Consider the following 136231-nt stretch of genomic DNA (forward strand, 5'->3'; position numbering starts at 1 on the left):
TGAACGTTTCTTGAATGGATGCTGGTATTACCTCCCTTGGCACTCTGCCTTCTTCCCTCAGCCTGGAAACACACACATGGGCATGCGAGCCCACACGAAGTTGAATCCAAGCCTGTTCACTGCAACTCCAACTGTAACCCTGCAAAATTAATAAACATAACAATTACTACTATAATATAGATTTCTGAAGAGCAAGGATTTTTGTTAAAGAATTTTGTTGTGACTAATATACCGTAAGTGCCTCAAACAATGCAATAGTAGCTTCTAAATGAATATTTGTTTAATGACGAAAGAATTGAGGGCCTACTATGTGCTAGGCAGGCCTACTGAGGAGGTCCCCTTCCCAATTACTTCTAGCCAGGCAGCAGAGGCTGTCTTGAGTCCTCCTACCGCCAGGGGCCGTTGTACAAAGAACGTGGCTTCCTTTCCACGTCACCTTCTATCCCCGCAGGACCCCTTGACCCCGTGAAGTTGCTGCCCCGAGTTAAGATGGCGGTGTCGATGGCAGCTGCAGCCCGGCGACTGCGGCGGGCCGTTCGAAGGTCGCCCCTGTTGAGGTGCCTCGGCCGTCGACCGTTCTCATCCGAGCCCCCTCCAGCCTCGGCCACGGCCGTGCGGGACGCCTTCCTGAACTTCTTTCGGGACCGCCATGGCCACCGACTGGTGCCGTCCGCTTCGGTGCGGCCCCGCGGCGACCCCAGTTTGCTTTTCGTCAATGCTGGCATGAACCAGGTGGGGGCAGAGCCACCCTGACCGGGGGCGGAGTTTGTGATTTTTTTTCCGGGGAGAAAGGCGCTGCGGGATTGGGCGAAAGGAGCGGGGGGCGGAGCTCTTGGCTTCGGGGCTTGGGGAGGACTGGACTTGGGAAGTTCAGGGTGAGGATTTAGTTTTAGGTCTAAGAATGGAGAACGTGGCGTTCTCTGGGGGTAGACTGGCTGGGGGAAGTCTGGCTTCATTTATTCATGCTGTAAATAAAGGTAACTCATGCATTAAACGTTTGTTGAGCACATACTATGTGCTAGACTGTTCTCTAAAGCTTTTGACTTTGAGCACCACTTGCCCTCTACAGATTTGTCTTCACCTGTAAAATGAGCAAGGAGGGGGAGGATCGGTTAACCTTAGAGGCTTTTTTAAAAGTTTATTTTTATTTATTTTGAGAGAGATAGAGAGCAAGTGGGGAGGGGCAGAGAGAGAGGGAGACAGAATAGCAAGCAGGCTCCATGATGTCAACGCAGAGGCTGATGCAGGACTTGAACTCAGAAACCGTGAGATCATGCCTGAGTTAAAATCAAGAGTCAGGGGCCCCTGGGTGGCTCAGTCGGTTAAGCGTCCGACTTCGGCTCAGGTTATAATCTCATATTTAGTGGGTTCGAGCCCCGTGTCCAGCTCTGTGCTGACAGCTCAGAGCCTGGAACCTACTTCAGATTCTGTGTCTCCCTCTCTCTCTGACCCTCCCCTGCTTACACTGTCTCTCTCTCTCTCTCTCTCTCTCTTCCCCTCAGGAAATAAGTAAAACATTAAAAAAAATTTTTTTTAATCAAGAGTCAGACGTTAAACCAGCTGAGCCACCCAAGCACCCCAACTGTAGAGGCTATTAAATGCTGAGTTTGTGAGGTGTGCCCAGTACCCTGTGGTCTTGGTTTAATACTGAAGTTATTGGGTGTGGTTTAAAGAAGCCGACGTGGAGGATAAAGCCGTTCGGTGCCCTGTTTCCCGCCACCGATATAGTCCTCCTTTGACCTTGCCTAATTTACTAGCAGAGAATCTGTTTCATGATTTATTTATCTCCTATCTGCTCTGCACACATCAGAGATGGGTGCCTCCGGGTGTCCAGATTGCCCCCTTAACCAAGACCACACTGCGCTCTCAGGGGCACAGTCAGCCTTCGCTCTGAACACCCCACTCCCCACTTCTCCCGTCTCCTGAGGTAGTGAGAATCGGGACCTTCCTGTGTTTGCAGTTCAAGCCGATCTTCCTGGGCACTGTGGATCCACGAAGCGAGATGGCAGGCTTCCGACGTGTGGCCAACAGCCAGAAATGTGTGAGGGCTGGAGGGCGCCACAGCGACCTGGAGGATGTGGGCCGAGACCTTTCCCATCATACCTTCTTTGAGATGCTCGGCAATTGGGCTTTCGGGGGCGAATATTTTAAGGTGAGTCTCCAGGAAGGCCTAGAGTTAGGAAAGGGTCAGTGGTCCACCAAGAAGGTGCTCAAGATGAGTCCTGTCTCCAGGCCTAGTGTCTGCTTAGACAGGGCTCATACTAGCCAGGAAGGCAAAGTGCTTGAAGAACACGGATGATAAGAATGTGTCTCACTTCCCTAATTGGATTGTAAGCTCGAGGGCCAGGACTGTGCCTCCTGCCTAACGGCGAGTCAGTAATCGTTGTATGACTAAAGGGTCAGACAGAAGTACTAAAATGTAGGAGTTAGCAGCCGTCCCAGGTTAGGGTGGAGAGACGACTTCACGGAGAGAGTGGGACTGGAAAGAAAGGATCTAGAAGAGGGGCGAAGCTTTCTGGGCAGGAAAGAAACTCCAGCAGAAATGGTCCTGGTTTGTTCCGGAAGCAAGGCGGGCAGTGGACTTTTCTGTTAAGCTGAGGCCTGAACTCACGTGCATGACTGGTGCCTCTGCAGAGCCTCCTTCTCATGCGTGTTCCTCCGCCCTCCCCGTGTGCAGGAGGAGGCTTGCAGCATGGCCTGGGAGCTGCTGACTCGGGTCTACGGGATCCCTGCGGACAGGCTCTGGGTCTCCTACTTTGGTGGTGACGCCAAGGCTGGGCTGGACCCAGACCTGGAGAGCAGGGACATCTGGCTCAGCTTAGGGTAAGTCTGCCTCCGCCCCTTATGTCCACTTCCGAAGGGCAAGCGGACTGGCAGATAGAACGCGCCCACATTGGTCGTCAGAGTCTCTGCCTATCCTGGGAGATTGCGGTCAGCCCTGTTTCTCCTCTGGCTGAGGCTCTCATGGCAGAGTTGCGGCTTCCAGGTTTGTCTGTCTCCCTACACCCCCCCGCATGGCTTTCTTGGCAGGGTGTCTGCCAGCCATGTGCTTTCCTTTGGACCACAAGAGAACTTCTGGGAGATGGGGGACACTGGGCCTTGTGGGCCCTGCACGGAGATCCACTATGATCTGGCTGGTAGGGTGGGAGCCCCTCAGCTGGTGGAGCTGTGGAATCTGGTCTTCATTCAACATAACAGGTAACGGGGCGCGGAAGCAGCGGGAAAATCCCTGGCCGGAAGTGGCCAAGGTTGCATTCAAAAGACTTTGATCCAGTTCTTATTAAAAAAAAACAAACACGTACATGGAGTTTACTGTCTGTCAGCTACATTTCTAAGCACTTTTCGGGGAATAACGGGTTTAACCCTAGCCTTTGCTCATAACACTTGAAACTAGTCGCTGCCACTCTCAGGCTTCTGTTCTCTTATCACACGGTGACACGGAGCCTGGCAGTCTCTAAGGTTTTCTCCCAGCCTGGACCTGTCTCTTTCTCAGGGCAAAGAATTCTGTCCCAGAAAGGGGATGCGTGGGTCCAGGCAAGGGCCCAAGCAGGGGTGAGGGTAGAGATCACCCTTTATGAGAAAGTACAGGACCCAAGGCCATCACTGTCTGCCTTTGGGGGGGAGGGGTGGACACTGCCTTCTGGTTCATTTTCAGAATGAACCAGCCCCTCCTCATTCCTCCACTGCACTTGGGCATCTGCTTCACCCCTGTAATCTGGTGTAGGGCCTAACCTTGCACTTCTTCCCTGGCCAGAGAGGCAGATGGAAGCCTGCAGCCCCTGCCCCAGCGGCACGTGGACACGGGAATGGGGCTGGAAAGGCTGCTGGCTGTGCTGCAAGGCACACGCTCCACTTACGACACTGATCTCTTCTCCCCGCTGCTCAACGCCATTCACCAGGTGAGCCGGCCTCTTCCCTTCCCAAAGCTGGTGTTTTCCATCTTTATTGAGAACTCTGAGTATTCCCGCACGTGGGAACCGTGACCAGCCAAGGGTACCAGGGTCAGCCGTGAGGCTGGGATTTGTATCCATTACCTGCTATTGCTTCTAACTCCTCCCTTCCTTCATTTCTTCAAAAAATATGTGTTTAGTGCCTGCTTTGTGTGTAGTCCTCTGTGCTTAGTAGGCAGAACAGCAGTAAACAGAAAAGAGATCATGGAAATTACATTGTAGCCTAAGAGATAAATAAGTAAGTGTATGAAAGAACAAGATGGCAGATGTGAACAAGACTGCAGATTGCGACCAGGTAGTAACATGGATAATAATAACTGGGGGGGTGTGCAGAGGAATCTTAGATGAAGTAATTTGGGGAAGGCTCATTCAAGGAGATGATCTCTGAGCTGGAACCTGAAAAAGTAGGAACCAGCCAACGGAAGGAAGCTCATTCCTGGCATAGGGATGGCAGGTACCAAGGCCCTGGGGCAGGAAAGGAACACAAAGGTGGCTAGAGCTAGCTAAAGTAGAATCACCTGGGATGTAGCTGGAGAATGCTCACTGAGATTGTGCTGTATTACAAAACACCTAACAATTTGTAATTTAAAGTAACAACCATTTATTTAGTATATGAGTCTGTGAGCTAGCAATGGTGGCCGAGCTCTGTTGGGCCAACCTTTTGGCCTTCTGTGAGTTCATCCCTGTACCTGTAGACTGCTGCTAGGCAGCTGTAGTTCGAGGACTGGCTGGCTGGCTACTGGGGGCTGTGGGAGTGACCGGGCTGTGTGTCTGTCACGCTGCAGGCTAGCTTAAGCTTGTTCCCATCACGAGGCAGCAGTTTCCAAGAAGGAGAAGTACACGAGGTCTCTTGCAGCCTAGGCTCAGGACAGTGTCCTTCCACGTCATTCTGTTGGCCAAAGCAAGTCACAGGCTAGCCTAGATTCAAGGGATAGAGAAATAGATTCTATCCGTGCATGGGAAGCAGCTGTGGTCTCCTTGTAAAGCGGCCTGCCCGTTGGAGAGGGAAGGATTGTGGCCATTTTTGCAAATAATCTACCATAGAAAGGAAGGCAGAAGTCAAACCTTCTGGGGCCTTGAAGTCCAAAGTGGGGCTTTTATTATGCCAAGTGCGGTGAAAAGGGCTCAGCGTAGGGGAGGGGCATGATCTGGTTGACACTTTTAAAGGCCACTCTTGCTGTGCGGAGGATGGGCTGGAGGGAGACCTAGAAGAAGCTAAGGAACCAGTTGGGAGGCTATTTCATAGTAAAGGGAAGAGACGGGAGTGCATGGCTTGGGCTGGTAGCCGTGGAGGTGGAGAAAAGTAACTGATCTGAAAGATCTCACAAAGACAGAACAGGAGCAAAAAGCCCCAGTGACAGATTGGATGGGGAGGGGAAATAAAAGCCAAGGCCTAACGTCTAGTTTTTGACTTGAGCAGCGTGGTGAACGGCAGGACTCTTAATGAGAGGAGGAAGCTCAGGGAAGAGATGGGTTTGGAGCTGGATGCTTTGGAGCACCTACACTTAGGCGCAGCTCACACCTCCCTCCCTGCCCCCTAGAGGCTGGAGAAGTGGGTGTGGGCCGTGGAGTCAGGCCAACTCCCCATGCGCTGTGTGGCCTCTTGGCACGTAGCTCCTCAGAGCCTCAGTTTCCTCTTTAAAGCGAGACGAGAAATAAACCTCCCAGAGCAGGATGTTTGGGATATTAGACGATGCTTCATTCAAGCACCAACCCCATTCAGACAGTAGAAATTCAGTGAACGATCACAGCTGTGATCGTTGTTAGTGCTGATTTTGGCCTGGGGAGGGCAGGAACTGGCTCCCTTCTCCATCCAGACCATTCCAGATGTCATCAGCTTTAGGAGTGAGGGCGGATGCTGTAGGCGTGATGAAGGACACCCCACCTGCGCCACATCAGGCAGGACCAGCAGCTGTGTCTCTTTCTCTCCCGCTTTCCAGGGTTGCGGGGCACCCCCTTACTCGGGCCGGGTGGGAGCAGCAGACGAGGGGCGCACAGACATGGCGTACCGCGTGGTCGCCGATCACATCCGCACGCTCAGCGTCTGCATCGCCGACGGTGTCTGCCCAGGAATGTCGGGTGCCCCGTGAGTCTGGCTGGGCAAGGAGAGAGGCAGGGGCTGTGGCTGCGGGGGCAGGGAAAGGATGGAGACGGATGGCAGGAGGAGTGGGGGAAGGGAGAGGGCTCTGTGATGAGAGCACGCACTCCGGCCCTCGTCCCCCCCACTCTCCATACTGCTGACCAGGGGTTGTGGGGGGTTCTTCTCTGGCCTCTGAACCCCTTAGGTTGGTTCTTCGTCAGATCCTCCGTCGAGCTGTGCGCTTCTCTACGGAGGTGCTGCGGGCGCCACCTGGCTTCCTAGGCAGCCTGGTGCCTGTGGTGGTGGAGACACTGGTGAGGACAGAACGCATTCTTCTGGGCCTCCACGGGTGCCCAGGAAGCTTGCCACTCAGCCCAGACAGGGCCCTCAGCCGAGGCTACCCGCCCGAAATGGCCAGCCCCAGGTCTCATCAGGCTGAGAAAGCTAAGATTGAGTCCAAAAATCAGGAGGCCCACAGGAGGCCTCCTTGCCCTGGCTGCTGAGCCTTTGAGTGTGGGCCCCCTTCTGCCCGTATTCCCTATTTGAGTCCATACCCCCATCCATCGGCCAGGGCTCACCTTCCAAGGCGGGTGTCCTCAGGGAGGCCCAGGGTGGGGAGGCTGCCCTTCACACCTGCTCAGCCCTCTACCTCCCCCAGGGAGACGCTTATCCAGAACTGCAGAAGCACTCGGCCCAGGTACTGGCTCTGGATGGAGAGGGAGGGCCCGACGGGGGGGGGGGCGGGGGGTGGAGAGCGGCTCTCCCTTCCAGGAGGCCCAGCTCCAGGCCCACCTTGCCCCCTGTTCAGATAGCCAACCTGGTGTCTGAGGACGAGGCAGCCTTCCTGGCCTCCCTGCAGCGGGGTCGGCACATCATCGATCGGACCCTGAGGCGCCTGGGGCCTTCTGATTTGTTCCCAGGTGAGTGAGGGGCCTGGCCCAGGCAGAGGGCCTCACTCAGGCGAACCAGGGGCAGGCAGAGGAGGGAGCTCTGAGGCAGGCCTGTGCCTAGCCTCCACACACACCCCCATGTCCCTCTCCCTGCACTGCCTACAGCACCCACACATCTCTGTGTGGGACGCCACCCTGCCTCCCTCCACTTCCCCTCTGCCCAGCTGGCCCTGCCTCCAGTCTCTGCTTTCCAAGGCTGGCTTCATGCCGAGAATGAGCTTCCCTTCTCTGAAATGTCAGATGACAAGGGAGTCCCCCAGCCTGCCCCCGGCTCTGGCCTTGGAGCCTAAAGCCTGACCCCTCTCCTGGACCTACCTGGTGTACGGAGGGGACACTTGTGCTTGGTACCTGCTGGCTTCCATGTGGCTAGAAAAGCCCTGGTGCTTGCTCCTTCCTCACTCCTTCCTCTTCAGTCTGTCCTGCCCTCCCCTCTGAACACCTTTTGTCTTCCTTCTTCAAAGCTGAAGTGGCCTGGTCCTTATCGCTGTCTGGGAGCCTGGGGCTCCCCCTGGACCTGGTAGAGCTGATGCTGGAGGAGAAGGGGGTGCAGCTGGATTCTGCTGGGCTGGCGCGGCTGGCCCAGGAGGAGGCCCAGGTACAGGCTGGGGCACCCCCACCCACGGTTCTGTTGGGACAGTCCCTTCCCCAGCTCCGAGTTCCTGGGGGAGGAGCTGCAGCTATTGAGGGAAACAGGAGGCTGGGACAGGGTCTGTTCCCTCCCCTCAGGCCCACCCACGGCCTGTAGAGAAGAACACTAGGGCCCTGGGCCGGACACCGCAGGAGAGGCCCACACGCCATCCTAGACAGGGGAGCTGGGGGGTGAAGGAGGAGGCCTCGTCCTGAGACCCTGCATGATGGGGGTTCACCAGCCAGCCCAGAGTCTCTGGCAGCCAACCAAGCCCCAAAGGCTTCTTCCAGAGGGGCTACAGGGTCCACACAGCCGTGTGGCAGGGACAGGGCCCTGTGGAGGCTCAGCCCCCGCCCCCTGCACTGTCCGTGCACCCCCTCACAGGCATGCATCCCTCCTGCAGCACCGCTCACGGCAGGCCAAGCCAGCTGAGGAGCAGGGACTGCAGCTGAGTGTCCACGCGCTGGGGGAGCTGCAGCGCCGAGGGGTGCCCCCAACTAACGACAGTCCCAAGTACAGTTACTCCCTGCGGCCCAGCGGGGGTTATGGTGAGAGGCTGGATGGAGGCAGGTGGCGGCACGTGTACCTGGCGGTTGTTGGGAGGGACAGAGGGCCATCTGTGAGGATTACTACCAACCCTGTACATTTCCCCAGGTGGTGGGCAGTGGCCACCAGGGGTCACTGTGGCCCCTGAAAGTGCCCCTCCCCCCTCAGCCACATGCCCATTGGCTTCAATAAGGGCCAGACCAACGGCCCATGGCCCACACTGCTGCCCAGCACTGATAACCATTCTTCTCCCTGGCAGAGTTTGGTGCCTGCGAGGCCCAGGTGCTCCAGCTATATACAGAGGATGGGACAGCTGTGGCTTCTGTGGGGAAAGGCCAGCGCTGTGGCCTCCTCTTGGACAAAACCAACTTCTATGCTGAACAGGGTGGTCAGGCTTCAGACCGAGGCTACCTGGTGCGGGTGGGGCAGGAGGTGAGTCCCCATGTACACGCACACGCACACACACGTGCACACACACACACACACACACAAGTTAATTTCTGCACAAGGCAGACCCACCCTGGGAACAGAGCCAAGGGGAGGGAAGAGCTACAAGCAGTTGCTACAGTGTCTTGGCCCCTGCCCTTCCCCAGGATGTACTGTTCCCAGTGGCCCGGGCCCAGGTCTGTGGAGGCTTCATCCTGCACGAGGCTGTGGCCCCTGAGAGCCTGAAGGTTGGGGACCAGGTGCAGCTACACATAGATGAGGTAAGGACCCGAGCCCGGATACTCGGGATCTCCTGCAGCCTCTTGACTCTCCCTACCGCCCACGATCCTGGGTGACGAACGTGTTTCAGGCCTGGCGTCTAGGCTGCATGGAGAAGCACACGGCCACCCACCTGTTAAACTGGGCACTGCGGCGGGCCCTGGGCCCCGGCACGGAGCAGCGAGGTTCCCATCTCAACCCCGAGCGGCTACGCTTCGACGTGGCCATCCAGGTGAGCAAGACAGACAGACAGGCTTCGAGTGAGGAAGCAATCTTAAAAGGGGGTAGTTTGGTGGCTTGGTGGTGAGGGGAGTTTGGCCAGTCCGAGGACCTGGGCTCCCTGTCGCTCAGTCACTGTGAGGCCGTGGGAGACGTCTTCCCTTTGTCATCCTGCACCAGTGAGGGCTCAGGTCAGACAGTGTCCGGGGCCTCCGGCCGCCCAACTTCCCTGTCCCTGCTGTCACCCAAGACCTTCTTGCTCAAACAGAGCTGCCCTCCCTTCCCTGTCACCCTGTCTCCCTTCCTTCCTCGCACATCTGGCTCTGTCCTTTCTCCTGCATCTCCCCTGTCCTGTTTCTCTTCCATCGGGCTGGCCCTCATCGTGAGCCTCAGTACAGAACAGCATTTCCTGTCCCATCAACTTGTAGTGCCTAATGAAAGGGCCGCAGTTCCCAGTAGCTTTCTAAGGAAGAGAACTCTGCTCTGCCAAGGTTGACAGAGTGCCTGCTATCCGCTAGCCACCGCTTTACAACCTGAGGGGAGTCCATGAACTCGAACTGCTGCTCACTGCACTAGTCACGGGCACGGAGCTGACCACCTGTTGGTCTGTCCATCCCCCCTACCCCACCAGGCTCCACTGACCCCAGAGCAGCTCCGGGCCGTGGAGGGCACCGTGCAGGAGGCCGTGGGCCAGGACGAGGCAGTGTACGTGGAGGAGGTGGCCCTGGCACGCACCACCCGTGTCCCTGGCCTGCGCTCTCTGGACGAGGTGAGCTGAGGAAGCCCCTTGGTGTGACTGCCTGCCCCTCACAACTAGTGAACTGACTGTTCCCCTCCCCCCCGCAGGTGTACCCGGACCCTGTGCGGGTGGTGTCAGTGGGAGTGCCGGTGGCCGATGCGCTGGACCCCGCCTCCCAGGCTGCACTGCAGACCTCTGTGGAGCTGTGCTGCGGGACGTGAGTCACTCCTTCCCGCCTGCCCTGGCCTGGGGCCCCGGATCCTCATCCTTGCTTGGCCTTTAGGGCCACCAGCCCCCAGTTTGGCGCTGAGGCCGCTCCTTTCCATCCCAGTATGCCATCACTGATGTCCTCTCTCCCTCTGGCTACAGGCACCTGCTGCGCACAGGGGCCGTGGGGGACCTGGTCATCACTGGGGAGCGCCAGCTCTCCAGGGGAACCACCCGCCTGCTGGCTGTCACCGGGGAGCAGGCCCAGCAGGTTGGCATGCCAGCAGGGCCCAGGAGGCCGCTGGATGTGGCCGGGGCCGGGTGGGGGGGCACACAGCCGACACTCTCAGGCTGCGGGGTGCCCGGCAGCAGAACCAGCATTCGTACGTGTGCGCTGCCAACAGCCGGCATCTGTTGTGATGATTTGGTGCCCTGATTGGGCCTGATGGGTGCCTGTAATTTGGCCCTGACTGGCAGTGGGTTGAGAAGCCCGTCCTGGGGAGGTGAAAGTGAGCCGAGCCGCCCTGACTGTCCTCTTCCCTCCCGGCAGGCCCGAGAGGTGGGCCACGCTCTGGCCCAGGAGGTCGAAGCTGCAACAGAGCGGCTGAGTCGGGGCAGCCAGGATGCACTGGAGGCTCAGCGACTCTCCAAGGACATGGGACGACTCACTGATGTGAGGGTCACCGCCACTGTGGAACTGTCCCCCACCCTCTCCTGGCCGTCTTCCCTTCCCCATGCCTCCCCAGACCCTTCCAGGCTCTCCCCCACTTCCTGGCGGACTCCTGCTGGCCTAGATGGTTGTTGTCTGCAGGGTGGGATGTGGTGGGTGTGATCTCTTCCCTTGCTCTGCTGGCTCCTGGCTCCAAGACTGGCGGGGGTGCGGCTGATGTACTGTGTGTGGCCTTAGGCCGTGGACACTGCTCTGATGCCCCAGTGGCAGCGGCGGGAGCTGCAGGCCTCACTGAAGGTGCTGCAGCGGCGTGCCAACACTGCTATCCGCAAGCTGGAAACGGGGCAGGTGAGAGGAGGTACCCGGCGCGCTCGGCGAGGGGCAGAGGCGCTCCGGCTCCCACACGGAGAAGCCTCGAGGCCTTGGCTTGGGGCCCGATGTGGGGGGCAGGGTGCAGCTCCTCTCTCTCCTGCCAGCTGGGCCCCGTCACCAGGCCAGTCCCCCAACTTCTTTCTCTGCCAAACTGTGTCTCTCCTTCAACTCTCAAGTCTGGCTCAGACTTTCCCTCTAGGAAGCCGGCTGACTTGATTACACTTCAGCCCTCAGTGCTTCTGGACCGTGGATCCACCTTCCTCCCGCCCCCTGTCTTCCATCTGTGCTCCAGCCTTAGTCCTTCACCTTCAGTGGCCTATTTGTAGGGTCCTGGAGCTATGGTGAAAGGGACAAGGTGACAGAAGAGAGGAAGGACACAGGCCATTCGAGGCAGAGCCTCTGGCCCCTCTGCTCCAAGCCAAAGACTTTTGCTGGCAGATGGGGGCTCGGTTCAAAAGTGGGTCCCGGCTGCCGTCCTCCCTGATCCCCGTGCCGTCCTTCCTGCCCCACAGGCTGCGCAGAAAACCCAGGAGCTGCTGCAGCGGCATTCAGAGGGGCCCCTGATTGTGGACACGGTCTCCACCGAGTCCCTCTCAGTGAGTGTTGGCGCTGGGTGGCCCCAGGGTCTGGGGAGGGCAGAGTCCTGACTGGGAGGTAGCTGGGAGTCCAGGGGGCCGTGGGGTCACCGTCTGCCCTTCCTTGCCCAGGTGCTGGTGAAGGTGGTACGGCAGCTATGTGAGCGGGCGCCTCGCACGTCTGTGCTACTGCTCAGCCCCCAGCCGCTGGGGCACGTGCTGTGTGCCTGTCAGGTGGCCCAGGTGAGGAAAGTTGGAGAGCAGCCCCACTCGCCCTTGCTGATCCAGCTGTCCAGTTCCACGCCCTTGATTCCTCCAAGGCTAGAGAGAGGTGATCTAGGAGGACACCCCAGGACGGGGATGGGGCCGTCTCATCCCTAACCACAGCACCCCCAACCAGAGACGGCACCATGGGGTTCTCTAACTCGAACCACTCCCTCCAGGCCACACATCCCTTGCAGACAAGTAGCAGGCATGCATTAACCTCCACACACATTCCCAGCCCCATGCTCTCCTGTCTCCTGACTTGATTTCCCTACCATGTTCCCAGCTGGGGAGGGGGCACGAATCACCATGATGCCACTCTCGAGAGTAGACTGGGTGAACAGGGGTGGGGAGGGCTGCTCTGCATCGTTGCCCCTTGTCTCTCGGTCCCCAGGGCACCACACCGGCCTTCACAGCAGAGGCCTGGGCACTGGCGGTTTGCAGCCACATGGGGGGCAAGGCCTGGGGCTCTCAAGTGGTGGCTCAGGGCACCGGAACCACGGCTGACCTGGAAGGTGCCCTCAGTACAGCCCGAACCTACGCCCTCAACCAGCTCTGAGCCGGGCTCGCCAGGGACTCACACAGACTGAACACACCGCAGACGGGCCATCGCCGGGAACACTGCAGGTGCCAGCAGAGCCTCCCCGGAGGCTGAAGCAAAGAACTGAAAGCTGGAAGCCAGGCAGCTGAGCCCTAGGGGTCTGCCTTGGGCCCGGCCCCGTGTGGACAAGGAGATGGGGCTGTGGAAGGCCGAAGCGGGCCCAGAGACACACCCCAACTGGGTGAATGTGAAGCCATGGCCTGCCTTGGCGTGATTGCTCGTCAAAAAGTATTTTAGTGCAGCCAAGAAGTGCCGGAAGTTCTTTTGCTTAAAAAAGAACAGCTTTCCCCTCCCAGCAACCTGGTATGGGTGCCCCATCACCCGGCTGACCCCTCCCGCTGGATGGAATGGTCACCCGTCATCCAAAGCAGAACCATCCTCATGGCCACAGGTGCTCAGGCTTTCCCTGCCAGCCCGGGCACCCACAAAGGCCTCGCTGGCCGCCAAGATCCACAACTGTCTTACGAAAGTCATTACACTAAGGCAGATCCACTTTGGTGTCACTCATCTCATTCACAGCGACTTCACGTTTTAGCGAAGGCCCTGGTGATTCGTTGATCAAATGCGCAGCAGGGACAGGTCAGTTGCTGAGAGTGTGTTAAGAGCCAAAGGGAGAAAACTTCCTGCACTAGGGTTTGTGTCTAGTGGCAGAATACGCAACAAAAAGAAGGTAGAGGATGTAAGGCAGTGATGAGGTGCGCAGAGAAAGCGGAGCAGGGATAAGGAGGGTGGGGGTGACTGCTGTTTCACCTGGGAGGTGGCATGTGAGGGGAGGGTGTGAGCCAAGAGGGTCTCTGAGGGAAGAGTGCTCCAGGCTGAGGACATACCCAGTGCAGGGGTCCTGAGGGGGGAGCTGGGAAGTGGCCGGTGATGGGGTCTGAAGAGAGCAGGGCCAGGGCACCTGCCCCAGGCCTGAGCTGAAGCTGAGGACCAGCAGCTCAGAGCAGGAGGGAGCCAAGAGATGAAGGGCAGCACTCCTTCCCTAGCAGAATGAGTCCAGTCAGCACCAAGCCAGACTCAAGTTCCACCTCTGTTCCCAAATCTCTGCTGCTGGATGAAGGAAAGGACCTCAGGGGGCCCCGTCTTCGAGCAAAGACTCCCTGGTGACTGAGTTCTAGGGCCATTTAGTTAAAATTATTAGCGCAGAGCCCGGCTTCCTGCATGGTTTCTCATCCTAATTATGGCACTGGTGAGAGGGCGTGCAAAGGACCAGTGTCCAGCCGGATTCCGCTGAACCCCAGCTGCTTGCCTGGCCCTGTGAAGTTGCACAGCTTTACTTCCGCATCCTGTGGCCACCTTTCGCCGGTTCCCGCTGAAGGATTAACTGAGCTTCTAAGATGTTAACTTACCCATGGTAACCACTAGGAATCGGGACACCTGAAGGTCAAAGCTAAGCCACCTCCGTGTGAAACTTCCCACCATCCTGGTTGTTACTCCCTTCCTGAAGGACAATTTGCCTTACTAGCCAGTCCCCTGAAGTTAGTCAGAGGGGGCCGGGTGGGGATGTAAAGTTGAGGGCAGTGTGAAGGAGCGCTGTGGAGACCTGGAACCTTACTGTCTGGTGCCTTCCAGTAACCCCTGCTGGTGCCCTTCCACCTCTACACCTTCCAGAAGAGACTGGTTTCCACTCGCCACCCCGCCCCCCCCCCCCCCCCCCCCCCCCCCCCCCCCGATTTCCACACAAAAGCTACCAACAAGGACCAGCACTATAGTCCAGGAGTTCTGCCCCGGCCCCCATGCCTCATCTTCCCTCCAAGAAAAAGCCCACCAATTCCTAAACATTTCCCCAGATCCACAGAGCAGGCCCCACGGCCAGAGTTCCCAGTACCCACACATCGCGCACAGCCGAGACTCGGGTGCACACGCGGGTGTACTCGCGCACATGCGCAACAGCCCTCGGACCCGCCCCCTGGCGACGCGGGGCGTCCCTAACGACCGGCGCAGGCCGCGCGGGGGCCTGCAGGGAGGCGAGCGCCGGGCACCGAGAGTGGGTGAGGTGAGCCCCGGAAGAGAGAACACTCAACCCTGGGTCTCCCTTATGGGGCTGAACTCTCAAGCCAACCCTCACCCCCACCCAGCTCAGGTTAACTTGGCTCCGGGCGGGTCTGTACCCGCCGGAAGCCTCTCACCCCCACCCGTTTGAAGCTGGACCCTTGCCTCCTCCACTACAGTCACCATCTGCAGGCTTGGGGTCTGCGAGTAAGGGGGTCCGGGGGGGCACCGTGAGAAGGAGGAAGGGGAACGTGGGGCGTCGTGCAGGCGGTGGAGGAGAGCAGTTGTGAGCTCCGGGCCGCAGGCATCTCAGAAAGGCTGACCCCCCATCCCAGCTCCTGCTGGTTGCAGTCCCTCTTGCAGGTCGAGTAACTTCGGCACCTCCCTTCCTCCCTCCCACAGCAAGGCTGGTTTCCCTTGGTTACCAAGGAGCTGCCTGGGCCTCCGCACCCCAGGCAGGGTGGGGGAGGGACTCGCTGGCCTTTGGAGCTGAACTTCCCTGCTGGGGTATCTGAGCCCCAGGCGGGAGTGAGGGGTGGGGAGCAAACACTCTGGAATCCTTTTTAAGACAACCGACCAAGTGGCCATGAGTTGGGAGGAGGGCCGGGCCCAGGGCTGTGAATAGTGTGCTGTCTCACTTGTCAGCGAAACTTTGCTGTCCCTCTTTCATGGTTTCACAGACTGGGAATTCCCTAGTGGGAATCTGGGAATGATCTGACAGGGGCACAGAAGACATCAGGGGAAGTAAGACAAAAGGGCCCATTCAGGGCCCTGAGAACAGGTGCCAGGGGAGGGTTCTTGGGGAATCTAAGGTGAAGAAGGAGGAGCTAGCTGAGAAGGTAGAAGCACGGCGGGAGAGGCGGGTGGAGGGGGGCGGGGTGTAGCCCTCAGGCCAGGCCAGCCCAGAGGTTATGTCTCCGGGGAACAGAGGTGCTTCGGCTCCTCAGTTAAGAAAGAGGAAGGTAGGTGAGAACAAGGGCCCAGAATAGGATGATCAGGAAGGGGTGAGGGCTCTCCTCCTCCCTCTTCAACTCTCCCACTTGGGCAATCGGGCGAAGCCTCTGCCCACGGTGATTATATTTAACTGGGGACTTGATAAGAACGGCGAAGGTCTAAGACCCCTGAGGAGGGAAGAAGCCAGAGGCGGAGGCACTGAATCCTAGGTCTCTACAACAGGCCGGCGGGAGCCATGGGGCGGGAGAGCAGAGCTCCGCGGGATGTTCTGGAGTCCCCAGAAGGCCTCGTGCTGAAGGACGCAGGCGATGGCCCGGGTCTGGAAGGGCCCCATGCCTGGCAGTGGTTTAGGAGGTGAGGGAGCCTGGGCTGTGTAGGCCAGCATCAGAAGGGTTACCCCCGGCTTCACTTTGGTGACATGACAAGAGATCATGAGCTGGAGAAAGTGGGAGGCCCGCTGGAAAAGTGCTGTGAACAACCGAGTCTGGGCAACTTAGGAAGGAACCCCAACATCTCAGTGTTTGTCTCTGCTTTGGTGCCTGGAAGTAACCGACAGCTTTGGGTGGAAAGCAGCTCAAACCATAGCGTCTCCACTTACTAGCTATGTGATGCTTAGCAAGTTACTTACGCTAAGCCTGTGTCCTCATTTGTGCGATGGAGATAATAGTGTCATAATAGCAGTAATAATTCCCAATAATAAATATGAAGATTTTTTTATTTTGTTAATGTTTTATTTATTTCTGAGAGAGAGAGAGAGACAGCGTGAGCAGGGGAGGGTCAGAGAGAGAGGGAGTCACAGACTGAAACAGGCTCCAGGCTCTGAGCCGGCAGTCAGCACAGAGCCCGACACGGGGCTCGAACCCACGAACCGCGAGATCAAGACCTAAGAGAAAGTCGGACGCTTAACCGACTAAGCCACCCAGGCGCCCCTGAAGATTTGTTTTTTAAGTTTATTTATTTCAAGAGAGAGAGAGGGCGTGAGCAGGGGAGGAACAGAGAGAAAGGGAGAGAGAGAATCTGGGCTGCACTGTCAGCCCAGAGCCCAACGTGGGGCTCCATCTCACGAACTGTGAGATCGTAACCTGAGCCTAAACCCAAAGTGGGGCATTTAACCAACTGAGCCACCCAGGTACCCCTAAATGTAAAGACTTAATAAACATATGTAGGTAAGTCACGTAACATCACAATATCAAACACATATTATGAGTGCTGGCTCTGGGCCCAGCACTACATGAAACGTCTCACACACATCAGCTCCTTTAATCTTCTGGATAATCTCAGGAAGTAGATCCCATTAACTACCATCCCATTTTACAGATAAAGAAGTGGAGGCTTAGTGGGGTGAAATGACTTAACCCAAGGTCTCACAGATGCTAGGGGGCAGAGGGGAGACTGGCCCTAAGGCATTGTAATTCTTGAGCCCTGAGCCAGCCGCTTCCTGCTGTGAGAGCTTTGAGAGCCCAAAACTCAATCAATCATAGCTGTGGATGGTCAAGGAAATGGCTTCCAGAACACTTGTCCACCGGACACAAGCCATCCAAAATGAGGATAACAGACTGGCCAAAATGGAGCATGTTGTCCCTTTCTATTACCTGTGCTTGGGCACATAGAAAGTGGACCTTAACACCTAATCCTCTGAGTTATGGCCTGAATGTGACTTCAGGACCCCGGACCCCGGTCCCAAGGACACAGGGTGGGAACCCGGTTGGAGGAGGACTGGCCTTTCTGCGGGGACTGTGGTCCCGTGGGGGTTACGTTGATGCTGGTGAAACAGCCCAGCAGGCCTGTAAGACAGGTGCCAGGAGATGACAGGTCACTGGGCATGTCCCCACTTTCCCCACCCGAGGGTAAGGTGTGCTTTAGATAGGGACACCAGGTGGTGGCACAAGAGGTGATCACGCCCCTGGCCCCAACCTTCTCTCTGGAGCAACAGAGAAGACTCCTGCCCCGGGGCAGGATCAGAGTCTTAAACATGCGTCCAGTCTGCAAACTCTGGGATTCTCTGTCTGCCCCATAGGTTCCCTAGGGGGACAGCACTCCAGAAAGTGCTCCAGAAAGGAAAGTGACGGCCACTTCTGAGGCTGTCCTTCTTGGGCCCTTGGAAGCTGTCAGGGTGCCCCTGCACCCCCTGGCTAAAGGGTGTCTATCCATCCCCCAGGGAAGATACCCACAGCTGCAGACTGGTACTGCCTAGGCCAGACTAAGGCCACCGGGTGAGGTAGGTGGACTTACCTCAGGTCCCCTGACTTATTCTCCTGTGGCCCCTCCCAACCTTCTCCCCACTCAGTGGTGTGTTCTTGCCCCCTTCCTAACTTGGCATTTTGGATCTGAAACTCATTCACACTAAAGTGTGGATGGTTGATAAGAGAGGAGATATATATGTAATATATGTAAACATATATATATTTATATGTATATATTAGGGGACTGAAATGTCCATAGTGGGGCTCCAGGGTCTGGATCTGGCTGTTCTCTCAGCCTGGGGAGGCCTTCCCTGACAGGTTCTCTTTGTGTCTGAGGACCCCTGCTTCCTAGGAAGCCTTCTTCTTTCTGAGGGAAGGGTGGAAAGGTGTGGGGAGAAGACACAGCAAGTGACTGTGGAAGAGCAGTGCACTGTGGTGAGAGGAAGCCGAGGACTGCCTTCAGGCCCCGGGCCCAGCCCTCCTAGAGGTCCTCAGACCAGTCATTTCTCCATCCATAGAATGGAGATGGGGATGATAGAATGGGGATAAGAAGCCTGCCCCGCCCCCATTGCAGAGCGGCTGCAAGACCTAAATGACAGCAGAGCTCCGAAAGGAGCTTGTGACTGCCAAGTGGGAGGAGGTCAAGTTGCTGATGGCTGGAGAGATGAGAGGTGAGGCTGGAGGCCCAGGGTGGTCAGGATAGGAAGAAGCCCCAGGAGTTAGGTTTCAAGCCCTGTGTATAATAAGCCTGGGGCCTCTGGCCCTTCTCGGACACCCCGCTGAACTATTTCAACTCTTGATTTGGGATTCTTTTCATAATTTCATTCACCAAACTGTGAGCCGACCCCAATGGTCGGGACCCTTTGGCCACAAAGGGGCAGAATCCGAACTCAGCTTTAGCAAAAGGGACCTGTTAGAAAGGCTGCCAAGTGGGTTTCAGAACCAGAGGGACCAGGCAGCTCTGGGGGCCTCGGAGCCTCAGCCTGGGGACGGAAGGTACCGGGTGCTCTGTGTCCACCTCTCATGTCGGCTGGTCTCTCCCGGGCTTCATTCCCTCCTGCCGCAGACAGTTTCCAAGCGAAGGCAAACAGCCTCCAGCAGCCCGGGATCAGTAGCCTTCAAGGACATCCGTCCTTGGTCTACGTCCCCGCTGCTCCGGCAAATCCCAAGAAGGACCCTGATTGGCTTGCATCAGGTGGCCGCCCCTAAGCCAATCACCCTGACCAATATGTGACGCTCCTATTGGCCAGGATCTGTTCTCAGAAGGGGGTGGGGCAGCTCAGAACTCCAGCTCCCTCCTGCAAAGCAGACCTGACGTGGGCCAGGGATTAGGGAGAAAAAGGAGTCTAGAACAGCTCCGGCACCTCAAGGAGCTCACGGTCTAGCGTGGGTGTGGGGAGAGGGTAATCAATCAGGTTATTGAAGTGACACCAGTACAAGGGTCTCATAAAGGGAGAGGGTTTTGGGGGGGAGGGGGTGAGGACAAGAAAGGCTGGAAGGCTTCAGAAAGGAAGCGGTACCGAAATTCAAGACTTGAAAGATCAAGGACAAGGACAGTCCCTTTCCCAGGCTGAGACGGTGGGAAAGGCGTTCCAGACAGAGAGAACCGCTTGGGCAAAGGCTGGCCAGCGTGAACTAGCCCGCAGAGCTCCAGATGCAAAGCGAGCTTACTTCCAACAAAATGTCGGGTCACAGAGGGCCTTCTCTTCTGAGCTGAGGAAGCCAGGCTGTGGCCGGTGGCCAGCGAGTGGCCGTGGCAGCTGCGGGAAGGCTAGTTGTGAGGACCGTGCTGGCTGCCAGCCCCAAGTGCTGGGCAACTACAGCTGGGATCCAGGCCAGCAGGGAGGCCCCGAGCTAAGGCAACAGCAAGGGGGGGGCGGGGGGGGGCGTGGACAGGAGGTAGAACTGGAAGGATCCAACAGTAACCAGACACGGAGGCCGGGTGTCCCTGGCCAGGCAGGGAGCCAGGAGGAGGAGCAGCTTGGGGGAGGCTCTGGGTTCTTGGGGTGCAGACTCAATTGGAGGAGAGTGAGAGGCAGCTGGGAGGCCTGAGTCGAGCTCAGAGGAAAGGTGAGAGCTGCAAGCATCCATAGGAGCCAGGCAGGGTCGCAGGGAGGCCGCAGCACCTGATGGGGCAGGCAGAGTGCGGAGGGCCTGCAACGGAGACTTCCAGAATGGTCAGAGAGGTGGGAGGAGAGCGGAAAGAATGGCGGCCCCACAGCAGGCGAGAAGGGCAGGGGTCAGGTGTACCCCCTGCCGGGGAGAGACCCTGCTTTATATCATATCGTCTTTTCTTTTAAGTTTGTATCTAATTTCCAGTTGGTTAATATATGATGGTTACCAGAGGGGAGGCGGATGGGTTACATGGACCAGGGGAGTAAGGCGTGCACTTGCTGGGATGGGCGTGGCTCTGCGGATGGAAGTGTCCAGTCGCCATATTGTACACCTGAAGCTAATATTACCCTGTATGTTAACTAATTGGAATTGAAATGAAAAAACTTCTTTGAAAATAGGAAAAGGGGCGCCTGGGTGGCTCAGTGTGTTGAGCATCTGACTCTTAATTTTGGCTTAGGTCATGATCCCAGGGTCGTAGGATTGAGCCCCACGCAGAGCATGGAGCTCAAGATTCTCTCTCTCTCTCCCTCTGCCCCTCTCCCCCACACATGCACTCCCTCTCTTTAAAAAAGAAGAAGAAGAAGAGAGAATCCTCTGTGTCTAGTAATAATTTGCTTACCAAATATATTTTTGTAATATCTCCTTTTTCAAAAATCGAGAAGCAACTAAGTGAATATGATCAAGTCCTACCTTATTAGGAGGAAAATGGGTTCAACATTTGCCTTACAAATGACGTCAGACCTGGTGGTTTGGTGGTTTCTGTTAAGTATCGCGGGGCAATAGGGGCTTTTTTTTAAAAAAATATACCAGTCATGGACCTTGGGCACATGGAGGGCTGCGTGGCTTCTTTCCTCTGAGGAGGTGGCTCGGGACACCGGGACCCACCCTGGGGCGGGTCCTACGGCGTCACGCCCAGAGGTGGCTACAGGCTCCAAACAGCAGCAGGAAAGATGAGGACCAGATCCCAGGACGAGGTGCCAGGTCCTGAGACAATGAAGCATCAGGCAGTGACACCAGATGGCGGCCCGCCGGGCCCCAGGTGGGGTTTCCCAACATGTGTCCTCCCAGGAGGAAGGAGAGGGAACAGCCGACCTGGATGGTGAGGCCCAGCAGTGTCGTGAGAAACCCCTGGAGAGTCGGCTCCGGGCAACACCGTCCGGAAACCCGGGGCTCCCCCTGCCGAGTTGGATCCTGCTTTCTTGGGATTGCGTCTGGGACCAAAGGGACTACGCGAAGGTTTTAGGCCAGAACTCCGGAGGGAACTTCTAGAAGGAGCCCCAGGGGTTCAGACATGGAGTGGGCAGGGGCAGGGCTCCCCTGTCGTCTCTTTCCTCCTGTGCCCAGACTGCCAGGGCCCTCCATCCTATCCAGCCCCGAACACCGCCACTGCCACCTTGTCCTCCGCCTCTCCCCTGGAGGTAGGGAGGGACCTTACCCAAGATTACCATCTCAGGTCAGCCCTCAAGAGGCAGGGCTCCCCTGTCTCCCCTGCCTAAGACCCCCGTCCATAGTGCCTTTACCCTTCACACCCTCCCCCCACCCCAAGTCCTCTTTGCAAATATTATCTCAGGAATCTCTACACCAGCCTGCATAAGGAAGATACCATTATCCTGTTTTACAGATAAGGAAACTGAAACTCAGGTTAAGTAAATTGGCCAAGGTCACACAGCAAGTCACTGGCAAAGCCAGAAATGCAAAGTCATCGGGCACCTCTAAGCACCAGCCCCTCCCAGCCACACCCTCTGAGGGGCTATTAGTCAAATACACCAGCTGGTTAGTCCACAGATCTGGACACAGTGTGTTTGTGAATTTGCATTTGATTTGCATAAGGATTTCACAAATACATGGATACCTTTCCTATGCTGCCCCTTGCCCCCTTCTCTGTCTCTGTCTCTGTCTCTGTCTCTCTCTGTCTCTCTGTCTCTCTCTCTCTCTCTCTCACACACACACACACACACACACACACACACACACACACACACACAGCCAAGCTCTTCCTCCTTGAGATGCCTGGTGGACTGGGGAGTACCATCTGGTCCCCTCCATCTGCCAAGGACACCTTTGCTGGTTCAGAGTGTTCCTTGCCACCGGCCACTATATGGTGCACCCGAGTCTGGGAGCAAATCTGAAGGGAAATGGCCTGGAGGAGGAGCTGGTGCTGAGCGGCCCCATTTCCGCCTGCAATCTCAGGGCAAGGGCACCTGCAGCTAGGAGGCAGGAACGGACAAACGCGGAGGAGGGTCCCCAGCCCCAGATACATCCTCTGTCTTCTGTCTTCAGCCCCAGATTTAGCTGCCTTTTCGCCTCCCACGCCTTCCCTGCTGCTGTCTGGAATGCCAGGAGGCTGGGAGAACTAGGAAGACTGGATCGGGAGGTTGACTGGGGGGGTGGGGGGGTGGGGGGAGGGTGCGGAGCCAGAGCCCTGAGGGGGAGGGGAGGTACTGGCACCCTGGACAGAGCCTGGGTCTGGTTCCCCCCCTCCTTTCTCTCAGCCTACACTATCCAAGGCAGTAGCCACTAGCCACGTGTGGCTCTTGAGCCATTAGATTTTGAAGGCTTAGTATGAAAAAACGTACATAAAATATCTCATTTTAATTTTCATATTGGTTACATATTCAGTGGTAATATTTTGGACATACTGGGTTAAGCATATAATTAAATTTCACCCATTTCTCTTTACTCAAACTCATGACCGTGAGATCGTGACCTGCGCCGAAATCAAGAGTCGGATGCTTAACCCACTGAGCCACCCAGGTGCTGCTCTTTACTTTTTTAATGAGGATGCTAGAAAATGTTAAATAGTATACATGACTTCACTTTTGACCTGCGTTGTATTTCTATTTGCCAGTGTTGTTCTCAACCCCACCCCCCTGGTAAGGCGGTTGCTTTTCTGTAAAAACAAAAAGAAACCACAGGAGCTGTTTTGAACTAAATGGTTTTTTATTACACCTTGGTCTTTTGGCAATACACACCCCCGCCCCTCACCCTCAGAGGGGCAGTACAATGTAGGGTGAAGAGTATGAACTTGAAGGGCACCTGGCTGGCTCAGTTGGTACAGCATGCACCTCTTGATCTCGGAGTTATGTATTTGAGCCCCACATTGGGTGTAGAGGTTACTTAAATAAAATCTTAAGGAAAAAAAAAAAGAGAATATGGGATCACCTGAGTGGCTCAGCCAGTTGAGCATCTGACTTTGGCTCAGGTCATGAACTCATGGTTTGTAAGTTCAAGCCCCACATCAGGCTCGCTGCTATCGGTGCAGAGCCCACTCCAGATCCTCTGTCCCCCTCTCTCTGCCCCTCCCCTGCTTGCACTCCCTCAAAAATAAATTTAAAAAAAAATTTAAGTATGAACTTGATAGACTGAATATAAATCCATCCTTGGTATTTATAAGCTGTGTGACATGGGGCAAGTCAATTAACCCCTCTTTGTTTCAGGCTCACATCGGAAAAAATGGGAAAAATATGAGTGCCTATCGCAAAAAGGCTTTTGTGAGGAGTAAATGAGTTAATGTGGATAAAGAACTGTTTTTTAAAAAGTGTCCAACATATATCAATTGCTTATAATTGCTGTGTAGGTATTATTATCCATGTGCCACAGTATACCATGCCTCTTTGGATGCATTTTTTTAAAAATTAAAAAAATGTTTTTTATTTAGTTTTGAGAGAGAGAGAAAGAGAGAGACAGAGCATAGTGGGGGAAGGGCGGGGCGGGGGGGGGGAGCGGGGACACAGAATCTGAAGCAGGCTCCAGGCTCTGAGCTGTCAGCACAGAGCCCGATGTGGGGCTCGAACTCACGACTGGTGAGATCATAACCTGAGCCGAAGTCGGGCGCTTAACTGACTGAGCACCCAGGCGCCCCTGGATGCATTATTTTATTCACTTCTCCCACTCCTTATTGGTAACTGTTACCCTCCCTTCACAGAGGAGGCACATGAAACTATAAGAGATTCAGTAACTTGCCCAGAGCCACACAGCGAGTCAGCGGGATTTGTACCTGCTTCTGCTCTACCCCAGAGATGGACCCTTAAGAACCACTCTGTGCTGCCCCTCTTGCGAAACGCAAACTGAGACCCTCCAAGAGTTAACATCTCTGCTCCTTCCCTCCCTCCAGGTTCCCATGGGCATCAAGGACCTGCCAGTCTGAGAGACTCCCCATCATAAGGCCGTCACCGAGGGGCCATCTGCCCCCACGCTGCCAGTGCCCAGCATGCAGGAACCTGTAGACACACCGACCTTGTCGGCCCTCAGCCAATCCTCCATCTCCACCCAGGACAAGTCCTCTAGTGTAGCTCAAACCTCGAGCGTAGTCCCCCAGCCCTTAAGGCCCTCGATCGTCCCACCCCCTAGCAAGCCCAAGGGCTGGAATTCTGGAGCCAGTGCCAATCGCATGCGCAGGATCATCGCTGAGGATCCTGAGTGGTCGCTGGCCATCGTGCCCCTCCTCACTGAGCTCTGCATTCAGCAAATTGTCCAGAACTTCCAGAGTGAGTCTGGCCCAGCCTTGGGTGGGAGGGAAGGGCCATGAGTGGGGCAGCGTGGGTGCAGACTTCCCGGAGGCGAGGCCCCAGCAGCTGAGTCCTAGGGCTGTCCCTGCCCTCCCACACCATGTCCTCAGCCCCACTCAACACTGCCCTTCCTCCTTGAGGCCAAATGGCTTCTCCCATGGTCTCCACTTTCAGGCCTCACCAGATTCCCCCTACACTGTGCCCTGCATGTCCAGTTCCTCACCATTCCCACATTTCCCATTCTCCTTACCTTTCCCACTCTCTCCAGCAAAATCCAGCCCAAACCACATTTACTGAACTCCTCCTCCAGAAAGTCCTCCGGGGTTGACTATCCTTCACTCTCTCAGAGCCTTCCACAGCGTGTACACGTTCTTAGTTTGTTCTGTACTAAACGTTCATCCTTTTCAAAGATGAATCACCAGCCTCTCCTACTGGATGCTGAGCCCTCTCAGGATAGGACCACCTGTCGCCACCTGACCTACAATATATTCGCTTTACTTATTTATTGTCTGCCTCCTCTCCACTAGGAGGGAGTGGCTTCCTCTGTTTTGTTCACTCTTGTAGCCTCAGCACTTAGAACAGTGTCTGGTGGGGGCGCCTGGGTGGCTTAGTCGGCTAAGCGTCCGACTTTCGCTCAGGTCATGATCTCGCGGTTCGTGGGTTCGAGCCCCGCGTCGGGCTCTGTGCTGACAGCCAGCTCGGAGCCTGGAGCCTGTTTCAGAGTCTGTGTCTCCCTCTCTCTCTGACCCTCCCCTGCTCACGCTGTCTCTCTCTCTCTCTCTCTCTCTCTCTCCCCTAGAAATAAATAAAAATTAAAAAAAAAAAAAGAACAGTGTCTGGTGCACAGCACATGCTCAAAAATTTTTTGCTCTGAAATGAATGACCCAAATCACTTGGGAGTCTCTGAACTCAGGATTATCTCTTCCATCAGACTAAGTGATAATTGAGGGCCAGCCCCGAGATGCTTGCTCAGGCTAGGGGCTCCCTGAAACCAGATACTAAGACGTCCAGCTTCAGGGAACACCCCAAAGTCAAGGGCTGTGTCTCCTCCCTCAGACTGAGCATCCCTAAGAGTACAGGCTGTCTCCCTTCTCAGACTGGGGCTCCCCGAGGGCCGGGGAGGGTCTTCCATTTCTTCAGCGTCCCCAGGCAGGCCCGGCCCAGGGCACCGTGCTGTTGTGTCCCCAACACTGTGACTTCTGCTTTCCTTCCTGTTCCCAAAGACAACCCTATCCTGAAGCAGCTGCTTCCAGAGCACAAGCAGAAGGTCCTCGACCTTTTGTCCCCCAACCTGCCGCTGGCCGTGACCGCCAACCTGATCCACGACGAGAGCTACTGGCGCCGCTGCTGCACGCAGCGCTGGCCCGTGTGCCACGTGGCCAACCATGGCGGCAGCTGGAAGCGCATGTTCTTCGAGCGGCACCTGGAGAACCTGCTAAAGCACTTCATCCCAAACACCACGGACCCCGCGGTGGTCCTGGACCTCCTGCCGCTCTGCAGGGACTACGTGCGCAGGCTTCGCGTGCATCAGTTCCTTCCGCCTGTGAAGCTCCCGACGCCGCCCCGGGGCGGGGATCCGTCCGACTCCGGCAGCGAGACAGAGATGGAGGAGCCGGCCACTGACCACTACCAGCTGGGAGAGCTGGTGGCTGGCCTGAGCCATCTGGAGGAGCTGGACCTGGTGTACGGGGTCAAGGACTGCGGCATGAACTTCGAGTGGAACCTCTTCCTCTTCACCTATGGCGACTGCCACTCCCTGGCGGCCACCATCAAGGCTTGCCACACGCTCAAGGTACCTCTTCGCCTTTCCCCACCTCCCATCCATTCACTGCGCCTCTTGGATTCCCTCTCCCTTCCCCCTCTTCCTCCTCCTCCTCTGTCTCCATCTTCCCCCTCCCATTTCCTTCTCATTCGCTGACCAAGTGTCCTTTTTTGCACCCTGCACCAAGCTGGGTTCTGCGGATGCGGAGATGAACGTGGCACGGTCCTCCCAGCTCACTAGCCATTTATTCATCCAAGGAACATCTGCTCCCCAGGCCCTGTCCTAGGTGCTGAAGATTCAACAATGAGCAAAATCATGCATTTGTGCCCTCTGGAGCTGAGAGTCTGGTGGGATAAAAGGCTCTAATCAGCAATCATCTAAATGTAAAATTACAACTAGGATAGGATCGCTAGATTTAGCAAATAAAAATACAGGACACCCAGTTAAATCTGAAATTCAAATACACAACGAAAAATTTTTTCGTAGAGTATGCCCCAAATATTCTGGTCTGCCAAAAAGTCAGAGAAAGAGGGAAAGGGGGACATGGCCTTGAGTCACAGAGCCAAGGGAGGGGTGTGTGTCAAGAAGAGGGGCAGGCAGCAATGGGGGTGGGGGGACAGGGATGACGCTGAGGACCGGATTTAGCAAACTCGGAGGTCATAGAGCTGGAACTGTCAGGAACAGGGGCCAGATCAGAGTGGTTTACGGAGAGAGTGGGAAGTGAGGAAACCGGATGGCTGTGATCAGCTTTTTCAAGAACTTGGCTGTGAAGGGAGGCAAAGGGGAAATAGGTAATAGATGAAAGGTTTGAGTTTTCTTAAAAAGAAACTTGCTTGTATTTAAAGCCAATGTAGGAGCACCTGGGTGGTTCAGTGGGTTAAGTGTCCGACTCTTGGTTTCAGCTAAGGTCATGATCTCACTGTTTGTGAGATCGAGCCCACATCGGGCTCCTCACTGAGCATAGAGCCTACTGGAGATATTCTCTCTCTCTCTCTCTCTCCACACACATGCACTCGTTCTCTTAAAAGAATTAATTAATTAATTAAATCCAATGTAAAGCTTCATCCAATAGCAAGAAAGCAGCTGAGAAAGCCACACGTTCATTGACCAAGGAAGGTTCCTGAGAAGGCAAGATGAGTGGAATTGAAGACTGAGTGGGACAGTTGGCTCTGAGCAGAGGAGAGAGTGGAGGTGGTGGGTAGCAGGGGGTTTGTGTTTGGTATTAGGAAAACAATGGGTTCCCTTTCAATGGCTGGGGAGGTAGGAGGAGACGTACCTGCTGAAAGGAGGCTGCAGAGTGGCCCCCTGAAGTGTGAGAAGGCTGGAGAAGGTTGACGTCATTATTATAGAGTATGAGAGAGTACGTTGTCCCGAGAAACAGGGCTGAATTGGCACACAGCATTGAGGGGCTACTGATGGCTCCAGTGATATGGGTCCTGTCATGTGACATTTCCCGTCATGTCAGTTGCTTGGGCACAGGTACACAGACACTAGAGAGTGGGGTTGATCCATGGTTGGTTGGAGCTTTGCCAGATAGGTACAATGAAGTGACATGAGGGACAAGAGGCTCTCTAAGCTGGCTAAGAGGGATGTAGAGAAAGCAGAGGACTGAAGGCTGGGGAGACCATGGAGAGGCCTCAAGGAAGAGGGAGGCATGGAAGGGCAGGTGAGAAGGGAAAGGTTAGGGCCCCCACGTCCAATATTCCCTGTGCTAGTCCGACCCCTTTCTTTCATCTTGTCTTTCCGTTCTTCCATTTCCTGTCTCTTATCCTCCTTCCAAGAATTCCCCTTCTTGCCATGGTGGATGTTAGCCAGCTGAAGAGGGCACAGTGAGGGGCTGGGGCATCGAACAAACCTGGATTCAAACCTGCCTCTGGGGCTAGATCACTGTGTGGTTCTGAGCAAATAATGCATCCACTCTAAGCTTTCCTTTTCTATCCGTAAAGTGGAAAGAACTCACGCTACCTGACTGGGATGCTGAGGGTTAGAAGTAATGGTTATGATACGCTCTACCAGCAGGCCCAGCACATAGTAAGTTTCCGATAAATGGTAGGCTTTCCTTCTACTGCCTGCCACCAGTTTGGCATTGCTCTAACACGTGGGGGAGGCCTGCCTTGCCCAAGGGCCAGACAGTTGGCCTACACCAGATGGGCAGAAAGTCAGGCCTCCCTGTGGCCCCTTCCTCTACCTGCAGAAGGTAGGTAGGCAGGCAGACAAATTATCCCTAACTGCCGGCTACTGCATGCCCTCTACCTGCCCACAGGTCTTCAGGCTGACCCGAAGCAAGGTGGATGACGACAAATCACGGATCCTAATTCACAGCCTCCTGGATCACCCAGCCCTTGAGGAGCTGGACCTGTCACACAACCTCATTGGGGACCGGGGCGTGCGTGCCGCGGCCAAGCTGCTGAGCCACAGCCGTTTGCGAGTGCTCAACCTGGCCAACAACCAGGTGCGCGCGCCTGGTGCCCAGTCACTGGCTCACGCCCTAGCACACAACACCAACCTCATTTCCCTCAACCTGCGCCTCAACTGCATTGAGGATGAGGGCGGCCAGGCACTTGCACATGCCTTGCACACCAATAGGTGCCTCACAACACTGCACCTCGGTGGCAATGAGCTGTCTGAGCCCACCGCCACACTCCTCTCCCAGGTGCTCGCCATTAACACCACGCTCACCAGCATCAACCTGTCCTGCAATCACATCGGGCTGGTAAGCTGCACCTTCCTGGGCAGGCAGGGCCAAGGAGGGGCCCTGGGGCCTTGGGGGCTGGGTGTGGCATCCAACTGCCTTGGGATGCTTACAGGATAACTGCTAAGACCACAGACTTCCCTTGGTTCTAATCCCAGCTCTGCCATTCGTTTTGGTTTCATTCCTCAACCTTTTTGAGCCTCCATGTCCTCATCTGTGAAACTGGGATACAAATTGCATCTATTAAGTGTTGCTGCTGGGAAGATTAAATGAGTTAACCTTGTAATGCAGTTAACATTGCAAGCACTGGCTAGGACATCAGAATCGCTAGCTGTTACTATTACTCAGGGGTATAGCCTATGCTAGGCATTGCTATCCTTCAGGTTCCTCTTTTTTTTTTTTTTAATATTTTTATTTATTTTTAGGAGAGAGAGAGAGAGACAGCGTGAGCAGGGGAGGGCCAGAGAGGGAGGGAGATACAGACTCTGAAATAGGCTCCAGGCTCTGAGCTGGCAGTCAGCACAGAGCCCGACGCGGGGCTCGAACCCACGAACCGCAAGATCATGACCTAAGCGAAAGTCAGACGCTTAACCGACTAAGCCACCCTGGCGCCCCAGGGTTCCTCTTTTTAAATTTTTAACGTTTATTTATTTTTGAGAGACAGAGCACGAGTGGGGGAGGGGCAGAGAGAGAGGGAGAGACAGAATCCGAAGTGGGCTCCAGGCTCTGAGCTGTCAGCACAGAGCCCGACACGGGGCTCGAACCCACCAACTGTTGAGATCATGACCTGAGCCAAAGTCGGACGCTTAACCTACTGAGCCACCAGGCGCCCCTAAAGATTTTATTTTTAAGTAATCTCTACGCCCAACATGGGGCTCAAACTCACAACCCTGAGATCAAGAGTAGCATGCTATACTCACTGAGCCAGTCAGGCTCTCCTAGTAGAAAGTGTATTGTTTGTTCGTTTGTTTGTTTAATATGTATTTATTTTTGGGAGAGCACAAGTGGGGAGGGGCAGAGAGAGGGGGACAGAGGATTCAAATCGGGCTCTGTGCTGACAGGCTTGACAGCAGCGAGCCAGATGTGGGGTGGAACTCACCAACCGTAAGATCACGACCCAAGCCGAAGTCAGCCGTTCCATCACTGAGCCACCCGGGAGTCCATAGAATGTTTATTCTCAACCCCACTTTACAATGGAAAATTGAGCCTCAGGAGGGTTAGTGAGTTGCCCAAGAGCACCCAGTCATTGGAAAGTGGCAGCGCTGTGATTCCAACCCAGAATTAATTGAAAACCTGAGTCCTTCATCATAGATGACGTCTCCCATTTTCTTGACCAAGTTTCAGAATAAGGGATGCAATTTACATGAATACATGGTGAACACATACGTCAACCTGTTTTCATTTAAATGTGCTTTTACTGCTTGTGATACATGTTGATATTTTCCTTTATATTCTATTCTACTTCATTTTCTTTTTTTCTTTGTTTAATCTTTATGTTTGAGCGAGAGAGAGAGAGAGAGAGCGAGTTGAGGAGAACAGAGAGAGAGGGAGACACAGAATCCAAAGCAGGCTCCAGGCTCCCAGCTGTCAGCACAGAACCTGACAGGGGGCTCGAACTCACAAACCGTGAGATCATGCCCTGAGCTGAAGTCGGACACTTAACCTACCAAGCCCCTATTCTACTTCAGTTTCTAAAAACACATCTGTAACCCATTAAATTGACTTTGCAACACACTATTATGTGTTGTGCTCTTCACAATCAGAAGAGCAGCAATTCTGCTTCCCACATAAAAGTGTCTCACACCAGGCCTGGCCTGTGAGGACCAGTGAGAAGGACCCTCCATGTACTCCAGAGAGGACCCTGCACCCTCTACCAAACCTCCCCAGAAAACAGTCTTGTTCACACACACACACTGTCTTCAGATGGGGTGCTTTTGGCTACAAGTAACAGAAAGTTGAACCAGGAAATGGCTTTAACAAGAGGAACAGTGGGGGCGCCTGGGTGGCTTAGTTAGTTAAGTGTCCAGCTCTTGGTTTCGGCTCAGGACATGATCTCATGGTTTGTGAGTTCGAGCCCCGCATCAGACTCTGCACCGACAGCATGGAGCCTACTTGGGATTCTCTCTCTCCCTCTCTCTGCAACTCCTCTGCTTGCTCGCTCGCTCTCTCTCAAATAAGAGGAATGTTGATTATGTCCCATAGTCGGAAGCCCCCGGGTAGCGGCTTCTGGAGTCCCTGGCTCAGTGCCATTGTCTGCTCTGCCCATCCAGCCACATAGCCACGTCCTGTCAGGTCACGCTTCTGTCACGGTCCCAAGATGGCTGCTGCACCTCACAAAGGGTCATGCTCAGAGGCAAAAAAAAAGGGAGAGCACCTCTCTCTCTTGTTCTTTTTTCAGAGTGAGAGGAACCTTCCAGAAGGCACTCCCTCCAAACCTCCTCCTCAGATGTCATCAGCCAGATCTATCTCACATATACCCATGGCTGAACCAGAGGAACGGAAGTACCATCATTGCCACAGGGCCATGTTTTTCAAGCCATTAAGCTTGAGAAACCAATTTCCTAAGTCTTGGGCACCATTTTTTCTTATGGAAGAGAATGGAACAGGGTAGGATAACCTAGAACAGAATATATTAGCACGGTGCACAAATAGGTTAACCATTGTTTTGTGAAACTCTTACCCCAGTCACAGCTTTATATAGTGTGTGTATGTGTGTATACACACATGTGCGTGTGCGATCCTGGGTAGCGATATAAAATGACCCTTTCCCTTGTACTCCTCTCTCAGGATGGCGGGAAGCAGCTCCTGGAAGGCATGTCAGACAACAGTACCCTCCTGGAGTTTGACTTGCGCCTGTCAGATGTGGCCCAGGAGAGCGAGTACCTCATTGGCCAGGCTCTCTGTGCCAACCGGGAAGCAGCCCGCCAGCGGACCTTGAATCCCAGCCACCTCATGTCACCAGTCTCTGCCAAGGATTCTGAGAACCCTGCAGGATAAGATGGGGGCCGGGGCCAGGGCGGTGACTGGACCTGGGTCACTGCCTCAGCCCCATCCCTCATTTCATGCCTCTGTCATGCCTGCTGTAGAGAGAGTGTCACACTGGTCTAGAGGGAGGAGAAAGGTGGAGACCACAGCTATCCTTAGGGTGAGTGAGCCAGGGTCGTTTGGATAAAGATGTGAGGAAGGGGAGGGGTCTGGGATAGGGGGAGAGAAGGGGTATGAAGTGGGACCCATCCCCTGTATCCAGGAAGAGGATATTACCAGATGCTCTGAAATGACCAACTTCTTCCAGGATTAGGAAAGGCAGAGAGGACTCTGAAGGCCAGCCCAGATTCTCCCCAGAAGCCACCCATCTCCCTGACCCCTCTCCCGACCGTTTTCCTGAACAGATCTTTGACTTCTTGACCTTCAGACACATGCAAGTGTGCACACGCACGGACACACACACACACAGTCTCTCTCCTCTGGCTACCACAGTAGAGCTTTGCCTGGCTCTTCCACCCTCACCCCTGCAGATGCTACCTCCCAATTACCTGACCCTGTGAAAGCGATCCCATTCTACAGGCCACGCCATCCCCTAACACTACCCCACACACACCCAGGAAGGGGGAAACAGAGGTGACAGGAGGGGCTCAGACTCACTGCCTCCCCCAGCTAGCTTCTGTTAGGACGGGGAGAGGGCGGGGGAGGTGCCACACTGGGGAAGGAAGTCAGTGAGTCATCCGCAACTTTATTATCCACCAGTTTGATTTGTACAATCTTTGCGCTTGGAAATCCACGACAGAAAGGCCACAGTGTGATGCACCCGGTTGACAGAGACCTGTCTTCTCCCCAGCCAGGCCCAGCCTACCCCACCCCGCAAGCCCTTGTCCCCCGCACGTATGGAGCCTTCCAGGTGCCCTCCACGAGTCCCCAGCACTCCCGGGCTGCCCACAGGAGTCACGTCAACCCACAGGGCCACAAGAGGGCCTGAGAGAGTCAGGCTGAGCCCCCATCTCCCATCTTCCTCCCGCTGAGGGGCCCAGAGCCTCCAGACCCGTGATCTTTCCAAAGGCTGAGCCACGGGCCGCAGCCACAGCCCAGGGGTGCCTGCCTTCCAGGGACGCCTTCCAACAAGCAGGCGCCAAGCAGAGCACCATAGGGGGCTGGGGAGTGACTCCACTTGTGTGCCTGTCTGGGCAACCTAGAGTCTGTCTGTGCCTGACACCCTCTGACAGTTCTGGAGTGCAAACGTGTAGATGTGAGGGTGTGTGTGAGTGTGAGTGTGAGTGTGTGTGTACATAGCCACAGCTGCTAGCAGAGGTTCTAATTAGAGAAACAAGAACATTCAGTGTAAAGTTTAATTTTAGAGATTAATTAATTTTCTGGTTTTCGTTTTTCCTGGCAATCAATAAAGCTACCAAGAAAATAGACCAAAGAATTGGTTTCTCTCTAAGTCTGTGCGTGTGTGGAAGGTGAGGCTGTCTGCGTAAGAAAGACCTCGGCAGAAATGGTCAATACAGGCAAAATTAATAATAGCGGCCCCCCCTTCCCTCCCTCCTAGCTCGGGCTCTGTCTCAGGAACAGGCCTGAGGGGGAAGGTGATGAGTTCCTTCCTCCTTGGAGCCGAGAAGTGGCCAGGCTGCCCAAGGGTATGACATCCAGGTGCCAAGAACTGGGGCCCGTGGCCACAGCTCACACCACCTGTACCTCATAGATGTTTGTTCAGAGGAAAGAGGGGTGCCCCAACCTCCAGGCCCCCAAGGAGCACAGACTCAGGGTCCAGGTAGGTTCGATGCTGGCAGGCAGGGGTCACTGCTGCCCAGGGAAACCTAGTGGGCAACTGTCCCCTCATGCCCGAGCCTCCCCTTCTCCTGCCTCCTCTGCCTTCCCACTCAGCCATCTCTACAGGATAGGAAAGCCCAACCCCAGTGGGCGGCGGGCCGTGGTGTCCCCCACAATCTGTACCTCCCAAGTCCCCCAAGGGAAGGGGGAAGGGGGAGCCAGAGGAGATGTTGCATAGGTGGAGGCCATGTCCTTGGCAGGTGTAGGCCTGGCGAGGCTGGAAGAAGATGGGAGAGGCTGAAGGAGGGGGCAGAGGGGCTCTAATGGCTCAGGCAAAGTGAGGAGCATCAGGGGTGAACGATGGTGGCAGCCCAAAGGTTATCCTCTCCAGCCTGAAATGTGACCTCAATCCCTGGGCACTACGTCTGCTGGGAAAACTTTAGCCAGGAGAGTCGGGAGGGCAGGGGGCTGTACACAGACATGCACACTGAAGCACATCAGGGCAGGAGTGGTGGCGGAAAGAAGGCGGTGTCGGAGCTTTAGGGGACCAAGACGTGGGACCAGCGCCCTTGGGTGGTGGTAAGATGCCCCTCTGGGCCCCACTGCAGGGCTTCAGCTCATGGGATGGGAGAGGACAGAGGGGTTGGGTGAGATTTAGAGAAATCCTGCCTCTGACCCTGCCACTGGATTTGAGTTCATTTCTCCAGCCGAGGCCTGTGAGGACATCCTCAGCCCTGCAGGGGTAATGTGTGGGGGTGACCACCCTTCGCCCCCCCCAAGTCTGGGGAAGGCAAGGGTTGCCCCAGATACCCCTGTCGTCTCCCTCCACTGCTCTCTCCTCTTTGAACCCCACCTGCTCCGAGAGTTCCCCTTTGTCACCCAAGTCTGTCTCCCACTTGTCCCACTCACTGACGTTGGCCAGCTTTAATGACCGCGCCTGGGGGTATCCCCCGCCCCCCACACCGAAGGGAGAGCCCTCTCAGAACCCAGGTGAGGAGGCTGCTTCCAGGAGGCTGCAGAATTTAGAGAAAGGACTGAGGTACTTGCCCTCCACGTTATGCCTCCCTCCTCTCTGGGCAACTGCTCTTCAGGGCTAGAGAGCGGGGGGGGGGGGGGGGGGGGGGGGCGGGGGTGGCGCGGGGGGGACGGAAGGGAGGGGAGTGACGCGCGTGGTGTGAGCACAGTCCCTCCAGGACCCACACTCCAGGGGCCCAGCGAGATAAACAGCAGCGAAGGGAGGGGCAGAAAGGAAACCCCAGTGGTTGGGGCCAGCGCCAGAAAAGGACAGCATCATTTGCACGGTTTGGGGATGACGCATCGGGGCTGACATCTGGCCCCGGCCTCAGACCCACTGAATTCATTAGCTGGTCGGAAGCCAGCCCGGCTTGCTGTGCACCAAACCACCGCGCCCGCAGTGGAGAGAGGCCCTGGTGCGGCCAGGCGGCGATGGAAGGAAAGCCCCAAGTTGCCTTCCCCACGCCTCTGGACCTCCCCAGGGGGACAGCGAGGGCCTCGCCCTTGAGACGCGCCCCACGCGGCGCCACAGAACAGTCTCCGCTTAACAGTCGGAAGATCCGTTGAAAGGCTGGACGGGAAACCTCGAGTGTGCGTGTAGGGCAGACAGGCGTCTCTCGAGGACAGGGGCGGGCTTCTCCGGAGCCCCCCTGATCCCCTCCCCACCCATCGGTCTCTTTATGTACAGGGAAGGCAGGGGTCCCGACCCCATGGGGTCTGTCCCGCGCACCGTCGGCCCCTGCTCCCCGCGCCGTGCCCCGCAAAGCCTCAGTCACCATCATGACCCACCCCTGCCCCCCCCCCCCCCCCCCCCCCCCCCCCCCCCCCCCCGCGGCACGCAGGCAGCTCAGTCGTGCGCTAGGCGGGAGGGAGGGCGGCGGGCTGCCAGGGGCCGGGGGTCACAGTGAGGTCTCCACGCAGGAGCCGTGGCGGTGCAGCGGCCGGTGGCTGTGGCCCACACACCCCTCCTGCCGGTGCACGATGAGAACCGGGAAGTAGAGGGCGTCGTGGTAGGGCGGCGGCGGCCCGGCCTCCTCCTCGTCGTCGCCCTCGTCGTCCCCCATGCTGGCCTGGCTCGACAGCCGCGTCTGCTCGGTGGGGCAGCTCGCCTCGTTGACGCTCCCGCTCCGGCTGCGCCACAGGCAGCTGCGCCGGGAGCCGTAGAGGCGGCCGAGCGAGAAGCGGCTGCCCCCGCAGCCCGCGCCGCCTCCGGGCCCCGGGCCGGCCCGCGGGCTGGCGCAGATGCTGAGCGCGCTGCGCGAGAAGATGGACGAGCTGCTGACGGCGCGCTGGCAGTGCTCGCAGCTGCGCCGGTACGGGGCCACGCCCGCCGCGCCCGGGCCGCCCACCCCGCCGTAGCGGCACGCGGGCGCGTAGCCGCCGCCCGCCGCCCCCGCGCAGCGCGCCCCCAGCCCCGCCAGGTCCATGAGCACGGCCTCCGAGTAGCTGGGCACCAGCTGCTGGTTGGAGCGGATGTGCCACTCGAGCTCCGTGCTGTCCACCGTGTTGACCCGCGGCAGGCGGTGCGTGAGCGGGGGCAGCAGCTCGTCGCTGGGGCTCAGGCCGCCGCCCGCGCTGCTCGCCGAGCCGGGACCCTCCAGGCCGAAGAGCTTCTCCACGTGGTAGTGCGCGTAGGCCGTGCGGTACTCGGCCAGCACGCGCAGCGGCCACGACAGCGTGAGCAGCGCCGCGGCCCAGAAGGCGGACGAGCAGGCGTACCACGGCGGCCGGGCCGGGTCCGGGAAGGCCACCATGAACTCGCGGAAGTCCACGTTCTTGAGGTGCATGCCCTCGCGCGCCTCCATGTAGTCGTCCAGGCCCTCGTTCTCGGCGAAGAAGCGCGCGCGCTGGCACAGGTACGCGTTCTCGGCCTCCACGCTGGCGAAGCTGAAGCACTTGGTGAAGCGCAGGCGCGTGGCCGGCGCGCCCTCCAGCCCCACCAGCGCCTTGGACACGTCGCGGACGCCGCAGCGCGCGTAGTCGAACTCGGCCTCCGCCACGTGCGTGTTGACGCGCTCATGGTAGACCTGCGGCGCCGGGGAGGGCGGCGGGAGTCGCCTCTGTCGGCTCCCCCTCGTCCGCCCCATCGCCGCTCTTGCTGCCTGCCCGGACCCTAAGCCTGCCCTGCTTTAGAGCCCGCTTGGAGCCGGGTTAGGATCTTAACATCTGCTTTCTAGAGCAACGCAGGCCCTCAGCGTAATCGACTAGAGAGGAGGACGGGGCCAGAACTCAGACCTGCGGGTGTATTCTAATTTGAATTAAGCTCTGCTTCGTCAGGGGGTCAGGCGCTGGCCTCGAACTGGCCCTCGGGCTTGCCTGATCTTTTTGCCGTCCCCCGTGTCCCACGCTGCCCCCTCGTGGCCACAGATAACCTGCCCTTCCTTTTTACAGGTGTGCTCCCTCATGGGCAGGGAAGCGCCCTGTCCGAGGGCTTTGTCTCTGGTCTCCCTGTCCCCACCTTAGCTATCACCCAGCCCCCTTCCCGAGTCTCACAGGATCCAGGCTTCTGTTTACCCATCCCAAAACTGAGACGGGGGTCACCCTCATCTGAGAAGGTCTCTTTCTCCAGGTCTGGAGTAATGCCTAACCCGGAAAGGTCCAGTAAGTGCTAACTGGCCCCCACTCCACCTCTCCATGAGGCCTCCCAGCCCTGCCTCCACCATTTTGCCAGCAGACTCCCACCTCTGGGAGCCTTGGGCTTGGCAAAGGGCCCTTGGTTTGAATCTAGCACTACCAGTAAGGAGCTGCACATCTTGGGCAAGTCCTTGAGCTTAGGATTCCTTACCTGTGAAAAGGGCCCTGGTAGCAGCCCCCTCACTAAGCAGGTGAGAGGATGCCGTGGGATAGTGCATGTGAAGCCATCTCCAACCATTAAGCACTAACCAGTATAGACCCTGGAGCCAGCCTGCCTGGGTTCAAATCGCAGCTCCTACTGTTTGACTTTGGCAAGGTCCTAACCTCTCCAAGCCTCACTTCACTCATCTGTGAAACGCGGATAGTAATTACCTACCTCATAGGGTTGTTATGAAGCTTAAATAAATCATCTGGTGTTTGTAATGCAGGTAGGCCAGAGCCTTGCTGCTAGTGTTTGCTGTTACTATTACGGTGGTTCTTGCCCTCCGGGTGCAGTGTCCAGGAGAGCTCACTGCGGCCTGTGCTCCTCCCCCTGGGGACAGTCAGGGTCCCAGCACCCCCCTCCCATCGGGACTGGCCTGTGCTCCCCTCCAGCCCCTCACCTGGGTGGTGGTGTAGGCGTCTCCATTGCGGTATCGGGTGACCTGGCGGGTGCGGCGGACATAGTGGTAACTGATGGCCTTCCACCAGATACAGGGCGTGGCCTGCTGCATGCGGCCCACGCGCTCCCGCACGCTGCTCACATCAACACGGTGCTGCAGCTCATGGCGGGCTTGGCAATGCCAGCACTCCACCAGGTAGACGGCGTACAGCATGAGCAGGAAGGCCAGGGGGATGTAGACATAGCCGTTGGAGCAGGGGCTGTCGTGGTACATGAGGCTGTTGCCCTGGTAGGCGCTGCTGAAGGTGAGGCGGGTCACCGTGGTTACGTGGCACCAGGCCACGGCCCCCAGACAGCCGTACATGAGCAGCGAGAGCAGCAGGCACTTCCAGTGGGACTCACGGCAGAGGGACTTGGTGAAAGAGGGCTGGATGGGACGCTGCTGCTCAGATGGACAGGGGAAGGTCCAAGATGAACAGGCAGTGAGACAGTGGCAGGACCCAGCGCAGAGACGGATGGCAAGGTGGAAGCCAGCGTCAGGGATGACAGGCAGGCAGGGACGTGGCGGGAAGAGGTGAGACCGGGATGGGAGCCGAGGACCAAAGACAGAAGCAGAAACGACCCAGAATGAGCCACGGGGACAGGAAACGAGAATGGAATGCCAGTACAGGGAAGTGCAGAGAAAGGGAGAGACACCCCAAAAGGCAGAGAGGGATCAGAGCCAGACACGGAGGGAGGAGGCCCAGGTGGCAGCGAAGACACAGATGGGTAGGATGGCACCCAGAGAAACACAGTCCAAAGACAGACACAAAGATGGCAATGAAACAGGAGAAGGCGTGGATGGGGAAGACAAGGGAGGACAGATAGGCATCAGGAAAGGCAGGTCCCCAGCCAGGACTCCTTGCAGGTGCTCCAGGGAAGTGGGGAGGGACCCACTGACATCACTTTCCCACCTAACAGGTGAGGCCCTCACTTCTTCCAGATTCTTTGAGTCCTAGGTTCTGACGGAGCCAGTCCTCTTTGACCCATCCACCTTCCCGTTCCCCACAATCAGTCTCCTCCCTCCTCGGGGAGGGGGCAGGAACCCCTAAGTTCTGACTCTTGCCCCACGCTCTCTTCCCTGGGCCCCCTGTGCATCTCCTTCCCGGACCCTGACATGCTTTTCCGGTTCTAAGATGGGAGGGAGAGGACTGGCATCTCTGAGTAGAAGGCAGTCCAGGAGGAGACGTCCAGAAGGGCAGAGGCAAGTGGCTGGGGAAAGGGGGTGTGGGAGTGGGTGGGAGCGGGTCAGGGAGGAAGACGTTTGCAGCCCAGCCATGTGTCAAAAGGAAATGTTTCTTGGAGCTTGCTCTGCCCCATGGTTGCCCTGCTGACTTGTTTACATGTCTACACTGGGTGCTCCTCAGGGCAGGGTCTCAGTCTCTGCACCCTGGGTGCCTACCTGGGTGCGAGCACGCAGCAGCCACTTAAGAGATGAGAATGGAGTTAGGTTTCTGGTAGTGGGCTGTGCCTTCCAACTCCTCCTCCCTGCTGTCTAGCTTTAGGAACCCCCCCCCCAAAAAAAAAAAAAACCTCACACACACCCTCCTACTAGATCCTGATTTCCTCCAATTCCCCAGGCCTAACCTGGAGGCTAGCCATGGGGAGGGAGGAGAGGGTGGAAAGGAAGGGCACAGTAACAGGCAGCAGGCCCTGGGCCTGGTGTGAAATGAGAGGAAAGATCTGGAAGTGCAGATAGGTAGGTGGGCTAGGAAATAGCACACAGCATATACAAACAAGATTAGGGTACATGTACCTTTCTGGGAGCCTCGTCCTTGGGGGCGTGTGCCTATGTGCACCTTTGTGTGCGCCCCTGAGTGTGCACTTGTCCCTCTGAGAGCACATCTGAAAGGGTCTCTACCTGCAAGTCCGCCCCTGCCCAGGTGCTTCTGCCCAAGTGCAGTGTGTATATGTGTGTGCACGAGTGTGCATGGCAGGTGGGGGGGAGGGGACCAGTGCTACCGGTACCTTCCTCAGTCTCTTTGTCTCCGGGTTCAGAGGACTGAAGAGTAGGGCTCCAACTAGGGATACGCTTATTTCCACCACTCGGAAGGATTCCTGGACTCAGGGCCGCCCCCCACCCAGGAGTGAGGGAACTGCCTGGACACTGGGAGAGAGGTGCCCTCACACACTCCCAGTGACCCCGGGGGGAGTCGCCTCTGTACACATTTGACCTTCTTAGGACCACAGCTCATGTACCACCACCGTTTCCCCATGGTACTCTTCTGCCTCTGTAGCCGCTGCAAGTCGCCCTTCCTGGCGTTCCAGATTGCATCCCCTTGCGGAACAGGACCCACCCCATTCCGCCCGGGGTCCGCGAGGCTCCGCCCCTAGGCCCCTCCCCCTGCCCGGGACCCCCGAGCCCCGCCCCCGGCGCAGCCCCTTCCCCGCCACCGCGGACAGCTCCGGCCGCCGGCGGGGGCACCGGCGCGGGACTGCGGCTGCGGCGGCCGGCTCGGGGTGCGGGGCGCCGGCCGCGCTGCGGCGGAACCGGCGGGGGCCGCGCGCGGCGGGGGATGGGGGACCAGGCTACGGCCGCGCCCGGGGAAGGGGCGCCGCCTGTTCTCACCTCCTCTCGGGCGGGGCCCTCGTCCGCCGCCGCCGCCGCCGCCGCCTCTGTGGGCTCCTCCGGGACCCCGGGGCCGCCGCCGCCGCCGCCGCCGCCGGCGCTCTCTCCCGCGGCCGAGCCAGGGGGGGACATGGCGTAGAGGGGGTGCGTCGAGCTCAGGGCTTCCCGGGGGGCTGTGGGGGGCCGAGGGCATCCTGCGCGGGCCTTGGGGAGGGGGCGGGAGGGGGCGGGGCCCTCGCTGCTCCCCACCCCCCGCCGGGGGGAGGGGGCCTGGAAAGGGCACCGGGGGGTAGGGGGCTAGGGGCTGGGGATGGGGAGGCGGGCTGGGGGGCCGGGCCGGGGGGGCCGGGGCCGGGGGCGGGTGTCACCTTGAGGCCCTCGCGGCGCCGCTCCGCCTCCCGCCCGCTCCCGCCGCCGCCTTTTGTCTGAGCCGAGCTGGAGCCAGCGCGCCCCCCCTCTTCCTCCCAGCGCAGGAGCCCCGCCCCCGGCCCCCCAAACTCCGCCTTCCCCAAGCCTACCTAATAACCACCCCCCAAAGAGGAGAAGCAACAGGGGCTCCCCGCACCCCTTCCCCACTCCCAGCCCTGCTCACCGCACCGCCCCCCTCCCTCCCCATCCTTGAAGGATCCGTGCAGCAACTCTTCTCTGGCCCTTTTCCGTGGAGGGGGCGCCAGCGCTTCAGCCAACATCCCTCCCCATCCTTGGTTCCCGCAAGTTCCTGGGGCTGAGGGTGGGGAGAGGAAATTGAGCCTTGCAACCCTAGGGAAGATCCTTACTCCCACCTGGGTGGTAACGGGTTAAGGCAGGAGCTAGCCTTCAGAGGCCAGACCCAACTGAACAGAGATGGAATAGGGTAAGGATTGAAGCTAGATATGAGAAAGGCCTAACAGAGGGCAGAGGGGAGGACACTGGAACCAGGCTTCACAGAGCCATTTTCCTCCCCTAGAAGAACAGCCCCGAAGAAGAATGAAGTGTGTACATTGACCTAGGCTGGAGATCAGGAAACCTGGGTTCTAATTTGTAATCCTGGCTCTGCCATTAAGGGGTTGTGTGACCTTGTGTAAGTGCCTTCTGCTCTTTAAGCCTTAGTTTCCTCATCTGTGCATCGAAAAAGTTAACTGGACAGTCTCTAAGGTTTTGACCTTCTTCAGTGGGTGCAGGCAAAATCATAGACCCCAAGCCCAGTGGCGAGTAGCCTACCCTTTCCTGCCATCTACCTATACTGTTCTTCCCTGGACTGCTTATGACAGGCAGAAAGAAAACTGACATCCATTCGTTCCTGGAGGCATCCATTCGATAAGCAGATATTAGATCCCTACTGTGTACCCTGTTCAGAAATGAAACATACGATATTCTACCCTCAAAGAGTACAAAGTCTAATTAGGGAGGGGGACCAATCATACGATAAAATAGTATAAAGGCGGGGGGCTCCTGGGTGGCTCAGCCAGTTGAGCGTCTGACTTTTGATTTCCGCTTAGGTAACGATCCCAGTGTTGTGGGATCAAGTCCCAAATCAGACTCTGTGCGAAGCATGGAGCCTGTTAAGATTTTCTCTCTCTGTGGTACCTGGGTGGCTCAGTTGGTTGAGCATCCAGCTCTCGATTTCTGCTCAGGTCATGATCTCATGGTTGGTGAGTTCGAGCCCCCCATCAGGCTCTGTGCTGACAGTGTGGAGCCTGCTTGGAATTCTCTCTGCTCCTTCCCCCGCTCTCTGTCCCAAAATAAATAAATAAACATTAAAAAAAAAAAGATTCTCTCTTCCTCCCTCTGCCCCTCTCCCCCACTCTCCCACTCTCCCACTTTCTCTAAAATTAAAAAAAAAAAATCTTTAAAAAAATAGTATAGGGGCACCTGGGTGGCTCAGTCGGTTAAGCGTCTGACTCTGAATTTTGGCTCAGGTCATGATCTCCCTGTTTGTCGGTTTGAGCTCCGCATCGGGCTCTGTGCTGACAGCTCAGAGCCTGCTTGGGACTATCTGTCTCTCTCTCTCTCTGCCCCTCCCCCCCCACTCACTCTCTCTCAAAAATAATAAACATCAAAAAAATAGTATAAAGGTTACGCATATTCACTCTGTGTGTGCACAGTCACTGTGGAATCCTACTGCTTGCCATGTGTTACATTAGAGTCTTTGACATATAGTAACTGCTCCCCCACTTACCCACAAGAAACCAAGGTAGAGGGAGAGTAACTGACTTATTCAAGGTCACCTGCTAGTACTCACAGAGCTAATGATAGAATCCAGATCTTTCCCATCCTAAAGGCCATGCAGATGTTTGTGGGTAGGAAGTTAGTTTCAGGCAAAGCTTGGGAGAATCTAGTCTTTGGGAATAGGGGACAAGCACGTACTGACCTGCCCGGATGGTCCTGCCCCTCATCTCAGGCAGATTAGCCACGGCCTCCACCTCCCACATAAACCCCCACTCCTGGTCCTGCCTCCGCTTTCCTACTCTTCTCTTTCCAGGCAAGGTGAAGGTGATCAGCTTCAGAACTACCCAGCCTGCATGTTCCGATGCCAGCCACTAAGTCCCTCCTTCCTGCCCAGAGGAAGGGTGTGGTCCTGAAGAGCCCTCTCCTTCGTTCCCAGGGCAGAAGAGGCATCTCACTTAGTAGCTCACTCCAGCGTCTCCCACCCATGCTTTGTGGGAAGTCCTGCCTCACATCTAACTCCAACCCATCTTCTTGTCTCAGCCCATTCCATTTAGTTCAGTCCTCACTGCAGACAGAGTGCAGAGTTCCTAACCTTGCCCTTTCCTAACCCGGATAGGATCCTCACACTCCCCATGTAGTTGTTACAATCTTCCTCGTGTTCCCCACCCCTACGGCCTTTCTCCACCTCACGGGGTTTTGGAGGAGAGCTAGCCCAACTCCTTTTGGCTAACCCAGAGCTCCCAACATAAAAGACCCCCAACAACCCCCCCCCTCCTTCTCCATTCATACACATTACCCTTCCTTGGAAGCTCAGGGGAAAGAGGGGTGAAGGGAGGGGGCGTGGAAGGAACCAGCTGACCAGCTGGTCACCATGGCAACTGGGCCTGTTTTCTGAAGATGAGCTTGACTGGGGTGGGTGGAGGCTGGGAGTGGGGCACTGCGAAGGGAACCAGAAAGAAACACCAGAGAGAGAAGAGGACTGGAAGGGCTGAGGAAGCAAAGTCAGGGCCCTGAGTACGCTGAGGCCTGAGCCAGCGTCCTCAGGTCATCTTTCCAAATGACACTGCGTGGTCCCTCTCCCCATTCCTGAAGTGTCCCCATAAGGGCTTCCTGTCAAAGTGCGGCTAGGTGCTGGAAGCAGTGGGTGACTCAATGCTGCCCTCGTGTGGCTAGAAAAGAGGCTGCTACACACCTGTTCTGGTTCAGAGAGAGACCCAGGACTGAATTGGTATAGGTTTTTCCTTAAATGCAGCCTCTGTATAAATGAAAGGGGCAGTCACTGCATATTCCTGAGTTCCTGTGTCCTTGCAGAAGGTTCAGATGCTCCAATGCCTTAGACCTTCTTTAAAAAAAAGTTTCAGTGAAAATTTTTTTCAAAGTTTTGGATTAGGGAACAGGAAAACCATGCTTTACCTTTTGACTGTTTGATTTTTGGCAGGTCAACTCACTTCTCTGGGTTTCAGCTTCCCAGATTTAATATGGGGATGTGATTGTGCCAGATTTTGAGCCCAAGTCATCTAGATCTGCAGTTTATGACTATTTTTGCTCCAGCCTTTGAGGAGGAGAGAGGAACATTGTCCAGGGAGGAAGTTGAGAACATCTGAAATCACACTGACCTCAAGGGAAGGAGATGCCTCAATTTCCTTGGGCTTTCCCCTCATGGCGTCTCACTGCCTCCTGCTCAACGCATCCTCTCCACCCTGGTCCTCCACGGAGATGAAGAGCAGTGGGTTATCTCCAACTGTCTGTCCACCCACTCTCTTCTCTCTTTACTCACCGCCCCCACCAAGCACACACCCGAGGTACTTCTCTCCCCCCCCCCCAGCCTTCTTCCTTTCCCATTTCCGGTCAGATGGAACCCTCCCTTCCCCTCACCCCACTGCGTAGTTGACCCCACTCCGTGCCCCCACAGCCCCCTGTTCTCACTCCCGTCTTAGCACAATCACTCTGTATTGTAGTTGTCAGGAGATTTTTGAAGGCTAGGTCCACGAGACAGTTTTGGGTGAGGTGGCATTAGTGGTTGTTGGTTATTACTGTTACTATGATACTCACTTTTGCGTCCAGCCGGAAAACCAATGTCAGGGGCACCTGGGTGACTCAGTCGGTTAAGCATCTGACTCTTGATTTCAGCTCAGGGCATGCTCATACTCTAAACAAACAAACAAACAAACTTTAAAAAAAGAAAGAAAGAAATACCAGTGTCAGGCATATAGGAGAAGCCCCGTACATGTCTGTCAGATGGATGAATAAAACGCTGTTGCATGGAGGAGGGCAGTAAGAAAGCTGGTTATTAGCTGTCTACACTCACTCCAGCGTCCCTCCTCCAATGCTAGAGACAGAAAAGGAAGATGTTCCCTTGGGGATGATCTTCTAAAGTCACTGCTGCCCCTAGGTTTTGGCACTTGGAGTAGAGGATGAATCATGGGGCACCAGTTTGGGGCTCACTCTGTGGGAGGAGTTTGCCTATAGCCTCTCTAGGCCTTTAGACCCAGGGAAATCAGGGACAGGAAGGAGGAAAGATGTGCTGGCACTGGGACTGTGGCTGTGGTGGGGACCTCAGCAGAGCATGGCCCAGCATGTCTGGGGCCTCCCCATCCTGGCCCCACCAGGAGGAACTAAACTTCCCTGACTGCTAGGGGCAACCAAATGTTGTAACCACCCAGACAGGGCCTGTGTTTCATCCCTGTGAAGAATGACCACTCTGCTTTTTTTTTTTTAGACAACGGCCTGCCTGAGAAAGCCTACTTTCTTTTTCCTTTATTTTTTTTAATGTTTATTTATTATTGAGAAACAGAGAAAGACAGAGCATGAGCAGGGGAGGGGCAGAGAGAAGAGGAGACACAGAATCTGAAGCAGGCTCCAGCCTCTGAGCTGTCAGCACAGGGCCCAACGCAGAGCTCGAACTTACAAACTGGGAGATCATAACCTGAGCCCAAGTGGAATGCTTAACCGACTGAGCCACCCAGGCACCCCGAAACCCTACTATCAAAAAAGAACAATAATGAAAAAATCCATCCTGATGCCCAATTCTATGTGATCTGGAAAGTTGACGTAGAAGACCCTCTCTCCAGGACCCAAAGGGAAAACTGCTCCTTTACAGACAGGAGGTATCTTATCCCCTTTCTCTACCCAAATTCCTGGGCACTGATAGATGAGAAAAACAGAGAAACAGAGAAATAGGCAAGAGATAGGAAGCAATGTTTTCTCATCCCATCACCTATGTGCTCTCCGTGCAAGACGCCCAGCCTGTGCAGACGATTAATAAATATTCCTTTAAAAACAAATGGATGAAGGGCACCTGGGTGGCTTAGTCGGTTGAGTGTCTGACTTCGGCTCAGGTCATGATCTCATGGTTTGCGAGTTCAAGTCCCAATTTGGGCTCTGTGCTGGCAGCTCAGAGCCTGGAGCCTGCTTCAGATTCTGCGTCTCCCCCTCTCTCTGCCTCTCCCATGCTCATGCTCTCTCTCTGTCTCTCAATAATAAATAAATGTTAAAATTTTTTCCTAAAAATTAAAAAAATAAAAAACCAAACAAATGAATGAATGAATGGAAAAAATGAATGAAGAAGTGGAAGAAAGGGAGGAAGGAAAGAAAATGCATGGAATGAATGAAAAAAAGAAGGAAGGGGAAAATATGAATGGATGGACGGACGGACAGACGGATGAATGAATGAACGGACAGACGAACGAACCAAACGAACCAACGAATGAATGAATCTGTGAATTAACGCACGAGTGACTCAGGACCGGGTAACCCCTGACTCTGAGCCAACGCAGAGGGCGGGGTAAGGGGGATTCCGGAGGGCGGGGCCTCGGTCCGGAAGCGTCTGCCGGGGGCGGGGCCTGAGGGGCGGGGCGAGAGAGCGCGTCCCACTGGGCAGTCCAGCTGCCCGGAGTAGCCACAGCCTTGGAACCTGCCAGCGCTCCGAGCCTCGCCCGCGCTTCTCGCCGACCCCTCGGGCCCCCGCAGCCCGGGAAGAAGGCCACTCCGGGCCGGGCGCCAGCTCCGCAAGGCAGACCTGCAACCCGGAAAGGCGGCGCGGCGGAGCCCGGAGCCGGATCCTGCTCGGACCTGGCCCCCGCGGGCCGGCACCGCGGGCATGTCGGAGGCGCGCAAGGGGCCGGACGAGACGGATGAGAGCCAGTATGACTCGGGCATCGAGTCTTTGCGTTCTCTGCGCTCCCTGCCCGAGCCCACCCCGACCCCGGCCCCGGCCTCCGGACCCTCGGACGGCGGCGGCCCCCAGCCCTGGACCCATCCTCCGGGAACAGCCAAGGAGCCACTGGAGAAGGAAGACACAGATGGGGAGCGAGCTGACTCCACCTATGGCTCCTCGTCGCTCACTGAGCCCCTGCCCTTGTTGGGAGGCACGGAGACCGCGGACCCATCCCCACGCTCTCAGCTCCCCGCCGCGGGGCCTCTGAGCCCTCAGCAGCTGGAAGCACTCACTTACATCTCAGAGGATGGAGACACGTGAGTCTGGGGTCTAGGCTGAGACAGGGACCCCTTCCAATAGATGCCGGCTCTGGGCCTGACAGGAGCCTCAGCAGGCCGGGAAGCCACCTGCCCTCAAGACACCCGCGCTGGAAGGGGCAGTCCCCACTCTTCCAAACTCCCGACTTCATTCTTAGCCCACCTTTGAGCTCTGGCGGGCCCAGACCAGAGGCCCCAGCATCGTCTCTCTGCACCCCGTTTGGAAGGTGGGCAGAGCTGGCAGGGCCCTTACCAGACACCTGGAACCCGGCTAGCAGCTTGGAAAGCCACCCAGTAACCTACCCCTTGGAGGAGAAAATTCCCCTGCCCAGTCCAGGTTTTTAGGGTGTTTTTTTTTTTCCCTTGCTGGGGGAGAGGGCATCCTTGTTTGCTCAATATCTGGGATTCCCGGCCTCTGACCTCAGAACGCCCTGTCTCAAGGAACAAAAGACGCCAGTTACAGGTTGCCAGGAGGGGTCAGGAAGCTAAGGATGCGGGTGCTGCCAGGGTGCAGAGCTGAGGCTAGCCCCGAGGAAGAGGGGGTGAGCCAGGTTGGAGGGCTCTTGCCCCAGCAGACAGACAGGCGGCTGGCTGCCCAGCTTACTTCCTTCTCTGCTGTGAAAGGGGAAGTGAGGGCTGGAGTCAGCTTTACCGGCATCGTCTACCTCCTGAGCCCTCCAAGTCCCCCTTGCTGTCCTATCTGACCCCTTTACTTTACCCTTCCTGCCCCAGCCTCAGGTGGAGCTTGGTGGGGACTGGGCTGGAAGAGGGGGAGGGCAGGCAGTTGAAGTAAGAAACAGTTTGTGTGGAAGGGTCTGGCCAGTTGAGGATTTGTCCCTTAGGAAGAAGAAACACTGTCAAGAGAGGGGGTGGCTGGGATTTGTGGATGAAGAACAGAGTGGAGGGGCCTGGGGTCCCAGACTGGAGATGCTGGAATGAATGGGGGTGGGGAGGGTAGAGGAGGCAGCAGGTGTCTGTCTTGACCTGCTTTTTGGAGGAGATGGGAGGGTCCGAATCCTGGGTGGCCTTTGACAAAGATAGCCTGTGGACCCAGGGAGTGGGAGAGGAACGATCCCAGGCCTTTTTGTATCCTGCCCAGATCACCAGCCCTCAGGCCCAGAACCGAGAATTTGGGGGCTCCATGTGGAATACCTATGGCTGACCTTTGACCTAGGGACTGGGGACTTATGGCACTGCCATCCTTTGTTAGGCTCTCAGGGGAAGCCTTTACCATCTCTAGTAAAAGACAGGTGTTGTGTCTAGACTGTGGGGGGGGGGGGCGGTGGAGAAGAGGTGTCAGGACTCCCCAGGAGGTCCCTAGAGAAGAGGAGGCACTGTCTTCCCTCAGAGGTGTCTGGCCTGTAGGACTTATGGAAGTGGGGAGAGGAAGTGGGAGGAGGGGAGACAGGGAGAGAGGGAGGTGGCTGCAGGAATGTGACCTAGAGAACAGGCCCTGGCCGAGGGGATTTCCAGAGCGGTTCCTCCCTCCCTCCCTGCCTCCCTCCCTCCGTCACTCTCTCCCGGGCCTCTCCTGATGCCCGCCATGGAGCCTGCCCCCCTCAAGCTTGAGGAGCCCCCTCCCCAGCCCAGACAGGCCTTTACCCAGACAACCCCCCAAGGCAGTTCATGTCCCAAGGCAACTGTCATGGGCCTAGACCCTCCAGCTCTGGCTTTCGTTTTCCCCACCTGATGTGGGGAAACCCCAGGACTGGAACTTCCCCTCCCAACTGCCCCCTCCCACCTTAGCAAGAGGTTAAGGCTCTTCGGGCCCCCAACAAACGCACATTTTCTGCACCGCACAGACCTCCCCTTGGAAGTGTCCTCGGAGTGGAGGGCCTCTGGTGGGGCCCCGCCCCATCTGTGCTGTCTGAAGAGTGACCTTCTTGAACCCCCTGTGAAGAGGCAGCAGGACAGGATGCCTCGCTGTCTCCTGGCTCCTCTTCCAAGAGCATCTGTGTTCTCTCCGTTGGGATGTGTACCACTGAGTTGCCTGGAGTGGGGGTGACCCCGCTCCTGCCCTCTCAGTCCCCCCTATTGGGGTTGGTGGAGGTGGGGAGCTCAGCCCCGGAAACCACCTCTGTGCTACCCCGGCAGCTTTCAGTTTGGCTTTGAGCTGCACCCCAGCCGGCGGGGGCCCTGGGGCCAGAAGGGAGGAGTGGGGTGTGGGCAGGCTGAACAGGAAGGACCTAGTCCCATCAGCACCCTGCCCGCACGCCCACTCAGCCAAGGGCCCCCTGAAGGCCAGAGATGGGAACTTGGAGCTCCCACCCGCCGGATCCTGGCTTCCCTCACCAGCCCTCACTTCCTGGCCCCAACTCTCACTTCCTACACCTACCCTACCGGAGACTTCTTAGAGATTGATGTGTTCTTCCTTCTAACCCCAGACCCTAGCTCACTATGTCTGGCCCGAACCCTGACACTTAAACCCTGTTCCCTCTCCCTCTCCCAGGCTGGTCCACCTGGCGGTGATTCACGAGGCCCCAGCCGTGCTGCTCTGTTGCCTGGCTTTGCTGCCCCAGGAGGTCCTGGACATTCAGAACAACCTGTACCAGGTGGGTGGGCGGAGGGCCTGGGGTACGTCCAGATACCCACATCTGCCCTGGCAGCCATTCCCAGCAGCCACACGTGCGCACTTGGGCTGCGTGCCCGGGAAACCATATCCCAGGCCCTGGGATAGGAGCTGATGCTATTGCACGCAAGTAAGACACGCCTCTGCCCACAAGGTGCTGGCGCCTGGGCTAGGGGACTCCTGTCAACGCCCGACCTCAGAGCAGGGCGACCAGAGTTGTGACCCCAGCTGCTGTGGGATCCGGTGTCTCTGGGGACCATTAATACAGGAGGGGGCGTCTGCGTGGAGCCTTAAAAGAGGAGTAGGCCGGGTTGAGACTGCCTGCCTGGTGCTTCTGCCTTTCCTCCCTCCAGCCCTTCCTTGTCACGTGGCCCCTATGGATAATAGAGGTCTTCCCTGCCCTCAGATGTCCTTTCTTCAGGGGCCGAGGGGACCTACAAGAAGATCGGGGTCCCCTTCCCCCACCCCGCCCCCAGAAATGGGGTGGTGGGCAGTGCCAGAGGGAGGGGTTTGGAAGGTGTTTCTTGGAAGATGGGGCCGTCGCCTTTATGAGCTGCCCTCAATAAAATCAAGGTGCTGGCAGCTGGTAATTCCCGTGTCCACCCTAGCATGTTCTCGGATGTGGGAGCATGCTGCTGCAGCCCGGGACCCTTTGTGCCTACAGACAGCACTTCACCTGGCCGTACATCTGGACCAGCCGGGGGCCGTTCGGGCCCTGGTGCTCAAGGGGGCCAGTCGGGGGCTACAGGACAGACACGGTGACACGGCCCTGCATGTGGCCTGCCAGCGCCAGCACCTGGCCTGTGCCCGCTGCTTGCTGGAGGGGCGGCCAGAGCCAGGCCGAGGACCACCTCACTCCCTGGACCTCCAGCTGCAAAACTGGCAAGGTATGGGCAGCCTCGGGGCCCATGGGATGAGGAAGGGACAAGCGACAGACCCCACTGTCAGGCAAAGGAGGCTCACAGCTTGCCCACCAGTGCACCCCAGTTCTAAGCCTGTAGGTACTCAGTACATCTTTGCTGAATGAATGAATGAATGAATGAATGAATGGATTTGATTTGAATTTACTGAGAGCCTGCTGTGTGCTAAACAGAGAGCTAAACCTTGCCCTCGAGATACTTAGTTTAGCAGAGGTTAGACGAACTCCTTAATTCACGCGACAAAAATGTACTGACGGCCTTCTGGGTGCCAGACATTATTCCAGGAGCTGGACTTACCTGTGTGAACAGAGAATGATCGAGGCAGACACTGAATATAAGAAGTGAGCTCTCTAGTAGGTTACCAAGCCGTAAGCTCTGAGGGAAAAGTAGAGCAGACTGCGAACTAGAATGTGAGGTGTGGGGGTGGGTGTGATTTTTAAAGAGAGTGGCCAGGGAAACCCTCAAGGAGTAGCAGCATTTGAGCAGAGGCTTGAAAGAGGTGAGGGATGTCACTTTGAATCAAGTTCTGTAGGCGGGGGGTGGGGGTGAGGGGGGTGGTGTCCACCCCAGAAAGGGGGTGGCGGCAAGAAGGTTAGGGAAGTACAGGGCAGGAGGTGACCCCTGGGGAGGGGCTGGGGCCTGAGGATCTTGGAGAGCTCTGGAGAAGGTGGCTTTTGGAAGGGGCTTCAAGGCAGGTAGAGTTTGGAGGGGGAGAGGGAAGGGGGAGGGGAACGTATGTTGGGGGAGGGTGTGTGCTTGCGGGGTGTCACTCAGCAACCTAACCCCTGAAGCATGAAAGTTTCAATAACATGACTCTGAAAAGGTGGAAACTTTGAGTTCCTTTCCCCTCAGACTTTTGAGGGGGTTTTTGAGTTTGTGTTCTAACAGTCCTGTGATCAGAGGCACTGAGTGGGCAGTGAGTCCCTTGGGGCCGAGGGGTAGGGAGGTCCCCAAAGAGACGGAGAAAGAGAGTTGGTGGATGCAGATTAGCAGCCCCCGCCCTCACCCCATCCCAGGTCTGGCCTGTCTCCACATCGCCACCCTGCAGAGGAACCGGCCACTCATGGAACTGCTGCTGCAGAATGGAGCGGACATTGACACGCAGGTGAGGGGGCCAATCAGGGCCCGGCCCAGGGCCTGCCCGCCGCCTGATCCAGCCCTGGGTTCCCTGCCTAGCGGGCAGCAGTGGTGGCACTCACCTCTTCCTTATGCAGGGCCCAGGCCCAGCACAATTCTTCTCGATTCTTCTCGCGGGCCCTGGCTGATCTCCTTCTTCCCCTCCAGGAGGGCACCAGTGGAAAAACAGCACTGCACCTGGCTGTGGAGACCCAGGAGCGGGGCCTAGTTCAGTTCCTGCTCCAGGCCGGCGCGCGGGTGGACGCCCGCATGCTCAACGGGTGCACACCCCTGCACCTTGCAGCAGGTCGGGGCCTCAGCAGCATCTCTTCCGCTCTGTGCGAGGCCGGCGCTGACTCCCTGCTGCGCAACGTGGAAGACGAGACTCCCCAGGACCTGGCTGAGGATGTAAGAGGCATAGGCTCGACTCTGCTCTCCAGGACCTTCCACACCTATAGCGGAGACAGGCACCGTAATAGCTGAAAGGGCCAAAGAGTCGGGATCCCAGGGTGTAACCCACGACTCTGCCACTCACCCACTGGGGGACCTAGGGCAAGCCTCTGCCCCTCTGTTTTCTTAGTTGGTCAAGACCAGGGAGCCCAAATTGGACTCTAACAGGAGTCCTGCAGCTGTAGTGGATCTGCGAGGCAGGATTGGTGTCAGACAGGGTGACGGGGCCTGTGAGAGACCAGAGTTAATGCCCAAGGGTCACTCTACTCAGCTCCAGCAGAGAGTTGCAGAGGAGGAACGTGGGCCCGTATTTCCAGGTCTTGGAATTTTTTAAGAAAGATAGAGCCTAGATTTCCTGTACTTTCTTTCCCATTTAAAAGTGTTCAGAGTAAAAATATATTGCACCTGGCTGGCTCAGGCTATAGAGCATGCAACTCTTGATCTCAGGGTCGTGAGTTCAGGCCCCACATTGGGCCTACAGCTTACTTAAAAAAATATTCAAGATGTTTTCTAAGTACCCCTCCCAACCCCCCCCCTCCAAAAAACCAGACACATAGGCTAGATCACCCTTAGGGTGGGAGCTCTGATATTCTGATATCTTAGAGAGTAAGGGCTTGCCTAAGGCCTCAGGGCTCTGCCTAGCCCAGAGGGGCTGCCACGTTGTCATTTGGTGGGGAGGAAACGACCCAATCTATCTCTGCAGCTCCCTTCCTCCACTGCTGCCTTTTCCCCATGGGCCCTGATCTTGCTTCTCTCCATTCTCTTTCTCAGCCCTTTGCTCTTTTGCCCTTTGATGACCTGAAGATCTCCGGGAAGCCACTGCTGTGTGCCGACTGAAGCCAGGGCAGAGTCTGGGGCCCCGGAGACTCCATCTCTTCACATCTGGAAGCCAGAGCCATAGCTGCTGAAGTTTGGGCCCAGACAGTGTGCCCTTCTGGTGTCCTGGGGACTGCTGAGGCCACAGCCTGGGGCCAGTACGACCCTAAGCTGAGAGGAGGGATCACAAGGGAGAGAAGGCCAGTCTGGAAGGAAGACTTTCTCAGGTGGATGGAGATTCTCGAAGACTCCCAACGCCCCAGGTGTTCTGGGCAAAGCCTGTTTGCCTCTAGAAGATGGCAAGGGCTCTTGTTTCTACCCGCGTTGGGTCAGCCCGACGCTGCCAACCCATAGGAAAACATGGACTCTCCTGAGTGAGGAGAGAAAATGAAATCAGCAAGCAGGACCCTAACGGGTCCCACCTCACTGCTGTTGAGGACTCTTAAAAAACACAGTTGTTTAAAGACTTCACACAGAAGGCCCTGAACTGACCCTTTGGGGAAGGGGAAGTTTCAAGAACATGACACTAAAACAGCAGAGACCTTTAAAAAGATCCCCCCCTACAGTTGTTTTGCGCACGTGCATGTCTGCGTGCATCAGGGGTTTTTAGATAGGCCTGCCTTGTGACCTTACAGTAGAGACAGAGAGAAGGAAATTGCTACTTGGGCAGGGTAGGACTTTGCTAGGTAGGGTGTGTGTGTGTGTAGGGGCGGGGGGTTGGCTACCAGCCTCAGGCCTTTCTGTCTGGAAAAACCCTTGCCCTGAATGAGAAGACCCCTGGTGGGAGGCATCACCACTGCCCTGGAGGTGGCCATCTGGAGGAGCCTGGAGAGAAAGGCCAGCCTGTGGAGGGCTATGGCTTCGTATGTTTTTCCTTTCATTCCACACACGTTTGAAGTCCCTGTGAGGTGAAAACGGTCAATATGGATATGGGGGAATAAACCAACACAATCTCTGGCCACTTGGATCTTCTAGTCTAGTGAGGGAGCCAGCCATTAAAGTCACACATCCAAATAAATACGCAATTACAAGCTGCAGTGGCTTCTGTGAAGGCAAAGAAGAGTGGGGAGGAGAACACAAGCTGGTGGAGGGCCACACTTTGGGAGGGTCAGGGGAGGTCTTCCAGGAGCGTCCTCTCAACCTGGACTCGAGGATGAGTCAGGGATTGTGGGGAGAGCGTTCACGGGAAGGCCTCTGGTGAATTAGAGGAACTGAGAGCAGCCCAGTGGGACTCTGTGGAGGGCGGGGAAGTGGGCGAGGTAGATGGGCCGGGCGGGCCATGCAGAGCCTGAAGGTCTTAGGGGAGTTGGGACCGAACTGCAGCCTATCGGAGAAAAGTAGGAGACATCTTATCAGAAAACGGGAAAGGGGGTTCATAAGAGGAAGTGCCTGGGACGCACAACCTCAGTGTCCCCGTCCCAAGATGGCAGGGGGCACCGCTACCTCCCGGGTTGATTGTGTGGGCTAAGGGCGACGACGAAGCGGGGAGCACCGCGTGTACGGCCTGGGGGAGGGGGCGCTCCCTGCCCCGGGCAGCCCAGCTCCCGGATACCAGGCCGCGTCTCCCTCCGGGCCGCGCGGGGGCGCTGTGGCCCGCCGGCGGCCCGGGGCGCTGCGTGGTCGCGGCTGGGGGCGGAGGGGCGGCTGCGGGGAGGGAGGCGGGAAGAGCGCGGCACTTCCGCTAGCCGCTCGCTCGCCGGCCGCTCCCGGAGGCGGCGGAGGGAGCGCGCGGCCCGGGGACTGCATTCCCCGGCCCCCCCTCCGCCCCACGCGGCCCGGACCATGGACGCCAGGTGGGGGGCTAGGGGAGCGGCAGGCCCACGTGACCGAGCCCCCGGACCACGTGACTGCCGCTGCTGGGCACGGAGGGGCCGGGCGGGGTCCCAGCTGCCCGGCGGCAGGCCCGCAGAACGGACCCGGGAGCCGCCGGGGAGAGGGGCGCGGCGTGGACTTGTGCTCCTCGCGAGGGTCCGGGAATGTCAGGGCGGAGGAGTTGGGAACCCCGGCGCTCCGGGATCCTGGAGGGCGGGGCGGGAGGAGGGGGCGCCGCCTGTGGCCCGAGCGGCCGGCCAGCGCTGGAGGGAACAGAGGAAACCTGTGTGGCCAGAGGGGCGGGTCCGCCCCGGAGGAGGGAGGGAGCCCCGCCTGGCCCGCGCCGCCCCCCTCTCCCCCCCGAGAGAGAGAGAGGCTCTTTGTCCGGGCTAGGCTGCAGCTGAGGGGGGCGGGGAGACTCCGGGCCCTTCTCCAGTGTAGTCCCTTCTGGAGGGCCGAGTGGATGAGGAACTGCGCCCTAATCCCAACGTCCGCTGTCCCCGCAGATGGTGGGCAGTGGTGGTGCTGGCTGCGCTCCCCTCCCTGGGGGCAGGTGGGGAGGCCCCCGAAGCGCCTCCAGAGTCATGGACGCAGCTGTGGTTTTTCCGCTTTTTGGTGAATGCTGCTGGCTACGCCAGCTTTATGGTACCTGGCTACCTGCTGGTGCAGTACTTCAAGCGGAAGAACTACCTGGAGACAGGTGTGTGCCGAAAGGGTGGGGAAGCGTGCTAGGTCCCTATTATGACTGTTGGCCGGCAGTCCAAATAGGGATGTGGCCTGGAAAGGGAGGGAGGGATGCCTGCATGTCTGACAGCAGGGCCGCTGGCTGCTCTGGGCAAGAGGAGGTGCTAGGGAGAATATTGGATCTTGACCTTGTGCGCCTTTTTTAGGCAGGGGTCTCTGCTTCCCCCTGGTGAAAACTTGTGTGTTTGGCAATGAGCCCAAGGCCTCCGACGAGGTTCCTCTGGCTTCCCGGACCGAGCCGGCAGAGACCACTCCCACTTGGCAGGCCCTGAAGCTGCTCTTCTGTGCTGCGGGGCTCCAGGTAGGTAGGCAGGTTCTGCCTCTCTGCCTGGGTCAGGGCCCGTGGACAGGTCCGGTGTGGAACCAAAGTTTTCACCCTGCCAGTCCCAGCAGTTTGCTGGCCACTGTGTTATGTGGCCCCCTCTTCCAAGGGGCTCATAGCACCACCGTTTTAGAGGTGGTCGGAACTGCTAGTCTTGTCTTTCCTCCTCTCTCTTGCTCTCCTGTGATGTCTTCAGTGCCATTCCTCCACTTCCCCCTGCAGTGAGGTCTCATGTACTGCCAACCCACTGATCAAAGTCGGGGGAAGCCATTCAGCCCTCCCCCACTGCCGCATGTGAGAGGGAGCTAAAATGCGGAGTTTTTGGCACTTTGGAGCGGGCGCTACTAGTGCTACATGTGCCGAACAGGTGTCCGGTTCGCTTACTCCCTGACGGAGAATAGATAGCAAGATACACGGGATGGAGTCGGCTGTAACCTAGCCCTGTGAGGGGCACACGGGGACCGGGCGCGCCTACAGCGTTTGTTTCACACACACGCTTGATTTCTTCGAGGTGAATCCGTGCTTTGGAGGGGAGAGGGAACTTCTAATCACTGCAGAGGGACTGAAATACACATGCTGTCCTTTAAATCGTTTAGACCTCTTTCTGAGGAAGAGAGAGGTTGAAATCTTTTTGGCCATCTTTCCTCCTCTTATCTTCTCTGTCCTCATCCCCCGTGCCCTGCCCCCCCAGGTGTCTTACCTGACTTGGGGAGTGCTGCAGGAAAGAGTGATGACCCGCAGCTACGGGGCTACTGCCACATCGCCAGGTGAGCGCTTCACAGACTCCCAGTTCCTGGTGCTGATGAACCGAGTGCTGGCCCTGCTGGTGGCCGGCCTCTACTGTGTCCTCTGCAAGCAGCCCCGGCACGGGGCGCCCATGTACCGGTACTCCTTTGCCAGCCTGTCAAACGTGCTCAGCAGCTGGTGTCAGTACGAAGCGCTCAAGTTCGTCAGCTTCCCCACCCAGGTGCTGGCCAAGGCCTCGAAGGTGATCCCGGTCATGCTGATGGGAAAGCTGGTGTCTCGGCGCAGCTACGAGCACTGGGAATACCTTACGGCCGGCCTCATCTCCATCGGGGTCAGCATGTTCCTGCTGTCCAGCGGGCCAGAGCCCCGCAGCTCCCCGGCCACCACCCTGTCCGGCCTCATCCTGCTGGCAGGCTACATTGCCTTTGATAGCTTCACCTCAAACTGGCAGGATGCCCTGTTCGCCTATAAGATGTCTTCGGTGCAGATGATGTTTGGGGTCAACTTCTTCTCCTGCCTCTTTACGGTGGGCTCCCTTCTGGAGCAGGGGGCCCTCCTGGAGGGGACCCGCTTCATGGGGCGACACAGCGAATTTGCCGCGCACGCCCTCCTGCTCTCTGTGTGCTCTGCGTGTGGCCAGCTCTTCATCTTCTACACCATCGGGCAGTTCGGAGCTGCCATCTTCACCATCATCATGACCCTCCGCCAGGCCTTCGCCATCCTCCTCTCCTGCCTCCTGTACGGCCACACGGTCACTGTGGTGGGGGGTATGGGGGTGGCTGTGGTCTTTGCTGCCCTCTTCCTCAGAGTCTACGCCCGAGGCCGACTAAAGCAACGGGGAAAGAAGGCTGTGCCTGTCGAGTCCCCTGTGCAGAAAGTTTGAGCCTGAGGGATGTAGTCACACAAGAACCTCACCATACCAGTTTCCCTCTTCTACTGTAACTTCCGAGGCGGCTGGTTCAAGGTCAGAATGCAGATTCTCAGTATCACAGACCAGCTCTGCCGGTTGGGGTGGAGTCCAGGAGGCAGCCTTCCCCTTTGCCTTAAGTCACCCCTCTGAGCCCCAGGGTAGAGGACCTTCCTCAGTGGTGGAGAGGGTTGCTGGGAGGGCAGAGGTACCTCCTCCTAAGGCCCCTCTCAAGTCCCCTCAGGTCTTGCCCTGGGGCTCTGCCACCAACACACCTGTGCTTGTCCCCTACCTTGAATGGCCCACCCTTGTGGACTCCCTCCCAGAGACCTACAGTTCTTACTCTGGTGAGAAAAGCACAAGTGTTGTAGGCTCCAAGTGCTGCTTTCACAGGAGTCCCTGAAAGATGGGTGCTGTGCTGGGGGAGGGGAGAGCCCCACCCAGCACCACCACCCTCTCTGCTCCTGGATCCCCCGGGCTCTGCTCCCAAGAGCCAAGAGCCGGTTGCAGGTTTTGGTACTTTGGAAATGTAACTTTTTGCTCTTCTAATTTTATTTTATTAAATTAAACTGCTGCAATGGGCTCGTGTCCAGTGTTTTGGTTGACCTAAGTGTGTGGAAGGGGACAGGAGGAGTCCATGCTGGTTAAGCTACCCTTTGGAGTCAATGTTGGGGGAACTTCAGAATTGCTAGATGGTTGGTTACAAGTGACTTGAGTTTTCAAGGTACCAGAGTAACATATAATCTCAGGATGAAAGCAGGTACAACTTGGAATAGGAAAGCAAAGGAAACTTGAAAGGCACCAGATCCACTTTACAAGGGAAAGCATAACTGTATAAAACTGTATCTTCTTTATTTTGCATACTTTAACTTCAGAACAAAATAAACAAACAAAAAACCACAGTACACATCCAAACCCCTTGTCAAGTATGGGAAGGGACAGGCCTTGAGGCCCTCGTATCCTGCCTCAGACACAGACAGGAAGGGAAACACCACTAGACATCAGCAGAGGGAACCAGGTGAACGGAGGCCACTCAGGGCTGCCGGGAAGCCATGGGGACACTATACAGAGGGCACGAGATCTGCAGGTAGACACTAATCTACTTCTTCCATGCGGGATGCATCCTCATCACCCTCCAGGGGGGGAATCTCATCAGGAACAGCAGCACTGGGTTCCTCTGCTGTCACTTCATCTTCATCAATACCTGTGACCAGAAAACAACGCCACATGAACTTTGATCCAGATACCACGAAGTCAAGTCTGTCTCTGGGAGACCAGTTCCAACTCCTAGCCACACTCTGGTAAAGCAAGGACACTCACCCAGGCCTAGCTTGATCATGCGGTAAATTCGGTTAGAGTGGGTCTGGGGATCCTCCAGTGAGAAGCCAGAAGAGAGCAGCGCGGTTTCAAACAGCAGCACCACCAGGTCCTTGACGGCCTTGTCATTCTTGTCTGCCTCCGCCTTCTGACGGAGCGTCTCCACGATGGGGTGGTCCGGATTGATCTCCAGGTGCTTTTTGGCCATCATATAACCCATTGTAGAGTTATCCCGAAGCGCCTGTGCTTTCATGATCCTCTCCATGTTGGCTGTCCAGCCATAGGTGCTGGTCACGATGCAGCAGGGTGAAGACACTAGCCTGTTTGAGATGGTCACCTGGGGATAAACACAAAAACGTATGTTTACATTAAACCTGATTACCACTTCCAAGCTAAAGATGGTATGTCAGATTCTAGTCTCAGAAGAAATGCCTCATCTTTACCAAATTTTTATGGGAATACCAACCTGAAACCTGCCTGGTGAAAGCAGCAACAGAAGGAATCTCTGAACAAATGAGGCTCCCTAATACTACTAACTGTGTTAGCAACACAAGATTGAGAGAAACTGCCCTAGAAACATTTACAAACTACATCCTAGTCCCAGAACTGCTTACCTTCTCAACCTTCTTATCCAGTATTTCTTTCATAAGTTTGCAGAGGTTCTCAAACTTGGCCTTGCTCTCCTCCATTTTCTTTTTCTCCTCTTCGTCCTCAGGTAGCTCCAGGCCCTCCTTGGTAACTGAGACCAGACTCTTCCCGTCAAACTCCTTGAGCTGCTGCACGCAGTACTCATCGATAGGCTCTGTCATATACACTACCTCGAAGCCCCGTTTCCGCACTCGCTCCACAAAAGCCGAGTTGGCAACCTGCTCTTTGCTCTCGCCTGTAGGGTTGAGAGACTCAGGGATCAGAGTGCCACCAACCAGTTCCCAGGTAGTCTTAAATGTCCTCCCTTCTTCCTCATACCCCACCAGGAGGCTCTGATCAGACCCAGGCTCTAACGTACCAGTAATGTAATAGATGGACTTCTGGGTCTCCTTCATGCGAGAGACATACTCTGAAAGAGAAGTCATCTCATCCCCGGACTGGGAGGTGTGATAACGCAGCAGCTCGGAAAGGCGGCGCCGATTAGTGGAGTCCTCATGGATTCCAAGCTTCGAGGGTGGAAAAAAAAGTACCTTACTTGTAAATAATATTGTTACTCTCTAAATGAATAATGAAAGAGAAAACTCTCCTTCTATACCTTCAGGTTTTTAGAGAATGCCTCATAGAATTTCTTATAGTTCTCCTTGTCTTCTGCCAGTTCAGAGAAGAGCTCAAGGCACTTCTTTACAATGTTTTTGCGAATGACCTTCAAAATTTTGCTCTGCTGGAGCATTTCTCGGGAGATGTTCAGGGGCAAGTCCTCAGAGTCAACCACACCACGGATGAAGTCTGCAATCAGGAAGAAAATGGAGTTAAAATAGACAGGGTCCTCTAACTTCAACAGGACCCACTTTCTCACTGAACCCAATCTCAAAAAAAAAACCAAGACCAGACCTCAGTTCTTGGAAAAGCTACAAGACTTTACCCAACTAACTACACTCAGCCAAGAGGACACTCACTGAGATACTCAGGTATCAACTCATCACAGCTGTCCATGATAAACACACGGCGGACATAAAGCTTGATGTTGTTCTTTTTCTTCTTGTTCTCAAAGAGGTCAAAAGGAGCCCGACGGGGGATAAACAGCAATGCCCTGAATTCCAGCTGACCTTCCACAGAGAAGTGCTGAAAAGGAATTCAAAATAAGCCAGTAGTAGATGTCCCTTTAAGTCCCAGCATCACATTACTGAACTGTCTGAAACAAAGATCTCTAAGCACCAATGATAGGACAGATACGACAGAACAGCTTTAAAAAAAATTAAACTAGGGGTACCTGGGTGGCTCAGTTGGTTGAGCATCTGACTTCAGCTCAGGTCATGATCGGATGGCTCACGAGCTCAAGCCCTATGTCAGGGCTTTGTGTGGACAGCTCAGAGCCTGGAGCCTGCTTCTGATTCTGTCTCCCCCCTCTCTGCCCCTCCCTTGGTTATGCGGTCTCTCTGCTTCTCAAAAATAAATATTGAAAAAAAATTTTTTTTAAAGAAAATTAAAACCATAGCTATGTATAATCTCTGGATCCCTGGGGAAACAGTCCCATCAGGAACCTGCCAGAGACAAAGCGAGGTCCTTGAGAAGATGAGTGAAAGGACATGGATCCGTGGCATTCAGTTCCCAACACCCAACAGTTAAGCAAGTTCCATCATCTACCACCAACACCCTTCTGCCTGCTCTTCCTACTGAATCAACGTGCAAGGTTTCTCACCTTGACTGCCAAGTGGTCTTCCCAGTCATTGGTTAGACTCTTGTAGAACTCTCCGTATTCCTCTTGGGTGATGTCATCAGGGTTTCTGGTCCAAATGGGCTTGGTCTTGTTCAGTTCTTCCTGATCAATGTATTTCTCCTTAATCTTCTTTGTTTTCTTTTTCTTGTCCTTCCCACTATCATCCTCCTCATCGGAGCCCACATCTTCAATCTTGGGCTTTTCCTCATCATCTTTATCTTCTTCCTCTTTCTCACCTTTCTCCTCCTCTGCCTCATCATCACTGATCTCTTTCTCTCGTTCCTTCTCCAACTGAAAGTACAAAAGACAGTAGTTCCAGAATTCAGAAACCAAAGCCAGGGACCATACAGTCCTCCAGAGGAGCAGACACACACGTGAGGATTCCCAGCCCATACGCACATAAAGAGTGATGGGGTAGCCTATGAACTGTGAGTGCTTCTTCACCACTTCTTTGACACGTCTCTCCTCTAAGTATTCTGTCTGGTCTTCTTTAAGATGGAGGATCACTTTAGTACCCCGGCCAATGGGCTCACCTAGAAGTTAATCACAAGAGCGTAAGGAAATTAAACAAAATTCAAAACCGTAATCAGCTACTTTACAGGGAACACGCTTAAGATCTCTATTATAGGTTTCCCCAAAATTCTAACTCTGACAACTTAACAAAAAACCCGTCTTACCATGGTCTGCACGCACAGTGAAGGAGCCCCCAGCAGAGGACTCCCAGGCATACTGCTCATCATCATTGTGCTTTGTGATAACAACCACTTTCTCTGCCACCAGATAAGCCGAATAAAAACCAACACCAAATTGTCCAATCATGGAGATGTCTGCACCAGCCTGCCAGAAAGTTTTACAAACACAAGTTTAAAAAACAAAAACAGCAAGCCAAGGAAGAGTCACAAAACGGATGGCCTATGCCTAGCTGAAATACCACATACCTGAAGAGCCTCCATGAACGCTTTAGTGCCCGACTTAGCAATGGTTCCCAAATTATTTATAAGATCGGCTTTGGTCATACCAATGCCTGTGTCCACTAAAGTCAGAGTGCGCTCCTGGGGGTTGGGGATGATGTCAATTTTCAGCTCTTTACCACTGTCCAACTTGGAAGGGTCTGTCAGGCTCTCATAGCGAATCTTGTCCAAGGCCTGAAAATACAAATTTCAACTTTACAATTCTGCTTCCTAAAAACCCAGCTCTTTAGCCGAAAAAACCTTTTTACTCCCAAATAGCCTCAATTCTGATTACCTACCCCCCAACTTGGGGTTTAAGCACCACATACAGTTGGGGTGCTTAAGTATCTTAGTTAAGCATCTGACTCTTGATTTTGGCTCAGATCATGATTTCAGTTTGCAGATTCAAACCCCGTGTAGGGCTCCTCAGATAACAACTTCCCCTCTCTCTGCCCTGCCCCCGGTCACTCAAAAACACAACTTAAAGCACAAAAAGAACCATTTACAGTTACAATAACCCATCTCCCCACAGCAACTTTTTTAGAACAGCAGCCCCTCAAAATACCAAACCACCCTTTCTTTCTCTCTTTCCCGGAGTGCTGAAAAACAAAAACCACAAATGAAGGTGCCCACAGCACTCACATCAGAAGCGTTACTGATCAACTCCCGAAGAAAAATTTCCTTGTTGGAGTAAAAGGTGTTGATAATGAGGGACATGAGCTGGGCAATTTCTGCCTGGAAGGCAAATGTCTCCACCTCCTCCTCTCCATGGTGCACTTCCTCAGGCATCTAAAATAAGAACATTCAGGAATTACAAAAAAACACGATGGCTCCATATTTAACACTCCAGTTCATCTCAAGTCACAATGAAGACTCAGATTTGGTTCAAACTGCTTTAATCCAGGCACTCCACATATTCCTCAAAACCAACAGTGGCTTTTCCTTAAAGATTTCCCTTAGGGGAAATCCAATTCGGAAAGAAAAATAAAAACCTGCTTGCTTCAACACAATACACAAGGTCAAGTTTTTTGGAAAGGTGTTTTGGGAGCCAAAGGGCTCTTAAGTGATCCATGGGACCCAAAAGCTTCAGCCATCACCTGGTAGCTTGTTCGAAATACATATACTGGGTCTCAACCCACGAATAGGAGTAACAATTCCAGATAAACCACACTCACTTTAAGGAGAAAAGCACCTATGTTACCACTACCTTTTTTGTTACAAGACATATTAGCCCAAGATAAACCATTTCATGTAAAATGGCCAGTAATCTGGAATTGGCTCTCCCATTAGGGATCTCCTACATCAAAAACTCACGTGGGATTGTGAGCTTATACCCCCACAGGGTATAAGGTAACCCCTGAGAGACCGGTGGATACCCGCCCAAGAGGCTAAGACAAAGAACCGATCAAGCAAAAGCTCCACCGTGACCCCTCAACACATGTGGCTACAATATAAGACAAAACCAAACACAACTAAGATGGTGGCTGTAGACCGCTGGGCAGACCCTCGTCACCGCCGGACATGCGTTAGCCAGAGCCACGCGAGGAGGGGGCGCCACCGCGCAGCCTCCCTTCGCCCCAGCATCCGGGCACTAGGGCGGGGCGCCGGGCTCCAGAAGCTTCCAGAACAATCTCAGCTCTCTGGGAGGGGCAGGGGAGGAAAGGGCCCGTGAATCTTCCAGAGCCTGCCCCCTCCTCTCCCCTCCCCCTCATTGGGACTGCAGGAAAGCTCTGGAAAAGAGGAAGGACGACAGGCCAGAGCCGGCCGTAAACGTTCCGTGCCGAAGAACCTCACATAAAGGAATAGAAAGCCCTTGAAAAACGCGTCCCACAGAAGGGATGGCAAAGCCAGGCCAGCACCAGGGTGTGCTGAGTCACGTTCAGCGCGCACACCCACCACCCTTGGGGACCCTCCGGCGCCCCGTAGCCGCGTCCGGAAGTGGAGGGGCAAACATGGCAGCGTCCCGGGCCGGCGCGGACACCACGTGCAGCTGCCCACTACCCCAAGCCCACTCCCGACCCACCTCACCCCACGGGCAGTCGCTGCCTGGGGGATACCTCGCACCAAAACACGGATGAGAAAACAAGCCTTAATCTTGAGAGCCCCGTCCCTTCCACACGCCCCCACCCCAAAATTAGAGGAGTTGCCCTGTCCCGCTCCAACACAACAAAATCTAGGCTTGGGAAAGGAAAGGACGGACGAAAGCAACACGAATGGGCAAGCCAAACAGAACCCCCTGAGAAACACTACGACCTTACCTTCAAGGAGAAGAGCTGTAAGCACTACAGACCACGGTGAGCAAGGACTAAGTCCGGCTCGAAAACCGCAACAAGGCTGCGCGGGGGTGACTCAAGAGAGCGGCTGTTCGCCCCCAATGGCCCTATATACGGCGAAGCACAGACCAGCTGCCCGTCCCAGAATCCCTCCGCCTTAAAGGAGGATGCCGGTCAGCCCGGCACCTGCCGCTGCCCGCCCACCTTGACGTCATGGTCCAAAATAGGGGAGGGGGCGGAGAAGGGCGGAAGCAAAGGGTATCAGTCTCCGCCCTGAGAGCACGGGCAAGTACTCCTTTTCGTGGCCCCATCTCCGCACTCGCAGGGCTCGACCACCGTGCAAGAACTAGCGATTGAGAATGCTTACATGACATAAGCGGGGGAACTAGTGGCGAGGGTCCCACTAACCTCCCTATACACTTCTAAGGCAGCCGCCTCCCACACATAAGCGTCCAGGCCGAGAGGAACCCCTAGAAAGGTGAAGGGGTGGATAGAAGCGGCCGACCACTGCGACCGCGACTCCCAGGGTCGACTTCCTCGCTAGAATCTGCCCTACATACGCCTACAGCCCAACAAGGGAAAAGGGTTTTCCTTAGGGACAGTGCAGAATTTGAGGTCTAACTTCACGCAGCCCGGGGATCCCGAACCTCCCGCAGGCAGGAGGAAGAGCCAACGCTTTACAGCGGGGCGTCGCTCCTGCTAGGGTGGGGGAGGGCGCCGGCCCGGGCTAGGAGGGGGACTCTTTGCCTGAGCCCAGCGGAAGGAGCAACGACGGCGGTACTGCGATTACTTCCAGCAGTTTCCAGACCCGCCTTGGCGGTACCGCCCCCGCCCCGCCCCCTTCCTCCAGGCTCCGCCCAGCTCTCTGCGGCCTGGTCCTGTCTCTGCAGCTGCTTACGTTATCCGTTGGGACTCGGCCGGGGTCCCCGAGGAGTAGGGGGTGGGCTGCCCCAATCCTATTTACCATCTGAAGCCGCTGGCAGGACCCTGTTATCCACCTGCCAGGCGCAGCTAGCTCGGCACTCCCTCGGGAGTGGGATGCAGCAAAAAGGGAATGATTGACACCCCCCCATTCCCTCCCCCATCAGTCACGCAGCACAGGGCTGTTGGGGCGGCTGTGCAGGCGCCGCCTTCAGCGAGCGGACACTGGGGACGAATTGGGCACCGGGGGGACCCTCCCCAACTCCTGCAGTCGCCCACGTGTGTAGGGCACAGACATGTGCGTCTCCCCGCCGTGAGCATAGCGAGCTGTTTCTCAATCTGGTTTCGTTTTTTGGCCCTCTTCGCTCCGGCAGCTGCCAGGCCGGAGGAGCTGAGGGTCTCCTGGAGGGCGCTTGCAGACGCTGCCCGGAGAGCGGCCCGCTGCAGCGGCTGCCAGAAGTTGTTCCTCTTCAGATGTGGCGCCGGAGCGCCCAAGCCGTTAGTTAGCCTGCCCAGAGAGCTGTGGGACGCCATCGCTCGCTTGGCTCTGCCCCTTTTGTGTGCCCTTCAGATGGGAAGCTGTCCTGGTCTATCCAAGGCCTCATCGAGGAATCTAGGACCCACAGCCCCTCCGGAAGAGGATGGACACTTCCTGCTCTGTGACGTTGTAGATGTCCATCAGCTGCCTTCTCGGCGCACTGTGTCCTCCACTGGAATGCTGGGGTGGGGTTCCTCCCCTACCACCCCCACCTCTCCTTCAGCAGCCCTGGTGCTCCATCATCCTTCCTTTGTATTTTCTTTATTCGCATGTTGAATTCCAAAGAACAAAGAATCCTTGCTTTCCTCATCCTTGCCCCACACTCAGCACCACTCCGATTTCATTTCTCCTTGCTCTTCTACTTCCCTTCCTTATGGTCTGTGAGAAGACTGTGGCTGCGAGAAGTTACTGGGTTTGCGAAAGGGTGTGGACGCTACTCCCAGGAATGCCCCAGGATTCTCTGCTCCCGATCAAAATCTCAAACCAAGAGTCTCATCCCTCAACATACCTTCTTTTCCTCTGGGCAAAAGGGCTCTAGCTAATTAAGAGTCTCAGATGGGGCGCTGGGTGGCGCAGTCGGTTAAGTATCCGACTTCCGCTCAGGTCACGATCTCCCAGTTCGGGGGTTTGAGCCCTGCGTCGCGCTCTGTGCTGAACGCTTGCTCAGAGCCTGGAGCCTGTTTCGGATTCTGTGTCTCCTTCGCTCTCTGCCCCTCCCCCGCTCACGCTCTGTCTCGCTCTGTCTCTCAAAAAAAAAAAAAAAATCTTAGTTGACAAAAAGCATTCACACCATTTCACTGTCCTGTGAAGAGAGAAAAGGGAGTCTCCACATTCTGTGAACTGGAGAAGCAAGGTGAGCTCAGAGCCTTTGTTTTGCTAACTCTTGCTCCCTGCTCCGGGAATGGAGTGGGAATGCTGTCTCCTCCCCCAGGACCCAAGTCCAAAGCAGAGCAGAAATACTGTTGATCTGTATTAGGACCGGAGACTCCTTCTGGGTCTCCTAATTGGAAGATCTCAAATCTTGCACGAGCACAGAAATTCTGCCTTCTCTTCTGGAAGTCTTCTCCTACTCATTGACACTAATTTAAGCTCCCACAGTGAGTACCCACGGATGCGAAAACACATAAACAAGATGGAGGTTTCAGTCCACAAAGGGCCGGGCAGGCAGCTCAGCCTGGGGAAGGGGGGGCGGGCTTAGGGCTAAGGCTCACCAGCCCATGACACAGGTCTATTTCCAGAAGAGGGAAAAGCATGGAAAGGCACAGCCCTGACAGAAAGGACATAGCCTAGGAGCCCCTGAAGGAGGCAGAGGAGCTAAAAGTAGCCCTGCAGGCAGGGTTTAGGTCACAGAGGGCCACGAATGCCATGTTAAGATGTTCTGACCTTAACTTAGAGTGGAGGAAGCCATGGAGGCTATTTAAGACAGCTTAAAACCCTCTAGATCTCCAGAATCCTGGTCCCAGGAGCACTTGCAATGCTTACTGTTCCCAAGATCCCCTTTATTCCTGACCAGGCCTCAAAGACCCAGCCCAAACTTCTGCCGTTGGAGGGTAGCCAGATGAAGCAAGAATTGACCAACTGTAGCTTGCAGCTGGTGGGTGGGCCTGCTGTTTGCTTTTAGATGGCTTACGGGTAAGGATGGATTTTACTGTTTTTTTAATTGTTGAAAAAAAAGCAAAAGAAAGATACTATTTTGGCTTGTGAAAAGTATGTGAAATTTGGATTTGTGTTCGTGTTTACTAAAACATAGCCATCCTTGTTTACATGTTTGTGGTCTTTGGCTGCTTTTAATGGCAGCATTGGTAGCGTGGCCGAGACCACAGAGCACGCAAAGTCTGAAATATTTACTCTCTTACCTTTTATGGAGAAGACTTACGGACCCCTGATCTAGCTAAAGCGAAGTGGGGTCTCGGGGGAGGCACAGAGACTCGGCTGCTGCGCAGACTAGGAATTCTCCCAATTAGGCTGTGCCACTGGCCTTTCAAGGGGATCAGGGAGGCCAGGAAGGGGAGCTAAGGTGAGAGGCAGTCGATGAATCAAGCAACCAAAGGCATCAGACGTCAGAGGTCGTGTATGCCTGAGGAGTAGCTCTGGAGCCTTAACTCCCGGAACAAGCAGGCTTCCCAAACTCAGTGACTGCCAGATGTGTCCTGTCAGTTCTGGTTCTTCCTAGTTCCATGTGGCTTATAATCTCTGAACTCCAGGCGGGGGAATACCCAGAACTGACATCCTCATAGGCCAATGGACCTGATCAGAGCTGTGGGACAATTGAGCCAATGTGCATGGCCAGCCTGGGCTCCACCTCTTTGCCTCAGTTCCCACATCCTGTTGGGACCCGAGAAATCTCACGATTTCTTGATTGTTAGTACTTACTTGGTTGTTAGTACTTACTCGATTGTTAGTACTATACTTTTTTTTTTTTGATTGCAATGGCAATGGAAAATTTCCTTCATTTGGTTTCCTGAAGAGTTTGAAAGGCAATTGATTTTTTGTTTATTGGTCCCACAACTTGGTAAACTACCTTATTCTTAATTTGTGGGGTTTTTTAAGTTTATTCATTTTCAGAGAGAAAGACTGTGTGAGTGGGGGGAGGGGCAGAGAGAGAGAGAGAGGGAGAGGGAGAGAGAGGGAGAGAGAGAATGTCAAGCAGGCTCTGCACTGTCAGCACAGAACCCGGCATAGGGCTCAAACTCACAAACCATGACATCATGACCTGAGCCAAAACCAAGAGCCAGAATCTTGACTGAGCCACCCAGGCACCCCTGTTTTTTGTTTTTTTCGGTACAGCCCTATCTGTCATCTGAGAACAATGACAATTTGGAATCTCCCTTTTTAATTCCCGTATCTCTTGTTATACTGCACCAGCTAGGATTTGCAAGGCAAGGATGAGTGGAAACAGTGATTCTGGGCATCCCTATCTCATTTCTGATCACGAGAGGATGCTTTTAATATTTCACCATTGAGCACAATACTCTTTCTGTTCCTAACTTGTTATATCTTTTAATTGGAACAAATATCAGAATTATTTTCCAGCCTCTGTTGAGACTATTGTTTTAAAAAAGTCCCTTGGTGGTGGGGGATGGGGGAAGGTGCCTGGGTGGCTCAGTTGGTTGGGTGTCTGATTCTTGATCTTGGCTCAGGTCATGGTCTTGCAGTTTGTGGGTTTGAGCTCCACGCAGGCAGTGTGGAGCCTGCTTGGGGTTCAAGCTCTCTCTGCCCCCTCCTCCACTCTCCCTCTCAAAATAAATAAACTTTAAAAAAAATTCCCTTTGGGGTGGTGCCTGGGTGGCTCAGCTGGTTAAGCATCTGACTCTTGATATGGGCTCATGACCTCACGATTCATAAGATTAAGCCCTGGGTCGGGCTCTGTGATTACAGTGTGGAGACTGCTTGGGATTCTCTCTCCTCCTTCTCTTCCTTTCCTCTTGGTGGCATTCCCTTGCTCTCTCTTAAACTAAATAAACACTTAAAATTTTTTTAATTAAAAATTCCCTTTATTTACATGTTTAATTAATTAACAGACTCAGTAATATCAAACAGAATCAATCTTTTTATTTAAAATTTTGATGAACTCACCTATAAAATTGCCTGAGTCTTTTGTTTTCGGTATGGAATTTTTTTTTTTTGTAAAGGACAAACTTTTTTTTAAAGTTTATTTTGGAGAAAGAGAGAGAGAGAGAGAGAGAGCAAGCACGCAAGAGCAGGGATGAGGCAGAGAGAGACACACACACACAATCCGAAGCAGGCTCCAGGTTCCGAGCTGTCAGCACAGAGTCTGACACTGGGCTGTAACTCACACACCGCAAGATCGTGACCTTAGCCGAAGTCGGACACATAACTGACTAAGCCACCCAGGTGCCCCTATATGGAAACATCTTGACCAAGGACTCAACTTAAAAAAAAAAAAGATTTCATTTTGAAGTAATCCCTGATCCAACATGGGGCTGGAACTCACAACCTCAGGATCAAGAGTCCTGTGCTCCATCGACTAAGCCAGCCAGGCACCCCTCAATTTAAATAATTTAGGACTGTTCAGGTTTTCTACCTCTCCTTGGGTCAATTTTGTTTAATAATTTTTTTGGATGTTTCTTGAAAGCTATATTGTGCTATACTCTTTTCTTTGATTATCTTTTCAATCTTTATACTATCTAAAGTATGTCTTCTTTTTCATCCCTAAAATTGTTTCTCATGTCTTATCCCTTTTTTCCCATGAACAGTTTCACTAGAGATTTGTGTATTTATATTGATGTTCATATATGTTTTCTGCTTCTTTAGTTTCTTTCTTTTTTAAATTTCTGCTAAAATCTTTATTATTTCTTTCTTTGGGTTGGTTCTGTTGTTCTTTTTCTATTAGCTTTAGTAGTTAGCACATTAAATTTGTCTTTCCCCTTTTTTGACATAAGAATTTAAGGCTACAGATTTATCTTCAAATACCATTTTAGCTAGGTCCCATGTTTCAGTATATAGTATTTTGTTTTTAATTTTATGTTTTATTTATTTCTAGGAGAGAGAGAGACAGCGTGAGCAGGGGAGGGTCAGAGAGAGAGGGAGTCACAGACCGAAAGAGGCTCCAGGCTCTGAGCTGGCAGTCAGCACAGAGCCCGACGCGGGGCTCGAACCCACAACTGCGAGATCATGACCCAAGCGAAAGTCAGACGCTCAACCGACCAAGCCACCCAGGCGCCCTGAGTATATAGTATTTTTATTATAATTCAGTTTTACAGGATTTTCTGATTCCCCTTATGGTATCTTTGTTGATCAGCTTAAAAGCATTTAACATGCTCTTTTGTATTTGAGATTTCTTTTGAAACCCAGGATGTGGTTAATATGTATAAAGGTTCCATGCATGCCTGAGAAAAATACGTTATCTAGCTGTTAGATAAAAGTCTAAGTATGTTAAGGGGCGCCTGGGTGGCTCAGTTGGTTAAGTGTCCGACTTCGGCTCAGGGTGTGATCTCACGGTTCGTGGGTTCGAGCCCCGCATCAGGTTCTGTGCTGACAGCCAGCTCAGAGCCTGGAGCCTGCTTCAGATTCTGTATCTCCCTCTCTCTGACCCTCCCCTTCTCATGCGAGAGAGAGTCTCTCTCTCTCTCTCTCTCAGAAATAAATAAAACATTAAAAAATATATATTAAAAAGAAGTCTAAGTATGTTAACTCTATTAAGTCCAGCCAGTTAATTGTGCTTTTCGAAACAAACAAACAAGAAAAAAAACACTTGGAGATTCCACAGGACATAGTTTGGAGACCGCAGAAGCCAAAAGTGGGGAGATCACACAAGGGTAGGGAGAAGGCATGGTGTTGGCATTTTTAAGTAGAATGATGGAATATCGGGGCTGAAGGCACAGGAGAAAGGCCACTCTGGAGAGGAGGGGGTCAAGAATCTGTTTTAGGCATGGTATGAGGCACCAAGGAGAGAATGTCCAGGAGACAGAGGCTGAAGTCACAGGCAGGAACAAAATTTCTCAGGGGAGTGTGGTGAGAAGGTCAGAAGTTATGATCTAAGCCATTCTGAAATTGTAAATAGGGCACTTTTGGTAACCTGCTCTATTAATACACACATGAGTGTGCCTTGCCTCTCTGAGTGCATAGCATGGGTGACTGAGGGGTGGGACTGAGTCCTGCCGAACATTGTTAACTCAGCCCCAAATTGTCTGTAGTCCCCCTGATGCCCACCAGGCGTCCCTTTTTGTCCTGGGTGTTGTTCGGTGTTCCCAGGTTCCTTAGATTAAGTTTTCCTTTAGGGCGCCTGGGGGGCTCAGTCGGTTAAGCATCTGACTCTTGATTTAGGCTCAGGTGGTCATCTCACAGCTTCTACGACTGAGCCCCACATCAGCCTCCATGCTTATAGTGTAGAGCCTGCTTGGGATGCTCTGCTGCTCCCTCTCTCTGCCACTCCCTGGCTCTCCCACCCCTGCTCAAGCACACACTCATTTCGCTCTCTCTCTCAAAATAAATAAGCATTAAACAACAATAACAACAGGTAACCCTGAATCAAGAGTAGATTTCAAGCGAGGGCGGGGAGGTGGGGGGAGGGGAGGGAGTGGGTCCTCCACAAACAACCCTGACCTACTTAACTGTTCTGCCTGCCACCTGCTCTGCCCCAGGCACAAATCACTCTCCAACATGCAGTTCTCACCTGACTGGATTTCTGGGCCCGGTGCCTGCACCCAGGTAAAGAATTGGCAGGGCTGTGGTAGTGCTACTGGGTGATGAACTCACAAACAGGAGGGGCTGAGATCAGACATCAGGACTTTGGTGCTTTCACCTGGTAAGGGTTACATGGGCCTTCCAGATCCTAGGAGTCTTGGGATCCTTGGCGATGTGAAAAGAGAAGAGGACTGTCTGGAGATTTTTTGTTTTTTTGAAGGCGGGGAGCAAGTATACCAGGCCCGCGTTTTAGTGCCACCCTATCACCGGAGGCCTTGCATGTCTGGAAATTCTTCTGTCTCTCCGTGTCTGTCTGTCTGTCTGTCTGCATATCTGATATGTTGCGTATCTGATATGTAGACAGAGATTTGCGCATACCCAGGGCTTTGCGGTTTACAAAATATTTTTCCATCCTTTAACCATTTCAGCTTCGGAAATCATTTCAGCTTTTCTGGACTCCAAGGGGCACAGCAATAGGCAGCACTGCATGGGGTTATTGGGAGACAGGTGACTCGATATGTAAGACGTGAGCAGAGTAGTGAGTGAGAGCAAGAGTTGTTATTTATGATCTCGGTGGAGTTTCATGGCCCAGAGAGAGGCAATGCAAGTGTGACAACGTTTGCTGCACAGATGAGCGGCTCTGCAAAGGAAAATGCCTGGCTCAAGGTCACCCAGGCTTACCAGTCAGTGGAGCCGGCCTCAAGATGACCAATCTGGTCTCCCACCCGCCATAGGTCAGATGTGAAGGGCCGCAGCTCCAGGCAGCACGCGAAACGGGTGACATCACTGCCGCCACCACCCCCCCCCCCGGCCCCCTGGGCGGGCGGGGGGCGGGGGATCTGACTCCGTTCAGGTTGGTCCGCCCCGTGTCCCCCCGCCACCGCCCCCTCCACCCCCCCCCCCCCCCCCGCCCCCTCCCCCCCCCCCCCCCCCCCGCCCCCCCGTCCCCTCCACCCCCCCACCCCCCCCCCGTTCTCCGCTGTCCCTAGCTAGGCGGACCCGTGTTTCTCCCCAAGAACACCTAGTGTGGGGGAAAATGAGCCGGCTCAAGGTGAGGAGAGGGGACAGCGAGACGCGTGTCTCCAGGGTCCTCACATCTTTCATCCAGGCTGTCTCAGACTCCCTACATCACCCTAGCGAGTCCATATATATAGGTCAGCCTGTCTTAAGGACAAAGATCCAGGCCCCGGAGGAGGAGTGAGCTGCCCTGGGTCACACAGCGGGTTATTTGGCAGGCCCAAGAGGAGTTCTAGGCTCTGAATGGCAACCAGCCCCACTGAAAGACGCCCCCCCCCACACACACTTTGTGGGGTCCTAGTGACTCATTTAGCACTCGCCCTGCAGTCTGGGGCCAGAATGCCAACCTGTTGAATGACAGGTACCAGGACTGCCAAGGCTAGGGAGGGCTCTGAGCTTGCGCCTCCTCTCTCAGAGGGTGGTCGGGCGCGGAAGCCAGGTCATATGGAGATTAGCTAGAGGGGCCCAGCTAGGACACTGCCACTGTGGTTTGGAGAGGGGGGAGAGGGACTGTGCTCAGGTGAGGTGCCCATCCCCACACTGCCAACTTGCCCTAGAAACCAGATGGGCCTCCCTGCCAGCCTGCCCCCTTCACCCCCAGTCACACCACACTGGCTGGCTGACTTCCCTCAGACTGTCACTCTTCATGCCGGTCAAGACTTGGGTTTCAGGCAGGGCCGCTGGCCAGAGAACACTGCTAACTCTTTGAAGTGATTCTGCATTTCTCTGCTCTCTTTGAAGTGATTCTGCATTTCTCTGCTCCTATCCATTCAGAAGCATTCTGAGAATTTGTTTTCCCAATAGCTGGAGTTTTCCCTTCATGCCCCTCCCCCCCCACGATACTCCCTCACCATACTCTTTCCAGATTAACCTCAAAGAATAGATACATGGATATATTCCAGTTTGTCGGTTATACCAGAGGCTTGGTCTCTCTCTTTAAAGGATGGCTGATTTTACTGGGGCTCTTCACTCTTCCAGAGTTTAGAGCCCCAACAAGTCATCACAGAGGATTAAACACAAGGGGAATTTTGATGTTGCAGTGGCAGCTAAATACAGACTGATGCTTCAGGCCGAAATGTCACATGGCAGGAAGATGGGGACGAGCAAGTCCTGGCAGAGTCAGGGATACCTGGCTGATTCTCATGGTCAGCCTCTCCCCACTCCCACCTCCAGGAAGCCAGTGCCAGGAGGAAAGGCGTGAAGTCTCCCACCTCCCGCAGATGGTGGTGCCTTAGAGTGCCCAGTGCAGTCAGGAGCCATCACAGCAGCTGGGCAGGCAGGGGCCCTGGGAGCTATATTTTCTAACCTCCACCTCTCCTGTCTTCAGGTAAAGACTCTCGGTGAGGCCAGGAGAACGGAAACAAGTGACAGACTGCAGATTTTTGGTATTTGCGTTGGAAAACACTCTTTGAAAAAAATATCCTAGTGATTTGCTTCAACATCAGTCTGAGTACGGAAAGAAGGAAAGTGACATGATCTAAATGTATTTTTCCTCCTTCGAATCATTGCAAGGGTTGAGAGAAACCCACTTCACACCCATCTCTATCCCATGAGCACGGGCAATGAAGTGAGCGCCACCGCACAGCTGAAGACAGGCACGTGAAGACTGTGTGGCAAGGGACAAGCAGATGCAGCAAATGAGGCAGCTTCTGAGTACCTCTGGGAGCCAGCGAAAGCACTGGTAGCTTGAAGAGTGAAAACATGAATAGAATGCGACGCTAACTTGAAAACCCTGAATTCAGTCTAGTAGCTGGAGTAAGGCAGGCAAGAGCATGGCAGAAGTCAAGGGACAATGTTCCCGGAGCTCTGAAGCTCTAAGGGACAGAAGGGGAAGGGGCTGCATGAACTGGCTGTCACTGCTGGCGGCGGCGGCGGACCACGGAATGCTCAGCATGATCTAGGGAGAGAGACCAGTGTAACACTAAGGTTGGTTCAGGATTATTCTGTGGCCATGCATGGAATGATCTGAAAGATGCCTGGGCCAGAGTCCTGAAACAGCGGGCAGAAAGTAGTGAAAGGACCCAGGGAAGAAACACAGGGTTCTTGAGGGGCTGTTGGTGCCAAGGAAGGATCGCCACAGGGCTCTCAGCTGGGGTACAACAGGGATGTCAAGAAAGACTCAAAGATAGGGTGCCTGGCTGGCTCACTCAGTTGAATGTCCAATTCTTGATTTTGGCTCAGGGCACGATCCCAGGTTGTGGGATGGAGCCCCGCATCAGGCTCCATGCTGAGCATGAAGCCTGCTTGGGATTCTTTCTCTCTCTCTCTCTTTCAAATAAAAATACAAAAAGAAAAAGGGGGGAAAAAAGGACTGAGGGAGAAAAGAGTAAGGGTGCAGGCTTATTTCAGCCTCTCTGCCAAAGGGCATTGCAAAGATGGGAGAATACTCAGGGAAGCCTGCTTTTGAATTAGACAGGAAAGGGAGACCTTGTTTTCTATCAACCTCAGCTACACACTCTGGTTTGACCTGCGCCCCTGGAGTGTATGGACTCTAGTTCTCCATGTAATGATATACTTAACTATCCTATTAGGACTTCAGAGCTCATCAAATAGTCTTAAAAATGTGCTAAGAGCCCTTAATGAGGTCTGAACCCTTCAATTAAATTAAACTGAGAAACAAAAGCCCTGACAAGATGCCAATTTGTAGCTATCTGCTGGACAGGGATTAGTGAACAGTTTGGGCTGTAGCCAGGGTCGGTAGGTAGGGTGTGGGTGTGTGGGTGTGTGGGTGTGTGTGTAGTTTGGGTTGTAGCCAGGGTTGGTAGGTAGGGTGTGTGTGTAGTTTGGGCTGTAGCCAGGGTTGGTAGGTAGGGTGTGTGTGTGTCCGTCCCCACAGTAGCCAGAGTTCTGGCCCCACTTCCAGTCAAGAAGAGTAATATTTAAGAAGGGACTCTATGCAGAGAGTCCTACTCCCCCCCTCCCCCAGGTGAGTTTAAGAAAAGGGGAGGGCCCAGTTTTAACGTAAGGACACACAGGCCCCTTGTTCACCAGGAAGACTTAGCTTTGATGTCAGGGCAGAGTGCCAGGTAGGGGAGAACCCTTGGGCTGCGGCCTCTTGCCTGCAGGTGTGGGAAGGCAGTCAGAGGAGGGGATGTTAGTCAAGGGAGGAGAGCTGACCAGTTTTGCAGGTTCATTCCTGAGGCTGAGGGGTAAGGACAGGTGGAAAAGATGGCAGTGAAGATGAAAAAAAAAAAAAGGTGACGCACTGGCTCTACCCCATCCTATGAAAAAAGGAATTAAGCAGCAAAGAAAAATGGTCTTACTCAGTCTCGGCCATCAGCCTGGACATCCCAGCTCCAGACTTGTCCCTTCTCTGTGGCCCCGGCAGGGGGCACTGTAGCCTCTCTGAGGCTAAGAGGACTAACTGCTCCCCCCCACCTTTGGACCCGTGCCCAGCCCAGCGCTGGCTGCCAAGGCTCAGCTGGGTCATGCTCATCCCCCAGATTCAGGCTGCCATCCTGCTGCCCTCTCTAGGGCATGAAGCTGTGGTTGGAGGACACAGGGAGCCATGGAGAAAAAAAAAAAAAGTTTTATTTAATCAGAGAGCCTCTGAAGGCACCTGGTTTCTGTTGAATATAAAAAAAGGCATAAAATGGCAACTGTACAGGGTGCATGATGGGTAACAACAAGGCAGGGGGAGGAGGGGAGGGACATGGAGATGTGAAGGGAGGAGGCACATGGGAGAATGGGGATGGAAATATCAGCTTGGACTTTAGAACAGACAGTCCTGCCCCCTAGCCACCCCTGGTATAGGCAGATGAACAGATGCTCGCTCGCTTGTGCGCGCGCTGTCTCTCTCTCTCTCTCTCTCTCTCTCTCTCTCTCTCTTTCTCTCTGAGCCTAGGAGCCTCTGCTGCCCTGCTCAAGCAAGGATCAGTCAGAGCCAAGGTGGGGGGGGGGGTACATATGCAGAGACTGCATCCCCTTCTTCCTTGATTCTGACCCTCAGGCTCATAATGTCCCCACTGTCCATTCACAGAGGCTCCCTCCTCAGGGGCTGGACAGCCAGGCCCAGAACAGGCCGTGAGAAAGAAGAAGCTGGCTAGCTAGAAGAGAAAACCTCCATACCCCTGCCCGTCCCTGAAGGAGAAGAAAGGGGCCAGGAGCAGGTGGCCACTGCAGTCCTTCTATCCGTCCGTGGTCACACAATTGACCGGCACAGGAAGGAGAAGACAGCCCCCAGCGCCAGGCCCAGAGACAGAAAGAAGGCCATGATGGCTCCGGCTGTCTCTGCCTCGGCCGGCTTCACTTTCCTAGAGCCAGGAGAGTAAGGCTTCCTTAGAACGGCACCTGCCCCGGCCCCACCTGGAGCATTCGGGGTGGGGAGACTTGTCCGAGCACACACTTCTGCTGACAAGCATCCTGCTTTCCCACCCCCAATCTGGCTTTTCCCTCTGGGTGGACTGTGTACTGGGGGCTTCTCCCACATCTCCACTCAGGTACCCCAGGTGCCCCACTGCCCCCCTACCCCCCACTGCCCCTTCACCTACGTGCCTCACATGCCCCTCCAGGATCAGGGAGTCTCCTGTTGCCCTCCCTCCCTCCACTGAGCATCTACCGCTGCAGCTCTAGACCCTGCCTGATGCCACCAAGGTCCCCACTCACTTGGGCCCGAAGCACATGCAGAGACTGGCGAGGTAGCCGTTGGAGAAGGCGAAGGCAGCCATGAACAGGATGAACCAGGCGTCGTGCTTGAAGACCACAGCCAGGTACTGGCGGGGCTGGACGTTGCAGAGCAGCAGCAGGGGCACAAACAGTATCCGGGCCAGCACCAGGCTCGGCAGCCAGTGGCTGTCCTTCCCGGGCTGTGGAGGAGCGGTGGCGCCTCAGCCCGGGCCAGCCCACGGCCTCCGCCGCGGGGCCCCTTGGGATCTGGACTGAATCTGGTTACCCTTGGGGCAGAGCGATTGGGAGGGGGCACAGTTGGGCCTTCTGGAGTGCTGGACGTGTTCTGTGTGTTGACCTGTAGGGGTATGTGCATGTTTACGTGTGTGTGTGTGTGTGTGTGTGTGTGTGTGTGTGTATTCATTAAGCTGAATGCTTAAGACGTAAGCATTTATGCGTAGTGTCTTCGTTTAAAAAAAATAATAAAGCATGGTCGCCTGACCACCACACTATCTTGGTTCCCTTTCTGGGTCTCAGGCTGAGGTCTTCCCTCTCACAGGGGCAGGGTGCCCCCTTCTACCACTTACCCACGTAAATATAGCCGTGAGGCTCCGGCCCAGCCAGTCAAAGACGTTGAAAGTCAAGAAACAAGACACGGGAATGAAGTAGGCTCCTGGAAGAGGAAAAGTAAATGCAGGGAAGGTTATTAGGTCCAGAGGGCCAGATTTAGCAACTGAGCCCTCTGGGGCTCAGTTTCCCCAGCTCTAAAACAGAGATGCTTCCAGCCTGGGGAAGGGCCAATGGGCCTGGAGAGTCTAGCCGCAGGAGACGGCAGCCTAGGATCCCCCTCCCCTCCCCCCAATCCTGCTTTAAGCCCTGTCGGTCCCCATCCTGGGAAGCCATGGTGTCCTCACCCCAGGCACTGTTGCCCGCAATGCTGGACTGGACCTCAGCAGTCACAGCGGGAAACATCCCAATGGTGACCGTGAAGATGAAGCAGACGGAGAGAGCCGGGACTAGGATCTGGAGGAAAGGGACCCAGGACCGTGTCTTCATGGCGTTGTGCGTTAAAGGAGCCCGAATCCCCACCCCCTCTCTCACACACACACACACACACACGCACACGCACACGCACACGCATCCAGGAGAGTGGCCAGTCTCAGGTGGGAAAGGGAGCGGATGGACAGTGCGCAGGTCAGGCGGGGCAAACAGAGGAGAGAAGGAGGGTAAGGGGCAGAGGGCAGAACACCCATGCCCCACATACGTTTCTGAGGATGGCTCGGATCGAGTGGCCTTGGTTGGTGGACTCAGAGCTGGGGGCTGAGATTCTGGACTCCTCTTTGTTTGCTTTTGGGTCCTCTCCTGGGGGGTGACAGGTTTTAGAAGCATCAAGTTGTAGGTGGGACAGAACAGGAGATGACACAAAAGGGCAGGGGTTAGCTGGGGGTGGACACTCCTTACCCAGGGCACAGCCACACCCCACCACCTGGCCCAGACCTTCTGTTAAGCCCACAGCACGGGTCCCGGGGTGCTGGCCTCCCCCAGGAGCCTCAGGTCAAGTTACAAGAAACTGAAATTGCTTCCCATTGCCCTCGGACATTCAAGGCCATCCAGAATCTTTTTTCCACTTTATTTTTCCCAGTTTTTACTTCCCATTGTGCCCCTCATCCCAGCCCTGGTCCGTCTGGCCTCTGGCTTGTTGCTGCCAGCAGACACAGTATACTCATTCTCGCCCTCTGTGTCCATGCCACTCCCTGCCGGGCAGGCCACCCTCCACCCCAGCTGCTGTGGGCCATTCTGACCTTTACTAATGAGATCCAACTTGGTCTCCTGCTCTCCGGGCCCTTCAAGCTTGAGCTGTTGGTAGTAGCGGTAGAATTCCTACCAAGAGAGGGGGGCAGCGGAGGCGGGTTCAGGGGTGAAAGCTCCAGAATTCGCACCTCCCCCAGGTTTGGGTCTCAGAACACCACTGGTCTGGAGCCCTGGAGCTCCCACCCCAGACCCCAAATCTGGCTTTCTCCAGGTGCTTACCAGTCGGGGCAGGCCCAGGTAACAGATGATGGCCAAAATGATAACCACACAGGCTGTGATAAAATAGCCAAAGGCACTTTCTGACAGCTCGGAGCCACCTGGGTGGGGGGTGTGCAGAGATCAGAGACCAGCCCCCCCCCATCCCTTCCCCCTGGGAACTAGGCCAACAGGCGGAGGGTAGGCAAGACTTACTGGCGATGGCGCAGATCATGGCCACTGAGGCGAAGAAGCCGGCCAGGCCCTGGCCACTCATGATGGGGGCAGTGTAGCTGGTGGGCAGGAGGCCAGCCAGACCAAAGAGGCTGCCCTGCAGGATGGCACCGAATGCTGGGGGCACAAGGTGGGCATCAGCAGGGGAGGGGCAGCAGGCTGGGACTTGCTTCCGCTGGAGGCAGCTGGGGGCCCGGAGGAACACAGGTCCCCGTGGGTCTCGACCCCAAACGGCCCTCTCTGCCCCTACTCCCAGCCCTGGTCCGTGGCTGCTCGGGCCTCTTGAATCGTTGACTACCCATGGCATCCATTTCCTCCACCAGGAGGAATGGGCTCTTTTCTGGCTGACTGTGGTTCTGAAAGACGGGTGGGGGGGGATCCAGGAAGGTCTCTGCCCCAGGCCTGCTCCCAGCCCTGCTTACAGTTAATGAGCATGATCTTGACCATGGTGATGACGAAGAAGGGCACAGCATCCAGATGCACCTTTACCAAGATAGCAGTGACCAGGAACACCAACAGGATGGCTATCAGGCTGCCCAGGATCCGAACAGACTGGGGGATCCTAGGCCGAGGCAGCAGGGAGAGGAGCGGTGAGGCTGGGGGCTCAGCCCACAGAGAAGAGGAGGCAGCAAGGGGTCAGGCCAGGGGCCTGGACACTCACCTCTGATGCAGGAAAGAGTTAAGGCAGGTGAAAAACAGCAGGGGCAGCATGGCACATAAGGTCATGACATTGTTGAAGAGAGCACTGAGATAATTCCGCTCTGGGGAGGGTTCTGTGGGGGTGGCTGAGGGCTGGATGTCCTTGCTGGTTTCAGCAGCGACCAAGGACATATTCTGGGTCTCGTCCAGGCGGTTTGTGAAATACTGTGTGGGTTGCAGAGAGAAGGGGTGAGACTTCTCTCCCAGGGCCCCCAAGTACAGATCCAGGCCCTACATGACTAGTGGATGTGCCCCCCCCGCCACAGAGCCCAGTCCCCCCCAATCTCACCCTAGTGGCTGTCATGAAAAAATTCCACGGAAGCAGCGTCCCCAGACCCAGCATGAAGAAGATAAGCCAGACGGCTTTGTACCTGAGGATGCGAGAGGAGAGAGGGGCCCAGTGACCCACTATCCCACCCTCCTTCCCAGATCAAACCTAAGAGCTTCTCCCTCCCCAACCTTCAGTCTCTCCAACTGTCCCCGGGCACAGACCTCTGCGCCCATGTGTGCGAGTCCACCTCTGGGACTGTGTGGAAGGGGAAGTGTCCTAGGATAGGGAAAAGGGCACAGACAAGTCCACAGGGAGAGTGGGATCAGGGACACAGGACTGAAAGGCATGGCCAACAGGACCTTGGTTCTCAGCCCCAAAGACTCGGGGGACCCTGCAGGCTTGGGAACCAGTGTGACCCACACATCCGGAGGTGGTTTTGGAAATCCTGCTAAAGGCTGGGGTGGGCGGGTGCAGGAGAAAGCAAACAGCAAGTTTCTTCCACCCCCACTGGGCAGGCTGGAAGTGATTATGCTGTCTGGGTAGGGACTGTGTGGCTCCCCAAAGAGGATTCTGAGGTCAAGAAACTCCCAGACCATTCTGGACCTAGTGGGACAGGAGGGCGGGGTGCCTTGGGGTGGCTGGGAAGCGAGGAAGCTGTTGTTTTCCCCGGCCCGGACAAAACTAGCTTTGTAGGTCATACCACATAGCGGAGGCCAAGAGGTACCGGGCCGCTGGACGCCTCCAAGAGTAAATAAGCGCCGTCCCAGCTTCGGCCAGGGCATTGCCCACACTCCAGGGCCCGTTTGGGATGGCCAGCCTCTCCCCAGGGCAGCCCTGGACCCTCCTCACAAGGTTTCCAGATGCCTGTCACACCCTCTCCACAGCTAACGCCTGCCGTCTTCACAGAGATGGCAGGGACAAAACCCCAGGCAGGGAAGAAACAGATCTGGCTAGAGTGCAGGGCCCGACCTGCCACAGGAAAGGCCTAGGTAAGTGCCCCAAGTGGGGAGGCCTGAGCCACTGCAACTGCAGCAACCCCAGTCCAGACCGTGAAGAACACAGCTGAGGGCTTGATTCAGAGGTCCCGAATGAAGGGAGAAGCTCCCAGTCACAGCTGCCCGGAATAGATGGTCAGAGCGGGGCTCAGGGAGGGCGCCAATACGCGGAGATGGCAGAGGGGCTCGCAGAACCGCTACTGATGGTGAGCCTCACAGGACGGGCAGCCTGGGAACGGAGGAGACTGGGAGGGAACCAGCCTGGGGCCCGTACTTACTGTGTCTCCTTAAATTCCCTCCCTTCCAAATAACCCCCACCCCAATTTTACAGGTGGGAGCAGTCCCAGAGAGATTTAGCTAAGTACCCGAGGTCCCACAGCCAGAAGTGGCCTAGTGCTGTGGCCTCTGGCACACGAGGGAGACCGGATGGGCAGCAGAGAGGGGATGGGGTCGGGGGGCCTGGACTGAAGGAGTTCTGTACCACAGGCACGGCTCCGTCAACTTTCTTGGATCCTAGACTCCTTGGAGGGCTTAAACCACGCTACAGCCTCTCCCCCCACCAAACACATATGCACCATCACCGTTGGGGGTCTAACTTAGAGGAGCTTCTTAGGCTCCAGAGGTGGGGAAATGAGAGGAAGGTCAGCTCAAGGACCAGGGTGGGTCAGGGTCATCTGAGGCAGAGGCCAGGCCCGAGGGAGAGGGCAGTTCTGCCAGATGTGCTCTGGAACGAGGGGTGCCGCCAATTATTTCCCCAGAGTGACGGCAGGAGGAGCTGGAAGCTGCTGGCTGGCTGGAGAGCAACAGTGGAAACACTGAGAGGCCAGGGAGGGGCCGCCGCCCCCCCCATCCTGGCCCTCCCCACAGACACCCCGGCCAGGACAGACACGGCCCCCACCCCTCATGCAGACCTGACTCATAGCTACTTTGCTGGAAGGCCAGTCAGCAGTGGAAACCCCAAATTCCAAAGGACACCACACCCAGCGCCCCTGGAGACCCACTTCCGCTCCCCTGGATCCCCAGCCCAGGTCCCCCAGTACCTGTCCTGAGGCTCGTGACTGGTTGTCATGGCGACGGCCATGGCGATGGCGTTCTCACTTTGGCCTGGCTGATAGCTCCCTCTCTCTGGCGCTTGCTGGGGGCAGAGGCAGTGTGAGGCCATGTCTTGGCCCTCCTTCCCCATAGGCCTCTTTAGGCTCGTGGGGTAGGTGGCAGGCAAGGGCTCACAGAGCAGGCGAGCTGAGGAGTCCCAGAGGACCCCCCTCCTGGCCCTGCCTCCCCGAAGACGGCTCAGCCTGACCCCTCTGCCCAGTCCTGTCGGGCCCCCTGCCTGCTCGGGCTCTACCTGGCTCCCGGCCTGGCCACCGCTCTATTTTTATCCAGCAGCTGAAGCAGTTTGCAAGCTAGGAAACGGGAGAGTGGCGAGCAGGAGAGGAGGAGGAGGAAGTATGAGGGAGAGGGAGGGAGAGACTGGCAAAGATCTTAGGCAGGGAAGAGGATGAGAGCAGCCAGGGACAGCGACAACAACGATAATGGAAGGAGGGACAGGAGGAGGGAGGCAGGAGTCGAAGCAAAGAGGGGGAGGGGAGGGGAGGAGGGAGGGCGCAAAACAAACAGATATGCAGCAGCCTCAAACAGCAAGAGCTACAGGGGAGAGGACACAAGCCAGGCCGGAGATGCCTCCCCCCCCCCCCACCAGGTCCCTCTCTGCGGGTCTGACCTTCACACCCCCTGGGGGAGCCCCAGCACTCATGGCAAGAGTGGGCCCTGGAGGAGGGCCTGGGCCCTGCTGGAGGCACCCCGGACTCTCGCCTCTCCGCTGGTAGCACTTGAACCTTTCTTTCCAGCCACTGCCCAGGGGCTTCCTAGTTCCTGGCCAGTTTTCTAGGAAAATACTTCACCATGCATGTGGGGACACGGCCCTTCCCACAACCACGCCGGCCCAGTCCTGGCCCCAGGGCCACCCCCTCCCCCCTCGGTTCCTCTCTGACGCACTCCCAAGGCCCCTGTCCTCTTCCCCTTTCAGAGAGCAAACTTGAAAGGAAGACTAGGAGGAGCCGGGGTACAGGCCTGACTGACCGTGTTGTCCCCAAAGCTACAGGCCCACCCCGTCAGAACTCCCCCTCCCGCTTCCCGCTCTCATGCAGGGCAGGCGTCCTGGCACCAGATCAGGCGGCTTTCCCTTTGGATAGCACGGAAAGCCAGGCAGGCGTGTGCTGGCGCATCCCCCACGCGCGGGCCCAGCTCTGGAGCCAGGTCTGCTGTTTGGGGCGAGGGCCCGGGCCTGGGCTAGGGATAGGGTGGGCACTCACCGGATGCCCAGACTTGCCAGCAGAAGGGTCAGAGCAGAAGGGGTCTGGGCAGTCCCGGCGAAGCGGTCCTAGCTCAGGCTCCGGCCGCAGGCCTTGTCCATGGACGCCCCCTGGGTGAGGGTCCAGAATGAAGAAAGTGGCACAGGGCATATGGGGAGAGAACCCCCCAGGCCTTGCCGTGGCAGTAACAGGCCCAATTTTGAGAAGCCCCCCCCCCCTCTCTCTCTCACACACACACACACACACACAAACACACACACACCCAGAAGATTAAAACTGCCCCTGTAGCTAGCTTGGGAGATAAGAGACCCAGCAGTCCAAGTAGGGGAGCTGGTGGCCGGCAACTCCCGGGTACAGCCCATTCCCAGCCGGAGACAGACACCGACAACCAGTTACTTCCAGGGACCCTGAGATCTTCCAACGGGCTCCTCCATCCCTCTTGTTATTCCTCTCAACCCTTCCCTCCGTGGGTGAACTGCAGACTCTGCCAAGGCCTCCCTCAGCGCCCCAGTGCACACCTGGGTTGTAGACCAGAGACAGGAGGGGCAGAACCACACACCTCCCAGAAGGGGGCAGAGGTCCTCTCTTATTCATCTTTTCAGCAAATGTTTACCGAGGACCTCTGCGAGGACCTCTGCACGCTCGCCAGGCACTGTTCTAGGCACTGAGCACAACACTGTTCATGTTTCCAAGAGGGATGGGGCCGCGAGGGCTCCTCTCTGGAGGGTGGGCAGAGAAGGCTCAGGACTCAGGTTTTCTATTAGGTAGTGGGGAGGGGAACCCCTACCTTCACACCTGAGCGAGCCCGATGCTCCGCCCCCCACCCCCACAGGTAAGATTCCTGGCCCTAAAGAACTGGTATAGTTTCAACCTAGATGGGAGAAATCTGGTATAGTTTCAACCAGATTTCTTAGCAAAATCTGCCTTGGCCTCTGAAAAGTATTCATTTCTGTTCTCTCCCCCAGCTATGCTCCCATGCTCTGTTCCAAGCAGCCCCCACCTCAGTCCTGGGCACAATTCACCTGGGGGAGGGGAGCCCTCCCCCTGCCCACGTCCTGATGCTCAGCTGGCCCTGACGCTCGGCTGGCCGCTGGCTGGCCCAGGTGTTTTGTTCTTGCCTGTCTTTGCTCAGCAGCAACCTGGGATTTGACACCAGCTCAGAGCATCTGGTGTCCCTCCAGCCATGCCCTGGCCTGCAGGGATGGGACTCGGAAAGTAGCCACCAAACTGAGCACCTCCCCTACTTTTATATCTACCTCCTCACCACCAGCGCCCCCGGCGCCTCTCACGCACCCCAGCTTCTAGACACATCTTTGCAGTAGCAGCAAATTCTCTACTTCCATGGGATTGTATAGGGCACCAGCCACAACCAACCTGCCCTCACAACCACTCATAAGCTAGCACTAAACTGTCTCCACTGAACAGATGGGGGAGGCTGAGGTTCAGGGTAGTTGATTCACTTGCCTAAGGTCACAGAGCTGGTGATGGGTGAGCTGGAATTCAAAGTCAACAGGCAGCTTATTCTAGCCTCCCTCTGGGATGGGAAGAAGGCTGCCCTTTATGTTGAGAGATGGGGAGGGGGGAATAACGTGCGGGCTGAGGTCATCCGCTGCCTGACATGAGCCTCAGAGATAAGGCGATCCCACTCCAACTACACACCTATCCTAGCACTGAGAGCTCAACAGGCAGAAGGACTAGTGGGAGGTTACCGACAGGAGTGAGCACAGGGATCGCCCCAAGAAGGCTGAAGGGCAGGGCTGGGACCGGCCTCACCCAGACCGCTCCCCGCCCACCCCCCCGAAGGAAACCTGGGGTGTGTGTCCCTGTCCTTTCTAAGTGAAGGAAGGGTATTCTCAGGGAGTTATTTATCTCAGGACATACCCAGGAAGGGAAGGCCAGGGACATGAACTCGGCCAATAAAAGGCAGAGGCTAAAGAGACAGCTCCTTCACCTCCAAGGCACATGCCCTGCCTTCATCGCCATCCCCACCCCCTCCCCGCTCCCCCACAACACAGCTACCGGCGTGGCTCGTCTCCTGTACCAACTAGACTGATAGAGATTACCCATCCACCCGCCCGCCCCTTGCGGAAGGCAGCTCGGCGACAGCCGGTTTCAGGCCCCGGAACCCGGCCGCCCACGCCCCGCTCGGGTCACGGTCTCCTCGGAAACCCCACGCGCCCTGGCCCTTGCGCGCCACGTGCCGCGCGGCTCCGCACGCTCCCCCACCGGCGTTCCCTCTGCGCGTCGCGCAGCCGCCAGGCCCAGCGTCCCTCCCCCCGGGGCGGCGGGAGGTGGCGCCTCCCGCCCCGGCGGTGCCCGGCGCCCCTCCATCCCGGGCCCCTGGCCCGAGAAGCACCTGCTTGCTAGGAAGGCGTCCTACCGCGCCGAGCTCCGCGCGCCCTCTCAGCAGCTTCCCGCGCCCGCGGCAGCACATTCAAACCCGCCCTCCGCTGGGCCCGCCCCGGCCCACGTCTGCAGCCTCAGCCCGCCCCGCCCCGCCCCGCCCCGCCCCGCCCCAGCTCCCCCACCCCAGCCGCTGCGGACGTGGGCCCCCCTCTCCACCCCCCCCAGATCCTCGTCCGGCTACGCCCCACCGGGGCTGCATGCACGGCCCATACCTCGAGTTATTTCTGAAGGTGGGACCTCTGGGCCCCGCGACACCAAGCCCTGCCCCGTTAAGGAGCACCCGGGGCTAGAGAATACAGCCCCGCACTGGGTACCCCTGGTCTCCTCCGCACCGCAGCTCCAGAAACTCCTACAGAACCGCCTCCGGACTCTCCTTGCAGCAAACTTACGGCTCAGACCCGTACCTTCACATCCCTCCTCCATCCCAGACGTTCCGGTATAATTCTCCCAACCCCTCCCACGCCACTTTCCCCTACGCTGCACCTTTTTCCTTTCCAGCAGAGGCCCCTTCCATTTTCAGGGCCAGTTTCTTCCTTTCAGACCTGTCCTCTGCTCCCCCAGCCTCCGTGCCGGAGGGATCCCTCTGCAAAATCAGTATAGCCAGTGACCCGAGTGGTGGGTTTTCCCACCTCTAACACACTGACCTGAACACCCGCACACCACACCACCCTCAACTGTGGCAAGGAGGGTGTGTGTGTGTCTCTGTGGGGGTTTGGGGAGAAGGGGTAGTGGCACAGGTTTGTAGGCCCCTCTAGGTTCACTTTTTCTAAATCCAGAACTTTGGAAACGCTGAGGAACAATTGGAGATGGTAAGAGAAAACGCCTAGAACAGCCTTACATCCTGAGTGAATCCTATGGTCCCGATACCCAGAGGCAGAGGCCAAGCCTTGCGGAGCCCCACATCCTCCCCTGGACTGGCTGGGGAGGAAGTGGTGGGCATGCTGAGGAGTGGTGGGTCCTACTTGCACCTCCAAGGGAGGCCGAATGATTCTCTCCCTTGTTGCTGGTCAGTAAGTTCGGGGGAAGGAGAATCCGGCCCCTGTAGCAGCCCTCAGTGCTGGAGGACAGTCCGAAAGCTGGAGAGGTGTGAACACAGAACATTCAGTCAGGCACACCCCTGCCCCCACCAACCACCCAAGAGACCTGTCCCCTGAAGAAGCCTTGGACACTAACAATTAGCGCACTGCCATCATAAGGATAAGGCAGAGTCACCCTCTTGCCAGGGAACAGACTGGGCCCTGAGAGGAGGGGTAGCTTTTCTACTTAGGATCAGTGGCCTGTCCCCAAGCTACTCCAGAAGGAATGTTCTCAGCCTCCTGGCTCACTCCTCACCGAGACATAACACACCATCACCCCTCCGCCCCGGCCTTAACCAAACAGAGGGCAGGAAGATGGGTAGGGGTGGTATTTTTTTAGGCACTGCCCCACGGCTTGAGGGCAGCTTCATGTCTGGGTCTACCCACCCCCATTCCCATCCTGTGTTTGTCCAGTCTCTCTCTCTTCCTCTCTCAGCCACGTCCTCTCCCCTCTGCCTTGGCCCCTGTCTCTCTCCCCACCTTCATTTCCCATCTTTGGGCCTGTGGGGGTGGCAGGCACCAGTGGTCAGACAGATCCCCCAGGCATGACCAGGCTGGTCGCCAGTGGCTGGAGTTGTGTGCAGAGGGGGCTGGAAGTGGAAAGAAACTGGAGGGAAGTGGTGAGGGTCCCAGGCCAGACAGTGGAAGGCCGTTTCCTCTCCCCACCCCCGCCGAGGCCTGGCCTGCTCACTAGATGGCAACAGCCAGAGCTGTTATTGCTGGAGACGAGCCCATCTGGCGTTCACCCTGCCTGGGCCTCCAGCCAGCATCCACGCCCCTGCAGAGCCTCTTCCCCTGGCCAGAGATGGTTGCCGGGTGCCAGGGCCCTCTGGTGGACAGCATCAGGGTCCCAGCTCACACAGGCCAGTGCTGGGCGTTTTTCTGGTCAGGCCCAGCCAGTCCTGTCGCCTTCTGCCCAGTCTAATGGTTTTCTCCCTGCCTGAGCTACCTCAGGTCCCTGGCACAGAAGTAGGGTGGGAAGGGCTGATCCAGCTGCACCCCCACCTCCACCCGATACCCCACTCTGTTTCAGACTGTCCATTGCTCCAGACTCCCTCCTGCCATTCCCCACCCAAGCCTGCCCCACCATCTCACTCACAGCCCTCTTTCCCTGGCCCTGTGTCCATGGGTGTTTGCTGGAAGTGTGTTTGCTTGGCTTGGCTATTTGTCACCAGCACCTGTCCCATGACTGTGCATTCTCAGTTGTGTTTATGACTCTCTGTCCCTGGCCATGTGGCAGGGCTGGGACTAGGGAGAGGCTGATGAGGCACTCGGCTGCAAATTTTATTTTATTTTATTTATTTATTTATTTTTTAATGTTTTATTTATTTCTAGGAGAGAGAGAGAGACAGCGTGAGCAGGGGAGAGTCAGAGAGAGAGGGAGTCACAGACTGAAACAGGCTCCAGGCTCTGAGCTGGCAGTCAGCACAGAGCCCGACGCGGGGCTCGAACCCACGAACCGCGAGATCATGACCCAAGCGAAAGTCGGACGCTTAACCGACTAAGCCACCCAGGCGCCCCTCGGCTGCAAATTTTAAGGGGGCACCAAAAAGTTCAGGAATCAAGATAATATTTTACTGCAGTATTTTAAAAAATCGAAGTGAATGCCAAAAAAAAAAAAAAAAAAAAAAAAAAAAAAAAAAAAAAAAAAAAAAAAAAAAAAAAAAAAAAAAAAAGAAAAAGAAAAGAAAAGAAGAAGAAGAAGAAAGAAAATCTATGATGAACCAAACATCAACATTTAAAATACAGGGGGCTCCTGGGTGGCTCAGTGGGTCGAGTGTCTACCTTCAGTTCAGGTCATGATCTCATGGTTGGTGGGTTTGAGCCCCATCACAGGCTGTCTGCTGTATGCAGTGACCCCACTTCAGATCTTCTGTCCCTCTCTCTCTCTCTCTGCCCCTACCCCCACCAAATATTAATAAATACAAACTTTAAAAAGCAAACGATTAAGATACAGAATCCAGCTCTCTCAGGGCCAGACTCACCTCACCTCCCTCACCTTTCTAGTGGGCGTGTACTCCAGGGTGGGAACGAGGGTCAAGGTTCACGACTAGGTCTCGGCTTGGTCGTTCCAGCTTAATTTCTCACCCCTCTGTCCCCTACCCTTTGCTCTGGGCAGGTCTCTGACCTTGGGAACATCTGCATAAGGTTGGGGTGGCGGGGGTGGGGAAGAAGAGTCGTGGGGGAGGGGGGCCTTCAAAGTCTGAAAAAAGCTTCCCCTATACAGGAAACCGCAGATTCCGACAAGGTTAATATCTCACAGCTCAGGTAGGGCCCCATCAACACCTCCCTCTGCCTGGCGCGGCGCGTGGGAACCGCGCAGACCCCGCCCCATGGCGCCGGGAGCCACGCCTCCGCTCCCCGCACTCTTGCGGGTTGGGAGGGGGATGAAAATCCTGGGGCCCTCTTCGGTTGACTGGCGGCAGGGAAGGCTGGGAGCAGGCGAGAGGGAGAGAAAAGGTGCCCGTGACCCCGGAGGGGAACGAGGTTAGGGGACCACGGGCTGGAATCCCCTTCCTCCAGGTCGCCCTCCCGAGAGGGGGTGAGCACGTGCTCTGGCTTTTGAGGACGACAGGAGGAAGCAGATGGTGGGGGGCGGAAGGGGTCTGGCGCACAGCTCTGGCTTCACTTCTGCCCAGGGGCTGAGCTTCACACTGCCGTGAGGACCGGATGGGGATCCTGAAAGTGGTCTGCACCCCTCACTATCCCCCTATGAACCTAGAGCCCAAGACTCGCGGGAAGGAGGGAAGTGGGGGGGAGGACTGTTGCTTGGGAACAATAAGCAAATTGCGGCGGCGGCGGCGGCTAAAAGCAAATGAATCTGACTACTTGTATTTGACCCCTTAAGGGCTGCTCGTTGGGGCGGAGGACACAATGAGGTGAATGCGCCTAGTCACCTCCACCGCCCAGCCCAGATCTCTTCAAGGGCACAGTGCTCCTCAGGGGAAGCGTTTCTGCACTGCTCCCCTGCTAGCAAACAAATCTTCCTCTTCCCACACCACTAGGTGAGCAGAGCCTCCAGCCTTGCTCAAGGAATTTTCCTCCTTACCTTGAGCTGCCCGGCCAGATCTTTCTAAATCGGACCCAAGACTGCTGAGTCACAGTGTGAAATACTGAAGGTACACAAGAGAATCTCCAGGAGATGAGCACTGCGGGACAATGGAATAGGAAGCAAAAGGAAGCCTGGAGTGGTTTCCCCAACCTCACCCCGTGGCCACATTAGACTGTTTTGCAGAGTAGGAGCACAGATGACACAATTGTCAATGATCTCCCAAGAATTCAAATAGGCAAATATTTATTGAGCACCTGCTGCATGCTGGGCTTTGGGGCAAGACCGACTGAACCAAGGTTCTCTTATTTGAAGGGAAATCCCGAGTCTGGAAGACGGACTGGGTTACAATCTTGCCTCTCAGAGAAATTGTCAGTTATCCATGGGTAAGCACTGTCCCTCCCTGGAACTCAGGTTCCCATTTGCCTGGGATGGGGGTGGGGGAGGAGAGTCCCCCCCCCCTTCCCCTCCCAGCCTAGATGTGATTAGGAAAGGTGTCTTGGGAAGAGAAATGCAGGAATGGGTAATGATTAGTTTTCTGCTAGATGCTGGGCATCCTTCCAGTCATTCCTGTTGGGAGTGGGGACGCATTCCTGGTCAGACCCCTCTTTGTGCTCAGTCCTCTCCCCTCCCCCCATGTCTTCTGCACACTGGGTAGCCTGTGCTCAGCGGCGGGACCAGGACTGTCTTGCTCCAAAAGAACGGCTTCTGATGGCACGGCCAGTATCAGGGATCGCAGCCTCGTTTAGGGGGAGCTAGCTTCTCCCTCCTCTCCTGGCCAGCCACTCTGGAGACCTCCTCAGCGTCAGGCGGGCGGCTCTGGCTGAGAATGAACAACAGACAGCCCAGCAAAGCTTCTCGAACATCCCGCGAGCCCAGGCGGCGGGCCAGCCGGCGCAGCAGGGGCAGGAGGTGCTGGCGGGCCAGGCGGGTGGCAGGCAGCAGCAGATGGGACATCAGAGTTCGCAGCAGCAGCGGGAGCAGCGGAACGGGCATGGCTGGGTCAGTGACTGCGAAAGCAATCCAGACTCTAGGCTCGCCCCTTTCCTGCTCCCTCCTTACCTGGCAAAAACTGGGGTGGGCAGGCTCCCCACTACCCCCCCACTTCAGTTTATACCCTCATGCTCCCCCCACTTGAATTCACCGGTCATTTTTGTTTTCCAGAAGCCCTTTTGGCAAGGTAGCTGTGGCAGGAAGGTTCTTACCACAATGCAGCTGGAGACACCGAGCCAAGGGAAGAGTAAAGCTGAGGCTCTGACCAACAATTCACCCTTCCCAGCCTCCAGGCTCTCCTCCTGGTCCCTAGACGCCCCCCTCCCCAGTCAGTCCCACCCCTCCTCAAGCACATCCTCAGTCTCAACCTAGCAGGAGTTCTTCCCCAGGCAATTGTAAATTTTCTTAAGAGGCCCCTTGATCCACCCAGACCTGACACTTCCTACCCTCCCGATCCCCCAACCCCACCGATCAGTAGCAGCTCTCACCAGTCAGAACTGTGGCTCAGAATCGTCTCTGGCTGAATTTGCCTACAGGGGCACTGCCTCACTGGACACCACACAGCGGCTGCACCCAGTTCAGCCCCACCCTAGGACAGCTTGCCTGGGCAGGGGGATTAACCAAGAGACAGCTGTGTTCTGGCACCTGGTGTATTGAGGGGAGGGGGCAGCTGGTTTGGAAGAAGTAGAAGGAGCCTACACAAGAATTCTTCCTGCTGGGTGTAGACCTCAGAGTTGGAACCCAGACTGGACTTTCTAATGCTGTGACTGTAGGCACATTGGTTTTTCTAGTCTCTGGTCCTTTCCACTGTCATCTCAGTAACTGGGAGTAACTGGAATGGAATGATGTGGGTAAGCACTTGGGGGCTATCTCCTTTGGGGGGGGTGTAAAAGAGTGGGGTCACCATCCATCTGATGGCTGGGCCCAGTTGGACACAGCTGGGTGGCACTCCCACCCACTTGAGGACCCACTTAACCCACTTTTGCCCAAGATGAAATGAAGTTCCATGAGAAAGCAAAATACAGAGACAACGTGGGTTTGACTACATCCTCCTACTTCATAAAATGGGTACACTTTTTGCCTTTCTGGACTCAGAAGAGGTAATGGCTTGAAAGCATTCCGTCAACTTCACAGCTTTGGGAATCGTTATCATCATCCCACCACCCGCCCCCATGAGCACTATCACCGTCGCTAAAACCACGAGTAAGACCTTGAAGAAAGAAACCTTAAATGTCAGAAAGGCCCTCCCACTCTGCCTGGAGGAAGCAGGGAGAGGAGCTAGAGTTCAGGTTGATGGGTATATTCTTCCTCTCCTTCCAGTTGCTTCCTGAGGAGATGTGCTGGTCATGTGTCTCCCTTGGGCCATGGGGTGGGACACGTGTGCCAATCCTGTGAGTTCATGACCTCACTCAGTTCTTACCACCATTCTGTAGAGGCTGCTTGTAGACCAACAGGCCTGAGCAATGGAAGGCAGGAAGGGCCACGGTGAAGGGCGCCTGGGTGGCTCAGTCGGTTAAGCATCCAACTCTTGGTTTTGGCTCAAGTCATGATCTCATCACGATTGATGAGTATGAGCCCCACGCGGGGCTCTGCACTGAGAGCGTGGAGCCTGCTTGGAATTTTCTCCTTCTCTCTCTGCACCCCTCCCTGCCCCCCAAATAAATAAATAAAAGGAGGGGGGCACAGTGACCACCTGGCTGAGTATAGACAGGTCCAATAGGCAATCCACCCCGAAATATCCCTAGGCCCTAACTGACTCATGACAACTAGGCCCAGGTACCAACGATGGGAAAATTCCCTATGTCACCATTCCTTCTCACTTTCCCTCCTTAAAAGCGCCCCCCTCCCACTGCCTTGTAGATAGCCCCTTCTCTGCTGTCCAGATTCTCCCTTGCGGAGTATTCAATAAACTTCTATCTTCCTTGTTCTGCCTCAGGTGAGTTATTTCATGGCCCACGCCACCGGCTTCCACCGTCATCATCCCATCAGTTGGGGCCCTCCATCTGATCAAGAGACACCCTATTTGGGCACCACACATTCTGCAGGAGAGCTATTACAACCATTGTACAGATGAAGAAACCGAGGTTCCGAGTGGTTAAGCACCTTAGCCAGAGTCACACTGCAGTCGTACCGCCTGATCTCCCCCCAAACCTGCCCCTCCCTCAGGCTTTCCCATCTCTGCAAGTGGCAACTGCAACTTTCTAGTTCCTCTGGACAAAATCTTGGACGTTATCTTGACTTCTCTCTTCCCGTCACAGTTTAGTCCCCATATTAGTAAATCTTGGTTGCTCTACTTTCAAAATATTCAGAATCTCACCACCTCTCACTGATGTCACCCTGACTACCCTTATCTGAGCTTTCATCATTTCTCACCTGAATTACTGTAGTAGCCTCCTAACCGGTATTCCTGTTTCTCTTTTCCATGCCGTGACCAGAATGATCTTTATGAAATATGGATCAGGGGCACATGGGTGGCCCAGTCGGTTAAGCATCCAACTCTTGATCTCAACTCAAGTCTTAATCTCAGGGTCATGAGTTCAAGCCCTGCATTAGGCTCTGTACTTAAGTACATTTGTACTTAAAACAAAAAAAAAACCCATAAATCAGATCCTGTCTCCTTTCTGCACAAACAGTCCAGTGGCTCCATCTCAGAGTTAAAGCCAAAGGCTTTAATTGCAACCTACCAGGCCTCGGGTGGTCTGACCTCGCCTAGCTTCCTGACTTGACTTCTATCCTTGTCTCTCTCATCTTGCTCCAGCCACACTGGCCTCCTTGCTGCTCCTTAACTGTGCCAGACATGGTTCTGCCTCAGGCCCTTTGCACCCACTGTTCACCTTCCCACAAGGTTCTTTCCCAGATATCCACACGGGGTTCTATTTCACCTCCTTCAAGTTTTTGCCCACTTGTTACCTATCCATCCTGTTTAAAATTACACCCCCTTCACCCCATCTCTTCTGTCCCCTCTCTATCCAAACCTCTGTTTTACTTGTCTCCGCAGCAAATCGTTGTCTGACACGCTATGTATTTTATTTTACTTCCTTATCTTACTGATACCGTCCCAGAGAATGTAGGGACTTAGATCTATTGTGTCTGCTGGTGGTCCCCAGCGCTTGGCAGTAAACGTTCAATGTAAAGAATAAATCAGTGAAGGTTTTGTGGATAGGATCTAAACTCACACCTGTTTGTCCAGAGCCTGCCGGTGCTGAGCCCCACAGCTCCTTTGATCTGAGTACAGTCCTAGGATGTGAGAACCCTGTTTGCCATGAACAGCTAGAGAGAGCCTTTTAGAGAGGGAAACCAGTCACATGAACCCAAGGGAAGAAACTCAGACCCGATGGTTCCCTGTGGGAACCTTCGAAGTATGTAATTTTGAGGGAACCGTGGAGTCCCAACCAAGCACTGGCCCACATAAGCAGCAATTGATGACCTCAAGTAAGTCACACTTCCCCTCCAACCTCCGTTCCTACAGCTGTGAGATCCTTGGACCTTGGACCTGGAGTCAGCTGCCTGCCCTATCTTTGTCCCATCCCCCATCCTGTCCCGTGTCCCATACCCCACCCCCCCTTCCAAGCATAGTGAGGGGCTCCTGGACCTAGGCCACGGAGGCCAGTAAAGGAAACAGGATGTTGTCTCTGGTAACAATGGGGAACCTCAGGGGTTGGGGGGATGGCGGGTGAGAAGGGAGGTGGGGGAAGGGCAGCAGCTGCCAGGACCTGGGTCTAGTCATAGTTAACGCTCTACTCCCCTGCCCACCTGGGATTCACTCCCCTGTCCACCACCTTCCTGCCCTCACCTGGAGGAATCCTTCCCTACGCCCATCAGCCTGCCCCAGACATTTTCTCCAAGGCAGAAAGGCAAGGGCTCTGCTAAGGATTTCCTCAGCCTTTCCTGGAAAGATAACCATCCTCTCTGGCAACAGAGCTACCACAGAGCAATTCCTTCCAGTTCCGGATTTAGCCTCGTGTAATGGATCGTGCCTGCACCACCCTCACCTCTGCCCTCCACCCTCTGCTGCTGGGGAGAGGCCAAAAACTTTGAGGAAACTGGCCAAACCTCTTGTTCCTTAAAGTCAATTAAAAACACAAAAAGGGATCTGAGGGCCAGCTTGGGAAGGTTGTGACCTCTGGAGTTCTCCTCCCTGGTTCTCTTCCCAGACCCTCCAAGGTCTCCAGAATGCTTCTGGGCATCAGTTACTTGGGCCATTCATGTCCACAACAAGCACGGAAGTGCAAGCAAGCCAACTGAGTGCCAGGCCTGTGCGAAGTGCCGCCGAGGACACAGGACAGATCCATGCAGCGTCAGCAGATAGTGTGAGACAAGCGTCTGGGTAGACCGAGGACTGGAGGAGGGTGACAGTTGCAATATAGTTGTTGTTGTTGTTGTTTTAAGTAACCTCTACACCCAACAAGGGGCTTGAACTCACAACCTGGAGATCAAGAGTCTCATGCTCCACCGACTGAGGCAGCCAGGGACCCCCTATAGCTAATGCTGGCTCTGGGACCCTCTGTCAGGGCCGCCAGGGACGCGTGAGCAGACTGTGCACTGTGCAAGTGAAGATGTGGATAGTACCCACGGGAGCCCTGTTGCCCCTCTGGGGGATCAGCACTGGCCTGGAACCTCCCCATTTTCAGGAAGCTGAGGGCAGGACCTGCCCCCAAACAAGAGTTCTGAAGAGAAGCCAGGGGTGCCCCATCTTGCACAGGGGTGCTGAGGTTGCAGGTGCTGAGGGGCAAGTGTGGAGGCCAGCCAGGTGCAGGGAAGGTCAATGGGGAAGGACAGAGCACCAGCCCGGAAATGGGAGTTCAGCCCTGTTACCTAACACAGCTCCTCCTGGCTTGTGACCATAGTCAGTCAACTATCTGAGTGGGCCTCTTGTGAGGATCTGACGCCTAAGAGGAAGCTTTGGGAACTCGCAGCATCTCTGAGGCATGAGACTATGCACCTGGGAGGGACAGTCCTGCGTCCCACGCCCCATGACCACCGTGCCTCTGCCCACCAATTCCAGGCAAGGATAGACCCCTGAACAGGCAACCAGGTAGGAGGACACACACTGGACATGCTTATCAGGCATGGAGAGATGGGCCAGGGAGTTGAGTGTTGCCTGAAAGAGTAACTGGAGCTGACAGGTGTGGCCCTCCGCTACCAGCAAGAGCAGTTGCTGTGGCCAAGGAGAAGGCGGCCCATTGTCCCCGCTGCAACAACTGTCACCCTCCGCAGGCTCAGCTGACAGGACCTGAGGCGGGGGCGGGGGGGTGGTGGTGAGCTCTACCCCTCTGGTAATGCCCCACAGGGAAGTCAGCTGTTGGGGCAGGTCAGCTGCTCCCTGGGCAGTGGGAAGGAGGGGTGTGCACCAGAGGCGGGAGTCGGTCGGAGGCCACGAAGGACATGCCTGGCATATTTGTTGGGTGGAAAGACAGCAGCAAAACCCGCAAGCCCGGGAATAAATCTGACGAAGACTGAGCCAAGACCGTCATGGCGAAAGCAAACAAGATTTTGACAGAGGGACCCAAAAGAGAAGACCTAAATATGTAGATTAACGTGCCACAGTGATAACGGTCAGGAGAGTATCATGTTACACAAATGTTAGTTCTCCCCCAGATTAATCTGGAAATTCGGTGTGATTCCAATTAAGATCCCAACAGTGTTGGTTTCTTCCCTTTCTGGAATTGAGGAAGCTGATAAAAAAAAAAAAAAATGCATATGGAAGGCGGCCTGAGTGGCTCAGTTGGTTAAGCATCCGACTCAGCTCAGGTCATGATCTCGTGGTTTGTGGGTTCGAGCCCCACGTTTGTGGACTGAGCCGCCAGCTCAGAGCCTGGAGCCTGCTTCAGATTTTGTGTCTCCCCCTCTCTCTGCTCTTATCCAGCTTGTACTCCGTCTCTGCCTCTCAAAAATGAATACAAAAAATTTTTGTAACATATATGGAAGAAAAAAGGACCGAGAAGGGCCGAGTCGACCCAAGAAGTAAAAGAAGAAAGGATACCAATCTGGCCCTAGATACAGCTCTGGCCAATCTAATAACATGGGAATTAAAACAGTGGGGCAAAATGCAAAACAGACACAGTGCCTAAGGAACGGAACAGAGAATTTAGAAACAAACCCAAGAGTATACGGGGCAGAGGGTGAGTTTCTGGTCAAGAGAGAAGGAACAGGGTCAGAGCACGGGGTTGAAAATGAGGCTGGGACAGTTGCCCATCCGTGAGGCAAAGAAAGATAAGTTTCGATCTTCTGGTGTACCAACTACAGAAATATATCCCAGTGGTATTAGACATCTGAATGTGGAAAGTAAAACTATATAATATAGGAGCTGATCTTTAGGAATTTGGGACAGTCGAGACTTATTTGTTTACAGATTTTTATAACCTTTTTGTTATGTTATCTTTACTATTACACAAAAGTAGAGGTAATAGTATAACGAAATCCCATGTATCAATCACCTCACTTCAAGAATAATTCAAAAGCTTTCAATTAACAAAAGACACTAACAACACAATAAAAAGACCATCTCTCACAGACTGGAGAAGACATTTGCAATCCATATACCTGGAACGGATTTGGTATCAATCATAAATAAAATCCTTTTATTTATTTTAATTTTTAAAATGTTTTTTATTTATTTATTTATTTTTTTGAGAGTCAGAGGGAGACAGCATGAACAAGGAGGGGGTCAGAGAGAGAGATACAGAATCTGAAACAGGCTCCAGGCTCTGAGCTGGCTGTCAGCCCAGAGCCCGACGTGGGGCCCGAAGCCACGAACTGTGAGATCATGATCTGAGCTGAAGTCAGACTCCTAACCGACTGAGCCCCCCAGGTGCCCCTAGGCACAATCGTTTTAGAAGGCAATCTAGCAATGTCTGACGAAGCTGGAAATGCACATTTGCCTGGAATCCAGCAATCCTACCCAGGATTCTAAAGAAACGCTCACAGATGTGCATAGGGAGATGTGTGCAGGGATGTCCATTCATGCTTTTTGTAATAATAATGACAACAAAAAAACCCCACGGAAACAACCAATGTCCACCAATAGGAGAACAGAAAAGTCAACTTTGGGGCACCTGGCTGGCTCAGTTGGTGGAACATGCGACTCTTGATCTCAGGGTTATGAGTCCGAGACCCACGCAGGGTGCAGAGATTACTTAAAATCTTTAAGGAGCACCTGTGTGGCTCGAGAGCTGGATGCTCTTGCTTTTGTCTCAGGTCATGCTCTCACGGTTTGTGAGATTGAACCCCACATCCAGCTCCGCGCACACGGCGTGGGGACTATTTAGGACTCTCTCTCCCTCTTTCTCTGTTCTTATGCCCCTCTCTCTTTCTCTCTCCCAAAAATAAAAAAATCTTTTTTTCTGATGTTTATTTTATTTCTGAGAGAGAGAGAGACAGTGTGAGCAGGGAAGGGGCAGAGAGAGAGGGAGACACAGAATCTGAAACAGGCTCAGCACAGAGCCCGACATGGGGCTCGAACCCATAAATGTTGAGATCATGACCTGAGCTGAAGTCCGGCACTTAACTGACTGTGCCACCCAGGAGCCCAAAATCTTTTTCTTTTAAAAGAAAAAAAAAATCACCTTCATCACAAAATGGAATGCTATATAGCAGATAAAATGAATGCACTAACTCTCATATATTAGCAGGGATAAGTGTCAAGACATGATGTTGAATAAGATAAAGCTAAGTGGAAAAATGTTATGAGCCAAATTATATAATTTATGCAAAAATTTTATTTTATTTTATTTTAAACGTTTATGTTTAAACGTTTAAACGTTTAAACGTATCTTGAGAGAGAGAAAGCAAGCAGGGGAGGGAGCAGAGAGGGACAAAGAGAGAATTCCAAGCAGGCTTCATGCTGTCAGCGCAGAGCCTGATGTGGGGCTCAATCCTGTGAACCGTGAGATTGTGACCTGAGCCAAAATCAACTGAGTCACCCAGGTGCCCCGTGTAAAAATTTTAAATACATGAACATCAGTATATTTTTGTGGATACATACCCATGTAAAAATATAAGGGTGCCTGGGTGGCTCAATTTGTTAAGTGACGGCTCAGGTTATGATCTCATGGTTTGTGGGTTTGAACCCCATGTTGAGGGGCTCTGACAGTGCAGAGCTTAGAGTCTGCTTTGGGTTCTATGTCTTTCTTTCTCTCTCTGCCCCTCCCCTGCTTGTGTCCTCTCTTTGTCTCTCAAATAATGTTTTTTTAAAAAAGTTTTTAATGTTTTTTTCTTTTTAAAAAAAATGTTTAATGTTTTTTATTTCTGAGAGAGAGAGAGAGAAAGAGAGAGACAGTGTGAACAGGGGAGGGTCAGAGAGAGAGGGAGACACAGAATCCGAAACAGGCTCCAGGCTCTGAGCTGGCTGTCAGCATAGAGCCCGACGCAGGACTCGAATCCACAGACCGTGAGATCATGACCTGAGCCAAAGTCAGACACTTAACCGACTGAGCCACCCAGGGGCCCCTGTTCTTATTTATTTCTGAGAGAGAGAGACACAGCATGAGCAGGGGAGGGTCAGAGAGAGAGGGAGATACAGAATCCTAAACAGGCTCCAGGCTCTTAGCTAGCTGTCAGCACAGAGCCTGACACAGGGCTTGAGCCCACGAACTGTGAGATCATGACCTAAGTCGAAGTTGGACACTCAACTGACTGAGCCACCCAGGCACCCCATCTCTCAAATAATGTTAAAAAAACTTTTTTAAAAAGATGTTCAACAAGATTAATGTTTCATGCTTGCTGACATAACATCCACCCTACAGTACCTGGATCAAGGAGTCATTTTAACCTTCAAGTCTTATTATTTAAAAAATATGGCGTGGGGGGACCTGGGTGACTCAGTCAATTAAGTGTCTAACTTTGGCTCAGGTCGTGGATCTTGAGGTTTGTGAGTTTGAGCCCCACATCAGGCTTCACCCTGGTAGTACAGGACTTACTTGGGTTTCTCTGTCTCTCAAAATAAAGAAATAGACTTTAAAAAAGAGAGAAACACAGGAGTGCCTGGGTGGTTCAGTCAGTTGAGTGTGCGACTCTTGATTTTGGCTTAGGTCATGATCCCATGGTTCATGAGATCAAGACCCAAGCCTTGTGCTGTCAGCACAGAGCCTACTTGGGTTTCTCTCTCTCTCTCTCTCTCTCTCTCTCTCTCCCTCTCTCTCTCTCTCTCCCCCCTTCCCCTGTGTGCTTACATACTTTCACTCTCTATCAAAATAAATAAATAAACATTAAAAAAAAAGAGTATCTGTGATTCATAGGAAGAGGTCAAAATAGTAACAGTAATAGGTACTCACTTCATGGACACATACACTAAAATTGGAGCAATACAGAGATTGGCGTGGCCCCTGTGAAGGACAACATGCAAATTCTTGAAGAAAAAAAAACATTAATAAAAGTTTGGAAGAATCTGATTCCAGCCCTCATGGAGGACTTTGAGGGGTTCGAGACGTCAGTGGAGGAAGTCACTGCAGATGGGGTGGAAGGAACAAGAAGACTAGAATCAGAAGCAGAGCCTGTAGATGGGACCAAACTGCTGCCAGCTCGTGTCAGAACATGTACAAATGAGGAGCTGCTTCTGGTAGATGAGCACAGAAGGTGGTTTCTTTCTCTCTTTTTTAAAATGTTTATTTTTGAGTGAGAGAGACAACGTAGGTGGGGGAGGGGCAGAGAGAGGGAGACACAGAATCCGAAGCAGGTTCCAGGCTCTGAGCTGTCAGCACAGAACCAGATGTGGGGCTTGAACTCAGGAACCTCAAGGTCATGACCTGATCCGAAGTGGGACTGCCAACCGACTGAGCCACACCAGGTGCCCCGCTTTTTTCCCTTAAGTTATTTATTTATTTTTGAGAGAGAAAGAGAAAGAGAGAGAGAGAGAAGGGGAGGGGCAGAGAGAGAGGGAGTGGGAGAATCCAAAGCAGGCTCCACAGTGTGGGGCTGAAACTCACAAAGCACGAGATCGTGACCTGAGCTGAAACCAATAGTCAGATGCTTAACCGACTGAGCTGCCCAGATGGCCCAATAAGGCGGTTTCTTAATTTTTTTTTTTTGTTTATTTATTTTGAGAGCGAGAGTGAGCATGAAGGGGGGATGGGCAGAAAGAGGGGAGAGAGGGGAGCCTGGGTGGCTTAGTCGGTTAAGCGTCCGACTTTCGCTTGGGTCATGATCTCGTGGTTCGTGGGTTCGAGCCCTGCGTCGGGCTCTGTGCTGACTGCCAGCTCAGAGCCTGGAGCCTGTTTCAGAGTCTGTCACTCCCTCCCTCTCTGATCCTCCCCTGCTCATGCTGTCTCTCTCTCTCTCTCCTAGTAATAAATAAAACATTAAAAAAATTAAAAAAAAAAAAAAAAAAGAAAGAGGGGAGAGAGAGAGAATCCCACCCAGGCTCTATTGTGTCAGCATGCAGCCAGATGTGGGGCTGAAACTCACAAACCCTGAGATCATGACCTGAGTTGAAGTCAGACACTTAACCGACTGAGCCACCCAGGCGCCCCTCAAAAAAGTGGTTTCTTGAGACGGAAGCTGCTCCTGGTGAAGATGCTATGAAAACTGTTGAACTGATGACTTAGAATATTAGGTTAATATAACTAATAGAGCAGCGGCAGGATATGAGAGAACAACTCCAGTTTTGAAAGAAGCTCTACCGCGGGTCAAAGGCTATCACACAGCAGCACGTGCCGCAGAGAAATCATTTGTGAGAGGAAGAGTCGATGGATGTGGCACACTGGACCCTTTGTTGTCTTATTTTAAGAAACCTGCCGCAGTGGTCACCCCAACCCTCAGCCGCCGCCACCCCGATCAGTCAGCAGTCAGCAGCCTGGGAGCAGGACCCTCCACCAGCGAAAGATTATGATTTCCTGAAAGCCCAGATGAAGGTTAGCGGTTTTTTAGCAATAAATTAGTTTTTAATTAACATACGCACATTGCAGGGTGTCTGGCTCTTGGCTTTGACTCAGGTCCTGATCTCACGGTTTGCATGTTTGAGCCCCACGTCGGGCTCTGCGATGACAGTGCAGAACCTTTTTGGGATTCTCTCTCTCTCCCTCTCCCTCTCTCCTCTTCTTTGTCTCTCTCTCTCTAAATAAATAAATAAGCTTAATTTTTTAATGAAAAAGATTGCTTTTTTAGACATAATGTTTTCGCACACTTATGAGACTACAGTGTAGTGCAAACATAACTTTTATATCCACTGGGAAGTCAAAAACTTCATTTCACTCACGTTATTGCCATGCTTTGGAACTGAACCTGTACTCTCTCTAAGATTTGCGTGAGTTGGTTTCTCCAACCTCTTAGGCTTTTTCTCTGGATTTCCCTAACTCTCTTCACCTTTCTCTCTCTCTCTCTTTTTAAGTTTATTTATTTATTTTGAGAGAGATAGAGAGAGCGTGAGCGGGGGAGGGGTAGAAAGAAAGGAGGAGAGAGAGAATGCCAAGCAGGGTCTGTCAGCCAGTGCTCTGTGCACAGAGGCCGACACGGGGTACGAACCCATGAAACCGTGAGATCATGACCTAAGCTGAGATCAAGAGTTGACTGCTGGACCGACTGAGCCATCCAGGCGCTCTAGCGTTTTTCCCCTCTCTTTCCCTTCCTGCTTCCCCACATGTTTCTGGACCCAAAGAAGCAAAGGCAATGTGGGCTGACAGTTAGGGAGCGTGGTGCTGGGAGGCGGGCCTCTTGCTTCTGACCATTCCCTGGAGGAGGGGGGTGTCCTTCTTTCTATGCTCAGTCTCTCCTTGGGTGTCCAAGGGTGTCCAAATGGCCCCTTTCTGCCCTTCCTTCCTCCTCTGGCCCCCTGAGGCAGGAACTGGTGCCAGGGATGAGGCTGGCAACAGGGACGCAGCAAAGGGACATGCACAGGAGACAGGTGAGGGGAACCTAACCGTGGAGGTGACCTTGCCACACCACCTCCATGGCATTCCAGGGGAGCACAGCCTGCGTCCTGAGCCACAGACCCAGAGAGACTATCAGTGGCCACCATATCTCTCTTTATCTCCTCCTGTCCCCTGCGAACCCAAGAGGGCCCCACGCAGGGTGGCGTCTTCTTTCCTCTCCCCTGCACTTGTCTTTCTCGGTGAGGGAATTCTGAAAATATGAGGGAAGGCACTGGAAACTCAGCCTAAAGCTTCTTGGAAGACCTGGAATTGTGGGTTTGGGGAATAGACATCTCCAATACCCTTGAAGGTAAATCCGTGTGAATTATGGCAAAACAGATGCTGTTAGACTCTGTGTAATTGAAGGGAGTGGTTGATTCTGTTTGAATCTGGTAATTTTCTGTCAAAGGACAGAAAATATGGGCGTGGTTCTTTCTAAAGAGCTACATTTTATTTTTTATTTTAATTAAAACATTTTTTAAACATTTATTTATTTTTGATAGAGCACAAGCAGGGGAGGGGCAGAGACAGGGAGAGTCATGGGATCCAAAGCAGGCTCCAGGCTCTGAGCTGTCAGTGCAGAGCCAGACGCAGGGCTTGAACCCACCAACTGTGAGATCATGACCCAAGGTGAAGTGGGATGCTCAACTGACTGAGCCACCCTGGAGCCCCTAAAGAGCTACATTTTAAACATGTTTCCATTCTTGAAATATATAAGTAGATATCAACGCAAAAGTCCACCTACAGAATTCCCATTAGAGTTAGAATCATTCCAGGAGCTGGTGGCTGTGTGATTGAGTCCGTTTTATTCGAAGAGGGCACCTTTCAGACCAAGTGATACTAATATATATTATTTAGTAGGGATGCAATATGGGGTGGTGATTAAGCAAACAGGCTCTGCTGGGGGTTCAAATCCCAGCTCTTCCACCTCTATCGTGGAATCTTAGGCAAATAAGTCATTAACCACTTTGTGCCTCAGTTTACCTGTCTGTGAAATGGAGCCGATTTAGAATGAAATGGCATTACTACTGGTTAGATGTTAGAATAGTGCCTGGTAGAGAGAACGTGCTCAGTGAATGGTAGCACTCTTTTTTTTTTTTTTTTTTTAATGTACCCACATCTCCTATTCATTGGGTCCTTATACTTTTCCCCGGAGTGTTCTCTTCCCTAGACAGATGAAAAATACTGAGGTTCAGAGAGGACCTCAGTGACAGTCGGAAGAGGGTGCTGGGAAGACAGTGGAGGTAGAGAAATTTGCACATCAGACCTAGGAGGGTTCTGATTCCAGCAGGGCCAGCCTGGGCCCATAAGAGGCGTCCTTGGTGGAGAGCTTTGGATGTTTGAAATGGTGTGAGTGATCACCTTAGCCTGGAGGCCCATTCACTTCCCTAGTCAACAAACATAGTTGTGTTCCTGGGAAAGCACTTGAAATACCTTGAAACACGTCAGTGAAAGACAGCCTTGCCAATGGCCTATCAGTAGGGGCCCCAGAAGAGTAAACAGGAAATTACAATAAGGAGACACAATTGGGCCTGCCAGGGAAAGTTTCTGGCACCTTAGATGTCCAGGGCGCCTGGCCAGCATGGAGCCCGTGGGGAACAGGGGTGGAACTTCTCGGAGCAGCCTTCCGAAGGACGAAGGGAAGGACCAAGGACTGGCCAAGCTGAGCTGAGACCTAGAGGAGGGGCGGCAGGGGTGGGGATGGGGGTGTGTGGGGGTAATGGGGGTGTGGGGCGGTAGGGAGTGGGGGTGGGGCTTCGGAGAGGGACCGGGAAGGGAAGGGAGAGGTCAAGGGTGCTCTGGGGGCAAAGGGAGACCTGCTGCATGGAGGAGGAACAGAATCCAGATGAGGAAGACCTTGAGCCAAGATGGAGGCCACACAGCGGGGTGAATTCAGGAAATGTTTGGGATGAGCAAGGAGTAGGCTGGAAACAATGCTTGGGGGCGTCTTTGTCGTTCTGACTAGCTGGTGCCACTAAGGGAAAGAGGGAAGGCAGAATCTTTCTAGGGGGTGGGTTGAGGAACTCAAGCTTCCCACAAGGGGAAGACCCACAAGACCCAGAGTCTTGTGACTCTGGCAGGAGTGTGTGCGGCGGTTGATCTTGGGCAGGGGGGCAGAAATGTGGCGGATCGTGCTGGAGAATGAGGCTGCCAAGGGGGTGGGCAGGAGGGGCAGCTCCAGTTTACCTGCCTGTGGAGACAGAATAAACACAAGGAGACACATGAGGGGTATGAAAGTGCAGGGACAGACTCCCAAAAGGGCTGTGCAGATTTAAGAAATTTAAAAAATTATTTTGTGAATAAATGCCCACGCAGATACACACACACACATAGGCCTTGAGAAACAGGAAGTGGCTATCCTGGGAAGTAGGCTAAAAGACAAATTTTGGTTTTCTTCTGTGTGCTTTTCTCTATTTTCCATGTTCTAATGAGAATATGGAATCCTGGGGGGAGCCTGGGGGGCTCAGTCGGTTAAGCATTCAACTTCCTCTTAGGTACCAATCTCTCCATTGGAGCCTTACCTCCACTTTGCACTGACAACTCTGAGCTTGCTTGGGATTCTCTTTCTCTCTGCCCCTCCTGCGCACACATGCTTTCTCTCTCTCTCTCTCAAAAATAAATAAACATTAAAAAAAAGCAATAAGTAATCCCAGAATCAAAGGACACAATAAATGTTATTTACAAGAAGAGTCTTTTTATTAAAAAATAAAGCAAAGACTTGCCTTTATTTTTCTTTTAAATGTTTTATTTACTTTTGAAAGGGAGATAGAGACAGTATGAGCGGGGGAGGGGGGGAGCCGGGTGTCAGAGAGAGAGGGAGACACAGAATCTGAAGACAGGATCCAGGCTCTGAGCTAGCTGTCAGCACAGAGCCCAACGCGGGGCTTGAACTCACGGACCACAAGATCATTACCTGAGCTGAAGTCGGTCGCTTAACCAACTGAGCCACCTAGGTGCCCCAAGAGGAAGAGTCTTAAGTATAGAGTCAGGTGTCACCAAGAGGTCAAATGTCTCCAGAATGAATGAGGAACTAGAGGTTTGGGGACATGGCTCTGAGAAGGGTCTGAAGAAAGCAGTTCTGCTGGAGTGAAGGGGAGGGGTCGGGTCCATGTGGCAGGCATTAAAAACCCAGTGAAGGGGCACCTGGGTGGCTCAGTCAGTTAAGTATCCAACTTCAACTCAGGTCATGATCTTGTGGTTCATGAATTCAAGCTCTGCCTCAGGCTCTGTGCTGACAGCTCAGAGCCTGGAGCTGCCTAAGATTCTATGTCTCCGTTTCTCTCTGCTCCTCCTCTTCCTCTCTCTCTCTCTCAAAGATAAATAAATAAACATAAAAAAAATCCAGTGGAAAGACAAATGACAAACAAAGGGAAATACTGGCAGGCCCTATGGCAGAACAAAGACAAATCTTCCTAAAATATAAATAGCTCCTAGAATTGTATAAAGAAAAACACAAAAGCCCAGTATAAAAATGGACAAAGAAAATACAGAAGCAGCTCACAGAAAATGAAATGCAAGCAAAGCAGGAGTCTTAGCTGAGATTCAACTTGCAGTAAGCGAAATGCAAATTACGAGGACACTGAAAATCCATTTTGTTTCTGTCAGATTAGAAATACGTAAGTTTTTCCACATACCATGTTGATGTGGGGAGGTATGCACTCTCTTATGTTGCCGGTGGCAGTATAAATTCCCGCCCCCCCAATATGGAGAGGAGCTTATTGTATATACAGAATTACTAATGTATATATTCTTTAACTTAACATTCTACTTTTAAAAATGTATCCTATAGAAATACTGCATTACATAAAACACCATTGTGCGGTGTCATTCATTGTAGCTTTGGTTGTTATAATAGTCAAAGATTGGAAACAGCTGTCAGTAAAGAAGAGGTAAGTCAATGTCAAGACTTCACTACCTAGTGAAATCCTATACAGCTGTAAAAAAAAATCATAAAGAAGCTCTCTGTACAACAATAGAAAAATATCTCCAAGGTATCTATTTTAATTACTTTTAAACTATTTGGGGGGGGGTGCCTGGGTGGCTCAGTCAGTTGGGTGTCCCACTTTGGCTCAGGTCATGATCTTGAGGTTTGTGAGTTTGAGATCTATTGGGCTCTGTGCTGACAGCTCAGAGCCTGGAGCCTGCTTCCAATTCTGTGTCTCCCTCTCTCTCTGTCCCTCCCCTGCTCACACTTTCTCTCTCTCTCTCTAAAAGATAAACATTTAAAAATTTTGAAAAAATAAACTATTTTTTAAAGTTGATTTTATTATTTATTTTTGAGAAGGGGAGGGGCAGAGAGAGAGGGAGGCAGAGGATATGAAGTGAGCTCTGCACTGACAGCAGCGAGCCTGATGCGGGGCTCCAATCATGAGATTCGAGATCATGACCTGAGCTGAAGTTGGACACTTAATCGACTGAGCCACCCAGGTGCCCCAACTATTTATTTTAGAATAGTTCTACATTTGCAGAAAAATTGTGAAGATAGTATAGAGAATTTCTGTATCCCCCACACCCAAATCCCTGTATAATTAGCATCTGACTTTAGTACAGTATATTCAGTACAATGAAGGAACTGATATTGATACATTAATATTAACTAAAACCCATACTTGATTCAGATTTCCTTAGCTTTTACCCAATGTGCCTTTTCTGTGCCTGGACCCCACATCACATTTAGTTGTCTTTTTTCCCTCAGCTCCTCTTGGCTCTGTTTCTCAGACTTCCCTTGTTTTTGATGACCTTGACGGTTTTGAGGACTACTGGGCAAATGTTTTACAAAATGTCCCTCAAGTGAGATTTGTCTGTTTTTCTCATGATTAGACTGGAGTTTTTGGGTTTTGGGGAAAGAAACCACAGAGGTAAAAAGCCATTCTGATCACATCACATCAAGGGTACGTTCTATCAACATGACTTATTACTGTCGATGCTGACCTTGGTCAGCTGCCTGAAGTTGTGTTTGTCATGTGTCTCTACCAAAAATGTACTCTTTCCTCCCGCTTTTCATACTGCCTTCTTTGGAAGGAAGTCGCTAGGTGCAGCCCACACTGAGGGGGTGGGCAATTACACTCCACCCCTGACATACTCTCATCGTTGTGTTTTGTGTTTTTGCTATTGTTTTAAGCATTTCCTTACTTTCTGGGACAAGATGCTTTAGGCCCATCTTGTTACCTTTCCTGCATCAGCCCTAGAATCAGCCATTTCTCCCACAAGCACCAGTTCTATTTATTGGTGAATGGTATTAGAAACCAAGCACGGGCGGGGGGGGGGGGGGGGGGGGGGGGGGGGGGGGGGCGGCGCCTAGGTGGCTCCGACGGTTGAGCGTCCGACTTCAGCTCAGGTCATGATCTCACGGTTTACAGGTTTGGGCCCCGCATTGGGCTCTGTGCTGACATCTCAGAGCCTGGAGCCTGCTTTGGATTCTGTGTCTCCTTCTCTCTCTGTCCCTACTCCGTTCGTGCTCTGTCGTCTCTGTCTCTCAATAATAAATGTTAAAAAAAAATAAAAGAAAAAGAAACCAAGTGCTGGGTACTCGGTGTGCTCATTGCTATTGGAATGTTGTTGCTTTGGGCCTCTCAGCCTCCAGAGGAAGGAAATGCGTGTGTGTGTGTACTGACCCCTGTATACACACATATCTATAAATATATTGTATGTAATCATCTGTATCTATGTTAAGCTAAACATGAATTCATACTGATATCTGCAAGTCTAATCTGTGACCATATGGATCATCTAACCTCTTTTCCTGGCTTATCAGTAATATTCCCAAGATAACACAATTTTTTTAGTGAAAAAAGGAGAGTGCAGACTGATGAGTATACTAGGCTACCTTTTGTGCAAAGAAGGTGGAGAAATAAGAAAATATGTTTGGGGGCTCAGTCAGTTAAGCGTCCAACTGTAGGTTTCGGCCCAGGTCATGATCTCACGGTTTGTGAGTTCGAGCCCCACATCTGGCTCCATGCTGACAGTGCGGACCCTGCTTGGGATTCTCTCTCCCCCTCTCTCCCTCTGTCCCTTCCTGACTCATTCTCACTCTCTCTACCTCAAAAATTAAAACAAATAAACTTAAAAATTTTTAAAAAGAAAATACATTTGTATTTGTATAGAGAAACTCTTAGAAGGATGTACAAAAATCTACTGAGACAATAGAAAGTGTACATTCGCACAAAGTTTGCACACAAGTGTTCTTAGCAGCATTGTTCACAATAGTGCTAGTGATGATTTCACAACAATGTGAATGTATGTAATGCCACTGAACAGTACTTAAAAATGGTTAAGATGGGAAATTTTATATTCTGTTGAAACCATCATTTAAAAATGTACAAGGGGCGCTTGGGTGGCTCAGACAGTAAGCAACTGACTTCAGCTCAGGTCATGATCTCACTGCTCATGAGTTCAAGCCCCGCGTCGGGTTCTGAGCTGACAGCTCGGAGCCTGGAGCCTGCTTTGGATTCTGTGTCTCCCTCTCTCTCTGCCCCTCCCCTGCTCTTACTCTGTCTTTCTGTCTCTCAAAAATAAACATTCAAAAAATAAAATAAAATGTACAGAAAAGTTATCGTGGTCATTTTGCTTTCCTATTTTCCACTCAGCATATTTTCAGAATCTTATAGCTGTTGCTGTGTGGTGTCCAGTCCACGGCTCCTAATGGTTACATTAGAACAGTTTTCCTGGCACATTCTATTTCTTTAATTGAGAAATAATTGCCATATGACATTATATTAGTTTATGTACATTATAAACATTCTATTAGTGTCCATACAAATATGACTCCATTTTTTTTCTTGTGTTGAGAACTTTTAAGAACTCTTCGGACAGGGCACCTGGCTGGCTCAGCAAAAGCAACATGTGACTCCTGATCTTAGTGTTGTGAGTTCGAGCCCCACATTGGGTGTAGAGATGACTTAAAAATGAAATCTTAGGGGAACCTGGGTGGCTCAGTCGGTTAAGCGTCTGACTTTGGCTCAGGTCATGATCTCGTGGTCCGTGAATTCAAGCCCCGCATCGGGCTCTGTGCTGACAGGTCAGAGCCTTGAGCCTGCTTCAGATTCTGTTTCCCTCTCTCTCTGGCCCTCCCCAGTCATGCTCTCTCTCTCAAAAATAAATAAATGTTAAAAAAAAATTTTTAATGAAATCTTAAAAAAAAAAAAGAACTATTCCCCTAGCAATTTTCAAACAGACAACAGTATTTTTAACTATAGTCATGATGTTGTACATTACATCCCCATGACATATTTATATGGAAATTTGTATCTTTTGACCCTCTTTACCCGTTTTGCACACACCCCTGTCCCCACCTCTGGTAACCATGAGTTAGATATTTTTGCTTTCTGTTTTGTCTTTGTTGTTTCTTTGTCTAGATTCTACACATAAGTGAGATCATACAGTATTTGTCTGTCTTTGACTTGTTTTCCTGAGTATATTGCCCTCAAAGCCCATCCATGTTGCCATCGGCAAGATTTCCGGCACACTTTAGACCCCACCTTCTCAGAAACAAAGCTATGATGATATTCTGAGGGACCGGAGAAGTCAGGCTGAGGCAGTTCCTCTGTTGTGGCCTCATCTTTGCAGAAAAATTGGAGGCCGTGGAAGAGGGGGGCTGAAGGAAATGGGGGCAGCAGCTGCAGAGAATGGCAGTTAGTCAAGATGTGAAATCAGATTGCCACATGGCCTCAATCAAGGTCACCCAGCATGAGCTGTGCACTTACAGGCGGTGCGGGCCAGTGCCCTTCCCCACCCGAACGCACCTCCCCGTGCTGTGCACAGAGGAAGCTGGCCACACCGAAGGCCAGAGGAGAAGAACAGAAAGTGTGGTTACAGATCCTTCAGGACAGAGTGGGAGTGGCCGAGGGCATTAGGCTGAGGGAGGAGGCAAATGAAGTTGAGCTGGGATCAAGTCCCAAGGGACTGGAGAGGCAATGAGGAAGGGATGGGGGGGTGGGGTTTGGCAGGTGGCAGGAGGGAGCAGCCAGGCCCAGCTGTAGCTGGGGGGCACTTCTGTTCTAGAGTTTGGGTGCAGGAGAATGTGATATATGCATGCTTACGTGTGTGTCAGATGTGTGTGTTCATTAGACACACTTATTACATGGATGTGAATTCATTTCACTTCTCGAATGGTAGACAACGGCCATGTGGTACTGGGGGGTGCCCTTTGCATCACACTCTGGGTGCATGACACTCCCTTTAATTGTTCAGCACACAAACTGCAGATGGGGCTCCTTGGACTAAATGTGATGATGATGATGAGTTTACCATCAGGGGAGAGCTCACGGCTCTCCGAGCACTGAGAGCACTTTCATCTCTTCTGTCCATACCACACCGATGGGCACCTCTGTTAAAAAGAAAACCAAGGGCCCAAAATGGTGTCACTTACGTTAAGGACCCGCATCTGCAAACCAAGACTTAACATCTAACTTAAAGGCAGCTTCCATCCCTCCCAGGAATGCGACCTTTAACCAGTCAACCTGGAATTTCCTGGGCAGCACTGGGCAGCTCTACGAAATTTAGATAGACTCCTTCCGTTCCCCTTTGCTTAAAACAATGCACTTTGCTGATAATTTCCCTTTCCGGCTTCCTCTCTGCCTTTGCAAACCTGTCTTTCTCTACAGCTGGGTGGAGCGTTTTTCCGTTTGCTGAGTGGAATGCTGCCTGCTTTGTGAATTATTAAATAAAGCCAGTTTGATCTTTTAAATTACTCAGTTGAAATTTTGTTGTTTAACAGATTCAGCGACAGCGGTGGACCCCAAAGAAGATTGTGAATAGGCTTGGTGCCTGTGAAACCCTTATTGAGTTCACCGTCTTTCTCACCGTTTCTGAGGGTTGTAAGTCTCTCTCAGTTGGGAACTGGGCTTTCTTTGCAATGAGCTCCTGATCTATCTGGCTTTTTAGTCCAGGGCTTAGCGGGTCAGCTTGAGTTGGCAGATGGTTCAATCCGCAAGCTGAGGCTGTAGCCCTTGGTTCTATATGTAATTCCCCAGTTGTTTGGAACTCCTTGTCCCAGACTGAGACTGAGGTCTGCCTCTGGAGTCCACACTGGGTTTGCTGGTGGTGTGCGGGGGTCTTCCTATGGGCTGGTCCACAGTGACTTCTAAACCCTAGCTCTTGGTTCTGTCCTCAGATTCCTCCCTGGGAGCGGCTGGGTGGCAGCTACAGTTTTCCATTTCTATGGAATCAGTCTGCAGTCCCCATTCTTTGAGCTTGGTTGGTCCTTTTCCACAGCCCCTAGCTCTTTGGGTGCTATTAGAGCCACTGTCTGATTCCTAGGTTTCTGTAAGTGTGCCCATGAGGTAAGATCTAATTGCTAGTGGGGATCTTGGAGGTCAACAAGCCACAAAAATTGGTGGCTGTGGGTCAAGCATTTAAGAGTTGGTAGAGTGCCACCTGACCCAAAGATGCCTGTGTTAGGATAAGTTGGTCACAGAACGGTTAGACTGACACTAAGTCATCTACCAACCTCAAGAAAATTTTCATGCACGGCCCCTAGGTGGCTCTGTCTGTTAAGCGTCCGACTTTGGCTCAGGGTTTGTGAGTTTGAGCCCCTCATCAGGCTCTCTGCTGTCAGCACAGAGCCTGCTTCAGAACCTCTCTCCTCCTCTCTCTCTGCCCCTCCACCCCCCATGTCTCTCTCAGAAATAAATAAATACTTAGGGCGCCTGAGCAGCTTAGTTGGTTAAGTGTCCTGGCTCTTGATTTTGGCTCAGGTCATCATCTCATGGTTTGTGGGTTCAAGCCCCACAGTGGGCTCTGTGCTGATGACGTGCGGCACCTGCAGGAGATTCTCTCCTCTCTCTGCCCCTCCCTCCCCTCTCAAAATAAATATATAAATAATAAATAAACAAGTAAATAAATGAATAAGCATTAAAAAAAGAGAAAATCTCTGTGCAATGAGGTGAAACACTGAAACACCCCACAAACCCAACTCCATGGTGCATCTTTCTTAGGTATTCATCTGGCTTCGAAGAAGCCCAAAAGCTTAACTTAAAAAACAACAAATAAACAATAAAAATAAGTAAATAAATAATAAAGAGGGTATCCTTAATTTTTACAGAGTCAAGTGTACCACCTTCCAGTGCACCTGCTTGTTGTATGTCTAAGAACTTTGGTTCTGGAAGCTCTAGATATTTACACAAATGGAAAAATCTTACAAAGCTTGAACTGTGTCCTGAGGAACTTGGCTTCATAACCGTCAGGTGGGGATCCCCAAAATAAGGCCGGACACAGTGAGTTGCACCTCATTTACGGCTAGATCCGGCTGGTCAGAAATATGGGTTAAATTCCTTTACCAGCCCTCAGGGGAGTTACAACCTAGAATTGCAGCAGCCATTAGGAAGAATGTTCCAATCAGATAAGATCATTTGAGAAGTGCAAGTAAAAACAAAGGCTTCAAAATTGCAAAACCAGCTTTATTAAAAGCTTTGGAGCAAAAAAGGTGATAAAAAATTACAAACTCACAGAAGTAATACAAACAACTATAAGACTGTCTTAATTCCTGCTGCCTCCCCGTCCTAGTTTCCCTCTGTCTGGATTGCCTTTACATTACAGGACTGTAGACCAAAGTCCACCAGTTTAATCACTTTACCGACACCAATATATCTATCCTCAAAGGAGGCCCCCTCCACCCCTGAGCCTCTCCCAGAGCTGATGGGACTCTGGGGAATCTTCCCGTAAGCTGCTACATTATTTCCTGAGACAGCCAAGGGAAAACTAAAATTAAAAGCAAAACAAAGCCTTGCCAAATTCTAGTAGATATCAGAGATATACTCTTTCCGCTTTACACCCCACTCAGAACCTTCGGATGGGATCCTGGAAAAACTGATGGAAGCTGGCTCAAAGGCTCTTTCCTTCTCAGTGAAATGTACCCATGAAGAAACAAACAAGCATTTCAACATAGGTGGCTGGATATGTCAGTCATCCACATTCAGGCTACAGCCCAATTCTTCAGAAGAGGGATTAAATGTAACTGTCCTTATCTTACAAATCTTTACAAAACTAGACGGGCATCTCTACAGGCAATTCGGAGTTCACCTATTTCTTTACTAATTTCCAAACCTCCCCTATCTCAAGCGGCTTGTCAATGATTCACTTTACAAAACCAAAGTCCTTCTTGGAGTAATTTGGATTCTCTTCCTGGGACTCTGAGTTAAAAATATTAAAAGTACAAACCTCAGAGAAGCCATTCTCCCTCCCTCCCTTTTTTTTTGTATTTAACAATGTCTTTAAAAAATTTTTTTTAAATGTTTTATTTATTTCTGAGACACAGAGAGAGACAGTGTGAGCAGGGGAGGGTCAGAGAGAGAGGGAGACATAAAATCTGAAACAGGCTCCAGGCTCTGAGCTGTCAGCACAGAGCCAGACACAGGGCTCAAACCCATGAGCCGTGAGATCATGACCTGAGCCGAAGTCGGACGCTTAACCGACTGAGCCACCCAGGGGCCCCTGTATTTAACAATGTCTTAATTCCAGAAGTCTGTATGTCTTCATTCCCTTCACCTATTTTGCCCAAAGTAATTCTTACCAGAAGTAGAATAAAAGGGAAAAAGGCCACTTGAAATTTTTTCAATTTAATTAAAAAATTTTTTTTGAGAGAGAGAGAGAGCAGGGGAGGGGCAGAGAGAGAGAATCTTAAGCAGGTTCCACAGTCAGCTTGGAACCTGATGAGAGGCTTGATCCCACAGCTGTGAGACCATGACCTGAGCCAAAATCAAGAGTCAGAAGTTCAATTGACTGGGCCACCCAGGCGCCCCAGGCCATTTGAAATTTAGATGAATGGGGGCACTTGAGTGGCTCAGTCAGTTAAATGTCCATCTTCGGCTAAGGTCATGATCTCACAGTTGGTGAGTTCAAGCCCTGCATTGGGCTCTCAGCTCTGTCAGCACAGAGCCTGCTTCAGATCCTCTGTCTCTTTCGCTGCCCCTAGCCCACTTGTTTTCTCTCTCTCTCTCCCTCTCTGTCTCTCTCTCAAAAATAAACATTAAAAAAAAAGAAAATTAGATGAATGAAAAGTCATGTGTTTTCTCCACAAATATTAGTAGAAAAATCTTTAGCAATCTGAGCAGATAACCTTACAAACTTAACTTATTCTGTCTGCCAGAAAAACCATTTAGATCCACCTGTTCTTTTATAAAGTATCGGGTTTTGTGTTTTCATGCCTGTCTCATGGCTAAAAAATTTAAAACAATAATTGTAAAGTCTCTGTGTATACGTTTGTTGTAGATAGGTGACATTTTCTACCTCTGGATGGAATTGCTAGAATTAATTTGTAAAGGTTTCTATTTAACTGCGTTAAAAATAAACACTTATAAATTAAATATTTCTGAATTTTAGAGGTATAATAGAAACTAACCCAAATGCTCATCAGGTTCAAGCTCCAAGGAGATATTTTAGTATTAAAGCTAGGTTAAGGTTGTTAGTTTAATTAAAATAGACCTGCCTTTGAGGTTATTAGCATTAAGTATAATACTTTTATCTTACCCTGGTTTCCTAATTGAGTAAGGTCACGTTATCTGTTACAAAATTTGTCAACAAGAAACATAGCTTGGGACAATGGTTGATTTTATCTAATGTCTCATGAACTTTTTATGGGTAATCTAAACATAATTGTTAAGAAAAAAATAAATTGAGTAGATATAACTAAGATAAAAAAATAAAACCTTAGGTAAACTTTTAAAATAATTTCCTCATGGGGCGCCTGGCTGGCTCTGTCGGAAGAGCATGTGACTCTTAATCTCAGGGTCTTGAGTTCGAGCCCCACACTGGGAGAAGAGATTACTTAAAAAAAAAAAAAAAGTTTCCTGAAATCTTTTAAACATCTTTTTGTTTTGTTTTTAAAGTAGGCTCCACACCCAACTTGGGGCTTGACCTTGAGAACAAGACTTGCACAATCTACTGACTGAGCCAACCAGGCACCCCTTCTTCGAGTCTTTTTGGTGACCTGAAATCCTAAAGTTTTGCTAAGTACGTTAAATTCATAGAATATCCAGATCGTTTCCAAATAAGATAAAATGCTGAAACATTAATTACTGAACACAGGCTTATCCTTTTTTTTTTTTTTTTGCTTCCTTTTATAGAGGAGCTAAAATAATTGCATCTAGTAATAAACATGGTTTATACCATGGTGAGAAATTTTCTATTAAAAAGCATGTACTGGGGTGCCTGGGTGCCTTAGTCGGTGAAGCAGGCAACTCTGGCTCAACTCATGTCCTACTTCAGTCCGTGAGTTCAAGCTGTCCATGCTGACAGCTCAGAGCCTGGAGCCTTCTTCAGATTCTCTCTCTGCTCTTTCCCAGTTCACGCTCTGTCTCTGTCTCTCTCAAAAGCAAATAAAGATTAGGGGCGCCTGGGTGGCTTAGTCGGTTAAGCGTCCGACTTTCGCTTAGGTCATGATCTCGCGGTTTGTGGGTTCGAGCCCCGCGTCGGGCTCTGTGCTGACTGCCGNTTGTGGGTTCGAGCCCCGCGTCGGGCTCTGTGCTGACTGCCGGCTCAGAGCCTGGAGCCTGTTTCAGTCTGTGACTCCCTTTCTCTCTGACCCTCCCCTGCTCACGCTGTCTCTCTCTCTCTCCTAGAAATAAATATAAAAAAAAAAGTAAATAAAGATTAAAAAATTTTTTAAAGCATGCTTCTAGAAATCATATTAAGTATTTATAAGTCTGACAGTTTGCAATATTCTAAAGTTAAAGACAGTTCACAATTATTTACTTCTTAGTTAAGGTTCCCAAGGGTTAAGAATCCAAATGAACACATGTGATTACAGCTCCCAAAAGTAAGGCAAATGCCTGCGTAAGCAAGAAAAGCAGGATATGTGCTTTCAGTAAAAGAAGTTAGTGGAAATGCATTTTTGTCGACAGGAATATGGTAATTTTGTCCTAAAATGAGGGTATTTAAAGAGTAAAATAGAGGACAAAATCTGAATGTAAAACAGAAAGAAAAAGAGAGTTGTAGAAGATTTGTGGAAAAGGAAATTTTCAAAAGGAATTTTACTGCGTGATCAAGCTGGCTAAGATTAAAATGAACTTATCTAAAAATGAGATTTAGGGCTGACTGTGTTGCTCAGTTGGTTAAGCGCCCAACTTCAGCTCAAGTCATGATCTCACAGTTCGTGAGTTCGGGCCCCAAATCAGGCTCTGTGCGGTCATCATGGAGCCCACTCCAGATCCTTTGTCTCTCTCTCTCTCTCTCTGTCCCTCCCTTGTTCATGCTTTATCTCTCTCTGAAAAATAGACATTTTAAAAAATGAGCTTTTGTATCAAAAGCACACTGCTGCAAATTTAGAAGTTGGCTTTTTTCTCTGTCAAAAGGACAGTTTTCTCAGGGCACATGGCCAGCTCAGTGGGAAGAGCATGTGACTCTTGATCTTGGGGTCATGGGTTTGAGCTCCACATTGGATGTAGAGATTACTAAAATATATACATGCATACACACATACATATATATATATATACAAACTTAAAAATATATAAACTTACTAAAGAAAGAACATTTTTCTAGATAATTGATCTGCTCTTTCTTAAAATATATTTTTTAATGTTTATTTAATGTTTATTTTTAAAACAGAGACAGAGCATGAGTGGGGGAAGGGGCAGAGAAAGAGACAGACTCTGAAGCGGGCTCCAGGCTCTGAGCTGTCAGCACAGAGTCCGACATAGGGCTCGAACTCACGAGCCGTGAGATTATGACCTGAGCTGAAGTTGGACCTACTGAGCCACTCAGGCGTCCCTGATCTGCTGTTAATAATGAATAATAAACAAAGGTTTTTCTTTACCTTTAATGTAATCTGCCTAGAAAAACATAGATTCTATGTTTGTCTTTATTGAGTCTTTGATTACTTAGCGGAAAAAAACTTGAATCTTTTTAATGTTAAAAGAGCTGAAATTTTTTAATAACTATTTAACTTTCTGTATTTGCTTGCAAAGTCTTGTCACTTTAGCTAAATGGATAATTAAGTATTGTGAAAGTGACCTATGATTCTATTTGCCCAAGTGTTTTAAAACCTTTTTGATTTATTTATTTTTTTACTACTTAAAACATTTTTGTTAATGTTTATTGATTTTTGAGAGAGAGACAGAGCATGAGCTGGGGTGGGACAGAGGGAGAGAGAATCTTAAGAGGGCTCTATGCTCAGGACCATGAGATCATGACTTGAGCTGCAATCAAGAGTCGGACGCCTAACCAACTGAGCCACCTAGGTGCTCCAACCTTTTTGATATTTTTGATGAGCTTTCCCCAAATCAAATCCTAAACAGTCTTTTTGACCTTGAACTAAACTTGGGTTATTACAGCAGTTTCCCTGAACATCTCAAAGGATTTGTTCTCTCCTTATAAAAAGGGAGATATCAAACTAATCAGGTTTATTTGATATATTAAATTACATGGGGAGCATTGTCAAATAAGAAATAATACTGATGTGGGGAACAAAGGCAAAAGAAAATGTAGATAAAATTCTATTTCCTTGGGGCGCCTGGGTGGCTTAGTCAGTTAAGCGACCGACTTTCGCGTAGGTCATGATCTCGCGGTTCGTGGGTTCGAGCCCCGCGTCGGGCTCTGTGCTGACTGCCAGCACAGAGCCTGGAGCCTGTTTCAGAGTCTGCGTCTCCCTCTCTCTCTGACCCTCCCCTGCTCACACTGTCTCTCTCTCTCTCTCTCTCTCCTAGAAATAAATAAAAATAAAAAAAAATTCAGTTTCCTTATATCCTGCAGCCCATTGACAAATACTTGAGGCAGGCAGAGAATAAGTTCTTCCAGGAACTCCCAACTGTCTTATTGTTAATGCTTTGCCACAGGGAAAAATAACCTTAGCTTGACAATAGTTAGGCCTCTAGCATCTTCTGGGTCTTCTCTAAGTCCTTTTGGAAACTTCCCCTGAGTTTACTTCCCCCAAGTCCCAAGATCTAAGTAGTCACTCCTCACAATCCTAGTGTGCCTCTTTCTGCCCAGAGGTCCTGTCCCTGTGCTTTACTAAAACCACTCTTTTACACCAAAGACTTCTCAAGACTTCTTTCTTGGAGCGCCTGGGTGGCTCAGTAGGTTAAGCATCCAACTTTGGCTCAGGTCATGATCTCATGGTTCCTAAGCTCGAGCCCCGCGCTGCTTCGGATCCTCTGTCCTCCCTCTCCCTGCTCCTCCCCCTCTTCTCGGAAATAAACAAACATTTGGGCACCTGGGTGGCTCAGTCGGTTAAGTGTCCAATTCTAGATCTCAGCTCAGGTCATGATCTCAAGGGTAGGGAGTTCAAGCCCCACATCAGGCTCTGCACTGACAGTGCGGACCCTGCTTGGGATTCTCCTCCTTAAAATAAATAAATCAACTTTATAAACAAACAAACATTAAAAAACAGAATTATTTCTTGGCCATCGACTCCGAACCCCAACACTTCAAACTACATTAGTACTAAGACTCCTTTATAATATGCCTGTATACATGTTCCAGAAATTATGTAAAATTCCTGGAAATCTGATGTGTCCTAATATAATGTCAGCACTTGTAATTCTAATTACTATCTTTAAATGTATGTCACAAGAATAACCAAATTTCTTTGTCAACTGCATTATAATGAACTCTCAGCGGATCTTTACCCAGGTCATTTTTAAGTCTTTTGCCATTGACAGGCAGTTATTGTTTTACTCAGATACTTTTACAAAAACTTCCTGTAGGTGTGTTTCATCTTCGGAGAAATTCATGGAAAGGAATGTCAAGTAATCTTGAACGCACGAATCGTGAGATCACGGCCTGAGCCAAAAGCAAGAGTCAGATGCTCAACCGAATGAGCCACCCAGGTACCTGTAGAATACAGATTTCTGATAACTTTCAGATCATACAACTGGACTGGTAAGAACAAAGACTGCTCTTGAATCTCCTTGGAAAGGACTATAGCAGATCCTCCTCACTGACCAGATGGCAGCCAAACTGCAGGGTCTTAAACCTTGGCCATGCACCCCGGAGCTGGACAAGGCTCCCTCTGACATCTAGTCCTACACAAGTGCTAGGGAACTGCCAATCCAAGTGACGAGGAAGAGAAGTAGCCAACATCGAGGTCAACTGCTTCCTCTAAGATGCCGGATCCTGAGACCTCACACTGTAACTAAATGTGAAACCCTTTCTTTTATTTTTTCTTTTTCTCACAACGTCACTGGCCTAGAAAGATGGCCTCTTCACTGGTGTCTCTCATGCCACTGTGAAGGGGGGATGACCTTTGCTTTCAGCCTGCTGGATTCGTTGTCTCAAAGTCCTGTCTGTCTACATTCACAGTGGCACCTTGGTGGAAGTGGTTTGTGACCTGATGGCATTTGTCCCTTGTCTTTGGTGGTCATCACTCTCCTTGGGCCTATGAATGTCTAGAGAGTTGGTGTATGATATGATTTGAAGTGGGGATCGGGAATGAACGGTCCAGAAAGTGTTCCTGAGGGGCGCCTGGGTGGCTCAGTTGGTTAAGCGTCCGACTTCAGCTCAGGTTATGATCTCATGGTTTGTGGGTTCGAGGCCCGCGTTGGGCTCTGTGCTGACAGCTCGGAGCCTGGAGCCTGTTTCAGATTCTGTGTCTCCCTATCTCTTTGACCCTCCCCTGCTCATGCTGTCTCTATCTCTCTCTCAAAAATAAATAAAACATTAAAAAAAAAGTAACAAGACAGTTGGGAATTCCTGGAGGAATGTCACACTCTGTCTGCCTCAAGTATTTGTCAACGGGCTGCAGGATATAAGGAAATTGGATTTTATCAACATTTTCTTTTGCTTTTGTTCTTCCCATCAGTGCGCAGCCAGACAATGATTCTTGGGTTATCTCACTGTGTCCCCAGCTTGTCGCAAGTGAAATAAGACATGTCACTGGTTGACTCACCTGGATTTACATCGTTGATTTAGAAAAGACCTACCAGGGGTGCCTGGGTGGTTAGGTCAGTTGAGTGTCTGACTGTTTTTATTTATGTATTTATGTATTTATTTTATTTTTTTAAGTTGTTTTTTTTTAAGTTTATTTATTTATCTTGAGAGAGAGGGAGACCATGGGGGAGGGGCAGAGAGGAGAGAGAGAATCCCAAGCAGGCTCTGCACTGTCATTCAGAGCCTGATGTGGGGCTTGAACTCAAACTGCAAGATCATGACCTGAGCTGAAGTCGGATGCTGCATGTGCAGGGGAAGGGCAGAGAGAGAGACAGAATCTGAAGCAGGCTCCAAGCTCTGAGCTGTGAGCACAGAGCCCAACATGGGGCTCGAACTCATGAACCGTGAGATTATGACCTGGGCTGAAGTCAGACACTCAACTGACTGAGCCACCCGGGCATCGGAGCATCTGACTCTTGATATCAGCTCAAATCATGATCCCAGGATTGCGGGATGGGGCCCTGTGTCAGGCTCTGTGCTGAGTGCTGAGCATGGAGCCTGCTTGGAATTGTTTTTCTCTCTCTTTCTTTCTCTTCCACTGCCCCCTCCCCTGCTCACTTTCTCTCTAAAATAAAAATTTAAAAGAAAGAAGGGAGGAAGGAAGGAAGACCTACCAGGAGGGATTCACAACTCCAGGATTGCTTCCTCTGACAGAGCCATACTTACCTGGTTAGGAGGAAATATAAATAAGATATGATGAGAAACCTCTCCTTAACTCTTAAAAAAAAAATTTTTTTTTAATGTTTTATTTATTTCTAGGAGAGAGAGAGAGAGACAGCGTGAGCAGGGGAGGGTCAAAGAGAGAGAGAGAAACAAAAACTGAAACAGGCTCCAGGCTCTGAGCTGGCAGTCAGCACAGAGCCCGACGCGGGGCTCGAACCCACGAACCGCGAGATCATGACCTAAGCGAAAGTCGGACGCTCAACCAACTAAGCCACCCAGGCGCCCCAACCTCTCCTTAACTCTTAAAGATATTAAGATATTACAGAGTCTGTCATGAAGACAATAGCTGCCCAACATAAATCCTTAAACTCTGCAGGCAAAGTTGTCCTCAATAATAGGATTATCTTTTCGCTGAGCAAGGAGGTGTCTGTGCCGTGGCCACTGCCATCTGTTGTGCCTAGATGACCACTTCTGGGGAGCCTGAAACTCAGTTGTGTGAGATCACACTGTGCAAACCACTGGGCTTAAAGCAGTGACTCCTTAAGCAGGGTCTTTCTTTGACTTATTTGATTTCAACTGGTTTGGGTCTTGGAGACCGTGGTTCTGAAGTGCACGCCAGACATTGAGGATTCTCCTGTTTATGATAATCACAATAATCTCCGCGGAGCTTTGCACTCTCTCAAAAGCTTTGAATGCATGTTCACGGCTATACTTCACCAAGTACATGATTTCCCGAAGACTGGACCATCAGAAAAAGAATGAAAAGGACAACTGACTTAAATATCGTGAAGCTTGGAGGGGCGCCTGGGTGGCTCAGTTGGTTAAGCGTCTGACTCTGGCTCAGTCATGATCTCACTGCTCGTGGGTTGGAGCCCTGCATCAGGCTCTGTGCTGACAGCTCAGAGCCTGGAGCCTGCTTCGGATTCTGTGTCTCCCTTTCTCTGCCCCTCCACCACTCGCACTCTCTTTCTCTCTCAAAAATGAATGACTGTTAAAAAATTTAAAAAAAATTGTGGACCTTGGCTGGCATGGAGTCCATACCATGGAGCATGCAACTGGTGATCTCAGGGTTGTGAGTCTGAGCCCCACGTTGGGTATACTTAAAAAAAAAAATGTGAACCTGAAGTTGCAGCCTGTGACTATCATAGCCGTGGAATACCTTAAATTTTGATCACAACTCTCAGTTAAGCTTAATATCTAATTAAAAGGGAGAAATTGCTAAAAAAAAAAAAAAAAAAAAGAGGGGCACCTGGGTGGCTCAGTAGGTGAGTGTCTGACTCTTGATTTCAGCTCAGGTTATGATCCCAGGGTCATGGGATCGAGCCCCGAGCTGGTCTCCATGCTCAGCATGGAGCCTGTTTTAAGATTCTCTCTCTCTCTCCCTCTCTCTCTTTCTCCTTCTGTCCTTCTCCTCTGCTTGTGTATTCTTTCCCTTTCTAAAAGAGAGAGAGAGAGAGAGAGAAAGAAAGAAATTGCTAAAAAGAAAAGAAAATCCCAGGCCCCACATGGCACATGGAGTTGCTTATGCTAAGGCCCACAGCAGCAAGCCAAACCCAGACTTAAATACCTAACCTAACTGTAGTTTTAATCCTCCCAGGGATGTGATCTTTAATCAGTCAACCTGGAATTACCTAGACAACACTAGGAAATTTATGGAGAGGCCTCAGGATGGTAATCTTACCTAAAACAATACACTCTGCTAATAATTTCCTTCCCCTCCCCCACCGCCTGCCCTTAACAAACCTTTTCTACAGCTGGACAGAGCTTTTTTTCTGTTTGCTAAGTGGGATGTTGCCCAATTCATTAATTGTTCAATAAAGCCAAGTTGATCTCTGAAGTTAGTCTGTTAGGTTTTTGTTGTTTAACACCCCCAACCCACAAGTAAGAAAAAAAAAAAAGGAGACTTCCAGAGAAGTAAAATAACTTGCCCGAAGCCACCCAGATGGAAGTTGGCGGCACCTCGTGTCAGGACAAGGAGCAGGACATGGGGTTGGCATCTTGGTGGGCTTCCCAGAGCCAAGTGGGACTGCCCAGGACCTCTCAAAAGCTCGAAGGACCTTCTAGTTTTCGGACCTCCCCAGATGATCCCTGCCCTGACCCCCAGGAACCTTAGAGAGCAGCTCTGTGGACAAAAGGAGGCAGAAGGTGGCGTGGAGGAACCAGTCTTTAAGAGGCTCCTCAAGAGAGTGTGACCTTCTCTTAGTCTCTTAGACTTGCAGAGGGAAGAGGAAGGAAGAGGGAGGTGGCTGGCGGAAAGGATTCCTGGGAGGCAGTGGGGGCGGTGGAGGAGAGAGAGGGTGGAGGACCCCGGTTAGCCTTTGAGGCCTCAAAGGAGACAGGGGGGCCGGGCTGGTACAGAGAATTAGTCACCTGATCAGGGGAGATGGGAAATCCAGCCCCCTCCCAAGCATAAGCTGTGCAAATGGAAGGAAGCCTCAGACCACTGCTGCAGGAAGGAACTTGAAACCAGCCACCTGCCGGAGGACAGGAGGAAAGTGCACACAGATGCAGGAAGGATCTAGATGCATTTTACGTGGACAGGTCCCTAAGCTAAAGGGACTTGGAGGCTGCCTCTGGCCAAGAGGTTGAAGAGCTCACATGCACAGGCCCGGGTGTCCAGTCCAGAGAGACTGGAGGGGAAGCCACGGAAAGATCTGGAAGGATGGGCGATGTGCTGAGGGGCTGCTGCACGTGGTATGGACTTCTCGCTGCAGCAGAGACTCCAAGGTCAAGAATGGGACAATCAAGGGTCCTGTGAGGGCAGTAGTTTGGCAGTAGCAAATCTCTAACAACACAGATTATTTGAATCAGAGCACGTTTCAAGCAGGAAGGAGCTCATCTGTTGCCAGAATCCTCACCCTTCCTGCCTCACACCCAGGAGAGTCACTTTATTTCTATGACCGGCTGGCTCATGTGGGTGCTGGCATTTTAGCCTTTGAGACACCTGCAATGCCACCTTTGGAGACCCCAGTTTGGGGGAGGGGATGAGAGAGGAGGCTAGGGTCCCATGGGCCCCTAACTTTGCCCAATGCCCTCTCTTCAGATGTTGCTCCTTGGTACCTCGCTCTGGGCGGTCCTCGGGGAGGGACTGTCTTGCCTTTAGCATCCCTGGTGCTGCCCATAAATGTCAACAGCGCCCTCTAGTTTTCGTGAGAGTCACACATTCCTCCCTGGAAGTAGGAATGGGATCACCCTAACTGAGAGCTCCTGGGGCCTCTCTTAGGTGCTGGGGAAGTGACTTCCACCGCTGCCAGAATTTTCTTGGCATAGAAGTACGGAGACGCAGAAGTCAGTGGCATGGGCTGTTTATTATAATAATGCCCCCAAGGGAGGGAGAGAAGGGAGGGTCCTAGCCTGGAGGGGTAGGCAGCAGGTAAGTGTGAGCTGGAAGGTGTTGAGAGCCTCCACAGCCCCTGGGGAAGTGACACTTAAACTTCAATAGAATATACTCAGGGAGGGAGAGAGACTGGGGGAAATCCCGCCACCAGAAGCTGGCTGGGGAAAAAGAGAAACATTTTGGTCTGGGAGAGTGGCCCATGGAGTAAGCATGGCGCCTGGGGCCCATGGTGCCTGGAGCCCATTCCATCGGCAGGGAATGGAGAGCCCAGAGCAGCGAGGAGTCTCCTGCCCCTGAGCCCGGAGCCCGGAGCCCCGCAGTGGTGGTAGTGGGAGCCAGGCTCTCTGTGGCTCCTCTATCCCCACATGGTAGTCTGCAGCCACTGTGGGGGGAAGAGAAACAGCCAAGGATGGTGGGGAGGGGTGGGGCAGGATGGCTGGGGAGGCGGAGGGCAGGGGGAGCCGCAAGTACCTGGTTCAGATTCAAGCAAATGTAGCCAGTATTCTTGGGGTCCATGGATAGAAAGTATGCTGTTCGGGAGAAGAGGCAAGGGGAGGGGGTTGAGAGCTGAGTCTGTGGTCTGCAAGACCCACTCCCAAAGAAGCAGGAGGTCAGAAAGGGCCTCAGAAGCTGTCCCTTGCTGCATCCCAGCTAACCCTCGGCCCAGGAAGGAGTTAATGATCACAGCTCCAAGCCTTCCCATGAGCCACATACGGAGGGTCGCCATACACGAACTCATATATTCTGTACCTCCATCCTATGAGGACAATGCTATTATTGCCTGCACTTTATGGGTGAAAAAGAAGATGAAGACACAGAGAGATAAAGTGACTTGGCACAGAGCCAACAAGTGATGTGGATCTGAACCCAGATCACCTGTGCCCTAAAGAGGGGGACGGTGTGGGAGCAGTGCTCCTCATGTGAGTGTGTGGGAGGGGGCCAGTGGTCCCCGACCCAGGGTGGTGAGGGGGCAGACGACTGACTCACTGAACATGGCCTTCAGCCTCAGGAAGCAGCTGATGAAGCTGTCAAAATCCACGATCATGTCATCGTTTGCATACCTGGCCACCAGCACCTGCGTCACCTTGTTATTCAGCTTGATGCCTGGGGGAGAGAGGAGTGCAGAGGGGGAGTCCAGCCCTCCGGTCGCCACATCCTCCCTCCCTGCCCCCAAACCCTCTCCTGAGCCCCTGCTAACCTGCTTTCTCAATGGCCAAACGCATCTCATAGGAGTTCAAGCTGCCTGAGTGGTCCTCGTCACACTCTCGGAAGATGTCCTGAAGGGACAGGCACAAGGGGTGTGTGTAGCACGGTGGTGGAAATAATTAAATACTTCAGTACAGATAAGCTACAAGGACTACCCAAGACCCCCGCTGCCTACCCTGCCCCCCACCCTGAGCGCCCAATATTTCTGGCATCTAGTGACTATAGGGAGCCTCTGGCGGGGGGAGGGGCTTAAGAAAGACCCACTCCCAGCTGGGCCCTCTGCACCCATCCTTTAAGCTGGTGGTGCCTGGATAATATTGGTTGTTAAATAGCCTGACTAACTAATATACCAACACTTCAACAGATCCTGTCCTGTGTGTGTGTGCGCATGTGCGTGTGTGTTTGCGTGTGTGTGTGTGTGTAGTCAGGGGCTCAGTTCCAGCATCATCCTTATTAATCCCCATCACTTTTGAGGACCTCCCCCTCCCCCACCATAAACTCCTCCTTCAATGTTTTTTACCGTCCATTTCTTGATTTTTCTCCATAGGATCTGGAACTCCAGGAGCCCCAACTTGCCAGAGCCATCTTTCTGGGGGGTGGTCAAGGATGCCAGAAGAGGGAGTGAAGATGGCATCTTGGAGCCAGGGAAGGAGAGAGGCTCCCCAAGCGGGGTATATGAGACCTGGGGCATTTGTGTGGTCACTATGGCAACAGCCAGAAGAACTGGCATCTTTTGCTGCCTCAGAGCCTCATCCCCAGCAGGAAGGAAGGCATGGCTGGTCAGAACGGTGGCCACCTGGGGGCCCGGCTTGGGGGTAGGGGTGAAGGGTGGGAAAGTGCTGGCCAAGAAGATACATCCATGAGGTTGACCATACAGCGGCACACATCCAGGCCAAAGCCGTGTGTCCTGAAGTTTCTGACTGTGAGGGAGGGAAGGGGCAGGAAGAGAGAAAGAGTGAGCAGGGCATCGTAGGGGATGCAGGGAGTGGCCCAGGTGGGGGTGCAAGCTCTGCAGGAAGGGTTGCGAGTGGCAGGGGAGGGGGTGGAAGACTCACGTTTGATGACTACCTTGTTGAGCAGCTTCTGTAGCTCATACATGCCTATCTCCTTGTCCTAGGAAGGGGGACCGTAAGTCCCTGCTCTGGCACCTTCACCCCGCCCCCCTCCTCTGGGTGCCCGGCTCTCAGCCTCTCACCTCTCCTCCTGCCACTATCTCAAACAAATGTATGAAGTCCTGGTCTATGTCATTCTCACAGAACTTCTCCTGGGGGGAAAGGAGTGGGAAAGGGACCCAATCTAAAAAGTTCTTTCACACTCCTCAGATGCTTCCTCCAGTCCCTCTACCCCACAGCATCCCCTCACCTCTTGGAGTAGCTCAGCATAGTTGGTTTCATCCAGTTCCCTGAGCAAAAGTGAAAGAAAGTTCACAGGTTATGCGGGATCGGGGAGGCAGGGAATTTATGGGGTGGTTGTGGGGCGATCGTGTCACGTATCTGAAGCAACATGGAGCAAGCTCCATGGGATCTGGGTTCTGATTCTGGCTTGCTGCGGAGACTCCCCTTCCTTCTGCCTCAGTTTCCCTGACAGAGTTGGGGAGGACCGGATGACGGCTCCCTGAGCTTGGGCAAGTGGTCTTGGAGCAGTGAGGTGGGCCTCCTCACCAGGACTCGCTGTGCTTCTCTGTGAAGACCCGTAGCAGGAAGTCAGCATCCTTGTGCGGCTCAAAGGTGGAGGGGACGATGACATATTCCCCGGGAGGCAGCCGGAGATGGCTGCTCACCTCCCGGGAGTTAGTGAAGATCTCTGAGAAGCCCTGGTCCTGATACTTTATGAAGAAGTCCTTCTTCAAGCGAGTTTCCTGGATATTCTGAAACTATATGTGCCTTGGAGGTGGGTACAGGGCTGGCATGCGAGTATAGGCAGAAAGGGACCCCGAAAGTGAAGCCTACCTGGGCAAGACTGGGAGAGGGAGGCATGACCACAAACTGCACAGTCCTGCAAACCACCCACCTGGCAAGTAACCCGGTGTCTCCTGCCTGACTCCCACCCAGGGCCCCGGGGCACTAGAATCCTAACCCAGTAGCCCTGAGAGCCCTTGGCTGAATTCCACCCCTTGCCTATCCACATGCAGCAGAGAAGGGGCAGTGCCTGTCCAAAATCGAGCCCCACGTCTTCTGTACCTCCTTTGGGACCTAGGAAGAGGAGAGAGAGGAAGGTCAGACTCCCAGGATGGTGAAGGGGCTCAGGCCTGCAGAAGCCAGGTGGCACGTGCGTGCGTGTGTACGTGCGTGCGTGCGTGCGTGCGTGTGTGTGTGTGTGTGTGTTGGGGGGTGTTAAGGGCACTGAGACACTGGTGGTGGGGCAGGGCATGGGTTCTGATAGCCAAAAGTCCTAGTGTTAATATTGAGAATCCCTCAGTTTTGGACAGCAAAGTATAGTTTACACAAAGTTTTGCCAGGGGAGGTTTTTACCACTGCAGGTTAAGGAGAGGAAACCGAATCTCAAGAGGGGATTGTAACATGCCCAATTTCACGGTGCTAAAAAGGAAAAGAGCTAGGATGAAAATTGAGGGGAGCAGGGGAGCCTGAGTGGCTCAATCAGTTAAGCATCCGACTTTGGCTCAGATCATGATCTCACGGTTTGTGGGTTCGAGCCCCGCGTCGGGCTCTGTGTTGATAGCTCAGAGCCTGGAGCCTGCTTCAGATTCTGTATCTCCCTCTCTTTCTGACCCTCCCCTGTTCACGCTGTCTCTCTCTCTCTCTCTCAGAAATAAATAAAACAGTAAAAAAAATTATTAAAAAAAAAAAGAAAATTGAGGAGAGCATTTTCCTAAACATGAGCATTTTCCACGGAACCCTCACACCCTGCAGGCAGTTAACACGTGATACCTGAAACTGACCATTGAACAAAAATAAGTTTGTAAAAAAGGGGAGTTACACCAAGATAAGTAGGTTGTAGCTGCGCATGGGTGGCTCAGTCAGTTAAACGTCTGACTCCTGATTTCGGCTCAGGTCAAGGTCTCACCATTCGTGAGTTCGAGCCCCCGCCTTGGGCTCTGCGCTGGCAGCACAGGGCCTGCTTGGGATTCTCTGTCTCCTGTCTCCTTCTCTCTCTGTGCCTCCCCTGCTGTCTCTCTCTCTCTTTCTCAAAAATAAATAAAATAAATATTAAACAAAAAAGATAAGGGGGTTGTTGTCCTGTAGGGTGACCAGAACCCACAGCTGACGGCCTGCAGAGCTCCAGGTGGGAGGTGGAGAATATAAACTTTCCTGAAGGACCACAGCTAATCTTGGAAATATCTTTTAAAAAAATATTTTTTACTGTTTATTTATTTTTGAGAGAGAGAGAGAGAGAGAGAGAATGGGGGAAGGCCAGAGAGAGAAGGAGACACAGAATCCGAAGTAGGCTCCGGGTTCTGAGCTGTCAGCACCAAGCCCAATGCGGGGCTTGAACTCATGAACCGTGAGATCATGACCTGAGCCGAAGTCAGATGCTTAACTGACGGAGCCACCCAGGTACCCCTAACCTTGGAGATACCCTGAGGCATGCTTGGTGTCTGTTAACTTGGTGGACTCATAGCCTAGCAGGAGGGCAAGGCTTGTGTCTCTTTTTGGAGGCTAGACTGGGAGGTGTGGCATACAGTAGGTGCTCCATAAGTACTTGAACATACTGTCATGTAGAGGACTTTGCAAAGCACAATTTCAAAAACATGGTCAGGGGTTTCTCTTGGCCGCTGGAGTCAACGCTTGGGTGCAGTGTCTGGGGAGGGGAGACCTGGGGACAGCGTGGAGCAGTCTCAGAGAGTCTGGGAAGCAGGACACAAGCTCTGTTTCTGAGCCTTGGCTGTGTGAGCTTGGGCGAGTAACCTCACCTCCCTGGCACTCCATCTCCTTCCTCTTCTTGGAAGGCGTTACTCTTCATTAAGGCCTTTGGAAGGGTCTTGAAGGGGGTGAGGCCAGGAGAGGGAACGAGACTGGCTGGGGGGGACCCGTTGGGGCACCCACCGCGTAGATGACAAAGCCAATGGTCTGCAGCTGGGCTCCGTGGGGCCGTGCCCGCCGCCAGTTCTTCTGCATCAGGGCCACCAGGCAGGTGCAGACAGCTTCGTCGTCGTCTGGGTCGTCGTCCTCCTCGGGGAGAAAGATCCTAAACTGGGGGTTGGTCCAGAAAGTGTCTGTGGAAGAAGCAGGTCGGCATGGCTCCGCCCTTCCCGGGGTATGGCTCCGCCCCTCCCGGGGTATGGCTCCGCCCCCCCGAGGCATGGCTCCGCCCCTCCCGAGGCATGGCCCCGCCCTTCCCGGGGCGGACCCGCTTCCCAGCCGCACGCCGGCCTCCTTGGCGGGCGGCGGGGCCTGGTGGGATCCGCCGGTCCCCTGACCTCATCGTGGACCCCGAGTCCAGCCACCCACCGAGGTGGTTCCTGCAGCCCCCCGCAGTGCTGCCCCGCCGCCAGCTGCCCTCGTAGAAGGTGGTGTGCCAACAGGCCTTGTCGTCCCAGGAGAACGTGTCAGGCATCAGGTTACAGATCTCCAGGAGCGTGAAGTTGTCCAGGAAGTCTTGATAGGACATCCTGTGGTGGAGAGCGTGAAGGCTAGAGCCTGCGGCACCCTCGCGCCTGTAGGCACCTCCCCCCAGCCTCCCCATCAAAGGGAGGGTGGGAGGGTGGCGGAGGAGGTGAAGGGACGGGGCGTGGGGGCAGAAAGAATCCCACCCCCAGCCGCACTGACCAGAACTCCCCATCCTCCTTCTTCTGCAGCAGCTGTTGCTGGGTTTCTGGGGCCACCTTGTCCCACTCGCTGGCGCTGGAGCAGAGACAGGAGGTGGAAGGAGAAGGGAGGCTCAGGAGGTATTTTGTTCCTCCCCAGGCGATTCCCTCCCCGCCGAATGCCTGCTGCTGGGGCTCCTGAGTTAGACGGAGGCGCTAGTGGGGAGCGGCTGGCCCTGGGACGCCGGCCGGTCCATCTGTGGCACCGCCTCGCTCGTGGGCCGGCTGTGCGCTCTGCCCCTCACCTGAGAGTGCCGCTCAGGGGCACCTACTTGTCACTCCAGGCTCCGTTCCATTCGACCCGGCCCCAGGGGTTCCGGACCCGAAGCAGTGTTTCCGCCCTGCCTTCGTAGAAGACCTGGTGGAAGGGGTGTGGTGGGAGGGGTGTGGCTAAAGGTCAGGGGCGGGAGGGACTCTCCTCTCCTCGGTCTGGGTCTCTGGGTAGGGTGCCCTTGGCAGACTCACATCCTGGAGGCCGGTCACGGAGTAGGCGTGCCCTCTCACCAGCATCCTCTGGGTCATGGTCTCCAACTCACTTTCGCTGGTGAACTGCAGCACAGAGAGGAAGGAAAATCCGGATCTAGTCAGATGCACCGGGGCATCCGGAGAGATGTGAGCACTCTTGGGGTTCAGGGTTTTTTTTTTTAAGTTTATTTATTTATTTTTAGAGAGAGAGAGAAAGAGAGAGAGAGGGAGGGATGGAGGGAGGGGCAGAGGGAAGGAGAGAGAGAATCCCAAGCGGACTTCGTGCTGTCAGTGCAAAGCCAGACTCAACTTGATCCCATGAACTGTGAGATCACGACCTGAGCCCAAATCCAGAGTCGGACCCTTAACCTAGGTGCCCCCTGGGTGGCTCAGTCGGGTAAGCGTCCGACTTTGGCTCAGGTCAAGATCTCGCGGCTAGTGAGTTTGAGCCTCGCGACGGGGCTCTGTGCTGACAGCTCAGAGCCTGGAGCCTGCTTCGAATTCCGTGTCTCCCTCTCTGTCTGCCCCTCCCCTGCTGGCACTCTGTCTCTGTCTCTCTCAAATAAAAATAAACATTAAAAAAAAATCTGTCTTGCCAAGACTGTCATGTGAATGGATTCATACGGTATGGAACTCTCTTGGTTTTTCTCATTCAGCATAATTCCCTTGGGATTCACCCAAGTAGTTGCATGTATCGATACTTCATTTCCTCCTATGGCTGAGTTATATCCCAAGGATGTCTAGACTGTTCCCAGATTCTGGATACTACGAAGAAAGCCTCTATGAACATTTGTGTGCAGACTTTCGTGTGCTCTGAAGTCTTCATTTCTCCGGGTTACGTGGCCAAGGATGCAAATGACAGGGTCCTACGGTTCCACTCTGGGTTCATTTATTTATTTGAATAAATATTTGCTGGGTGTCTATTGCATGCCAAGCAGCATCTGAAGTCCCAGGATCCAGCAGTGAAGGACCCAAGTCACTGCCCTCAGGGAATGTGAAACTGTCGGCAGAAGATTGGCTGGGAATAACTCCATTGATAAGTAAGACCATTTCACTTAACCGACTGAGCCACCCAGGTGTCCCAAGTAAGACCATTTCAGATCACAATAAATGTTGGGGAGAGAACAAAAACAAAGTAGAAAGCAAAGGGAGGTGAGAGCAGCTGATTTAGAGTGGGAGGTAGGGAAGAGAGGCTTGAGGAAGGGGCATTTGAACTGAAATGTGAATGAGGAGGGGTCAGTCATGCAGCTACCTAGGGAAAGAACCATCTGATTGAAAGCAACAGCAAGTACAAAGGCCCTGAGATAGGACCCAGGACGACTTACTTCAATGCAGCAGCCCATGAGGGAGGATCGCTGTATGGCCTTCCTAAGCATCCTCAGCAGGTTCCGAGGGGGCTTCTGGAGTTGGAGGCTATAGGTCACGCCCCCTGTGAAGTCTTCAAAGCCCTCTACTGTGTTGCCTCCCGACAGGGCTTCATAGGACCCGTTCAGCCTGTGGGTACAGAGAGGGGCACTTTTATGCTCTGGGATAGAGAGACCAGCTTGGACATGCGAGGGTGTGGTGAGAGAAGGAAGGGATGCCCTGAGCTCCCTCTGCCTTTTTCCTTGGGTCAGCTGTCCCCGTAGCTGCCAGTTGTCAGGCAGGCTTGGAGGCAAGCCCAGGCCTGGGGCACTCACTTGGCATAGGCCTTCTCCAGTAGGGCGCTCCAGAACTCCGTGCGCTCCGCTGAGTGCACGAACACCAGCTTGCCATTCTTTGTGGGCAGCCGGTCATCCACCACCACGTCCATCCATTGTCCAAACTGCCAAATCTGTGGGCAGCAAGGTGGACCTCAGTGGGGCTTGGGACATCTGTCTGCCCCAGGCCAGCCTCCAAGCACAGGCATGCAGACACCTTCACTACGCAGCACCAACCCCCCCCCCCCCCCCCCCCCCCCCCCCCCCCCCCCCCGCCTTATATGAGAACCATGTTGCAAGAGCACCTCCTGGTGGCCAGGATCAGTGACACGCCAGTGTCGGAGAGCCCAGTCCCCAGAATGGCTGAAAAGTGAGTGAAAGGCAGAGAAAAGCCTGAAACTCACCCTTAGCCTCATCTCCAGTTTCTGCCATGGGCTCCAGAGGGACCCCACCCACATTTTGACCATGGCTAGGCTTCAGCGATTTTAAATTTAGAACTTAAAAACTCTTGGGATTCTCAGAAATATTTTGGGAATTGAGAATGTGCCCAGAGGTCGCTAAATTTAAAGAGCTTTCCAAAACGATGTGATAGTGACTCCCCGTGTCACACACACACACACACACACACGCATACACATGCGTGTTTCTACCAACAGAAAGAGACGGATGGAGAGGGAGAGGAGGAGAAGCAGGAAAAGGAGGGGCCACCACCAGATAATTAGTATTATTTTCCTTAAGGGCTTTAAAAAATTAGCTTACGTGATTTCTTCAGTGAGCAGATATTTCTCTGATAATTAGACAAAAATCCACCATAATAAACATCACTTTTCAAAAAGAAAAAATGTAACTTCAAAGCAAATATAATTTCTTCTTCCTCCCTACTCTCTATCTCTGTCACACACACACACACACACACACACACACACACACACACACACACACTAACACACAGCATAGCACAAAAGACCTCTGGCTTTCACACCATCCTTCACCTGAAAATGGAAAATCCCTGCATAGTTTTTCCTGAAGCTCTGGCCCCGGGGTATCACCCGGTACAGCAGTTTGGGGCATGTGGTGAGGGAGCCAATGGCAGCCAGCAGCCAGCAGTCCCCTGGAAAGACAGGAAGGGGGTTCCCCTCCAGCACCCCCAGGACCTGGCTCAGTGGCCCCCCTCCCTTAGCCTTCCCACTGAGAAGTGTTCAGGAAGAAATCTAGTAGGGAGAAGCTGGGCTGAAGGAACAGGCTCCCGGTGGGGGTGGGGATGAGCTTCTTTACTTTCCTGTTAGGGAAGAGATTCACAAATTAGAGCTGGATGCTTTGGTTTTGGGATTTGGGGAGGAGGTAATTGGCCTTCGTCTTGCTCCTCACTCTGAGAGCTACTTTCTCTTGGAGAGAGCCAGGTTTCTCTCACCCCCTTGAACAAATCCAGTCACCTCCCCCCACGCCCCTTCTCCTTCTACTTCCACTCCATGATTACATCAGTGTAGCTATCAAGACCTCTCTCCCTGATATCAGTTACATAACGCTGGAGACCCAAGGGGCTTCATCCGTACCCTGGCTCGTCCCTGGAGCTAGGCATTGATGGGACACAGGGGCAGGATCCCTGGTCTGAGGTCATCCACTGAGTTCTCTCTCTCTCTCTCTCTCTCTCTCTCTCTCTCTCTCTCTCTCTCTCGGATCTCAGATGTCCTGGGGTGGCCATGGGGCAGGATGGTAGCCTGAGTGAGTGTACTGGGCCAGGCTGAGGGCCCTGGGAAAGCTTCTGTGATTGCCAATGGCCCCTGGTTGCCTGGGGTACCCTTAGTGGGAGGCGGAGGGTGGGAAAAGGAGGGTTAAAGACACTCCAATCCCCCACTGCCAAAAGGATGCCTAAATAGGGAGACGCCAGGTCACTTCCGGTCGCCCCCTGAGCCACAGTGACAGATATGGGGCCTGAGGTCCCCTGGGTTTCTGCCCCCAACTTGCCCTTTTCTCTGCCACAAATACGGCAGAACTCAGCCCCTGAGGAAGCCCACCCCAGTCTTATCCCTGAAGATTCAAGGAAGGGTTTGGAAGAACTCTTCCTTAGGGAGGGAGATATCCCTTGGGGCTGTCATGGGAGCCCGTGGGAGAGTGGCCTGAGGAGTCCAGTGTCCTTTACTTCAAACGTCAGACTGAGGAAATTCTGGCACCCGCAGTGGCTTAAAAATACCTCCACAAGCTCTTTGACAATCCTCCCCTCGGGGGGTGGAGCCTAATTCCCTCCCCCTGGGTGTGGGCCAGGTTTCATGCTGGTTCCTAACAAATGGAATGTGGTGGAGGGGACTGTGTGTTCTCCCGAGACAAGGTGGCAAAAGGCATGATGGCTTCCTCTTGGTTCTCTCCCTCTCTCGGGTCATTCAGTCTGGGGAAATCCGTTACCGCGTTGTGTGGCCACTCAAACAGTCCTACGGAGAAGCCTACATGGCAGGGAACGGGGCCTCCTGGCCCGTGAGGGCGCCATCTTGGAAGCGGATCCTTCAGCTCCCGTGAAACCTTCAGGTGAGCACAGCTCTGCCTGACATCTTGACTTCAGCCTCATGAGACACTCTGAACCAGACCCACCCACCCACCTATGCTTCTTCCGAATCGCTAACCCACAGAAACTGAGGTGACAGAGGTTTGTCGTTGCCCGGGGCAATCTATTGTGTAGCAGTGGGTAGACCACCCAGCTTACTCGCAGACCCAGCTAGCAGCAGGAGGGGCTGGAATCAGACTGGGGGCGGGGGGTGGGGCGGAGGGGGTTAGGGGGAAGAGCAGGGAGAACATACTGACAGTCTCACTACCCTCTCCACAGAAGCAGAGGGGCAGGGACACAGGAGAGGTTGTCTGAATCTAGGAATCCCAGCCCCCCAGCCTCA

The 136231-nt window shown here is 53.3% G+C and overlaps 9 protein-coding genes across 21 annotated transcripts in view; 4 read left to right on the forward strand and 5 right to left on the reverse strand.

The window, feature by feature from the left end:
- Window positions 1–449: 449 nt before the first annotated feature.
- AARS2 (alanyl-tRNA synthetase 2, mitochondrial) lies at window positions 450–12998 on the forward strand. 2 transcript variants are annotated; one of them, XM_039231135.1, is made up of 22 exons: window positions 450–732; window positions 1961–2152; window positions 2678–2823; window positions 3031–3198; window positions 3755–3899; window positions 5891–6036; window positions 6236–6344; window positions 6689–6727; window positions 6839–6950; window positions 7442–7575; window positions 8012–8156; window positions 8414–8586; window positions 8748–8861; window positions 8951–9091; window positions 9710–9847; window positions 9925–10034; window positions 10187–10295; window positions 10575–10697; window positions 10932–11042; window positions 11579–11662; window positions 11774–11884; window positions 12300–12998. In XM_039231135.1, exons 1-22 carry the CDS (start codon window positions 490–492, stop codon window positions 12462–12464), a joined length of 2958 nt encoding a protein of 985 aa, XP_039087066.1. In that variant the 5' UTR covers window positions 450–489; the 3' UTR covers window positions 12465–12998. The 2 variants fall into 2 exon arrangements, with proteins under 2 accessions (XP_039087066.1, XP_039087067.1); XM_039231136.1 differs by lacking the exon at window positions 3031–3198.
- A 1192-nt stretch (window positions 12999–14190) lies between these two features.
- Window positions 14191–31775, forward strand: TCTE1 (t-complex-associated-testis-expressed 1). Of its 5 annotated transcripts, XM_039231140.1 has the most exons (6): window positions 14192–14502; window positions 23865–24237; window positions 25482–26050; window positions 28284–28472; window positions 28674–28733; window positions 31500–31775. In XM_039231140.1, exons 2-6 carry the CDS (start codon window positions 23961–23963, stop codon window positions 31707–31709), a joined length of 1305 nt encoding a protein of 434 aa, XP_039087071.1. In that variant the 5' UTR covers window positions 14192–14502; window positions 23865–23960; the 3' UTR covers window positions 31710–31775. The 5 variants fall into 5 exon arrangements, with proteins under 5 accessions (XP_039087072.1, XP_039087071.1, XP_039087068.1 ...); XM_039231141.1 differs by lacking the exon at window positions 28674–28733 and having other exon boundaries at window positions 14191–14502; XM_039231137.1 differs by having other exon boundaries at window positions 14193–14502; window positions 28284–28733.
- Window positions 31776–35329: 3554 nt separating this feature from the next.
- On the reverse strand, window positions 35330–40465 carry TMEM151B (transmembrane protein 151B). The gene is made up of 3 exons (XM_039231234.1): window positions 40334–40465; window positions 37727–38167; window positions 35330–36517 (listed from the first exon to the last, which is right to left on the reverse strand). Exons 1-3 carry the CDS (start codon window positions 40463–40465, stop codon window positions 35390–35392), a joined length of 1701 nt encoding a protein of 566 aa, XP_039087165.1. The 3' UTR covers window positions 35330–35389.
- Window positions 40466–46339: 5874 nt separating this feature from the next.
- On the forward strand, window positions 46340–53862 carry NFKBIE (NFKB inhibitor epsilon). The gene is made up of 6 exons (XM_039231259.1): window positions 46340–46954; window positions 49404–49506; window positions 50188–50410; window positions 51460–51548; window positions 51728–51967; window positions 52781–53862. Exons 1-6 carry the CDS (start codon window positions 46581–46583, stop codon window positions 52844–52846), a joined length of 1095 nt encoding a protein of 364 aa, XP_039087190.1. The 5' UTR covers window positions 46340–46580; the 3' UTR covers window positions 52847–53862.
- A 638-nt stretch (window positions 53863–54500) lies between these two features.
- Window positions 54501–57938, forward strand: SLC35B2 (solute carrier family 35 member B2). 3 transcript variants are annotated; one of them, XM_039231127.1, is made up of 4 exons: window positions 54501–54618; window positions 55144–55337; window positions 55528–55682; window positions 56395–57938. In XM_039231127.1, the coding sequence occupies exons 1-4, from the start codon at window positions 54608–54610 to the stop codon at window positions 57331–57333; spliced, it is 1299 nt and encodes a 432-aa protein (XP_039087058.1). In that variant the 5' UTR covers window positions 54501–54607; the 3' UTR covers window positions 57334–57938. The 3 variants fall into 3 exon arrangements, with proteins under 3 accessions (XP_039087058.1, XP_039087059.1, XP_039087061.1); XM_039231128.1 differs by lacking the exon at window positions 54501–54618 and having other exon boundaries at window positions 55532–55682; XM_039231130.1 differs by lacking the exons at window positions 54501–54618; window positions 55528–55682 and having other exon boundaries at window positions 55257–55337.
- A 250-nt stretch (window positions 57939–58188) lies between these two features.
- HSP90AB1 (heat shock protein 90 alpha family class B member 1) lies at window positions 58189–64356 on the reverse strand. Its single transcript, XM_039231126.1, has 12 exons — window positions 64248–64356; window positions 62632–62778; window positions 61978–62184; window positions 61717–61876; window positions 61439–61572; window positions 61022–61330; window positions 60279–60444; window positions 59918–60108; window positions 59681–59828; window positions 59289–59557; window positions 58678–59011; window positions 58189–58561 (listed from the first exon to the last, which is right to left on the reverse strand). The coding sequence occupies exons 2-12, from the start codon at window positions 62776–62778 to the stop codon at window positions 58452–58454; spliced, it is 2175 nt and encodes a 724-aa protein (XP_039087057.1). The 5' UTR covers window positions 64248–64356; the 3' UTR covers window positions 58189–58451.
- Window positions 64357–76396: 12040 nt separating this feature from the next.
- SLC29A1 (solute carrier family 29 member 1 (Augustine blood group)) lies at window positions 76397–86452 on the reverse strand. Of its 2 annotated transcripts, XM_039231241.1 has the most exons (14): window positions 86365–86452; window positions 84009–84118; window positions 82737–82831; window positions 80720–80801; window positions 80393–80595; window positions 80154–80293; window positions 79714–79848; window positions 79522–79619; window positions 79293–79371; window positions 78755–78852; window positions 78405–78513; window positions 78078–78163; window positions 77491–77690; window positions 76397–77138 (listed from the first exon to the last, which is right to left on the reverse strand). In XM_039231241.1, exons 3-14 carry the CDS (start codon window positions 82775–82777, stop codon window positions 77027–77029), a joined length of 1383 nt encoding a protein of 460 aa, XP_039087172.1. In that variant the 5' UTR covers window positions 82778–82831; window positions 84009–84118; window positions 86365–86452; the 3' UTR covers window positions 76397–77026. The 2 variants fall into 2 exon arrangements, with proteins under 2 accessions (XP_039087172.1, XP_039087173.1); XM_039231242.1 differs by lacking the exons at window positions 84009–84118; window positions 86365–86452 and adding an exon at window positions 83042–83185.
- Window positions 86453–91265: 4813 nt separating this feature from the next.
- MYMX (myomixer, myoblast fusion factor) lies at window positions 91266–91535 on the reverse strand. Its single transcript, XM_039231124.1, has one exon. The coding sequence runs from the start codon at window positions 91533–91535 to the stop codon at window positions 91266–91268; it is 270 nt and encodes an 89-aa protein (XP_039087055.1).
- Window positions 91536–125363: 33828 nt separating this feature from the next.
- CAPN11 (calpain 11) overlaps window positions 125364–136231 on the reverse strand; it is a 17981-nt gene continuing 7113 nt past the window's right edge. For 2 of the 5 annotated variants that reach the window (XM_039231161.1, XM_039231160.1), the window contains exons 4-22: window positions 134345–134463; window positions 133353–133486; window positions 132999–133167; window positions 131674–131757; window positions 131481–131566; window positions 131171–131245; window positions 130853–131013; window positions 130448–130617; window positions 128624–128635; window positions 128105–128316; window positions 127806–127845; window positions 127639–127707; window positions 127499–127556; window positions 127299–127363; window positions 126964–127032; window positions 126436–126514; window positions 126225–126341; window positions 125709–125767; window positions 125364–125619 (exon numbers count right to left, since the gene is read on the reverse strand). In XM_039231161.1, the coding sequence (XP_039087092.1) occupies window positions 125593–125619; window positions 125709–125767; window positions 126225–126341; window positions 126436–126514; window positions 126964–127032; window positions 127299–127363; window positions 127499–127556; window positions 127639–127707; window positions 127806–127845; window positions 128105–128316; window positions 128624–128635; window positions 130448–130617; window positions 130853–131013; window positions 131171–131245; window positions 131481–131566; window positions 131674–131757; window positions 132999–133167; window positions 133353–133486; window positions 134345–134463 (1805 nt within the window). In that variant the 3' untranslated portion in view covers window positions 125364–125592. Of the gene's footprint in view, window positions 125620–125708; window positions 125768–126224; window positions 126342–126435; window positions 126515–126963; window positions 127033–127298; window positions 127364–127498; window positions 127557–127638; window positions 127708–127805; window positions 127846–128104; window positions 128317–128623; window positions 128636–130447; window positions 130618–130852; window positions 131014–131170; window positions 131246–131480; window positions 131567–131673; window positions 131758–132998; window positions 133168–133352; window positions 133487–134344; window positions 134464–136231 lie in introns of those variants that run through there. The other 3 variants (XM_039231163.1, XM_039231162.1, XM_039231164.1) reach the window with 3 other exon arrangements.

This window comes from Hyaena hyaena, unplaced genomic scaffold (genome assembly GCF_003009895.1).
Source record: "Hyaena hyaena isolate Hyena2069 unplaced genomic scaffold, ASM300989v1 scaffold_55, whole genome shotgun sequence".
NCBI lineage: Eukaryota > Metazoa > Chordata > Mammalia > Carnivora > Hyaenidae > Hyaena > Hyaena hyaena.

Coding starts and splice junctions, on each gene's coding strand:
- SLC29A1 (XM_039231241.1), bottom strand. CDS start 82,777: ATGGCCGTCGCCATGACAACCAGTCACGAGCCTCAGGACAG. Junction 80,596..80,719: donor TTTTCATGACAGCCACTAGG/GTGAGATTGGGG, acceptor CAACCCACACAG/TATTTCACAAACCGCCTGGA. Junction 77,691..78,077: donor TCACGGCTATATTTACGTGG/GTAAGTGGTAGA, acceptor GCTCCTCCACAG/CCCGGGAAGGACAGCCACTG.
- TCTE1 (XM_039231137.1), top strand. CDS start 23,961: ATGCAGGAACCTGTAGACACACCGACCTTGTCGGCCCTCAGCCAATCC. Junction 24,238..25,481: donor AATTGTCCAGAACTTCCAGA/GTGAGTCTGGCC, acceptor CTGTTCCCAAAG/ACAACCCTATCCTGAAGCAG. Junction 28,734..31,499: donor CCTGCAATCACATCGGGCTG/GTAAGCTGCACC, acceptor CTCCTCTCTCAG/GATGGCGGGAAGCAGCTCCT.
- AARS2 (XM_039231135.1), top strand. CDS start 490: ATGGCGGTGTCGATGGCAGCTGCAGCCCGGCGACTGCGGCGGGCCGTT. Junction 7,576..8,011: donor TGGCCCAGGAGGAGGCCCAG/GTACAGGCTGGG, acceptor TCCCTCCTGCAG/CACCGCTCACGGCAGGCCAA. Junction 8,157..8,413: donor GCGGCCCAGCGGGGGTTATG/GTGAGAGGCTGG, acceptor TCTCCCTGGCAG/AGTTTGGTGCCTGCGAGGCC.
- TMEM151B (XM_039231234.1), bottom strand. CDS start 40,465: ATGTCCCCCCCTGGCTCGGCCGCGGGAGAGAGCGCCGGCGGCGGCGGC. Junction 38,168..40,333: donor AGGGCCCCGCCCGAGAGGAG/GTGAGAACAGGC, acceptor CCATCTGAGCAG/CAGCGTCCCATCCAGCCCTC. Junction 36,518..37,726: donor ACGCCTACACCACCACCCAG/GTGAGGGGCTGG, acceptor CCGGCGCCGCAG/GTCTACCATGAGCGCGTCAA.
- NFKBIE (XM_039231259.1), top strand. CDS start 46,581: ATGTCGGAGGCGCGCAAGGGGCCGGACGAGACGGATGAGAGCCAGTAT. Junction 46,955..49,403: donor ATCTCAGAGGATGGAGACAC/GTGAGTCTGGGG, acceptor TCCCTCTCCCAG/GCTGGTCCACCTGGCGGTGA. Junction 51,968..52,780: donor CCCAGGACCTGGCTGAGGAT/GTAAGAGGCATA, acceptor TCTCTTTCTCAG/CCCTTTGCTCTTTTGCCCTT.
- MYMX (XM_039231124.1), bottom strand. CDS start 91,535: ATGCCCGTTCCGCTGCTCCCGCTGCTGCTGCGAACTCTGATGTCCCAT.
- HSP90AB1 (XM_039231126.1), bottom strand. CDS start 62,778: ATGCCTGAGGAAGTGCACCATGGAGAGGAGGAGGTGGAGACATTTGCC. Junction 60,445..61,021: donor AAGACCACTTGGCAGTCAAG/GTGAGAAACCTT, acceptor ATTCCTTTTCAG/CACTTCTCTGTGGAAGGTCA. Junction 59,829..59,917: donor CATTCTCTAAAAACCTGAAG/GTATAGAAGGAG, acceptor CCACCCTCGAAG/CTTGGAATCCATGAGGACTC.
- SLC35B2 (XM_039231127.1), top strand. Junction 55,338..55,527: donor GAAGAACTACCTGGAGACAG/GTGTGTGCCGAA, acceptor CGCCTTTTTTAG/GCAGGGGTCTCTGCTTCCCC. Junction 55,683..56,394: donor TCTGTGCTGCGGGGCTCCAG/GTAGGTAGGCAG, acceptor CTGCCCCCCCAG/GTGTCTTACCTGACTTGGGG.